General features: G+C 40.8%; 10 protein-coding genes across 15 annotated transcripts in view; 5 read left to right on the forward strand and 5 right to left on the reverse strand.

The window, feature by feature from the left end:
- capslb (calcyphosine-like b) overlaps positions 1 to 6,249 on the reverse strand; it is a 7,264-nt gene extending 1,015 nt beyond the window's left edge. The window contains exons 1-5 of one of the 2 annotated variants that reach the window (XM_085278807.1): positions 6,065 to 6,249; positions 3,579 to 3,716; positions 1,844 to 2,021; positions 1,340 to 1,549; positions 1,070 to 1,186 (exon numbers count right to left, since the gene is read on the reverse strand). In XM_085278807.1, the coding sequence (XP_085134933.1) occupies positions 1,085 to 1,186; positions 1,340 to 1,549; positions 1,844 to 2,021; positions 3,579 to 3,716; positions 6,065 to 6,246 (810 nt within the window). In that variant the 5' untranslated portion in view covers positions 6,247 to 6,249 and the 3' untranslated portion in view covers positions 1,070 to 1,084. The remainder of the gene's footprint in view (positions 1 to 1,069; positions 1,187 to 1,339; positions 1,550 to 1,843; positions 2,022 to 3,578; positions 3,717 to 6,064) is intronic. The other variant, XM_085278806.1, reaches the window with a different exon arrangement.
- An 8,520-nt stretch (positions 6,250 to 14,769) lies between these two features.
- LOC146570378 (uncharacterized) lies at positions 14,770 to 26,320 on the reverse strand. The gene is made up of 11 exons (XM_085278808.1): positions 26,085 to 26,320; positions 23,563 to 23,761; positions 22,376 to 22,577; positions 22,118 to 22,286; positions 20,910 to 21,003; positions 20,756 to 20,791; positions 19,262 to 19,315; positions 18,962 to 19,089; positions 18,474 to 18,606; positions 17,342 to 17,412; positions 14,770 to 16,727 (listed from the first exon to the last, which is right to left on the reverse strand). Exons 2-11 carry the CDS (start codon positions 23,756 to 23,758, stop codon positions 16,497 to 16,499), a joined length of 1,314 nt encoding a protein of 437 aa, XP_085134934.1. The 5' UTR covers positions 23,759 to 23,761; positions 26,085 to 26,320; the 3' UTR covers positions 14,770 to 16,496.
- A 1,204-nt stretch (positions 26,321 to 27,524) lies between these two features.
- On the reverse strand, positions 27,525 to 44,824 carry LOC146570379 (uncharacterized). 2 transcript variants are annotated; one of them, XM_085278810.1, is made up of 13 exons: positions 44,672 to 44,824; positions 44,455 to 44,567; positions 42,774 to 42,847; positions 38,712 to 38,910; positions 38,008 to 38,209; positions 37,754 to 37,922; positions 35,356 to 35,449; positions 35,227 to 35,262; positions 35,071 to 35,124; positions 34,803 to 34,930; positions 28,517 to 28,652; positions 28,215 to 28,285; positions 27,525 to 27,922 (listed from the first exon to the last, which is right to left on the reverse strand). In XM_085278810.1, the coding sequence occupies exons 4-13, from the start codon at positions 38,905 to 38,907 to the stop codon at positions 27,692 to 27,694; spliced, it is 1,317 nt and encodes a 438-aa protein (XP_085134936.1). In that variant the 5' UTR covers positions 38,908 to 38,910; positions 42,774 to 42,847; positions 44,455 to 44,567; positions 44,672 to 44,824; the 3' UTR covers positions 27,525 to 27,691. The 2 variants fall into 2 exon arrangements, with proteins under 2 accessions (XP_085134936.1, XP_085134937.1); XM_085278811.1 differs by lacking the exon at positions 42,774 to 42,847.
- Positions 44,825 to 52,554: 7,730 nt separating this feature from the next.
- mocs2 (molybdenum cofactor synthesis 2) lies at positions 52,555 to 58,159 on the forward strand. The gene is made up of 3 exons (XM_085278813.1): positions 52,555 to 52,672; positions 57,818 to 57,942; positions 58,021 to 58,159. The coding sequence occupies exons 1-3, from the start codon at positions 52,556 to 52,558 to the stop codon at positions 58,145 to 58,147; spliced, it is 369 nt and encodes a 122-aa protein (XP_085134939.1). The 5' UTR covers position 52,555; the 3' UTR covers positions 58,148 to 58,159.
- A 171-nt stretch (positions 58,160 to 58,330) lies between these two features.
- Positions 58,331 to 60,379, forward strand: LOC146570381 (molybdopterin synthase catalytic subunit). The gene is made up of 4 exons (XM_085278812.1): positions 58,331 to 58,442; positions 59,394 to 59,550; positions 59,651 to 59,774; positions 59,862 to 60,379. The coding sequence occupies exons 1-4, from the start codon at positions 58,331 to 58,333 to the stop codon at positions 59,967 to 59,969; spliced, it is 501 nt and encodes a 166-aa protein (XP_085134938.1). The 3' UTR covers positions 59,970 to 60,379.
- A 2,242-nt stretch (positions 60,380 to 62,621) lies between these two features.
- On the forward strand, positions 62,622 to 74,311 carry ugcg (UDP-glucose ceramide glucosyltransferase). Its single transcript, XM_085278817.1, has 10 exons — positions 62,622 to 63,026; positions 68,091 to 68,235; positions 68,510 to 68,612; positions 68,724 to 68,825; positions 68,912 to 69,024; positions 69,106 to 69,284; positions 69,361 to 69,447; positions 69,791 to 69,898; positions 71,667 to 71,745; positions 72,204 to 74,311. Exons 1-10 carry the CDS (start codon positions 62,929 to 62,931, stop codon positions 72,372 to 72,374), a joined length of 1,185 nt encoding a protein of 394 aa, XP_085134943.1. The 5' UTR covers positions 62,622 to 62,928; the 3' UTR covers positions 72,375 to 74,311.
- Positions 74,312 to 74,358: 47 nt separating this feature from the next.
- Positions 74,359 to 91,222, reverse strand: LOC146570383 (polypyrimidine tract-binding protein 3-like). 3 transcript variants are annotated; one of them, XM_085278816.1, is made up of 14 exons: positions 91,096 to 91,222; positions 90,323 to 90,386; positions 90,077 to 90,213; positions 86,702 to 86,845; positions 86,411 to 86,572; positions 86,192 to 86,302; positions 85,831 to 85,993; positions 85,211 to 85,270; positions 84,955 to 85,067; positions 79,413 to 79,446; positions 79,232 to 79,324; positions 76,965 to 77,187; positions 76,792 to 76,869; positions 74,359 to 76,383 (listed from the first exon to the last, which is right to left on the reverse strand). In XM_085278816.1, the coding sequence occupies exons 2-14, from the start codon at positions 90,345 to 90,347 to the stop codon at positions 76,251 to 76,253; spliced, it is 1,476 nt and encodes a 491-aa protein (XP_085134942.1). In that variant the 5' UTR covers positions 90,348 to 90,386; positions 91,096 to 91,222; the 3' UTR covers positions 74,359 to 76,250. The 3 variants fall into 3 exon arrangements, with proteins under 3 accessions (XP_085134942.1, XP_085134941.1, XP_085134940.1); XM_085278815.1 differs by having other exon boundaries at positions 85,837 to 85,993; positions 90,077 to 90,243; XM_085278814.1 differs by having other exon boundaries at positions 90,077 to 90,243.
- A 4,605-nt stretch (positions 91,223 to 95,827) lies between these two features.
- Positions 95,828 to 107,089, forward strand: hsdl2 (hydroxysteroid dehydrogenase like 2). The gene is made up of 10 exons (XM_085278818.1): positions 95,828 to 95,981; positions 97,298 to 97,461; positions 97,569 to 97,667; positions 97,775 to 97,889; positions 101,675 to 101,778; positions 101,859 to 101,957; positions 102,034 to 102,300; positions 106,388 to 106,537; positions 106,645 to 106,773; positions 106,860 to 107,089. Exons 1-10 carry the CDS (start codon positions 95,965 to 95,967, stop codon positions 106,973 to 106,975), a joined length of 1,260 nt encoding a protein of 419 aa, XP_085134944.1. The 5' UTR covers positions 95,828 to 95,964; the 3' UTR covers positions 106,976 to 107,089.
- A 12,529-nt stretch (positions 107,090 to 119,618) lies between these two features.
- On the reverse strand, positions 119,619 to 125,012 carry LOC146570385 (deoxyribonuclease-2-beta-like). Its single transcript, XM_085281170.1, has 7 exons — positions 124,889 to 125,012; positions 123,869 to 124,021; positions 123,142 to 123,352; positions 122,667 to 122,748; positions 121,012 to 121,176; positions 120,731 to 120,916; positions 119,619 to 120,554 (listed from the first exon to the last, which is right to left on the reverse strand). Exons 2-7 carry the CDS (start codon positions 123,958 to 123,960, stop codon positions 120,121 to 120,123), a joined length of 1,170 nt encoding a protein of 389 aa, XP_085137296.1. The 5' UTR covers positions 123,961 to 124,021; positions 124,889 to 125,012; the 3' UTR covers positions 119,619 to 120,120.
- Positions 125,013 to 136,852: 11,840 nt separating this feature from the next.
- Positions 136,853 to 141,458, forward strand: part of LOC146570386 (uncharacterized) — a 6,958-nt gene continuing 2,352 nt past the window's right edge. Inside the window, exons 1-6 of one of the 2 annotated variants that reach the window (XM_085281171.1) lie at positions 136,853 to 137,060; positions 137,220 to 137,421; positions 138,217 to 138,385; positions 139,398 to 139,491; positions 139,583 to 139,624; positions 140,194 to 140,250. In XM_085281171.1, the coding sequence (XP_085137297.1) occupies positions 136,853 to 137,060; positions 137,220 to 137,421; positions 138,217 to 138,385; positions 139,398 to 139,491; positions 139,583 to 139,624; positions 140,194 to 140,250 (772 nt within the window). Of the gene's footprint in view, positions 137,061 to 137,219; positions 137,422 to 138,216; positions 138,386 to 139,397; positions 139,492 to 139,582; positions 139,625 to 140,181; positions 140,251 to 141,458 lie in introns of both variants that reach the window. The other variant, XM_085281172.1, reaches the window with a different exon arrangement.

Here is a 141,458-nt window from a genome sequence, read left to right on the forward strand (position 1 = left end):
GGGTGGTGGGTCTCAGAGGACAACTTCTAACCCTGTTAAAGGCAACACGTGGAGTGCAACTGGCATTGTGGCATAGCCGGCTCTGGCCTTGGGACTGTGTGTTTTTATTTGATTCATAAATGGGACACTGGACTGTTTTATCCTTTATCTCTTGATTTTTTGTCAATAAATTGTCTTTTAGAATTTTATTGACTGTCATCTTTTTGCCCACGACTGAGACGGTTGGTCAGACCTAGAATCTTTCTTTGGGTGTGTTACAGTCATGTTACTTGGGGTATACTTACTTAACTTTTAAGAGATGTTTAATTTTTCATCACCTTATTTTCCACATTTTCCAACCTGTGCATGATATTATGGTGTCAGATGCTCATGCTAAAGTTTAAAATATAAAGGTAATGATATGTAAAAATACTCCCTATGAGCCAAAAGATCTTTGTAAATATTACAGCTCATGAGCACTGGGTGCTGAACCAAGGCAGACTTCACAAATCATCCAATCAGAAGAAAGCTGATTTAAAAGTAGGAGGAGATAAAGCAGCTTGTTTCAAACAGAGGTTGAACTGCAGGCTGCATTAAGGCGCAGTATAAGATAAAGAAGGATGATTTTGAAGTGTGAATCATGCACAGCTGCTCTGGGAGAGTGCAAGAATAAAAATGTGGAGCAGGAAATGATGAGAACTGATCACCTCTGCGCGAGTTTCATATCTGCATGGAAACAGCGCGGCTGTGTTTGTTTACACAGCAGTTTGTTTACATCCAGAAAGTGAAAGAGAAAAAGCTGATTGGTTAGGTTGAACCACAGTAAGAAGCCAGAGTGAAGCAGCCTGCAGTGCGTGGACTAACACGCTAAATGAACGATTTCACTGCTGAGTTTGTATGTTGTCTGGTTCTTTGAGTCCATCTCATTGGAACACATTTACAAGTAAAACCATACAACATACCCTGCAGAACATTACCAGATTCCCCAGGGAGGAAATTTAATCACAGCTTTTCTACAATGGAAAACACCTCAAAATGGAAATACTCGCCGCCCTCCTACCACCACCCAAAAACCACGGAGCTCGATTACCAGAACGCCGCTAATTCAGAGTTTCCAGGCATTTCTCATCATCACAATAAAGTAGACGTCTGTATCGATGGAGGCGCTCACACCAGCGTAATAATTCATAAACTCCTCCTGGGTCACCTTCAGAGAGGAGCATACAGTTTCATCAACGCTGAGGAAAGTGCACACCTAAAGTCTGTTTCAGTGCAGGAGCTACTGGTCTGTGGGCCACAGTCACTGACCTCCACCCACACAGACACCGCCTGTCTGGCATTCCTGTCAGAAGCTCGTTACCTTTCCATCTTTGTCATACGGAGAGTCAAAGCTATCCAGGAATGTCCTGAAGACCTGGTCCTCCGTCCACTCTCCGTTCTGGTACTTGGGGTGGTACTTGGCGTTGTAAACACCCCGCAGGTCTTCGATGGTGATCACCCCGTCACCCGTTTTATCCAGCTTCCGAAACGCCTGCATGACCACCTCCTTCCGGGCCTTGGACATTGGCGGCTGCAGTTAACAGAAGGGGAAGTTAAAGGAGTGAAGATTCAGTTCAGTCCAGCTTATGACACATCATTCAGTAGTTTGAAACAGACGATCGCTGACTGCAGATTAAAACATCCATGCCATTTAGGGGCCTTCACAACTATTTTTTATTCAGAGCAGCTGTTCACCTTGAAACACGAGCACTGAAACCACAGTTGTTAAAAACGTATGGAAGGAGGGCTTTGGGGGTATTTTTTAGTTCTGGCTGACTGATAGGAGGCGATCTCATCTCATGCTCTCATCGTTGGTCTGATTTACCCTGAGAGTGACGAGGAACTCGTCGAAGTCGATGGTCCCGCTGCCGTCACGGTCAAATTGCTGAAACAGAGCTGTGGCCTCGTCCTTCTCCATCAAGACCCCGTAGTCGTTTAACCCCTTCATGAACTCCTTGAAGTCCAGCGAGCGGTTGTTGTTGTCGTCCATCACTCTGAAGGTCCTGACAAACAAAATCAGCGAATCAGACAGCAGCATTTCAGTTTTATACCATTGAAAAGTAAAACTTTATTTTAAAAAAACTATAACTGTCTATATGTCAGTTAAAGTAAATAAGTAGTAAACTGTATTTTTAGTCCTGAGTCCCCTGATATTTGAGCTGCTTCAGAACAGACAGTTTCACTTCTGTCTTTACCGCTTTCATGTAGCTTTAGAAAAAAGAAACATTGTTTCCTTTAGTCAGCGCTGGATGAAGGATTCAGATCTGATGTGTGAAGTATGAATAATGTCATTACTGTGACTGCAGCTCACCAACTGATCTTATGAACTCATGTTTTTAAATCATCATCCAGCTGTAGAGCAGCAGAGTATGCAGCAGCTCAAACTGAAAGTACTCCAGTACTGCAGTGCTGGGAGTAAATGTGCGTATTACAGGACCTGAGGTTACTGCACAGTGTACAGCTGAACATCAGCGGAGTGAAAACCACAAGAAGAGCAACAACACGACGAAGACAAACACAACAACATCCTGCAGCCGTGCCGACTCAGCGATGATCTGACAGGAAAACCTCAGCGTAAACATCGATGTGAGTGCTTCATTACTCTCATCTGACCCCGAAACCCACCGCCGCTGCATTAAAGGGACAAATCACAGCCAGCAGAGGACCTACACTCCACGACATTTACTCCACTGCATTAAAGAATAACTGAGAATGTCTGCCTGAGTCATGAACCGATCTGAGAGAAGGGCCCAGAACAGACGACTGCAGATGGAAGTGACAAGCTTTGGTTGACTATAGAGGTCCCTATAGTTTCTGATCATGGAGAAAAGAGACCTGCGAAGGACTCTGAAGCAGTCTGAAATTAAAAACACAGATTTTTTTTACTTCTAAAGAGAATAAAAAAAATCTTTTTTTAAGGATCCAGGGGTTTTATATTAGGGGGGCTAACACAGCAGAAGAATTAGCAGCTTCGCAGCAGGTTCTCGTCTTTGTAGAAGCTGACGTTTGTTGTTCAGTTTGATAAAATGGAAAAAGGAACGAGTGACTGGAGTCTATTTTTCAGTGTGATGATGAAGCTCGGGCATCTTTACGTGTTTGCGAACTTTTAATAATTTTGATTCTGTTTCTTAACTCAGATTTTTTATGTTGGTACTACCAACCTCTGTATATTTTATATATTTATTTTATTTTTACTCTATTTAATTTGTAAAATATGTGCACACACACACACATATATACACACACGTAGACATACATATTTAGTATACACATTCAGTAATATGTATACACTCTTATATTGTACATATATTTATTCATATAATTCTCAGATTTAGCCATTCTTATATTTGCTTGTTCTTATGTTATTGTACTTTGCACACCTCTGTTGCTTGTGAAGCTCGCACACAAGAATTTCGCTCACATGTACTGTACCAGTGTACCTGCACATGTGATGTGACAATAAAAGTGATTTGATTTGACATCTTTATAAACACAGAATTTCCTTCTTTTTTTCTTCTGGATTGGAATGTTGAATGTGTGAACAGGTGTGTGAAGCTCACCTGCCCAAACCTTTGATCCCAGACGAGCCTCGAGTCAGACACTGCAGCCGGAGTCTCTCTATGGGGTCTGAACACTCGGACAGCTGGCGCTTGGCATTCATCGCCATCTCTCTGTCGTGTCTCGATGTGCCCGCCATCCTTGACATAACACAGACCAATCAGGTTTCACTCTGACAGCTGATCTATACCTTAACTCAGCCTACAGTGTGCTGTGTGTGTCTGTCTGACCTCAGCCAGATAAAATATGAAATGTTATGTTAAAAAAAAATTTTTTAATGTCACTTCCTGGAGGTGTGACAGATACCTCTTAAATCATATTTAGACAAAGCGTCATCCGTTGAACCGCCATGATCAGCCAACCAGGACGCTCCAGAAAACCACATCCATGGATGTTTTTCTATCCCTGTGATTATCTTCACTGTTGTGTGCAGGACCAGACTTTAGGTTGAGGCCACAACCACACCTGACCCCCTATTAGCGCTGTCTACAGGCTCAGGTGTGTTTGGACATGAGGGCTGTGGTCAGATAGTCTGTTTTGATAACTGTTTCTTCATTTCTTTCTTATTTCTTTGAAGATCATGTCACGGAACATTGAACATTGGGATCGATATTGTGGGACTCTTTCTTATTAATTCTTATTGATTATTATCCATCCTGTGTTTTGGTTTTAGTTGGTCGTTTAGAGTTTTTAGTTTATTACGTTTAAGTTTTTCTGTATTTTACTTTTTTCCTGTGTTTCTCTCTGAGCTGTTGGATCAGTCTGAACTGAGAACCTGCGAGCAGCACAACGGGTTAAGAACTCTTCAGTCTGGATTTTTGTTGAGTCTGCATTATAAGCATTATTTCTTTTGTTTTATTTACTGTGATTTATCTTTACTGTAGAAGAGTGACATGGTTACATTAATTATGATATTTAAAAAATAAATATCAATATTATCAATAATGCACAAATATTAAATATTTAAATAATGCAAACAATTTTGTAATCTTCCTTTTTACACGTTCACCGACTCTGTGAACTTATTTATTTTGCTATTTTACCAAAACATCAAAGAAATTAAAACAAACTGTGGAAGCCCTCTGTATTATTTTATTGTTTTGGCTTTTAAATGAAGTTTCATTCAGCCCTACTTTCATTTATTAACTGATTAGATTTCATGTAAATACATTTAAATCTATTTCATTTTTCTGTTCTAATTTATCTGCTTTATTCAGCATTTGTTTTGTTTTATTCATTTTTGTTGCCTTTGATCCTTTTGTTCTTATATGTTAATGTTAGATTCAAGTTACTTGTACTGTTTTATTATTTCTTTTGTTTTTTCATATTACATTGTCTTGCTGTCAGTCATCTGAAGACTAAATTTTCTCACCTGTATGAGAGATGTTAAAAAAGAGAGGCTCACTGAGTTTGTGTCTAAACTGATCCAGATATTTATAACAGCTTGAAGTCTTAAAAAAAAAAACCTGATCCACAGCCCGCACATCTTCTTACTCTAATGTTGCTGTCAGTTTCTTGATATTTATTTATAATTTGTCAACCCTGAATGTTTCACTTGGTGACTTGTATAAATTGCGCTTTTCCTCATATCTTAACATATTGTATTGATAAATAGTCTAGTTTGTTTTTGTCAATGCTACTGTACTGGAGCAACTGTAACCCACATAATTTCCCTAGGTATTAATAAAATATTCTGATTCTAAAAGACAAACAGCTCCACCTGCTGGAGGCTGGAAGCACCTGCAGGCTGAACATTAAAAATTAAAGAAGGAAAAGTTTTCATTTCATTCCAAGAAAGAAGTTAAAAAGGAGAGAGCAGGCCCAATATCAGCAGCAGTTTGTAATGAAGCAAAATATTTATTTACGAAATTATGGTTAAAATAAAAACTGAAGTACAAGTATTTCAGATTTGAAGTACATTATATCACAGTACCACATGGAATATTTCTATTTTATTCTACAAATAAAGTTTGTACAGTGAAATATTTCAGATTTCCTTCATCTTTCTGACAACTGCAGCTACCTTCAGCAAAATGACCACATGCGTTAAACAAACGCAGACAGCAGGATCGTTTTCCTGCTGGTCACACTAAATCATTTGAATGTTAAATGAAGCTTCAGCCTCCGTCACCTTACTGCTTTGCCTCCACTAGATGACCTCATTATATTATATATATCTATCTCTCTGTGTGTGGAGTGACATAACATAAATGTAACATAAATGTAACATAAATGTGTGTATTTATTGTGTCGTCTATGTGTAAACTGTGTGGGCCTGTGAAAACAGTAGCTTCTCTTCATACACAGACATACAAATCAACAACAGCCGATGCTCCAGCTGTTAGTTTGAGGCTCTTACTGTTGTGTCTGCTCCCTGCTTTTATTTTTAAATCTCCACACTTCCTGTTGATTCTTGTTCATCCTCAAAGGTTCTGATTTCCAAAAGCGAGAAAATGGAAGCGTAATGGAGGATCTGAAGGTGTGTTACCTGTCCTGCTGTGTGTCCGCTGTCTGTAGCTTAGTGAGGCTGAAGAGGTAAACACGAAGCCCAAGAGGAGGAGGATCAGTGTAAGCACAGAGAGGAGTCCGACTGAGGAGTTTTAACACTTTAACCTTTAGATTCTTGCTTTCTCCCGGTCTGCCCCTCCCCAAACGATACTCCGTTACCATGGAGACTTGCTGATCCATTCTGCGTTGTGATTGGCTCTCCCATGCTCAGTGGGAGGAGTTCCGGTGTTTCTCTGTGAGTAACCGGAGGTATATGTTTAGTTCAACAGAGACTAAATTTATGGCGTTAATATCCGGTAAACTGAAGAGCCCGTGATAGTATTTTTTTTAATTAGGTCTTTTCCTTCTTCCACAAACATATTAATAAAAAAGATGTAGAAATATATATTAGAATATGTATTTTAAAATATACAGTACTGTGCAAAGATTTTAGGCAGGTGTGAAAAAAATGCTGTAAACAAAGAATGCTTTCAGAAATATAAATGATTGTCTATTGGCCCCAAATTAATTCTGCAGCAGAGCAATGACCCCAAACATACAACCAAATGCATTAAGAACTATCTTCATCACAAAGAACAAGAAATGCTGCCCCCCACAGAGTCCTGATCTCAACATCATCAAGTGTGTCTGGGATTACATGCAGACACAGAAGGATGGGAGGAAGCCTACATCCGCAGAAGATCTGTGGTTAGTTATATGTTTGTGTGATCCACACAAATATGTGGTCACAATTTTGAGTTAAGTGGCGTGATTTATGGAGATTATTATACATGTTTTATGTTGCTGGTTTATTGGTGTAATTTAAATCTGCAACGTCATGTAAGTTCTCTGTTGCCAGGAGAGTGTATAACACTTTGGACAGTAGGGGGCAGCAGCGTGCTTTGTGAACTGAGTCGGGTGCATAGCTGCCGTAAGCTTGCATTCTGGCAAGACTGACCAGGCAAACGGCAGCGTGTCTCCTGTGTTCACATTCTCTCCTGTGTTACAGGTAAGTATTGTGGTTAAAAACATAAACAAATACACAGCTGGACACTGTTTAGTGATTGTAAATTTGATTTTTTTTTTTACTGAATAGTTTTAATGAGTCACTCACCAAAGTGAATCAGGTTTTTTGAGCCATTTGAGCCACTGAGTCAGTTGACCAGAGAGTGCAAAAAATGTATATTTTCACTCAAACTTAAATTGTTTCTCTTTTCATATATATCCTACTGCTAAGATGAGTGGTTCTAAAAGAAAACAACTATTTTATAGAACAAAAAAGAGCAAAAAAAAATTTCTAAAGGGAACATTTATTTTGTTTATTTTATTTTATTAGTATTTTCCTTAAACGTGTCAAATATATATTTTCTCATCTAAATGTCCATTGAATTATTTTCCTTATCTGTTTCATGGGAAAAGAGGTGTATTTGTCATTTGTTTCATTCATTTCAACCTTTTGTTGTTTTATCCCAGTAGTGTTGATTAATATCGAAGTGTTTTGAGTTACAAAAAGAGTGGAGCAGATATGCTTGTGTTGTATGAATAAATTCTGGCAAGACTGACTGGGCGAATGGCAGTCTCCTGTGTTCACTTTCTCTCCTGTTTTACAGGATTGTAATCTGGCTGCGTACCCACCATAGCGGGGCCTGTAACATTTGGAACAGTTATTTAAGTGGAATTATTTAAGTGACAGGAAACAATTTGTGAAGCTAGGTGTCCAGTCCTCATCATGCTTGGACATTGCTTGTGGTGTTCCACAAAGCTCTGTACTGGGTCCAAAAATATTTATTATTTATATAAATGATATTTGCAAGGGATCTGATATATTAAAATTAGTATTATTTGCAGACAACACAAATATTTTTTGTTCTGGTGGGAATCTAAAGGAGTTGCTCGATACAATTACTTCAGGAATGTTCAAAATTTAAAAATGGTTTAAGAGGAACAAACAATTGCTAAATATAAGGGGTCGGGTGCATTGTGTGCCGGGCGGCGGCCAGGAGCGGAGGCCCTGGCGGACTGATCCCCAGCTGCCAAGACTGGCAATTGGGACATGGAATGTCACCTCTCTGGTGGGGAAGGAGCCTGAGTTAGTGCGTATGGTTGAGAGGTACCGGCTAGATATAGTCGGGCTCACCTCTACGCATGGCTTGGGGTCTGGAACCAGTCTCCTGGAGAGGGGCTGGACTTGGTCTCAGTCTGGAGTTGCCCCTGGTGAGAGGCGGTGGGCTGGGGTGGATATTCTAATATCCCCTTGGCTTGCTGCCGGTATGTTGGGGTTTTTCCCGGTGGATGAGAGGGTTTGTTCCCTGCGCCTTAGGGTCCGGGACTGTCATCTGCGCTTATGCGCCGAGTGGCAGTTCAGAGTACCCAGCCTTCTTAGAGTCCCTGGGTGGGGTGCTGGAAGGTGCTCCACCTGGAGACTCGGTTGTCCTGCTGGGAGGCTTCAGTGCTCAAGTGGGTAATGACAGCGAGACCTGGAGGGGCATGATTGGGAGGAACGGCCTCCCTGATCTGAACCCGAGTGGTGTTTTGTTATTGGACTTCTGTGCAAATCACAGTTTGGCCATAACGAACACCTTGTTCGAACATAAGAGTGTCCATAAGTGCACGTGGCACCAGGACGCTATAGGCCGCAGGTCGATGATCGATTTTGTAATCATATCACCAGACCTGCGACCATATGTTCTGGACACTCGGGTAAAGAGAGGGGCTGAGCTGTCAACTGATAACCACCTGGTGGTGAGTTGGATCAGGTGGCGGGGGAGGACGCTGGACAGACCTGGTGCACCTAAACGCATAGTGAGGGTGTGCTGGGAATGTCTAGCAGAGGCCCCAGTCCGCGAAATCTTCAACGCACACCTCTGGCAGAGCTTCAACAGCATTCCGAGGGAGACTGGGGACATTGAGTCCGAATGGACCATGTTCAGCGTCTCCATTGCCGAAGCTGCTGCATTGAGCTGTGGCCGCAAGGTGGTTGGTGCCTGCCGTCGTGGTAATCCTCGAACCAAATGGTGGACACCAGAGGTGAGGGGAGCCATCAGGCTGAAGAAGGAGTCCTATCAATGTTTGAACCTTTTATTCAATGTTTGAACCTTTTATTGTTTTATGTAAAGCACTTTGGTATGCCCAAGGCTTTTAAATGTGCTCTATAAATAAAGATTGTTGTTGTTGTTGTTGTATCGGGCTTGGTTAGCCTGTGGGACTCTGGAGGCAGCCAACAGGTATCGACAGGCCAAGCGGAATGCGGCTCGGGCAGTGGCTGAAGCAAAAACTCGTCTGGGAGGAGTTCGGAGAGGCCATGGAAAAAGACTTTCGGACTGCCTCGAAGAGATTCTGGCAAACCATCAGGCGTCTCAGGAGGGGGAATCAGTGCTCTACCTGCACTGTGTATAGTGCTGGCGGAGCGCTGCTGACTTCGACTGAGAAAATTGTCAGGCGGTGGAAGGAATACTTTGAGGACCTCCTTAATCCCACTGACACGTCTTCCGAGGAGGAAGCAGAGTCTGGGGATGAGGGGAATGACCCGCAAATTTCTGGAGGCGAGGACACTGAGGCAGTTAAACAACTCCTTGGTGGCAGAGCCCCTGAAGGCTCTGGATGTTGTAGGGCTGTCCTGGTTGACACGCCTCTACATTGTTGCGTGGAGATCAGGGGCAGTATCCCTGGACTGGCAGACCGGGCTGGTGGTCCCCATCTTTAAGAAGGGGGACCGGAGGATGTGTCCCAACTACAGGGGGATCACACTCCTCAGCCTCCCTGGGAAAGTCTATGCCAGGGTGCTGGAAAGGAGAGTTCGTCTGCTAGTCGAACCTCGGATACAGGAGGAACAATGCGGTTTTCGTCCTGGTCGCGGAACACTGGACCAGCTCTTTATCCTCTCAAGGATACTTGAGCATGCATGGGAGTTTGCCCAACCAGTCTACATGTGTTTTGTGGACTTGGAGAAGGCATTCGACCGTGTCCCTTGGGGTGTCCTGTGGGAGGTGCTGCGGGAGTATGGGGTGTCTGGCCCATTGCTATGGGCCATTCAATCCCTATACAACCGTTGCAAGAGCTTGGGTCGCATTGCCGGCAATAAGTCGGACTGGTTCCCGGTGGGTAATGGGCTCTGCTAGGGCTGCCCTTTGTCACTGATTCTGTTCATAAGTTTTATCGACAGGATTTCTAGGCGCAGCCAAGTGGCGGAGGTCTTTCACTTTGGTGGCCTCAGAATCTTATCTCTGCTTTTCGCGGATGATGTGGTTCTGTTGGCTTCATTGGGTGAGGGCCTCCAGCTCGCACTGGAACGGTTCGCAGCCGAGTGTGAAGCAGTGGGAATGAGGATTAGCACCTCCAAATGTGAAGCCATGGTTCTCAGCCGGAAATGGGTGGAGTGCCCACTCCGGGTCGGGGATGAGTTCCTGCCCCAAGTGGAGGAGTTCAAGTATCTCGGGGTCTTGTTCGCGAGTGATGGGAGAAGGGAGCCGGAGATCGACAGACAGATTGGTGCAGTGGCTGCAGTGGTGCGGACGCTGCACCGGTCCGTCGTGGTGAAGAGGGAGCTGAGTGTAAAAGTGAAGCTCTCAATTTACCAGTCGATCTACGTCCCTACCCTCACCTATGGCCACGAGCTGTGGGTAGTGACCGAAAGAACGAGATCGCGGATACAAAGGGCAGAAATGAGCTTCCTCCGGAGGGTGGCTGGCCTCTCCCTTAGAGATAGTTCGGCCATCCAGGAGGGGCTCAGAGTAGAGCCGCTGCTCCTCCACATCGAAAGGAGTCAGCTGAGGTGGATCGGGCATCTGACAAGGATGCCTCCTGGGCGCCTCCTGGGGGTGTCCCACCGGGAGGAAGCCCCGGGGCAGACCCAGGACACGCTGGGGAGATTATATCTCTCAGCTGGCCTGGGAACGCCTTGGTGTTCCCCCGGATAAGCTGGAGGAGGTGGCTGGGGAGAGGGAGGTCTGGGCTTCTCTGCTTAGGCTGCTGCCCCCACGACCCGGCCCTGGATAAAGCGGATGAAGATGGATGGATGGATAAAATAGTCTTATTTGGAAATTTCCTTCGAAATGCACAAGTGCAGATTCATTTAGATTGTGTGGAAATTGAAAGAGTGCATAAGTTTCTTGGTGTGATTATAGATGATAAATTAAGCTGGAAGTCACATATAAATCATATACATAACAAAATTTCAAGAAAGAGCCATAAGGATAATCCATAAAAGTGGTTACAGAGATCATACAAATCCACTATTCTTAAAATCAAAAATTCTAAAATTCACAGATCTGGTTCATTTTCTAACTGCACAAATTATATATAAAGCAATAAACAACCTACTTCCTGACAATATTCTCAAATTGTTTTCTAAAAGGGAACGGGGATACAATTTGAGGGGGGAATTAAATTTAAAACATCCTTGTATCCGTACAACATTAAAAAGTTTTTGCATCTCTGTGTGTTGAGTAACGCTGTGGAACAGACTATGTAAAGATATGAAGCAATGTCCGATCATGGTGCAATTTAAACAGTGGTTTAAGGATATGGTTTTTGCAGGGTGCAGGGAAGAGGTTGAGAGTTGATAGGGTGTTCTTGTCCAATATTTTCATATGTGTGCGGGTGCACGGGTATGTTGGTATGGGTATATATATATCTGTAGGTTTTGTATCCCTTGAGGTGTTACTGGGGTTATTGAAAATGTGTATATGTGTGTATGTGTATACAGTGGGGCAAAAAAGTATTTAGTCAGCCACCGATTGTGCAAGTTCCCCCACTTAAAATGATGACAGAGGTCAGTAATTTGCACCAGAGGTACACTTCAACTGTGAGAGACAGAATGTGAAAAAAAAATCCATGAATTCACATGGTAGGATTTGTAAAGAATTTATTCGTAAATTAGGGTGGTGGACACACAATTAGGTGTGTTATTAGGTTAGGTACACACACACTTGTACCCCTCTCCTTGTTCGGCCTGTGAGTTTAGGTGGACGGCCTCGTCTTGGTAGGTTTACAGTTGTGCCATACTCCTTTCATTTCTGAATGATCGCTTGAACAGTGCTCCGTGGGATGTTCAAGCCTTGGGAAATCTTTTTGTAGCCTAAGCCTGCTTTAAATTTCTCAATAACTTTATCCCTGACTTAGACAACCTCTGAGGTCATCATGGAGCAGCTGTATTTATACTGACATTAGATCACACACAGGTGCACTCTATTTAGTCATTAGCACTCATCAGGCAATGTCTATGGAGAACTGACTGCACTCAGACCAAAGGGGGCTGAATAATTACACACACCCCACTTTTCAGTTATTTATTTGTTTGGAATGTTTGGAAAAATGTTTGGAATCATGTATGATTTTCGTTCCACTTCTCACGTGTACACCACTTTGTGTTGGTCTTTCACGTGGAATTCCAATAAAATTGATTCATGGTTGTGGCTGTAATGTGACAAAATGTGGGAAAGTTCAAATACTTTTTCAAGCCACTGTAAATGCATAAACATGCAAGATCGCCTGCCTGAAGTGCGGGAGTGAGCAAATTTATTAGACCACCCGTCGTAAATGCATGAAAATACAAATATTTTAGAAACATGCCAAAAGCTTTTTAACACAATAATTGTTGTTTTTTTATTAGGCAATTGACAAACTGAATTAATGTTTCTTTACCCAAAATTAAGCCGGCACACTGAGAAATCAGAAATCAATCAAGTAAGCAAGTAAATAACTCTAAATTGGCATCTTAATAAAGATAATAATAATAACTGAGTTCAGTTTTATTTTATTATATTTATATATCACCAAATCACAACAGCAATTGCCTCAAGGCACAATAATATGCTTGACTATTTTTCCGACTATTTTGTAAAAATGTAAATAAAAAAAATTGTGGATAAAACATCAATAATATTTTTGCAGTAAAAATATTATTTTATTTAAATAGCCTGCATATACTGCTCAGTTAACCATTACAGAAAACCCAAAAAGGATTCCTTTAATTATCAACACTGTCAATATTTGGGATAAAACTTTCATTGAGGAGCGGACAAATACATTTGCTAAGAACTGTTTACCAATCGAAACAAGACACCCTTCAGCCCAATTAGCTTAAAATCTAAAGTGATACATGTTGTTTTTTACTATGTCAAAAAACAATTAAGCTAGTTTTCGTGATTTCATGATTTTAGAACACTTAACCCCTTTGAAGCAAATATGTGATTTCTTTGTCATATTGGCCATGAGAGATGTCCAAGCGCTATTGTCCATAAACGGGGGGAATGGTGTGTATGATTGTGGAAATCAGTGTATTCGGAAAATGGGGACAGAGCGTCGTCTTTGATCGCTTCCTACCCAACCAGTGAAAGCTTCAATGCAGAATGATTCCTGCTCCTAGCCGTTCATTGGCTCGCCATCCTTTTCCATACCCCAAAAGGTTCACCTGACCTGCATTAAATAAACAAGGCCAATAAGAAATCACAAGAATAATACAAAAATGTCAGCCAGTTAAGCTAAAATACATTAAGTTATTCCTGTTTACACAACTTATAAATAGATAAACAAACAGTATATTTAACCAATAAGGATTTAACTAAAACATTTCAACTGCTATCCGGTTGTTCAGTGATGACGCGACGAATCCTACTTCCGGGTCTAAAGTAGTCTGCGTTTAATATGGCTTTTGTGTTGTTAACATGTTTAATGTTATGTATTTTCTTCTATTTGATCTTAAAAAGCTCCTAAAACAGTCAGTGATCACTGTTAACCTCCCTCGGCTTTTATTACCGCTAATCATTTATTTAAGCTCAGTTTTTAAAACCTTAGGATGTAACTACAGCCCAGCCCATGCAGCAGTATATGAATGACTAACTTCGTATTGTGGATGGATTATCTCAGTTGTTCTCCTGGCTGAAGTTTGGTCCTTTTACAGCATCCTGCCATGCGATTACATTTGTTCCTGACCACCGAGAACACTCACGTTAACTTTTATCGAGTGGGGAAAAAAGTTAGCTTGTTTATATTATGCTAACATAGCTGTGTCGCTAGCGGTCACGTAGCACATCATTATATACCAGCTAGCCAAACTTCAGTAACCCTACAAACGTCACTGCTGTTTAGTTTTCTGTCTTCATTTATGCTGGAAGTGATAGCAGAGCTGTACGTTTTAATTTGTTTCCAAAACCCCGCAGTGAGGACATGCTATATTGTATTTAGATAGAAGCTAGCGAGCTAACTCCCTGCTAACTTCTAACTCCATTAAATGTCATAAATTCCGTTTTCATGGATGCCTGAATGTTAAACTCAATTGTTACACCTGGTAGAGCAGATCGCTGATCATTTTATTAAAGATGAAAGACTTTAGACAGTTTTTCAACTCTCAGTAATGCCATAGTGATCGTTTGATATATGGACCTGCAGCGGAGTTTAGACCCAGACACGGCTAGTGACGTCAGACTGAACAACCGGATACACATAATATATAGCTTCACAACATTTGTTATTCAACAACTATCGGTCAAATCAAAAATCAAAATCAAATTGTTTGGACCGGCAGCAGCCAATTAACCTATTGGCTGAGCAAAGTTATGTGGTTGGAGTCATGCATTTGTGATGCGTTCATTAGCAGGAAATAAGTGCAGGAAATTACTAAATTCTAGTAAAACAGATTTTACTCTGGGTTGCACTTGTACTTGTGACATGTGCAGTGACAATAAAGTTGAATTCTATTCTATTCTATTCTATTCTATTCTATATTCTTCAAGAACAGCTTGTTGCCCTATTGGGGCCCCTTGTTAACTCTCTCTCTGATTCTATAAATAACCTGGGCATCTATTTGGATAGCTCCTTTAAGCCCAAAAAAGTGTCATCTGTAGTTAAATCTAGCTTATTTCAACTATGCCAGATTTCTAAAGCTAAGCGTTATATACAATACAGGAGACTTTGAAAAACTGATCCATGCTTTTGTGACCTCCAGGTGTGACTATTGCAATTCTCTTTACTGTAGTCTCCAATCCGTCTCTCTTCAAAGGCTACAACTGTCAGAATCCTGCGGCTCACCTTCTTGCCAGAGCTGGAAAAATTGATTCTATCACTCCAGCTCTTGTTGATTAAATTGGTTACCTATCAAATATTGCGGTCAGTTTAAAATTTGGCTACTCCCTTTCAAAATTCAGAATAATATTGCACCCAGTCAGTTATCTCACTGATCTTCTCAATATGTACACTCCTCGCTGAGCGTTAAGATCATCAGGTCAATCACTCCTGGCCCAACCTAAGTTTAAGTATGTGACATTATTGAGGCTTCTTATCAGATGTGTTTTATGCTGAAACCAGCAAAAATTAAATGATTCATCATTCTGATAAAATGTTTCGTGCATGTTCATCGAGCCAAACATATATTTACTATATTACTTCATCATTGGATCTGGACATGAACCTGCAACATGAAGTGGATACTGATACCAAACTTTGCAGAAACCTTGGTTTTTAGTTTAAATGACCAAATAACATCCAATCAAAAATAACAACCTTCTTTCAAGGCTAGAAGTAACATCCCCCAAACTCTCCCCAGACATGCCACCCGCCACACCTCATCTGGTGCAGATAATTAGCAATTATGCCTCAACAACACCCAGACGCTCAGACTCAGTACAAGGCAAGTAGGGGTTACAGAGGGTGTAACACCTCATCACTGTATTATATCATTTACATTGTTGACCCTGTTTTTACCTCTGAGCATGACATTAAGCTCTCATTAGCACAATCCCATTTTAGATCAGCGTTTAGCATATACACTTTAGGATTACAGAATTTAAGATGAGATTTTCCTAAAAATGATATAGGTAGACAGCTCATTCTAATTGTTATATGTTCCATACAGTGTGTATGATTTTCTGACTTGCCCCCAAAATTACAACTATTCTCTAAGTATTAACTTTATTTCCAGCCTTAATCATGCATCATCATTCATGTTTTTAAACATTCTTTTTTCATTCTAATAGAAAAACTGTTCCACTTGTTCCCTCACATAATTTCAAACCTTTAATAACCAGGAATTTAAAAAGTATTTATAAAGAACTTGTTAAAAAAAAACCTCAAAATGAACACGAAGAGGTTGGAGACCAGATGATTAAAGTGGGGTCTGCAAACACAAAGAATCCAAGAAAACCATCAAATTACAGGAACCATGACATAAACTATAACAATAATGTAAATAACTTAATAAAAGTATGTTACTTTAATAAAATGTGAATTCTGTTGGTTATTTTTGTCTTTTTGTCTCTTTGAAAGATGACAGAGTTATACAAGAAACAAAATCAGAGTGAGACATTGAAATAAAGTTCACCAATTGTTGAATCAACCATGGACATCAAAACTATGCTGTATTCACCTGACTGGACACTGAACCATCACAAGCATCGGCTGCTGTAAAAGCACATTAACAAAGATCACAGCAGCTGACATTAAGGGTTTGTTGTGGGCTGCATCAGGCTGAGTCCCTGCACAGCGAGGCACAGAACCTCCAGCAGAACCTCTGGGGGCAGCTCGGGCCGGTCCCAGCCGTCACTCAACTCTTTCAGCTTCTGATCGTTCAAACAGATGAACTCGGCCGCCCAGCGGAGCTCCCCTCCCTCCTGCAGGGGGACGGGCAGGGACTCTGGCAGTTTGGCCCGACCGTCCTTCAGACCATCCACCTGGAGAAGCAGAGAGGGAGCTGTTCTCAGATCAGATTCAAACATGAGGAAGACTCCGCCCACAGGCTGCTGATAGTGGGCGGAGCTGCTGTTGATGTGCTTTTACACGTGTGGGATTTTCTGTTTAGTTTTAGTTTTATTCTTCATCATAAAAACATGATAGACGATGTTTTAAGGCAACGGTCCACAACCCCCGGGCCTCGGACCGGTACCGGTCTGTGAGTCATTTGGTACCGGGCCGCGAGAGTTGAGGCTCAGGTGTGAAATGTATAGTTTCAGGGTTTTTATCGGTTTTCAGCGTTATTTTGTTATCGTTTTTATCGTTTACTCGGTTTTCCTGGGTCTTTTCACGTGTGTTATGAATAAAAAAAAAATTCGGTACCGGTACTAGTTTTATTTTATCGTATTTATCCGCGACACCTTAAAGGGCGGTCCATGAAAATATTGTCGGGCATAAACCGGTCCGTGGCGCAAAAAAGGTTGGGGACCGCTGCTTTAAGGTGTCAGATTACACATGTTCAGTGTGCTGAGTCTGTAGGATACGGTGTGATGAGACTGGCAGCTGTTGAGAGGAGCATGTAGATGAATGCAGATGAATGAGTGAATGGACCCACCAGCTGATTGAGCACTCTCAGAGTGTCTGGACTGCAGCAGGTCAGAAGTGGGGGCACTTCATCTGGCAGAGCTGCACAAACATGAAGAAGAAAGACAAAGTTTGATGACGATGTGACGAGCTGAAACACTTTTCTTCAGATGTGTCAATAAAACTGTGAGCTGAGCTCTCACACACTCCCAAATAACACCTGAGCAGCTTTATCTCAGCTCCACCACCTCCTGCTCACATACCACACCTCATGTGGAGGATCTACATGTTACTGGATGGGATAAATGTCTCAGAGCGGGTCATCTGACTGGGTTCAGTGACCAGGTACCTAAAGCTGCTCACCCTCTCCACTTCAAGTCTCCTAACTTGAAGTTTATCCGGGGCTTCAAGCTAGGGGACTTGAAGTGGAGAGGGTGAGCAGCTTTAGGTACCTGGGCGTCTACATCAGTGAGGACCTCACCTGGACACTGAACACCACACAGCTGGTCAATGGCTGTATTTCCTAAGGAGGCTGAGGAAATTTGGTATGTCAGCCAAGATCCTCAGCAGGTTCTACAGCTGCGTTATGGAGAGCACACTGACCAGCTGCATCTCTGCATGGTACGGCAGCACTACTGCTATGGACTGCAAACACCTGCTGACAGTGATAACAACTGCCGAGAATATCATTAGGACTCCACTGCCCTCTCTGCAGAGTATCTACCATCGCAGAGTCTAAAGGAGAGCTGCCTCCATCCTCAAAGACCCCACGCACACCCAACACGGTCTGTTCACACTTTTGCCCTCGAGACGAAGGTTTAGAAGTGTGAAATCCAGAACATCCCAATTCAACAACTCCTTCTTCCCCACTGCTATCAGATTCTTGAGCAGCTGACCTATTTCAACAGTAATACTATTTTTTGCACATCAGGTCATCTTGCATATTAAGCTCATAGCTCTTTTGCACACACATTTATTTCACTCTTAAATTTTGTCTTCATTTATTTATTTATACTATTTGTATTTTATCTGTTCTATTTCTATTTGTATATACTAACTGGGCATCTGTGTGTGGACAGCAAAGAAAGAATTTCATTGCACAGAGAAATGCTTTTCTTTGTATAGATGACAATAAACACTTTGAATCTTTGAATCTGACTTACTGTGCAGAGCGCTGACCAACATATGAACAGCATTCTGCTCACTTGTGGAGATGTTTGAGACATTGAGAAGGTCCATGAAGGAAGAGACAGCCTCAGACTCACACTCAAACACTCCATTACTGCAATGATCCAGCTGAGAGGAGCAGAGGATTGTGATTATTATTAATATTATTGTTAATAGTCTTGTTCTGGAGCATACATTTGTAGAAAGCAAGAGCTGGGGGTGGGCTACAGAGCAGCTTCCAGATGGGAGGAAAGTGACACACAGCTTGGCAGCGTGGTGTACCTGAACTAAAGCTGTGCTTGATTTAAGATCACAAATACAATCAGCAGGTCTGTTCTTTGTTCAGATAAACAAATAAAAAATAAGACAGGCCTGCTGTCCATCTGCCTGTAAGAGAGAGAAGTTTCCACCATTGCATTAACTGATAAAGACGTCAGTGAGAGATGAAACCTGATGAGGAGCTTTTTGTAAATATTCTCCTTACTGTTTTATCCAGCAGAGAGAGATTGTCTCCATCCTCTACGAGCTTGCTGAGTGTTTGCAGCAGATCACAACGGGTCGACTCAGGAAGATCTGCCAGCGGCTGCAGTAGAGCTTCCTTCATCTCTAGTTCTGCAGCAAACAAAGAAACAGCAGCAATGAGCTGACCACACTGTCAGTACATGAAAACAGAGTTTGTGCTGGAACCAGCAGTTTGTTAAACAGCAGGTCTTAAATCTCTAAAGATAACAAGCGGATTATTTCAGAACTGTGAAGAGCTCAGCAGATTTAAACACACACTTACCTTCTTTTACTTTTTTCACAGTTGGATTGCTTACGTCATCACAAAGGAGCCAATCTGGAAACAGATCTCAAAGTGATTATCACCAGAAACTCTGAAAGTCTTTACTCTTACAAAACTGAACCACAGACAAACACACATTTTACAATAAAAGTCTGGACAGACCGACTCTTTGTTTATTCTTAGTTTTTTTTTCCTACTGATATTCAACTGATAACTACACTTTATTGCCAAAAGTCACTCGTCTGACATGACACGCATGTGACATCCCATTGTTAATCCACTGGGTTTATTATGATGTCGACTCACCCTTTACAGATAAAAAAGCTCTCAACTCTTCTCAGCCTTTCAACAGGTTTAAAAGTGTTTATGGGAATTTTTGCCCATTCTTCCAGAAGCACATTTGTGAAGTCAGACAGGGGTTGTCAATAAGAACGTCTGACACACAGACTCTGCTCTAATTCTTCCAAAATGTTTTCTATCGTGTTGACATCAGAACTCTGTGCAGGCCAGTCAAGTTCTTCCATACCGGACTAACTGATCCATGTCTTTATGGACCTACTGTGCGCATTTATGTTGGAACGGGAGGGGGCTGTCCCCAAATTGTTTCTACAAAGTTGGTAGTAGGAAGTTTTCCAAGATGTCTTGTTATGTTGACGCACTAACACTTCCTTTCCCTGGAACTAAGGTGCCAGGCCCTGCTGCTGAAAAACAGCCGAATACCATAATACTCGCTCCATCAAACTTTATACTAAGCACAATGCATCCAGAGAAGTTCTTGACAGTATTTTTAATTTCTTCTTCTTCAATAACACCATTCAAGCAATTTTTCCACACTAGCTACCTCCTGCTGGAACGCCAAAAAAGACTTCTAGGTACCGTTCAAAAAGACACTGAAAGACAGTTGGTTTTCAACATTAAAATGTTTGCTGGTTATTTCCTGCAAATTGTATCTGCAGAAAGTAAAACTCTGAAGGTAGAGACTCCGTGTAGAGAGCACTCTCTCCTGGGATAATGAAATGTGAGCACCTTTGTGTCTGTCTGTGAAGTTTTTTGGCTATTCATAATTATTTTTGGTGTGGAACCTAAAAAAAAAAAAACAACCCAAAAAAAACAAAGCTCATAGTCCAATGAGGATGACACTAAGCATAGGTCTAATCATGGTTGGTTGAAATGTTGAAATGTTCACCTGAACAGGAAAAGGAGGGATTTATGACAAAGAGAGAAACAGCATAAGGACTTTTTTACTGATGTAAGCATTTCAATCTGGAAAGTGTCTGATTTTAACTCTGATGCTGAATAAATAAACTCTGAATAAACTCAGCAGTCTAAAGTGAAAGCTCGATGCTCCGTCGTCTTTGGTTTACAGTTTGATACAGATGTTTTTCTCTTAGTAACATTGAGTAACTGTGAGTGCAACTGTGAATACAAATATGACATCAAAAAAATGTTTTCAAATTTGCAAAAGAAGAGAAGTTCAGACACCCAGTGACCTACCGAGTAAACTACGAGTCCACGGCTCACATGAGATCTCTAAATGAGAGAAAAAGAGAAAGACTACTCAGTAACACCGAGACACACACACACACACACACACACACACACACACACACACACACACACACACACACACACAGTGTTGTGCTCTTACTCAGTTTCTCATTCTCTATCTTTATCTCCACCAGGCTATAAGCAAAGATGGATTTTGCTGGCACAGTGAAGCTTGTCTCCGCCTTACTGCTCCCCTGAAGAAATACAATATTATTATTATTATTTAGACCAATAATACATCTTTACAATCACAACGAGAGGGAGACAAGGTCAGAGAATCTTTACTATGACTTTGAGAGTTCTGGAGCTGCTGACAGCAACAGATCCACAGCAGGCAACCCCACACGAACCACAGATATACTCAGAGAACTGGAGTTATAGTAAGTAACAACTATTTTGACTATTTGCAAATGATTTCTCCTTCTGCTCAGTGTTTATTGGCGGTTGACAAACAACGTATTGGTGCATTACCCCACCAAGTTTATCGAGTGTGCACCAAAATGTCACTTAAAGATTAGATCCGATCATACAAATGCGTTTATCAAAGACAACTAAACATTGCCTGATAACTGTTACTTCTAGAAATACTTCTCAATAAATCAATTAACTCTAGTTTCAGTTTAATTCTGTTTAGGTTTTGAATCAGTGGTCTCATTTCAAAATCGTTGCTATATGTTCAGTGTTCCCACATGGTCACTTTAACAGTAGAAAGTTGTATTTATCGCTCTTTGTCACTCATGTCTATGTCACTCTTTTACTACTACCTGCACTGTTCTCACATGCCACCAAACCTGCAGGTTAAAGCTTGTTTAATGTCCAGTCACAGTGAGCTGTGTCTTCTTACAATCAGCTCCACCAGATATTATCTGGACAAGTTCAGACCTGCAGTGCCACCCAGGATAAATAACACCTCCAGCCACGGTTTAAGTTCAGTGCCAGGCTTTAAGCCTTGTTTAGTCTGCATTTCTTCACTGAGCCTGAAGGAACATTGGGGTGACAGGATAAGTGTCCAACTCTCTTTACACATGAGACATGGATAAAGGCTTCAAACACTATGTCTGTAAATAAACCAAAAACATTGGCATATTATGTACTGATTATAACAGTCAGAGAAGTCTGCTGTTCATGGTTGTTGAATTTCAAATAAACTACCTTAGTGCCCCACCTAGCAGGTTTGTCTCCTAACAGTGGCCCTGAAATGACTCCTACAAGGTCTTGGTTTGCCCTAAAACAGTCTATGGGTTCCTGTATGTGAAGATCAGAAACAGATACTCTTGTCCCTGCAGACCGCTGAATTCACTCACTCACCTTTGCAAAGACACTCAGCATCTTTACATAAGAAGTGAAAATGGAGCCATCAGTCGTAGACTTTCTAATAATTTTGACAGGACTGGAGTTGTAAACTATTTGAGAGACAAACATCAGTTTATCCTTCTCTTTCAGTCCCAGCAGGTTCAAGGTATCCTTGTGTATTTTCCTGGATTTAAAAGGATCCAACACAGAGGAAAAATTGGCTTTTATTTTGAAAATACACAAATAAATAAATAAGCAAAAAGACAGACGTACCTGCCCTTGAATCTGCTCACCACAGTTTTAACATTGGCCTTCTTTGTCATCATGCTGACGGGCTGAACCAGTCCATCCACAGAACTAGTGCTGGCATTAATATAAGCTTCACCCACATTACTGCATTCTCCACCTATACCTCCACTCCCACTCTTCTCTGTAGTGATCCTAAAGTCCTCTACCAAGACTTCCTCGGTGTAATCTGGCAGGAGAATGGAGCATCATTTTTCATACTCGGTTTCATTTTTTTCTGTTTCATATGAGGTCAGCATGCTGTCATGCAGGTCAGCTCAGTGAGGGTGAACTGTTTAGGAGACACAGGTTCATGAGTGGCAGGGTTAGTGGGCTTAGAAACCTTTTATTCAAGGCTTTACAGCGCTGGGTCTTTTTTTACTGTGCATAATCAAGATCTGGAAATGTGTGTTTTCACTTTACATTCTGAGGGGCTGTGGCTTCGGCTTCTTTTGGCCAATTTGCATGATTGACATCTCTTTTGAATTGTTTCAGCCAAATGAATCACAGCAATGTGGCATTGTTCATGTCAGTTCCACTAATTAGAAATTACAAGGTGAAAAATACACATGACCCTAAATTACAACACTTGCCCTGTAACAATCAAATGTCTGTAACTGGGCAGAGAATGGTGATTTTTAACGGAAACGTCTCTGAGGCATTGTGGAAGATGGAGTAAGGAAGGAAACATTCTGTAGTGCCAAATGGATGTTTACACATTGGAAATAACGAGCATGGTAAGCCCGATTTTCATGTTATTGATTGTCGATTATCAAAAATATTATGATCTTCTTTTGTGGCTGGTTTGGTGAATTTTTGTCACATTGTGATGAAACTTGCAAACCATCCTATCTTTGTGAATATGAACTACAAGTATACTTTGATAGGTAAAGTTAAGTGGTAAACAATCCTACTTAAATTTATGCTGGAATTATTGTGTGAATTAATGTGCATAAATTATGTATGATGGGATGGTATGCCGGAACACCGGGACTTTTATTACCATGTCCATGTTACAGACAATTAAACGGGAACTTTGCCCTCTTGCTCCCAGTACCAGGGGCAATGGAGGGTAAATTTTAAACTGTCTCCTAAACAGCTCACCAGGTGAACCTGTTGACCTTCCTTCATAGAACCATGGTTACTCAGTAACGCCTTGTTTCTTGATAACGTACCTGGAGAGAAGTTTTCTTCCTCGGTGAGCTCGGGCAGGCTATAGTGTATCACTTTGTACTTCTGTACCGGCCAAAAAATTCCCTCAGTGACTTTGACCAGAGTCAGTAGATCCATTTTACAGTTTAAGTTATCATTAGAGATGAGGTCTGTTCCTCCCAGCGTCTGGACAAATGCTTTGGCTTCAGCAGCAAACATCTTCTGTGGAAACAAGAATAACATTTCTGTACGTCAGCACAGAAGATTTCCATTTTTTTTTCTACATTTATGGCACAGGAAGATCTTGAGGAAAGTAGTTTCTAGTTATTTGGCAGGTTTAGATGCATCAGTCAAAGCAGATGACTCAGTTAAAATATAATCAACAAATAAGAATTAACAGGGAAACTGAGATTAAAACACTCAGCGGGTGTCTGTATGGTTGGTGCAGATTTTCATACCAGGTGCCCTCCCTGATGCATTGCTACGAATTATATGTCATAACAAATGCACAAGCAAAAAGATAATCCAAGCAAATAATTTCATTTCGCTGGCGCAAATACATTTCTCTACAGTTTCACGCTCTCTGCATTTGGAGAGAAATCCTGCTCGCACGACTACATTTACTTTTAACAGTTTGGAGGCAGAACCTAAGGCAGGACGGGGTCACTTTGATGGACACCAGATTACTCAGCTCCCTGTGGGTTCAGGCTCCACTGTAATATTTCATCCAGATAATGTTTGGGTCCTCTGAACAGACAGACTGTGGAGTGGACTGGAGAGCAGGATGTGACAGGCTGTCATTTGGTAAGTAGCTCATTGGTCTGAACTAGTGTCTGATAAACAGCTGTTGCATCATGCTTTGGAAATCTAAAGGCTCCTATTACTACATTACACACAGTGATTGTAGCTGCTGTGTGATAGGTGTGCTAAGTTGTAATGCTTTGTGGTTATATCTGTAGTTACCTAAATCCTTTACTTATATCAGAATCAGAATCAGAATCAGAATACTTTATTGATCCCTGGGGGAAATTATTTTTTGTTACAGTGCTCCATTTTAAACCAACATTAAGACAAGACAGACAATACGCTAACTAAGAATAGTATAATATATACATATATATACATACATACATACATAAGTCACTTATAAATAAATATTTGGAAAAGAAACATGTGTAGTTGTAGCAGCAAACAGTGTGTTAAGTGGATGCGTTGTACAGGGAGATGGCCACAGGCAGGAATGATTTCCTGTGTCGTTCAGTGGTGCTTTTCGGTAATCTCAAATATAAAAGTAATAATACTATATTTATGTACATTCTGTAAAAGTACATTTTACTTAAGTAAGTACAAATATTATTCATGAAAATAATTCAATTATATATCATCGTTGAGTAGTTAAAGTGTACAACACAGCTGGAGCTAATTCACTGAAGCTAAACCACACAACAATTTATTAGCTGATTTATATTTTATATTAATCTCATTCTGATTAGACTTCATAATGGAATATGTGCATGAATAAATACAATAAAATAAATAAAAACTCAGTATGAAAGCCTCTGTGCTACACACCAGTCTTGAGGATTTTGTGACTTTTTGAAAGTAAGTTTGCCAGGTTAATACCTCCTCAAAAGTCCTCCTCAAAGTCAAGTGAGAGTTTGTTGCAGCGCTGCCTGAACACAACCGACACTCAAAAGTCTCTGAATCTTTCTGAGGTTATAACAAAAAGATGATGTCATAACAATCCGTAGTTTTGTCATTCAGAGCGAATTTGCTCACACAGAGCTGATCGCCTGCACGTCTTTACTTCTGAACCACTCAGCTTCTTCAAGATGCTCCTTTTACCCCGATCATCTCACAAGTTAAAGTCATCAGTATGCAGATTTTCCACCGCCTTGTTTTAGCCCACAGTGGTATCACTGTCAGAGGCAATGAGTCTGGGAATAAATGTATTTGTGTTTGTTTTTTTAATATGGCTTTACATGTATTGACTCCTGCAGTAAAAAATCAGTAATGATCTCACTGATGGCATTGCTGGAAGCTAAATGACATCTGCTTGCTTTTCCTTAGTGTTCCTGCATGTGCATGTTAATACAGGGGTGCACTTACAAACTGCTCTAAACAGGATCTTCATCACTTCTCATCTGAGCAGAAATAAGATATTTTTCACATTTGATGCTCTCTTTGTGGGATTATCCAGTAACATGTTATAAAGGTTATGGCATTTACTTTGTTAGTAATACAAATGAATATGATGACAAGAATTGAGATACTGAGATTTTATAAATAATAAAATCTGCTCCAACTTCATCACCTGCAGAATCAATGTTATGCAGAGCTGATGCATGTAAAACCAAATATGATGTTCAATACACTCAAATATGCTTTACCTACTGTTTGATTACTATTTAAATGCGTGCATACATGCAGATGGATCTGATATAATTTTGAACTGTTCATCAGGCTGTAAGCATGTAAAACTTTTTCATGCCTGTGTCCTGACAGCAAAGTTAACGTGAAACATGAATCTTAAAGAGTTTCTTACCTCCGGCAGATTTTCACACCCAACGGCCAAACCAGTTCAGACAATGAATCACTGCACAGTCACACATGTCAGGGTCAGGTCAATGCAGAGTGCAACAGCTGGAGGTCCCACAAAGCAGCAGGAAGCTTCTTCTAAAAAGAAAATTTAGTTTAAAGTCTGCGTTTAACAGATTTAAAACCAGAGAGGAAAACAACACAAAGCCTGTGTTTGAGTCTCTCAGCTGAAAATATGCTGCAGTGTCTGTGAAGAGCAGCAGGGCGTGTGCTGAAGACGGTAAACACGCTGCAACAGAAAAACCTGTTGGCTCATATTACAGCGAAAAAACTTCACAGAAAACCTGTAGGAACCTGTGAGACTGCTTTTTTTAAACTCTCTCTTTATAAACAATAGATTCTTCAGTAAAACTGTCACTGACTGCTGATTACTCTGGTAATCTCTGTCCAAACATTGAAGGACATGACTGTGCATGCAGCAGCTTGTAAGTTCTGCTGAACTGTGACACAGCAACACAATGTTTTTGTTTTGTTTCTTCAGAAAAGTGAAACAAAGAATGTATTTAAGTTGGGCAAATCTACATGCTGTGCTCTCACTTCCTTATATACTGAAGTTTTACTTCAAAATCACTTGAGGAAAATCCTGAGGTGTACGGTGAAAATGAGACTCCCACTCATCAATTTTAACAGCAGCGTTTTAACTTTCGTTAACATCTGAACCTGTTGTGTCGACCTTACAGCAGCGCTGAGTCTCCTGTTACATGTTACATGTCTTCAACCCTGATTATAAGAAATATTAGCATAGTATATTTTTTTCAGATGTGTAGATTAAATCCTGTTTCAAATTGATTTCAACTTTCTTCAGAATTGCAGATGCAGCATTTTTCCTCATGATGGCGCCGGTAAGTCTCCTCTCACATCTCTGGAAACTCCAACAAGCCACAAGAAGTAAATGTTTTAAAATGTGAGTAATAATGAGAAACCCTAAAGCAGAACTGAAACTCCGTCTGATAAATTAAATCTTTCATTAAAGGTTGCTTGGACTGAAATGTTTTTTTGATGGTTGAAAAATAAATGACTGTAACGTTTTCCAGATGGAGATCTGCAGGATGAAACCATAAACACAGAAAGTCCTCTTAAAAAGGGCATAAGGTTCAGTCCAGACTCTGACCCTACAGTTTCTATCGCCTGTTTGTGAGGACTGTCTCTGGAGCAGAGGGCACAATGTTTAGCCTCCTTCTCTGCATGCTGTCACTTCTTTTTCTTGTCTCTCAAGTACCAAATCTGATATATGATATTTCAAGAGATTAGTTCTATATCAATATTGTAAAAATAACTAACAGTAAACAAGCATGGAAACAGGGTCAGGGGCACAGAGGAGGGAACAGGACAGAACATAAAGGAGTGCAGCAAAAACTAATAAAATATTAAAACCATGAGCCGAACATAAAAGTATGAAGTTTTATTTATTTAAAAGTATATATATATTTTATTAGATTATTCTTTTTATTTTTGATCTTTGACAGATGAAAGTTCAGGAAACAATGGCAGAAACGTTCAAAGATGCAGAACGCTGCTGTGAAAACAGGTTAACAAAGATCACAGCAGCTGACATTAAGGGTTTGTTGTGGGCTGCATCAGGCTGAGTCCCTGCACAGCGAGGCACAGAACCTCCAGCAGAACCTCTGGGGGCAGCTCGGGCCGGTCCCAGCCGTCACTCAACTCTTTCAGCTTCTGATCGTTCAAACAGATGAACTCGGCCGCCCAGCGGAGCTCCCCTCCCTCCTGCAGGGGGACGGGCAGGGACTCTGGCAGTGTGGCCCGACCGTCCTTCAGACCATCCACCTGGAGAAGCAGAGAGGGAGCTGTTGTCTGATCAGATTCAAACATGAGGAAGACTCCGCCCACAGGCTGCTGATAGTGGGCGGAGCTGCTGCTGATGTGCTTTTACACGTGTGGGATTTTCTGTTTAGTTTTAGTTTATTCTTCTTCATTACAAAAACATGACAGACGATGCTTTAAGGTGTCAGATTACACATGTTCAGTGTGCTCAGTCTGTAGGATAAGGTGTGATCAGGCTGGCAGCTGTTGAGAGGAGCATGTAGATGAATGCAGATGAATGAGTGAATGGACCCACCAACTGGTTGAGCACTCTCAGAGTGTCTGGACTGCAGCAGGTCAGAAGTGGCGGCACTTCATCTGGCAGAGCTGCACAAACATGAAGAAGAAAGACAAAGTTTGATGACGATGTGATGAACTGAAACGCTTTGCTTCAGATGTGTCAATAAAACTGTGAGCTGAGCTCTCACACACTCCCAAATCACACCTGAACACCTTTATCTCAGCCCCACCACCTCCAGCTCACATACCACACCTGATGTGGAGGATCTACATGTTACTGGATGGGATAAATGTCTCAGAGCAGGTCAGCTGACTTACTGTCCAACGCGCTGACCAACAGGTGAACAGCATCCTTCACAGCAGTGGAGATGTTTGAAATATCGAGAAGGTCCATGAAGGAGGAGACAGCCTGAGACAAAGTGCCTTCAAATGCTCCATTACTGCAGTGATCCAACTGAGAGAAGCAGAGGATTATTAGTAGTAGTATCAGAGCAGGGTGGTGTTTAGTCATGGAGAACATAAAACTACAGTTATGTCCATAAATGTTTGGACAGAGACAACTTTCTTCTAATTTTGGTTCTGTACATTACCACAATGAATTTTAAATGAAAGAACTTAGATGCAGTTGAAGTTCAGACTTTCAGCTTTAAGTCAGTGGGTTGAACAAAAAGATGCATAAAATTGTGAGGAACTAAACCATTTTTAACTCAATCCCTCCATTTCAGAGACTAAGTATTTAGACAAATTAAATAACTGAAAATAAAATGTTCATTTCTAATACTCTAATGCTGACAAACCTTTGCTGGCAATGACAGCCTGAGGTCTTGAACTCATGGACGTGTTTCCTGCTTTTTGATGCTCTGCCAGGCCTCTACTGCAGCGGCATCGAATTTCTGTTTGTCTGTGGGCCTTTCTGTCTGAAGTTTAGTCTTCAACAAGTGAAATGCTCAGCTGGATCAAGATATGGTGGCTGACCAGGCCATTCAAGAATATTCCACTTGTTTGCTTGAATAAACTCCTGGGTTGCTTTGGGTGTAGGTTTTGGTTCATTGTCAATCTGTATTATTAAAAACCGCCCATTTAATTTGACTGTATTTAGCTGGATTTGAGCAGACAGTATGTCTCTGACATCAGAATTAATTCAGCTTCTTCTGTCCTGTGTCACATCATCATTAAACACTAGTGTCCCAGTGCCTACGGCAGCTATGCATACCCAAACCATCACACTGCCTCCATCGTGTTTTACAGATGTTGTGGTATGCTTTGGATCATGAGCTGTTCCACGCCTTCTGCATGCGTTTTTCTTGTTCAAAGAATACTTTTCCAGGACTGTGTTTGTTTGGTTTTTTTGAGCCTTTCTATTCCTGAGTCTTATGAGTGGCTTGGACCTTGCAGTGAACCATTTGCATTTACTTTCATTCAGTCTTCTCTTTATGGTAGACGGTGTAGTTCAGTTGGTTGGATGTTGTGAGGTTATGACCTCACAGCCCACTGCCCAGTTTCAGTCATTGTGCAAATTTACTGTTTATAAGATTGGGGAAACCTGCAGCCAGCTGAGAGTGAAGAAGTCACTTGGATGAGTGACAAAATGTTTCTTCCACTGAAAACACTTTGTCCAGGTGAACAGAATCCCCTTTTTGGGATTTCCTTACCTGGATGATTGAGCATGCATCAAGACATGAAATGAAGGGGTTTCTCTTCCCCATGGAAATGATTCTGTGATCATCCACCACTGTTGTCTTCTGTGGACCTCCAGGTCCAGGTGCTGAGTTCACGAGTGCTTTCTATCTTTCTCAGGATGTACCAAACTGTAGTTTTTGCCACTCCTGATATTGTAGCAATTGTTTTTTTCTTCTGTTTTTCCAGCTTAAGGATTGCTTGTTGCACCTGCATACAGAGCCGCACCTTGTTTGTTCGCAGCAAAATCGTCAAAATGCAAGCACCACACCTCAAATGATCTCGAGGCTTTTTATCTGCTTAACTGACAATGACATAACAAAGGAATTGCCCACATCTGCACATCAAGTAGCCTTTGAGTCAACTGTCCAATTACTTTTGTAATGTGTATACCCTCAAATGAAAGCTGAGAGTCTACATTTATGTCTGTTATATAACTATAATTGTAACATGTTTCAGTTAATGGGTAAAAGAAAAACTTGTGCCAGTGTCCAAATATATGGCCCTAACTGTACCTGCTGTCTGTAAAGCCCCAAGCCTGTTGTCAGTATTGGTTGTTGGGCCTGTGCATACATGATTGATAACCAGCAGCATCCATGGTTCCGATAGCTGAGAAATATCAGTAAAGAGCTTTTAGAAATATAATTAAGCAGCAATAACTTTAAGCGATCCTTTTAATCAGTTTCTCACGTTGAAGTGTATGGAACGCCAGGACTGCCATAATGAATTAATTAAATACACCATTAAATAATTAATTAAATGTGTCAATAATTAATTAAAATTGGAATTAATTAAATAAATAGTTATGACACATGTAATTAATTAATTATTGACACATTTAATTAATTATTTATGTATTTCACATTTTAATTAATTATTGACACATTTAATTAATTATTTAATGATATATTTATTTATTTCATTTTGGCAGTCCTGACGCCTGGCTCTCATCTTGAAATAATTTTATCTGTCAGCCTCACCCATCAAACTCAGGGGGCGGGGTTAACGCTGATCGAGTCAAAACCATTGCTTTGGCCTGGTGGCCATTGTTTCTAGCACACAACAACCGGCATGTGGAAACTAACAGAACTGAACTTTGAAAAACCCTGTTTGTGTGTTACCAAATACCGTTTTAATATTTTTTTTTAGCCGAGAATGTAGTGGTTTAATCTTCATGTGTCTGGTCGGTTTGTCAAGATACAGCCTCTTTGCAAAAGTGCTTCGATGATTTCGGAGATGTCTGCCCAGTCTCACGGCAAAGCGTGGGATAGACCCGCTCGCCTCGCAAGCAATCCCACCGACAAAGCGCAGGCCCCGGTACACAGCTGTAGTAACCCCCGCTGACTTCTTTTACTGAGGTTATATTTATCGGTGTTTTATTTCCTGATGTTCTTATGTGTCCTACGTGTTTCAGTCGCCAATTCTGAATTATAACTAACATTAAAAACATGTTTAAGGAGGAGAGAGCAAATAAATCTGTTTAACATCTGATCTTTGGGTTTTTGTTCAGTAATCAGCGTGACCTGTGTATAAACGCATAAAAGAGATAACGTTGGTGTTTCCGTCATGTAGTAACTGCTGGCTTTAACTGTACAAAGGTTGTTCGACACTATGAAACACATACAGACTTCATGATGTTCGGCTAATATTCTTATTGTGAATATTAATCATGAGGGTAAACGGCCCTGTACACCACGGAGCGAGGTCAGCATATCCACGATATCCTCAGCTCCATGAGTTAACACAGAGTTTCCCAGCTGACTATCTAACTGCCAACTATTCCAGAGACGTGAAAATATACAGCATAAAGAAAAGTGTAAGAGACTCAGCAGCAGATTAGAATAACAGTTATACATTTAATAAATCACCAAATGAATCCAAGAAACGAGCAAACCTGTTCCGACAATTTGAGTTTGTATTCCCTCAGCTGCAGACTCGCTGCTGTTTAAATGTTTGAAAAGGAAGATTAGATATAAACAAACGTCAAACATAGACTCAGTCTGCCTTCACATTTGATATGAGGCCAGCACGTATAGTGGCTGTGTCCTGTTTTAAGATCATACATGTAAAATTGTTGTCTGACCTCCGTCGATCCAGCCGCTCAGAGTCCGTGGTTACCATGGTTACTGCATAAGCAGCTATAATGTTAACAGCTGGCACTGAGAAAACCTACCGGCAGCATGGGTGTTTATGTTTTTCATTGCAAAAGAACTGTCTGAATGGTTAACTGAAGTTAACTTGGATAAATTATAGTTAAGGAGTATCACAGATAACGCCTACGTGAGCTGTGCGACTGTTCACCACTACACTGAAATCAGCAGGCTATTACTGAAATACACGTGCTATATCATAAACTATGATATAAATAGGGAGGTCCTACTAACATGTTTAGTTTTAAAGGACACCTTCCTGCCTTTAGTCTCCTTCATGAGCAGTATTACTTTTCTTCTAACATCCAGAAGTCTGCACGATGTGTTTCATAGTTTGTAACAAGCCTTTGACAGGTAAACATAACATGACCGAAAAAGCAAAAAAATGGTTCATTTATGTTTGATGTGTGTTTATTCCTCCCTAAATATCGTCGGTGAAGTTCGCCATGCACGTCAGATTTTCCTGCGCATTTTTTATACCTCTGCCAACAGAGAGAAAAAAAAAATCACATTCTAACAGACAGCTGGTGCTTAGAATACAGTTGAATAACTATTAAAAAACAGATGATATAATATTTCTGTCCAGGTTGCAGACTTCATGATGAACATGCTGTTGCAAACTCTGCTCCTCTCGGTGGAAATGCGCCTTCTCTTTCCTCTTTGTATAAAAACATTTTAAAAGTCAGTTTAATCTCAAAATTCACAGTTAAATCCAAAACACACCAGATAAAGAAAAGCGAATAGTTCAGTCTAACACATGTGCCAGTGAACCATTAAACGTCTGTGAAACTATGCAGTTATGAAACGTAACTTTAACCTCAGCCAAACCGATTTGCTCAGTTGTGAATAAAACAGCGAAGTAAACGTGACCCGACAGACAGAACCTGAGTGAATGAAGTCCAGCGTTTAACCACTGAGAGCTAAAACTCAGCTGAGGTTTCAAAGCTGTGTGCTGGTGATTGGACATCAGCCGCTGATGAAGCTGGTTCGCCTATAAAGTGCTCTGTAAGGAAACAAGCTCCAGCAGCTCTGCGCTCGGGGAAAACACTATATTTACTTATCTTGTGCAGAAAATTGCGCTGACATTGCTTTATATCGAGCACCGGCTGCCCAGTTAAACTGTGACTATCATCAGGTAACTAGGCGTGTTTCTTGAATTAGCAGCAGGTGTTAAACAGCTGACAGATGAGGAGGAGGATGCATGCAGGTAAACTGAGGGTCTGTTGAGCTGATCGCTGGTTTCGTGAGAAAAATGTCAGCTCGTTCTTTATGTTACAGAAGCACAGAGACACAAAACCAGGCGGAAAGAGACGATTGTTCGGTGAAAATGAGAATCTGCGAATGCAACATGTGGAACACGGAGAGTGGACTATGTAAACAAACCGGTTAACGTAACCCCCTCGGTGCACTCTGCATGCTAATTGTTAGCAGAGCTAGTGAAATCTCTGAAAACATCTGAGCACTTTTGCAAACATGTTCTATGTTGACAACTTGACCAGACATACGTTGCGACATTCGCAGCTAAAACACTGTTAAAAGTGTAGCTGGTGACAGAAAAACGGGGTATTTTAAAACTACACCACCACCATTGCTGCCTGTGATTTGATCTGCATTCTGGGATACCTGGCTGCCCCAAGTCTACACAAGCAATCGATTATCTAGGATCGACCTGTTTTGACTTACTTTCCACGGCAACCAATCAAATGTTAGAGAAGCTGCATGGGCAGCGTTAACCCCGCCCCCTGAGTTTGATGGGTGAGGCTGACAGATAAAATTATTTCATGATGAGAGCCAGGCGCCAGGACTGCCAAAATGAAATAAATAAATATATCATTAAATAATTAATTAAATGTGTCAATAATTAATTAATTACATGTATCATAACTATTTATTTAATTAATTAATTCCAATTTTAATTAATTATTGACACATTTAATTAATTATTTAATGGTGTATTTAATTAATTCATTATGGCAGTCCTGGCGTTCCATAGAAGTGGAGCAATTTTGCTTCACTCTTCTTAGTGCACTGAGGTTTGTGAGGATTTATTTATGCACAGGATTCTTAAGATCCTGCCACTCTTACAGTTTTCAGAGATGTGCTGATGTGCTCTGATCATTGACCTAGTTTTGATCTAAGCTTTAGCTGTGGGACAGATGGCCTCACATTTGAATCTTGAATACTCTGGTTATGGAGCAGTTTACAGTTTACTCTGTTCAGCTGCTTAGACATCTCAGCTGTGTTCTTGGAGTCTTGGAGTTTGTTCAGAAACAACTTTGCAAACCTAAGCTGAGCTTTTCCGTTCTTTTTAGAAAGAAGAGGCTTTCTTCAGGCAACCCTTCTGAACAAACCCCACATGTTCATTCTTTTTCTAATTTTGCTGTCATGAACTTAATCATTTAACCTAAGGCCTGTGGAGTCTGAGATGTAGCTCTTGGGTTTGTTGCAGTTTATCTGAGGTTACATGGTCTGACCTGGGATGTCCACTGGTGGGGTAACTGTAGCACTGTGTTAACACACCTGAATGCACCAGATCAGCAAACTGCCAAAACATTTGCTTTTATACAGGCACTCTCCTTTGCTGATAATCCGCTAGACTGATGCTTGTTTATTCTTGTGGAACCTCCATTCTCACGTGACTGCCTGTTTAACCATCTCTTCACTTTTTGTTCCTTGCAGTAACTGATGAAGCATCAGTTGAAGAATTAAGATCAGTGGGAGATGAAACCTCATGATGAGCACAAAGAAGCTTCAGATGTTGTAAACATTCTTCTTACTGTTTGCTCCAGCAGAGAGAGAGTATCCCCATCCTCAGCAAGCTCGCTGAGCTTCTTCAGTAGATCATGACGGGTCGACTCAGGAAGATCTGCCAGCGGCTGCAGAAAAGCATCCTTCATCTTTAGTTCTGCGGCAAACACAGAAATAGCAGAACTGATACGATCACACTCAATAAATTAAAGCAGAGTTTGTGCTGTAGGTCCCAAACTCCAAAAGCTTCACTCTGATTAATTCAGAACAGGGAAAAGCTCAAACTGTCAGACACACCTTCTTTAATCTGTTGTAGCATCGCACTCTCTATGTCATCGCCAAAGAGTCCATCTGAAAACAGACCTCAAGATTATTAAAAGTGAGAAAGACTTCATGTTGATGTGAACATTAAGACAAACATGGCATCAACTTCAACCACACACAGCAACATACCGAGGGCACCTCGAGTCCAGGGTTCACACGAGATCTCTAAATGAGAGCAAAGGACAGAAATTATACTCAGTAACACACACACACACACAAACACACACACATGCAATCAACACAGTGTTGTGCTCTTACTTAGCTTCTCATCCTCTATCTTTATCTCCACCAGGCCGTAAGCAAAGGTGGATTTTTCTGGAACAGTGAAGCTTGTCTTCTCTTTTCTCTGGCCCTAAAAACATTTACTTTTTGTTAAATTACACATAACTGCACAATCAATACACAAGCATAGAAGAAACACTATCATTGTTCTCCATTTGCCACACAATTTAGATGATCTTCAGTCCATTTCCAAGAGTTTTGGAGACCTTTGGTCTGAAGTTGCTGAGGTGAAGGGATCAGGTTTACAACAGACTGCTTGAATTCTTCCAAACATTTTAAAGAGCTGCTGCAGCGTGAACACCCAAATTCTAAAGCTGCTGCCCTCTTGTTGTTGGAACTGACAGCAGCCTTTGACGTGGTCGACCATGATATCCTGCAATCACAGCTGGAATCATATGATGGCCTAATAGCGTTTGCTCTTCAGTAGTTTTGGTCCTTATCTGGAAGGACTTTTTATGTCAACATGGGCCATCACAGCTCCAAAATAGCCCCCCTTAATTATGGTGCACCTCAAAGCTCTAGTTTGGGTCCTGCCTTGTTTGCACTGCATATGTTGCCACTGGGATCTGTTTTCTCACAGTACAACCTTTCTTCACTTTCTTCTTTTTTCACTATTTTGGAGATGACTTTGAGATCTATCTGCCTTTAAAAGCAGGGACAGGCCCACTTCAGTTATTATTATGTTGCCTTGATAGTGTTAAACAGTGGATGTCTTTAATTTTTTATTTATTTTTTTATTAAATGAAAACAAAACAGAAGCTGTCATTTTTGGTAGCTTCATTAAGCCCATTGACAGCAGTCCAGGCCCCTTATCCTCCTATTGTAAGACAGTGGTTAAAAACCTCGGTGTGTACCTTGATGGTTGCTTTAAACTGTGTAGGCAGGTGAGTTCAGTAGTCCAATCCAGCTTTTTTCATTTAAGACAGCTAGCCAAGGTTAAGCCGTACCTTCCAGCTAATGTCTTTGAACGTGTTATTCATCTCTTCATTACTTACAGACTGGACTACTGCAATTCTTTGTACTTTGGTTTGGACCAGGCCTCTCTTTATCGTCTCCAGTTGGTCTGAAATGCAGCTGCTCGTCTGCTAACTGGCACTAAACAGAAGAAGCATATTATCCTGGGTGTGGCCTCTCTACATTGGCTCCCTGTTCCTTACAGGATCCAATTTAAATTTTTACTTTTTGTTTTTAAATCATTTAACGGCCAAGCGCCTTCTTACCTATTTGACCACCTTTATATTTATGCTCCAGAAAGAACCATGAGGTCCAAACTAACCTTAACTATTCAACAGACTAAACTTAACTATCGTGGACACAGAGGCTTCTGTGCGGCAGGTCCCAAACTCTGGAATTGCCTTCCTCTTAATATTAGATCTGCACAAACATTCAAACATTTTAAATCGTTACTAAAGACACACACTTAAGTCTGGCTATTAACACACTCTGACCTAAACATTTTTGGTTTTAACAGCCTTAGTTGTTGCTGTTGTTTTAGTTTTTTTAATTGCTTTTCTATAGTTTACTGCATCACTGCATTTTATTTATTTTAGTGGCATTTTACATTGTTAAGCACTTTGTGCAGCATGGACTGTTTGGAAATGTGCTATATAAATAAACTTGACCTTGACCTTAAATGTTACACACAGCTCCATCAGATGATGTCTACAATGGTTCTTGCTGCAGAGCATCTGTTTATGTGCCACTCTCCGGTAAATAATGACATCACTCTAATAAAATGACCTGGCTACACCACGGGTCAGGCCTGGTGCCAGGGTTTACAGTGCTGGGTATTCTGCCTGCTTGTTAGCATTGCAGTGTAGGAACCAGGAAACCGTGGAAACCGTGCTCTGTGGCAAATGCTGTTTTCTAAATAGTAATTTGGGAATTATGCTCTTCATAGTTGTTGAATTTTTACACAATACTTATTTTTATGACTTTAACCAGTCTGCTACTCAGGAGTTTATTTTTGGGGGGTTATACAGGAACTTGTTTCTTCCTCAAATGTGGCCTTGAAATAGGCCTGCCAGGGACGTTTATGACCACAAATAGCCTTTGAGTTCCTGAAGTGGAACAAAGTGAGTGGAGTCCTGCGGAAGTGGATTGGATTCCCAGAGTCCTGATGTCCGCAGAATCAGTTTTGATTAAACAATGAGGCAGAAGTTACCAACAGTCTACTGAATACGTAAAGAATTCCTGATTCAAATTCATTAACTCGATCACTTTAATCACTACAGACAAATCATGCTGCACCTGCACTCTGGACAGTTTGTTCTTCACAAACAAGTAATCAATTCATTACCAATACAGCTCAAACATGAGTTACTGAAAACAAAGCTGAGCCCAGAATGTCTTCATCCTTTGGAGATTCACTCACCTTTGCAAACAGACTCAGTATCTTTATGCAGGAGGCTAACAAGGACCCATCCCTCGTGCACTTTCTAATAAGTGTGACAGGAGAAGAGTTGTAAATTGTCTGGTGAACAAAAGCCAGTTTATCCTTCGTTTTCAGTGCCAGCAGGTTCACTTTGTCTGTTTTTATGGTCCTGGAAACAGGAAGCAGCAGCAGAGAGTAAAAAGGTTAGCGCATGTTTGGAAAACAACGATCGCTGAGCAGAGACAGAGCCCTACCCGTCACTGAGCGCGCTCCTCAGGGCTTTAAGGTCGACTTTCTTCGACATCATGTTGACGGGCTGAACTAGTCCATCCATACTGTCAGTGCCTGCATTCACTTCAGCTTCATACACACCAATGTCTTTTCCACCTAACCCTCCTCTCCCGCTCGTCTTTGTTGAAGTCATGAAATTACTCACAAAGGGCTCATCTGTGCACTCTGGAGGGAGAAAGGAGCATCACTTACACATGATACAGTCGTTCTATATATTATGAGGTCAATGTACCACAACACACAGGTCAGCTTAATGAGGGGGAGTTATTTAGGAGACAGAGGCACACCCACCGCCACCTCTGGTATAACTGGAGCATAAAGACACACACTCCCAGCTGATTCTCCCTTCTGTGGATTAAGGAATGTATTAGTTCACTGTGACACTGGTGAGCCTGTTTGCCTTGCAGGTCACAACCCATCATCCTCTGTCTTACTTTATCACCCTTCCTTTCTTTCTGGCAAAAGTATGGACGATGAGGGGCAGAGATGTAGGCCCTAGCGCCAATAGCTGGCCCATCTGAATAAGATAGATTCTGTGAATTAAGGTCAGCATGTGAACTACAGTATTATATCATCATCACCAGGCCAATGGGACTCAGTCAGAAAAAAGGTGTATTTATATTGTGTGACACAAAATATGTGTGTGTTTATGCATCTGAATACACACCTGGGCTGAAGTCTTCCACCTCCATGAGCTCGGGCAGACTGAGTTGCATTATCTTGTACTTTTGCACTGGCCAGAATTTTCCTTTGCTGACTTTGACCAGAGTCAGCAGATCTACTTTCTTGATTAGGCTCTCATTATAGATGAGCTCTTTATCTCCCACCTTGTCAATCAGTTTTTTGGCCTCAGCTGCAAACATCTTCTGTGGAGACAATAAAACAAACACAGCTGTTTTCAATTCACTGCATGGATTTCTTAATGGTTAATTTGCAGATTTATCCAAATGCTGCAAAAATGATCAACTTTTCCTGCGTCCAGGAAAAGATAGGACACTGTCTAAGATGCAAATCTGAAAGAATGCAGCCATTTGCAAATCCTTATAACCCAATATTTAATATAAAAGAGTAAAAATAAAGCTATGTTTCTCTGATCGTTACCAAAACATTGCAGTATGGAGCCACTCAAAATGCTAAAAGTTCAACATATTAAACACTGAAACTGAGAAATGTTGTGTCTGTGAAAGGTATCTGATTACAGCACGTCACTCAAAACCATCTGAAAAACAGACACGATTTATAACCATTTAAATATTTCTATTTGTGTCTCTCAAACTTTTAGTGTTCCCGTTCTCTATGACAGTTGTTCTAAAATGTTCCAATTCTTTCGACCATTTCATACAAATAGGAGTTAACCTCCAGTGAACTGTTTTCATCAGCATCAGTATTTTCCTAATCGCCTATTTTATTTATCCACAGTTCACTAAAAACATCAGAATGTTGTGATAGGAAGTTGAAATTATAATCAAATCTAAGTAAATTTATTAACAGGTTCAGTAAGCAAACTCATTAGTCCTGTTTTATACTCTTTACATTGACTCCCAGAAGAGATACCAAGCACTCCACGGCCAGGCTTCAGCCTTATTGAACACTCTGCTGCTCACAGACTCATCGTACCAGATGGAAGCTGGAGGAGAACGCAGCCTTTCAGTCTGTAGCTCCAAGACTGAAACATTTTTGTTTAGTCAGGTTTTTCTGATGTTCACTCTATTCTGCGGCTCAACTTGTTTTTCTATAATATATTATTTTACTCTATTTTGTTGTACAGTGCTTTTTCTGTGTGTTCTAAACAGGGGCGGAGCGTGGGGGTGGCTTACTGGGCTTAAGCCCGGGTCTTTTTGTCAGAAGCCCGGGGTCTTTTGGAGTGTAATTTTTCATAGTTAGATGCCTGGCTGACAACTGTATAAAACAAAAAGTACACACAATATTCGAAGCACATAGTGCACACTGTGGGAATTTACGACTGTGCGTGAATCCCCCCTGATATTGGTATGATCCGAGCTCAGGTTTCACAAAGCGAGTTTAGATTAATACTGAGTGAGTTACTATGACGACACACTCCGTGAAGCTAACCTGCCCCCTAGCAGGTTTACTTCAACTAACCCTAACTTTCTCCGCCTCTTTGTCGGAAACCTGACTGTAGGAAGTGTCGGACATGGCGTGTCCCGTCCTTGAAGAGCCAGTAGATGTTGAAGCCCAAATTCTCCGCAGAGCTCTCCGCCGGGAGAGAGTGATTAGAGCGCGTTTGGACATTTTATCATTTCCTGATGATTTCCTGTGTGAACGTTACCGTTTTTCAGCACAATCTATAATTTATTTGAATAACATTCTCAGGCCTAATATTGCTCATGTGACACATCGTCGACATTCTCTCAGTCCTGTACATATTATTTGTATTGCACTTCGGTTTTTTGCAAACGGGAGCTTTCTGTATAATATTGGTGACGCTGAGCACGTTTCCAAGGCTACCGTCTGTCGGGCAGTCAGGAATGTTACAGTTGCACTGAAACGTCTCCTGTACTCGTTTGTGGTGTTCCCCGGTCATAGACCCACAAGATTTATCAAAGAGGGATTCCACAAAATTGCAGGTATCAGGATGAACAAAACTTAATTCATGATGTGGTGATACTTGAACTACTACTTAAATTTTACATTTGTTCTCACGGTTCCCAGGCGTGATTGGCTGTATAGATGGCACTCACATTCCAATCATTGCTCCTTCAGTAAATGAAGGAGACTATGTGAACAGGAAGTCTTTCCACAGCATTAATGTACAGGTACATAGTTCCCTGTAGCATTTCAAACTAACAAATTATTTCATTATAGTAATGGATGCTAATTTGTGTTCTCTGCACTGTGAAGATCATATGTGATGCTGCCAACATTATCACAAATGTGGAAGCCAAGTGGCCAGCCTCTGTGAGTGGTGGTGGTGGAGGACCCCCACCTGTTTTTCGGGCCTCCGCTTTTTTTCTGTTGGCTATAACGGGTCACATTTGAGCATACAGAGTAAGCAAATATGTACTTGTAATGTGCTCAGATAATTTCAATAAGTGCTTACAGAGGGGAAATTAATGTAGCCTCTAACTGCAATTGATTTACATCGGACAAACAGACCAAGCACTATGGCTCATAATACAATTACACCTTACCTGTTTGGACTATATTTTTATATTTCATTTTTACTTGCTGCCAGGAACGTTTGGGGCCTGTTGGGTTGCACCTGCGCTCACATCACATCACAAAATAAAATGTATGAAATAAAAAATAAAATAAAATATAATAAAATATAATATAATAACGTGTTAAATGGGTGGAAATCCCTAGATCAATGTTTAAATTAACACTCACGCATTGACTCTGTCGGCTATGTTTTGCCATGCATGCTCCCTGTCTTTTGCAGCTGAGGCTGTGTTACTTTTTTCCTGTGGAATTTGCATGTTATCGGCATATGCTGCCATCAGAATTTCGGCCTCAAGCGCTGTAAAATACATTGACCGCGCCTTCTTTCCCTCCGTCTCCATGGTGACTCGCTTAATCTGTGCTCCACTAATCAGGGCTTTATGTATCCTCGTGCGCGCGCGTAACTTGGGGTTAAAGCAACTCCGCGTTGATTGAACTAATTGTTATCAGCCTTTCTGAAACCGAATATTCCGAGTTGGACAGTTCGGGGTTACTCAACCCTGAGTATCGTTTTTCACTCTGAGTTTTCTAAACCGGCTTCCTGAAATAGGGCCCAGATTTTGAACTGTTGTAGTCCTGTTTTAATTCCGGATCAGTTCTGGGTCTGGTTGAATTGGGGTTTAGTCCTCGTGTCTTGATACAGCCCCGACTTTGTTCTGCCTTGCTGCTTAATTAAAAAACTAGTTTAAGGTGTCCTGCATGTGTGATATATATTTTTCCCTATATGAAGTCATTCTTTTTTTAACAAAACTCAAAACAGAGCCTATTAATCTTTCAGTCATTTCTGACCCCCCCCCCCCAAAAAAAATAAAAAATAAAAATCCCACATGCATACTACCCTTTAGGGCTAAGCCCCGGGTGTTTCTAATGTCTGGCTCCGCCCCTGGTTCTAAAAAGACTACTTTCTTAAAAATAGAAATAAGATAAGATAAGATAACCTTTATTAGTCTGTATGGTGTATGGTGTATGGTGCTGCATCGATTCCTACAAACACTGAACCCTCTCATTCTCTTCAGCGATGACCTCATGGTGGTGTGATCTGAAGGTTTTCTGTAGTTATTACTAAATTATTTCAATTCTAAATAATTTCTCATCTTATTCAGATATGTACAGTCTGCTCTGAGCAGAGACTTTGTCACTTAATCTGCACATACAAGTGTTTCCTGTGCAGATGTCACACAAATATCTTCATTATCTCATGTTTAATCTTTGGTGAGATATCCGCATTTTTACAGACACAGAGTTTATAATCAGCTGAACTAGTTTTTAACAAAATACAAGTGTCTCAAATGATGTGTTCACTGATCACACAGCAATCAGGAAACCCATTAGCGCTACAGACATAAACAAGCTTAAGCTCAACAGGGATGCACACACTGATCCTTCAGTAATAAAGCGCTGTTTCACCTGCACTGCAGGATTACGACTGTAGCTTACAGTGGTGGGCGCAGACACCACTAAAACACCTTGTTGTTTTGGTGTCACTCTGCTGCCTAAAATAACACGAGGTAAGCTGAAACACAGAGCTAGGAAACACTAGTCTTACCGTGCTCGTCCTCAATGCCAATTAAACTGTTGTTTCGCTTTCTCTGCAGCTTCAGGAGTATCAGGGTCCTCGACCTACAGGAAATGAGTAGTGTGGTGTTTTTAACCTCAATGCCTGCAGAGTTCAACAGCTGAAAGTTACACTTTTCAAAAACAGCTACCCTCAAAGGCTATAAATTTATTATAAATGACACCTTATTGCACTGATCATATAAAAAGCCATGCTAAGAAATCATATAAAAGCCTTGCTATAATCTGCCTGCAGTGGTTCTTTTATCTGTGGCTCTTATCAGGATAAGAGAAAACAGAAGTTGTCAACTGAATTCGCCTGCCTGTTGTTTATTAACTGCTGATAATCAGCTGCATATCAAAGAAGTGCACGAGTCTTTTAGGAGGAGGATGCATGGCCTTCACTCAGTGGGTTCTTAAAAAAAGGCTGGGTGTGGAAAATTAGTCACAAAGTTCACAGTTTGGGTGTTCGCGTGAAAAAGGGAACCTGAGTGGTTATATGAAAAAAAAAGTTTCTAAATAAACTTTAAAAACAGGAAGTAAAAAAAACCACCAACATAATAGGAAATGCTTGAACACCATTAAACAGTCAGTAACATCCTCTGACTGCACGCTTAACTGCTTATTTCAGAAACGTGGTTTGGGATGTGGCGTCTGATTTCATCATGGATTCTTTGATTAATGAGCTTCCGACTCTTGTTAATGGAGCCGCTCACTAGTATGATGAAGAAAATACTACATTTCAAAGGCCAATTATTAGTATTGTCACTGAATTATTGCATGGTAAATATTTCTGATGATGGACTCATATTGTTTGTCAGCAAACAAATAAGCAACTTAAAACTTTCCTTTGAGGCAAAAAAATAAAGCAAACAAGAAGCTGAGAGCGCAAAGCTCCAGCGGGCAGCATTCACCCTTTAAGGAAACAGTATTCATCTGTTCTCTCTTGTCTTTTTAAACAGACTCTATCAGCGCCTGAATGTAACAAACACAGTTACTGTCTGACTATCGACACCAGGTTACATCAGGATGAACCACATAACATTAACAACATTACACACAAATATCGTGTGGGTGTAGGTGATGGATGATAGGTACTGATTAATAATATTACACTACAGTATATTTCTACCTAAGCAGGAAGCTCATTCTGTTTCTGCTTTCTTTAAACATATATCACATTTAACACATTTTCGAGAAACTTGAAAGAAAGGCGCATGTGCAATGTAAAAGTGAGGTCAGAGGTCAAATGACGTGACATGATGTTTTAAATGTCTATATAATGACAACACACAGCACACTTGTAAGAATCATAGCCTCTAAGTTCAACAGCTTTTTGTCCACTTTTGTGGGGGAAAAAAGCAAATTTTAATCAGAATTCATTAAAATCTCATCGTGTTACAGACAGAATGACGGCACACCCACAAACACTACCAAAAAAAACGTTTAGTCTCTATCAAACATTCATCAAATTAAATGATATGATTTTAATTGGTGTCAGAATTGTGTAGAGTCACTGTGTTATTTTCATTTTTTTAACACCTGCACACATCTAAGTATGAAAAGTAGACTACAGGTAACAGAAGATGTCAGCAGGTCTGAATACAATGCTGCGCCAGGCTGACTGAAAGGAAACATGATGGTGAAAATGAATCAATAAAAGGAAAACATACCAGAAGGCAGGCGATGTCCGAGCTTCAGCTAAACTCGAAGCAAACACAGAAAGAATCGGGCAGAAGCAGACACGTCAGGAGCTGCCATCACACTGGACAGTGTTATCATCCATCTGAGACAGAAAGAAGCACTTATGCAAATCAAGAGGAGGGAGGGAACTCTGAGCCACAGACGTTTGAGTGTTAGTAACATAGTGTTAAAGTTTGACCCGCTTACCTCAGCTCAGCTCTCCTCTCCCATCTTTACATCCCATCACAAGCTGACATCCGCTGTGGATGAAGGTGCAGCGTCATTAGCAGATCAGGGATTTTAACCCAGAGTGAGACTTTATTGTGTTGGGAGACTTTAACAGAGTCAGAATGAAGAAACTTTTTCCAAAATACTATCAGCTATCAGCAGATTTTCCTTTTTCCTACAGGAGGCGGTCAGACAGGACGTTACAAAGTCCTCCCTGTAAGCTGCCAGCTCATGGACTGAGCCGTAAACAGGAAAAAGTGACTCATGTTATTATCAACGATCACATCCGTCCAGCCCTGCGGCTGCTCTGCTTGTTACCAGAGCTGGACTGGGACAAAAAATTGGCCCGGGCATTGACTAGAGACCGGCCCCCCAGGTGTTATAGGAAAAGCCATAAAGCCTTTGAATGAAAACAGACGCTGTTGTGACAGTGATGTACAGTCTTGTTGGTATATGTATGATTTCTATACATTTTACATCAGATAAAAACTTTGGTTGTAATCTTCAGATAATTATTTAATAACAGACATTTTAAATGAGAATAAGAACATATTTCTTTGTGCCCCCCTTTTCCCTGTTAATGCCCTACCTGGCCCCCTGGCAACACTGTGCTAGACCCGCCCCTGCACAGTTACCAGCTGTCAGCTACTTAGAAAAGGATCCTGGTGTTATTTGTCTCTCAGAAACAGTTCATAACTTCCCTTGAACTCATTCATGTCACCTAAAAGGTAAACCTGTTTCTCCATCACAGCTCTGATGATTCAGTAAGGACATCTCCTGGTTTCATCTTCATGTTTCCCTCTCACCACATATTCAAACCGACATCATGACCAGCAGCTTTTACAGCTGTGGCTCCAGCAAACATCAGCTGATACTAGAAAGTAATATTAAATAAATTCTAACAACAGCTGATCAAGCTTAAAAGTGCTGCTGTTGTTTAATGCGCAAATGAGCTGCTGTGGCGATCCCTGAAAGGAGCAGAAAGAAGAAGATTAACTAAATATCAGTGAGCAGTGATTTCTGCTTCTTACTCCCCTTTGTTTCCTCCTCCCTGCCCTGCTGTGCAATTACCTGCTCCACCCTGACACGCTTTACCTGTGTCTGTCTGTGTGCTCTGTGACCTGACCTTACAGAGATGATGTTCTGCTGTCTGTGAAGGTTAGCAGCATTACCGAGCTTCAACCATGGTGACAGCAAACAAAAAGACACCTGACACAGGGACCCTGCTACAGGGACAGTGTCACGGGAACGCCTGCCAGAACAAAGATTTCTGTGCCCACCGCAGCAGGAGGTGGACAGTAACTGTTTTATGATGAAGTTTTCCTAAATAAAGGCTTAACGCTGACTTTGATAGAGATGATGTGGTGTATTTAACCTGTTATTTAGCTGACACATGCACTTTGAGGAGCTGACAGCTCTTTGAAGTGCGTGTTTCTGCTTTTTAGAGTTTTGTGTTGGGGTAATAAAAACCAGTAAAAACTTTTTCATATATGTGGGCATGTAAGATTAACATCGCCCTCCATCTTGGGTTAGGGACACAGTTTGGCTTACACAGAATTGTTGCCTGTTTGTGAAGCCGAAGGGAAAATCTCTGAATAGAAAAACTGTGTTAAAGGCCAAAGTGAGTGAAGGAAGCTTCATCTGAAAAATAACACCTTCTCGTTTCTTAACCACGCGTCAGTTTTCCTTTGATGTGTGGTTAAAATGAAGCAACACTGAAGAAAATGGAGGCTTATAAACGTCGACATAGTTGTTCTTTTTTCACATCTGCAACCTCTTAAAGACCTCTTAGCTCTGTGTTTGTTCTTGACAAGAAAGAAAACTGGACTGTGGTTTATTGTAAAAACGTCTTTCATGCTGAAGTCAGTTCCTGTAAAGTGAAAGTTTCTTTAAGCTCTGCTCATCTGGCTCAGGTTTTGATTATTGTTTATATGTTTGTGTTTTTGTCTTGCTGTTATTTACTGTTTTACTTCATGAAGTAATGAATTAGTTTCATAGTCGTGCTGCTGCCTTGTTGTTAGATCTTTATCATTTGTGGTTTATAGTTTTCTACTCTCTGTCTGTAATGGGTTTTACGATGAAGAGCCAAGCTAAATAATAAATAGAATGAAACAATAAAATTCTCTTTATACTCTGCGTGTTACTGAGCTTTGACTTCTTCAGACTTTTGTCTTCTTCAATTCAGGTTCTGTCAGAAACCTCAGCTCTGCTTCTGAAGGTCAAGTCTGAGCGTCTGTGAAGGTTCTCAGTCATCCAGGTCATCGCAGTCTAAGGAGCTTGGAAAGAAAAGCGTCTGGACTTCTTTAAGTTGCTTGAAGACGTTTCACCTCTCATCTGAGAAGCTTCTTCAGTTCTAAGGTCAAATGGTGGAGAGTCCCAGATATAAACCTAGTGGGAGTTTCCCCCCAAAGAGGGACCTGATGATCCTCTACCTAATCACATGAGCCGAGGTGTGAAACGGGTGTGGGTCCCAATCAGCCAGAGTTTCGGGTGAGCTCATTGTGAAACCTGGCCCCACCCTTTCATGTGATTTCCTGAGGTCAGATGGCCCAGGATGTGAGTGGACGTTAAGGCGTCTGGGGAGGGATCTCAAAACTGGATTATAGATGGCAGACAGTTGGTGTCGTAAACCACCACCTCTGTCAAGTCTGAGCATATTTAGTCTACAACAACATGCATATCATACATGATTACATATTTACAGCCAGTTAATGATCCAACAGGCACGTAGAGGTCTGTCAGTGTCCTCATCTATCTGTGCACTCTGAAATTAACCTGTGATCAGGCTGTGGTTTTGCTACTTTTCTCCTGGTGTTCATTTCCACAGAGTTTAGCTGCTGCATTGACCTGTCAGCGCCCTCTGCTGGACAGAAACAAGCATAGAGGATAGATGTAGACTTAATGCCACACAGGCGAAACTCACTCGTGTTACAGAAGCACAGAGGTCAGCAAGAAAAGGTGAGTTAGAGTTATATCACGCAACAAAAGGAAAAAGTGTGTGTGTGGGGGGAACTATTTACTATATACAAGTGAAATTTCTAATCTACATAAATGGTTATCAATACCTCTGCCTCCTTTTTACTTCAGACAATCTGATTTGACTTTTCAGAGTAGATTCAAATCTGCAGGGAGGCGCTGTGAAGATTAGACACACAAAAATAAATAAATAAATATTATAAGGCAGTGAGTGTTAATTTCTCCAGTTAGCAGTAGGCAGGGCTTTTCTTGTGAATAGTGGGGGAGAGTAAACATATTTTGCACATGACTTATTTACTGGTAAATGGCCCTCCACGTCTTAGAAGTTGCCTGAAGCGAGGTAGCTGAAGAGTCTCAGCATCTTAACACTGAAGGTGGATTAATGTGGTGCTCAGGTGAAAGGTGGAGCTTCCTTTGGAGGTTTTTCCAGGCACGCCAAACTGGGATACCATACCATACCATACCAACTTTATTTCTAAAGCACTTTAACATAAAACCAGAGTTTCACAAAGTGCTGTACATGTTAATAGCATACGTAAAGAAAATTAAAATGAGATACAATAAAATAAATAGATACAATAAATTGAAACATGTTAAAACAAATTGAGTCAACCCCTCTAATCAATGCCAAAGGCTTCAGCGAATAAATATGTTTTAAGAAGACTTTTAAATTCAGAGGGAGAAGAGGCCTGCCTAACATGCAAGGGCAGATCATTCCACAACTTTGGAGCAGCTACAGCAAAAGCACGATCACCTTTAAGTTTATACTTAGTTTTCGGTACCTTAAGGAGTTGCTGATTGGCGGACCTAAGGGAACGGGCAGGTGTATATGGTTGTAGTAGCTCCGAGAGGTAGGGGGGGGCCAGGCCATTAAGAGATTTAAAAGCAAATAAGAGAATTTTAAAAACAATCCTAAAATGTACAGGTAGCCAGTGGAGTGAAATTAAAATAGGGGTAATGTGCTCAAACTTTTTTGTTCCAGTTAAAAGACGTGCTGCAGCATTTTGCACAACCTGCAGGCGCCTAATGGACGCATCACTAACCCCAAAATAAAGTGCGTTACAATAATCCAGCCTAGAAGTAACAAAGGCATGGATTACTGTCTGAAAATGCTTTTTCGATAAGATAGGCTTTATTTTGGCTAATTCCCTCAAATGAAAAAAGCTAGATCTTACAACAGCTCTGACCTGGCTTTCAAGTTTAAGATTTGCCTCTATTTTAACTCCCAGATTAGTGATGACTGGTTTAACATACTGTGCCAGTGAACCAAGATCTATAATAGTGGCCTCAGAAGCGCCACCAAAAACCATCACTTCTGTTTTCTGTTCATTAAAATGTAAAAAGTTCAAAGCCATCCAAGTCCTTATTTCATCAAGGCATCTGAGCAGCGGGTCTACTGAGAAGCCATTTATCTTTTTAAGTGGGAAATAAATCTGGGAGTCATCGGCGTAGCAGTGGAAAGAAATCCCATGTTTCCTGAAAATAGACCCAAGGGGTAGGAGATATAGAGAGAAAAGAAGCGGGCCTAAAACTGAACCCTGTGGAACCCCACATTGAAGAGAAGCAGTAGAGGATACAAACTCCCCTAGTTTCACAGAGAAAGTTCGCTCTGCCAAATAGGATCTGAGCCACTGCAGTGCGGTACTCCGCATACCCACCAACTGCTCTAAACGGGAAATTAAAATATTATGATCCACTGTATCAAAAGCAGCAGTTAAATCTAACAGCACAATAATAACACAGTCACCTGAGTCATTTGCCAAAAACACATCATTAAAAACTCTTAAAAGGGCAGATTCAGTACTATGTAAAGCTTTAAAACCAGATTGGAAAACTTCTAAAATACCGTGTTCTTCTAGGAAGGACATTAATTGCTTGTAAACTACCTTTTCAAGAATCTTTGAGATAAAAGGCAGTTTGGAAATAGGTCTGTAATTCGCAATAATATCAGGATCAAGAGCAGGTTTTTTGAGTAGAGGCTGAATCACTGCATGTTTGAGATTGACAGGTACAACACCAGAGGACAGACTACTATTTACAATGGATTGTACAGCTGATGCTATAGTGAGAAAAACCTCTTTGAAAAATCGAGGAGGGAGAGCATCATAAGGGGAACCTGAGGGCTTCATGTGAGCAACCAACTCCTGCAGGCAGAGCATGGAAACTGGCTCGAACCTGTCAAAGACAGCAGAACTAGGGGCAGGGGTAGAAGGGTCGGGAACGGACTGGGGAGTCTGTGCTTTGACAGATAGCACTTTATCAATAAAAAAGTGTAGGAAGTTTTCACAAATTTCCTGAGAAGACTCGACAGAAGACTGTGGAGCATGAAGGACCATGTCAATAGTCTTAAATAAGACATGAGGCTTACGACAATTTGCCTGAATAATAGTAGCGAAATGTTTCCTCTTAGCATCTTTTACAGTTTTCTGGTAAGAATTCCAGTAATCTTGTAACATTTGGTATGACACCTGAAGTTGATCCTTCTTCCATTTACGTTCAGCTCTCCTGCACTTTCTTCTGGCAGCCCGGGTGTCTTCATTCAGCCAGGGTTCAGATTTGGCTTTAACTTGCTTAAGCTTAAAGGGGGCCACTGAATCTAAAGCAGTTTGGCAGACAGAATAAAACCACGTACTCAGTTCTTCTGTATCATTGCATATGAAATCAGGAAGGCCGCCGTTCTGATTAAAAACAATAGAGAACTGTCCAGCAGAGGAAGGGTTAAAAATACGACAGCTCCTAGCAGCAACAGGAGGAAGATTAACTTTAGTACAAGGAAGGAAAACCTCAAACAGGACAGGCCTATGGTCTGACCATACAACATCACAAACCTCTAAGTTAGAGACAGGTAAATTGTGAGTTAAAACAAGATCCAACGTGTGCCCATATTTTTGTGTAGGCACAGACACAGGTTGCACAAGATCAAAAGAGTCAATAAGATTTAAAAAGTCCTTTGCCATTGGCTTGTCAGGGCAGCACACATGAATATTGAAGTCCCCAATAATAAGGACATGATCATATTTTGGCATAATTTCAGCCAACAGATCAGAAAAGTCATTTAAGAAGTTCTTATTGTATTTTGGGGGTCTGTAAACCACAGCACAGAGCACTGTGTGAGACCGACCTAGCTCAAACATGCTCAGTTCAAAGCTACTAGGTGAGGTTAATAATGGCAGTGGTTTACATTTATACTGCTTCTTAAAAACAACCGCTAGTCCTCCTCCTCTGCCTGATATTCGAGGAGAGTTTAAGAAGCAGCAGTCATCAGGTAAGAGATCTGTGAAAGCGCTGGACTCACCGGCCCTCAACCATGTCTCAGTTATACAGAGGAAATCCAGTCCTTGGGTCGTAAATAAATCCCTTAAAATAAAAGGATGAGTGCCTGGATGCTGTATCTGGTCCGAGGACTCCTCGGGATCTCAGGAGCTCTAATACAGAGAATCATGATGAGTCTTAGGCTACACTGCAGGTCTTAATGCTCAATTCCGATTTTTTGATCAAATCCGATTTTTTTTGTCTGCTTGTTCACACTACAAATAAAATGTGACAGCAAACGTGCTCTAGTGTGACAGGGCTCTAGAGTCCAACCAAATGTTCGAGTAAAAAAAAAGAAAAACAAAAGACTCTGAAAGTCTCCGTGTGGTCAACAGCAGACACACATTGTGCCCCTATCGTGGTCTAAACCAATCAAAGATAGTCAGGGGTGGGACCTCTCTGATTGGCCGTGGTCCAGTTGAAAGTGCAGGCAGATAGAGAGGTGAGTAACTTAAATAAAGCCATATCGATTCATTAAAACCTGAATTGACTTTTAAATATAATGTATTTGGCCAGAAACACCAGAATCTCAGGTTAAAGCTCACAAAACAATTTCAACAAACAGTAAATGAGAGCAGGTAAATGGATTCTGCACAAGGACGTAAACACAGAGCGCGGACCCGACGCATCAGAATTACCTTTCTCTTTCTCGGCTTTCTCACCCGATGGCCGTACACGGACACGCCGTCGGGGCTGAAAGCCGACAGCTCACTGATTGTGGTGCGTCGGGTCCACGCTATACTCTTTTTGGGCTAGCTTCTGAGCAGCAGGTTTTGTCTCTCTCCAACCAAAATTCACTGAACCAGCAGCAAACTACGCTTCACATTTGATAAACGTCCTCATGAATTCCTTCTTACTTTTGCATTTTTGTCTGTGAAGGTTCTGAGTCATCCAGGTCATCGTAGTCTAAGGATCTTGAAAAGAAAAGCGTCCAGACGCATTTTTGCTTCCACCACATTATACGCTGCGATAAATGCACTCCCCAAGTGTCCCCTCTCCCCATTGCCTTTTTAGCGGCAGGCAGCAGCAAACAGGTCGTCAGAGGAGGCCGACGTGATGAATAAGTTTAACATTACCCACAATATTATCAAAGAGTGCCAATGCACAAGCACAAGATTGTTAATTAATCATTTATAAATCAATATTGTCTTTATGGACAGCAATTTTCCCCGCAAAAAAGTGCACATGTAAAACTGCGGTGTTAAGCGATGTGGTTAAAAAATTTGGGTGCGCCAGTGCACCAGTGCAACAGTAGCAAAAGGTTAGTCTTGAGCCCTGTGTGAACCCTCAAAGCGGCCGCATGCGCAAAAAGAAGACGTCACACACAAGGCGCTGTTTAGGCCCAGAGACAAAACAATATTGTTTGACTGATGGCCCTTAATATAAAGACTTGTTCCAGACTTTACGTTTCCCAATTTTACTTTAAGTTGTAAAGTTATTTTGTTATTTACATATGGCCTAATAATTATCCTTATTGCTGTTTTAGAGACAGCACCTCCATCAGGACAGGCTCTATGTTCGCATCTACACCTGCAGGTGGCAGCATTGCAGCTCTGTACTGTTTGCAGACCGCTCATGAAGCTGAAGAGGAAGTTGCAGAAAGCAAACGCGTTCCTGTCTCCTGCTGCTCACCGACAGCTGGAAACCTTCCTCACATGCTTGACCTCTGCACGTTTCTTCATGACTGCGCAGGTGAGTCTTTTCTCACCTGTGCGAGTTTTCTGACGTTACACCACGCTGACTGTATCACATTTACCTGTCAGAGAAACAGAAGTTCAGACTAGCTGCAGGAAACAAACATTCAAACAAAACTCAGACATGTGATCGGAAACCGAAGCCGAACCGAAGCCGAACTCCGGCTCATGTCACGATGACGTCATCAGCGGTGTTTAGACTGAAACGCGTATGTTTGGGGTGAAAAATGTTCAGATTTGATGTTTTTCAAACGGACTTTTGGAGGCGAACTAAGGGCGCCATGGCTGATCAGCAGGAAAAGGTTAATCAAACAACGAAAGGTCAAACTTGATCCTCCAAAAGGCTCCTCCCCCTTTCAGCCAGCACACCTGCGGTGGTGTCTGTCCTCCGTGTGTCTGCAGGTCTGCGCTGATGGTGAAATCTGGAGATGAAGGGAGAGGATTAAAAGGATAAAGACACAAAATTAGTTTGAGTATTTTATCAGGTTATGTTGAGGGGAAAAACATATCCGGTAAAAAGTTGTAACATTTGTATTTTTTATGAGTTTTTAGATGGTTTTAAGGAAAACTGTCATTAATATTTAAACCATTTCTAATATTTAAAAACATCTAAGGCATTAAAGTGATTTATTCTCCCATTGTCGGTAGAATAAGAACCATAAGTGTTGGGTATCTGCTGAGCTGAATGAAGAATCTGACCTAAATACCGGTTTGCTAACTTCCAGGAACATGCGTCTCCTGAATACCTCCATGCTCTGTCCTCCCTCCTGCTGCTGAACATACGAGAGTGTAGGAGTCAATATCTGAGGCATGCTCAGATCCGAGCCGCACTGAATGAATAAACACGTCTGTAACAGTTTCGGTAAACAACAAAGGCCTAATGTGATTTTTAACTTTAATTTTCAGGTTCATTTGTGATTAAATGTAATTTTAAAAGACATTCTGCAGGATCAGCACCAGAGCCCCTTTAAAGGGTGGGTTGGATAAGGGGACTTTACTATTATTATTATTGTATTATTTTAAAAAGGGGTCAGCAATCACAGTTTAAAGATTACAGTCCTTTATGATTACTAAACCTGAACTCTGGGTCAAATTTACAGGCTTATTTAAGGATAAACAAGCTACTTTAAACCAGTATGTAAGCAAAAATGTATACACAGTACACCTCAGAGAAATGTAGCCACAGGTGTCTGTGAAGGTTCTCAGTCATCCAGGTCATCGTAGTCAAAGGAGCTTGCAAAGAAAAGCATCTGGACTTCTTTAAGTTGCTTGAAGACGTTTCACCTCTCATCCGAGAAGCTTCTTCAGTTCTAGGGTCAAATGGTGGAGAGTCCCAGATATAAACCTAGTGGGAGTATCCCCCCACAGAGGGACAAAAGGACCCCCTGATGATCCTCTAATCGCCTGAGCCAAGGTGTGAAACTGGGTGTGGGTCCCAATCAGCCAGAGTTTCGGGCGAGCTCAAGATGGCCCAGGATGTGAGTGGGCGTTCAGGCGTCTGGGGAGGTAACTCAAAACTGGATTATAGATGGCAGAGAGTTGGTGTCGTAAACCCCCGCCTCTGTTCAAAGATGGTCGCTCACAGTGGACATAGATGGCTTCTTTCACTCCTCTTTCAAGCCATCTGTCCTCTCTGTCCAAAATGTGAACATTGGCATCCTCGAAAGAGTGTCCTTTATCCTTAAGATGCAGATGGACTGCTGAGTCTTGTCCTGTGGAGGTGGCTCTTCTGTGTTGTGCCATGCGCTTGTGAAGTGGCTGTTTGGTCTCTCCAATGTAGAGGTCTGGGCATTCCTCGCTGCACTGTACAGCATACACCACATTGTTAAATCTGTGTTTTGGCATTTTGTCTTTCGGGTGAACCAGTTTCCGACTGAGCGTGTTGCTGGGTCTGAAATACACTGGGACGTCATGCTTGGAGAAAACTCTCCTGAGTTTCTCTGATACATCGGCTACATAGGGGATGACAATGTTGTTGCATCTGTCCTTATCCTCCCTCGCTGGTGTCTGGTCTTCTTTTCTGTGCCTCTTTGCTGACTTTAAGAACGCCCATTTAGGATAGCCGCACGTTTTGAGTGCTTCCTTTACATGTGTGTGTTCCTTCTTTTTCCCTTCAGGCTTAGAGGGAACATGTTGTGCCCGGTGGTGTAGGGTCCTAATTACTCCAAGTTTGTGTTCCAGAGGGTGATGGGAGTCAAAGAGGAGGTACTGGTCCGTGTGTGTGGGCTTCTAGTAAACTTCGATGTTGAGGTTGCCATTCTCTTCAATGTGCACAGCGCAGTCCAGGAAAGGCAAACAGTTGTCCTTTGTGTCTTCCCTGGTGAACTTGATGTTCTTATCCACAGAGTTAATGTGCGCAGTGAAGGATTCCACTTCTTGTGTCTTGATTTTGACCCAGGTTTCGTCTACATATCTGTACCAGTGGCTGGGTACTCTTCCTTTGAAAGAGCCAAGAGCCTTCCTTTCCACTTCCTCCATGTAAAGGTTGGCTACAATAGGTGACACGGGGGAGCCCATGGCACAGCCATGTTTTTGTCTGTAGAAGCCTTCGTTGTATTTGAAGTATGTTGTGATGAGGCAGAGGTCTAACAGTGTGCAGATCTGATCGGGTGTCCTGTCCTCCAAGGAGCTGTCTTCTTGTAGTCGTTTTCTGACAGTCTCCACGGCCTCCGTGGTGGGTATGCAAGTGAAGAGAGAGACTACATCAAAGGACACCATGGTTTCATCTGGATCCAGGGTAAGTTTCTGGACCTTGTCAGTGAAGTCGGTGGAGTTCTTGATGTGGTGTGGGGTGTTCCCCACGAGAGGAGCAAGGATGGTAGCAAGGTGTTTTGCAATGTTATAAGTGGCTGAGTTTATGCTACTGACTATGGGTCTGAGTGGGATCGCTTCCTTGTGGATTTTAGGAAGTCTGTAAATGCAGGGTATGGCATCCCCTGGATAAAGGCGGTGATATTTAAGGCGGTCAATAATTTTGTCCTTTTCAAAGTCTTGAAGGAAAGCTATAACTTTCTTTTTGTAGCTGCTTGTGGGGTCTCGCTTTAGGGCTTCGTAGGTATTGTTGTCACTGAGGAGAGTAGTGATCTTTGTATGGTAATCTGTAGTGTTTAGGACCATGGTGCATCTTCCCTTATCAGCTGGTAAAACAGTGATGTTGTGGTCTTTGCTCAGGGAAGCGACGGCCTTCTTTTCCTGTATTGTGAGGTTGGACGGAGGGACTTTGGCACTGGAGAGCGTGGCTGAGACTTTCATCCTGATTTGCTCTGCTTCTGTCTGTGATAATTTATTAATCCGTATGGCAGATTCTGTGGCTGTGATGAGGTCCACTATGGGCAACTGTTGTGGAGAAATGGCAAAATTGAGTCCTTTGGCTAATACTCTCTTTTCAGGTTCAGTGAGAATCCTGTCTGAAAAGTTCTTAACCTATTTCTCCTGACTGGCATCAGGTGTGTTTTCTTCTCTGGGTTGTGTAGGTTCAGGATGAGGAGTGTGTGTTTTTGAAAGCAAGGTGTGAAATGTCCTGCGTTGTCTTTCTTTTCCTTTAGAGTGTTGGGCCCGCTGAGCCTTGTCCACAAACTTGTAAACCTCTTCTAAGATTGGAGAGGGTAGAAGGGTTTCCAGTTCCTGCAGAGTCTGGCTGATCTTGATCTGGAGGGCATCTATGGTGAAATGGACCTGTCTTATCCTTTCACTTAAAAAGTGATTTTTTGCTCTCTGTAGAATCAAGTCTGCTCTGTATCCCCTGACCGTGGATCCAAGGCGCAGGCTCTTAGAAACAACTCTGCTTTGTCTGCATCTTAGGTTGAAATGGAGATGGTTCCTATGATCCGCTAGTTTCCTTGATTCCCTTTCATACTCCCGCACCAGTTGAAGGGTGTTCCTCCAAAAATGTACGGCAATATGTCTGTGAAGGTTCTCAGTCATCCAGGTCATCGTAGTCAAAGGAGCTTGCAAAGAAAAGCGTCTGGACTTCTTTAAGTTGTAGCCACAGGTGTAAAGCTGACGTTTAGGGTAGAAAATTCCCAACACGTGTCCATTTGTTTTGCAGTGTTTGAGTTTGTCATGCTTTAAGATGAGCTTCACAGGCTGGAGAACGACCTCTTCAGTTTCAGAGAGACACGACGGGTATTTCCCAGAGTCTGGGCTGCACAGGCCCAGCCACTCTGGCCTCCTCACTCATGCTGGTTACTACAAATTCAACTGAGCTTACACTGCATTAACTCTGTGGGCGTTTAAGTTTTTTCATGACCAAACTGTATGAATTCATGTCATTTACAGTTGAAGGGTATCATTAGAAATCAGCTGAAGGCCACAGTGACTTTTTTAGATGGGCCTTGACCCCCGTTTATGTTTTTATGATGCTTCTTTAGCGAAAGTCTCAGAATTTGTAATAAATCTGGAGAATTGATGAGTTAAGAGGGTATTTAAGGGAACCAAATCACAAAAGTCTCAAAAAATATTTATTTAGTATTTGGGGGATAAAGTATGTAATAAATTCAGAATGACAGTTTTTGGTTAAAAAACAAAAAATAAATAAATATTTACTAAAATGTTAAAAAAACACAAAAAAACTGCCAAAAGTCAGAATTGTGTGGTTCAAAGCTGACTTTGATATCAATATCTTCCATCATCATTATTCATTATCAGCTGTCATGATGAAGAGTAGGAGGAGGAAGTCTTCATCATGTCTCCAAACACAAACAGGAAGCAGTTTGAGTTTTCCCGTGTTAGCAGAAATGTACACGCTGATGATCGGAAAAATATTAGAAATGCTTTGATCCTGAAGCTTTTTGATGTTTAGTCTCCAATAAATAGATTAATGAACAGATTTCCCAAACGTTTGTTAAGTGTTCCTGTTCATGGTTTCCTGGGACGTGTAGCCTCAGTGTTACATCACAGTATCTTTAAGAAAGTCTTCATTTTGAGCTGGCAAATTCCTTTTACAGCTTCATGTGATGGAAAAACATCTTTTAATGAAGCTCCTGTTTTATTTATGAAGCACATTTTTGACACAAAAGCTTCAGATAAATAAATATAACACGAACTCCACACAGGAAACAGGAAGTTTGAAACCCTGAGAATGACTCAGAACTCACTGTTTAACGGTAAATAATCTGATGGATTCATAGTTTTTCTCCTTCAGGTGTGCGTGTTGTACTTCGCGAAAAGCGTTGAGCTGGCAGGTGTGAAGGAAGAGAAGACTGTTGCTGTGCCAACACCAATCAGCAGCCACGACCTTTGGAAGCTGTTGCTACAGCGGCACCCAAGGTAAAAAAAGAAAAAAAAAGCGCACATGAACATACGTGTGAAGACGAATCAAGGTCTAACAAGTGTTTGTGTGTCCAGACTGTGCGAGCTGCAGGACGGCGTCGTGTTGGCAGTGCGTCAGGAGTACGTTCCCATCGGCGACCAGGTGCTGACTCTGGGAGACGGAGACGAAGTCGCCGTAGTGCCGCCGCTTAGCGGGGGCTAAGAGACTTGAGACTGTAAGTAATTACTGATCAGAGATCAAGAAAAAGGTCCATGTCAGGTATTTGCTCTTGCTTCACTGCACAATTTAAAAATCAAAGCATATTTTCCTGTTGTGACTTTAAATCCAATAAATTAATGATAAAGAGTCAACAAGTTTGATCTAAACCACCATTTCTTTTCAAAGATGTCGAAGGAGCTGAGCGATGTCTTCAAGCTGAGCCGTGATTGGCTGTCTGTGCAGGAAGTGGTCGACTCTGTCAGCAGCCCTTCGTGTGGAGCCATTTCAGTATTTATAGGTTTGTTCCCATTTACTTTATTTACTTACCTGGATGACTGAGCATGCATCAAGAAGCAATATGGCACGTTTCTTTTATTTTTAAATATTTTAGAGGAAAATAAGTCAGAAGCATTTGATAAAGTGGAAAGTGATATATTTAATATAGGATGGGGATGTAAAGTGTCAAATGCTGGAGAGGAAAAGAAAATCTAGCATATTGATAAAATATTTAAAATTTTACTTCTTATAACTACTCAAATTTGTGTAAAGGCATTTTAGAAAAACGAAAGCTGAATTTTTATTTTATGTTCCAATACAGCATTTCAACATTTCATGTAAAATTGTGTGAAATGTCAGTATTTAAGAAAGAAGGTAAAGTAAAAACATTTGAGGACAAAGCTGCAGTTCCATTATTTTAGGAAGCTCTTCTAGTTACTTTGTTTTCAAAACAAAGTATGTTTTCTTTTATTTTCTTTTAAACTACAACACTTCAGGGTAATGCTTTACAATAATTGGAGTAACTGTTGCAACAGCCAGATAAAAATACTTTACTTAATAATAACATCTTGTTGCTATGTCATTTTAAATCTGTTGTTTGATTTGGACACGCTGGTGAGTACGTCGACCCCGGAGGGTTAAAATACTCAGCTTTTATTTCTGAAGCATGACAGTCAGATTTCCTGCTCAGTCTTAATATTTTCTACAAGTATTTCTCAAAGATATTATTAGTGTTTTGTATTTAAAGTTTAAAAAAAATAATATAGAGGTTTGTTAAAGCAGATCAATAACCAGTAACAGTCACAGCAATGAGTCGTCCTTTTGAGATCAAGCTCCTCCTCACTGTGTGTCAGACTACAAAGAGCTGTTTAGTGGTTCAGGACCAGGTGTGGATGAGGGGAAGACATGAGTCCTCACATTGCTGGCTATACAAATTTGTGCATGCGCCTGTGCGTGCTATGTGTGTACACAGGTACCACCCGCGAGGACGAGGCAGACGGCAGGAAGGTGGTTGGACTGGAGTACGAGGCATATGAGCCCATGGCCCAATCAGAGTTCAACAAGCTGTGTGCTGACATCAGAGCGCGCTGGCAAAGCGTGACACACATCTGCGTCCACCACAGGCTCGGGTGAGGACGCTAAATGTGGCAGGTTGGCGGGGCCACGCTGGTGTTACATTTGTAGTTTTTAACTTAAATAAAAAATATGACACATAGCTTCCACCATCAGGTGGGTGAAGGTGGGCGAAACCAGTGTTGTCATGGCGATCTCATCTCCTCACCGCCATGACGGCCAGCAGGCGATCCAGCACTGCATCAGCCGGCTGAAGGCTAATGTCCCCATTTGGAAGAAGGTGATACCTCGGAGCCAGTCTGATCAGCGCGATCGACACATCATGTCAATGATTATTGATTATTGATTGTGTGCTTGTGATCAACAGGAAGTTTATGACACGCAGGAGGTGAACTGGAAGGAGAACGCTGAGTGTTCGTGGTCCAATCAGAAGAAACCGCCAGAAAACACATTGTCTGAGGGAAAACCTAAATAAAAAAATGTGATAAAACACAGATACTTGTGGTGGGCGGAGCCATAATTATATGTTTAGACCATTTGAGTTTAACTCTAATTCTCTTCATTTAAAACACAATATTTCAAAAAACTAATGATCATGTAAAGCTTAAAATGTTTTAAATTTGTATTTTTGTATTGACTGAGTCTGACGGTCACATAGATTTTTTCCCCCTAAGATACTAAATGTATGAATGCTGTAAAATCTTCCAAAATGAACTAAAAACCATCATCAGAACATGAAGAAAAAACTGCTGTAAAACTTAGTGTCCAAAATATCTGTGTTATCTTGAAGGTAAAAGCATGTCTGTGCTGTCATTTGGTGTGATACCAATTTATACCACAAGGTGGAGCAGTGATTAAGGTTAAATCTGTGTAACCTTGAGTGAACCACGTGAGTTATTAGATTATATTCGTATCTACAGTGGAAGGCTGGGAAAAGTAAATCTTGGGGAGACGGAGGATCTGAAGATGTAATAAAGGTTAAAAAAAAAAAAAAACAGTACGCACACCTGCTGATAAAATGCTGCCCTCTGGTGGTAAAATTTTCAATCTGAACTTTGCAGTTAAGATTAAACTGAAAAGCATCATCTTCCTCTGGATGAAGGCAAGCACACAGGTTGAAAGATTTCTCTGTAGTCCACAGGAGGAGGGTCAGTCTGGTGTATTGGTGTTCCAGCAGGAAGCAGGGCGTCTGGTTCACGCACAAAATATGAACCAAGAATTCCTGCGAGTGGTGAACGTGAACTAGAGAGAGGACAAAAGGCTGAAAATCTGATAAGATGTGAACTGCTGTGCCTTGAGGTGAAGATTTGTTCCTGTCAGTTTGCTGATTAATCTGAAGATGTTTCCTGTCCTCGTTATCGGGCGTCAAACAGACGCGCGCAGGCTTCGTAAAAACATTTTACAAATACTCACGTGTGACGTGAATGATTGAATTTATCGTAGATTAATTGGTTTCTCAAACAAAAAGCATAAAAAATGACCTGATATCAGTCGTCACCTCTGAAACCAAGAGACCATAAAGACAGTAGAAGGTCTGAATGTTTGACTCAGCAAGGGAAATATTAATTGTGGCAAGTTTAAAAGAACCATTCTTGTGCCTGCAGGCACTCCTGCAGTGAGATAAGATCATGATGACTAACAGGCGGAGTGTATCTGCATGTGAATCATGTTTGCGATCGTGTCAAACAATAAAATCTCCTGTAAAACCAACGACGTCATCCAAGAAGCTTAAGAAATCTAGAGCACGTGGTCACCAGAGATAAAAACAAAAGGACATGAAGTAAAGCGTGTAACAGTGAAGCAGATAATAAATCTGCACAACAGCTGGTGCTCACACTAGCATACAGCACACCAGCTGCATTTTACCACAGTGGAGCAGTTTTTATGATATTTATAAATACAGGAAAAACAAATTGAAACCTCTGTCAGAATCATGGTAAGAGGTCGAGTTCCAGGGAAGAAAAAAGCTCTTAAGATGTTATTTTTGGACAGAATATTACATTTGTGTATTCAGTTATGTCCAATTCAGTTTCTTTTAATACCGCCATGATAAGTGCCCAGAGGTGTTTCAAGAGGGTTAATCTGTCTTCTACTGGGGGTAACTATGTCACTGTGTTACGTTCCAGATCATGTTAAACTGATGCTTGTGTTTCCTTTACGTGAGTAGAGACGTTTGCTCCACAACAAAATGCAGGGAATATAAATTAGGGATTACAATTTCAGCAGAAAGCAGGAGATAACATTTCTGTGTCTTTAAATTTTTATGTTTCCTCAAACGAAACCTGATCTCTACCCTTCAGTGATTCACTCTTTCCTTCACTGGCTGTGTGTGAAAACTAGTAGACATTCGAGTTACCTGCTCAGGTGATCAAACTCAACAGGCTCTGAACCTGTTGAGTCACCTGATGAAGGTGAAACTAGACTACTTCTTCTTTTTTTTCTTTTTTTTAAGAAAAGGTTTCCATAGGTCATCGCCTCTCATTTCACCCATTGCTAAATGGGTGAGGAAAATGAAGCAAGCATTGGGTTGCTGTAACTAACCTGATCAATTAATACATGCCTGCTTCTCACAGGAGCCTTTACGTTGGCCGTTAAATGATCGTGCACCTTTTATCTAACCTCTTTTTTTCTTAACATGTTCAGAGGATAACATGCCCCATATGAATGATGTATAAAACGATTCAGCAATAAATTAGATGTTTCTGAAGCAAACAGTGGACAATGTTTGGATTTAGTTATTTCTGTTAAGTTATAGAGATAGAAATTAAACAGAACAACAATATGAAACCATTATAATAAATAATTATGATTGCTAAAACACCATAAACAAATAAACTTTAGTTACCCCTAAAATGGGAAATTCCCGAATTCCGCAACTCAAAACAGGAAACACAACCAGGAACAAAAAAAATAAACTAGATTAACTTTTCAGTAGATGTTACTACAAATAAAAGCGCTCAAGGAAGTAGAAAAGCTAGGTTAAATGTAACAGCTCAGCAACTACAAGTCTAAATAAAAATACCAACAACAACGAGTAAAAACTAATGCGTTTGATGTTTTTAAATGAACAGCTTTACTTTGAAATTGTCCCGGAAGTCTGGTAACAGTTTTTATCCCCCAACCCTCCGCTATTCCGGTCAGCTGACCAAGAGTCGGTCTGCTGACTGTCAAACCCTCCAAGTCTGCACTGATACTGGGAGACTACCGTCACCGGGCCGAACCCTGCTCTGGCCATGTTATCGGAGCTCCTTTCTCGGGCAGCCACCTGACACCCTCCGCTGTGATCCGGAAGTGCAACGGTTAGCCTAAACACGCCAAAGTCGCGGAAACAGCCGGATTCTCCCTGTCTTCCGTGACCGCTCATCTGGTCGTCTCCATCCCGAGCCCGTGTGACTCCAGCCGGCCCACCTCCCAGGCAGCTTCCGCTGACAGCCATGGCCCTGCTGGACCTCGCCATGCAGGGCCTCGCCGTGTTCGGCTTCATCCTGTTCTTCGTGCTGTGGCTCATGCACTTCATGTCCATCATCTATGTGTGAGTGCATCGCGGAGCGAGGCTAAACATTGCTAACAGCTAGCCTCGGCACAGCTCCTTCCTTTATTTCTGTCTGTCCCCGTGTGATTATGTGTGAACGGGGTTAAACTCGGAAATAAGCCGACCCCCTGCTCCTGGGGACGGGTTTGTGGATGTATGACAGGAGGTGAACCTGCAGCCTGGACGGTTAGCTCTTGGGCGTTTTCCTGGTTACCGCTAGCCGGGTAATGTTAGCTCGGACGGGATATTCCGGTTACTGCGGTCCTTTCAGGTGGTAGTTAACTAAATCACGTCATTAATTATAGTTTTATAAACCGTGAATCGATAACAAGGAACCTGAAGTAACCGTATTTCATCGTACAGAACATTTTAAATGGCGGTAGATGTTTAGGTGACGTTTCTGTAGCTTATTACGCACCTAATTTCCTGCTTCCTCTTAACGCAGAATCTCACTTAATTAAAATAGGATTTTAGAATTTTCATTCAGCAGCCGCTTTTCTTACATTATGGAGTGTATGTTTAGTGTTGTCTTTAAGTGTTGTGAGCCGTTGTTTAATTCGGCTGTAACCCATTTTATCTTTTACTTTTTAATTCCATGAATTTCTATGTTTTTGGTCATGTTTATACTTCTGTACACAGAGCATGACTAAATCAGTTAACTTTTAGTAGGACAGAAGATAAGCATCGTACATAGAAGCCATACCTTTGTGCAGCACCATAAGGGAAGCTGAAAATGAGCATGGGCTTTGGTGCTGTGGAATTTGTGGAACTTATCTTTGCAGCTTAAAATTTTTTTTAATGATTTGGACTCAACAGAGTGAATTCATGCTGCAGGTCTTATAGCAGCACCTGACCTGGCAAAAACAAAACAACATATCCTGTAAATGGACTTTAAAGTTTAGGCTCCTATTCATTGGTCTGAACATGGTTCGTTCATCTCCACCGCTATAGTAAAAGTTCCAGGCAGTCTAGGATTTAAACCCTTTAATTTGCCGGGTTTTCGTAAAGATTAGAAAACTTAAAGAAGTTTCTTTTAAACCCCTCCAGATCTTTGAAAGAGCAAAAAGCAGCTCAGCTGACTTACTGAAGGTTTTGTGAGATTTGCTTCCCCTGAAATTCTTAAGAAGTCATGTGACAGCTTCCTTTTTTTCAGTAGGGAAAGAAAATTGGAGCATACTTCAAACAAACATGGGAGATGTGTTTTAGTTGGCTGTTAAAGGTGAAAGATAACGCGAGTTGATCTGCACAAGGATGTGGAACTGTTGGAGGTAAACATGCTTCCAAAGTTTCTTGGAAATCCGGGAATCTGTCACAGTATGTTCATACATACAGTGTGTTCAACACGTTCACACTTCCCTGGAAGATGTAGGGAGGACTGCAGCATTCATGCCTGCTTTCAATGGGATTAATATTTGGAATGAAAATGACACATCACACATGCGCTCTTCTAAAGATGTGTATTGCCAGAAAATAAAGTTATATGTTCACTTTGACAACATGTGAATCTATACAGATAACATGAGGATGAAATAATTGGGAAGGCTAATTAAAAGCTGAGCTAGTTTGTTTATTATCTTAACATAAAATTATCTGTAAGGACAGCAAAGCCATGTGCTTTCACCTTGATCGCCTTTCCCTCACTCTTATCCTTGGATCAAACAGACAGTCACTGCCTTTGGTCTTATTCATGACCATTAACAGGACGTATGCTCAATGTCAGCATGACGAGTGAGGCAGCCTATGTGAAACGGACTCTCATGAAGAGCCTTTTGTCTCACAGGCAGTGTTTTCACAGGAAAACACCAGCTAAACTCCTTCATCACATAGTTTAAACCTAAAGTGATGCCTTGAGCTGACAGAAAGCATCACTGACAGAAGCTGAGAGAAAATGAATCATATTTTAATCTAAATGAACTGTATCACTTAGGAGTAAAAAGGAGCTTTTAAGCATGACAGAAAGAGTGGTTCGATAAAATGTTGATATTGACTGTCAGATAAACATATCAACAGCAAGAAAGTGCTTCTATGCACAGCTATGTGCGAGTGACGCCTGTACCACAGACCTCTGGGTGTGAAGCGTTTGTAAGGGTGGTGCCCTGTAACTCCGTCCTGATGGTAGAGGATATATTCACCATGAGGAGGGTGTGAGACATTGTTGAGGATGTCACACCTTTTTCCAGCACTTGGAACTCCCAGAGTTGCATCATACCATGTTGTTCCTAACCTGCAGTGTTTACAGACATATTAAGGTCTGCACAAAACACACTCTGTACTTCTGTCCACCTCCAACCATCTCCACATCAAGTACAAACCTTGTAATCCTTCTCTAAATGACTCAAAGCCATCCCGCTCGCTCTAAAAGCAAAAATTATCTCTTCTGTTTTCAAATGGAGAAAACACAGAGTAACAAAGTCTGTTTCATCTTCTCTCATCAAACCACCAATCATTGCACCTTCAGTAAATTAAAGACTTCAGATGAGTTAATGTACTGCATTCACAGAGTAATGAATGGAGATGTACTGCAGTACACCCCGGAGGGCCGTCGTGGCAACAGATGATACTGCAGCTTTCACTCTAACGTGCAGTGATCAGTCAGCTAAAAAGGATTGAGCACATCTGATGATTGTGCTGTGCAGCCTTTGATATGTGCTCTTACTAAATGCAGATGAAACATGGCACACACAGGTTTGGTCGAGATGACTGTGTATTTTGTGCGGTACATGTAAAAGAGCATTTCCTGTATGGCCTGTGCTTTTGATATTTTTGGTACAGGAACTGTTAATGAGGACTTTCAGGCTCTGGGAACTCGATGGGTCTTATGAATGTTCTTATGAACCTCAAATATGAGGTCTTATGAATCAGATTTGGAACAGGCGACTGAAGAAGACCCTCTTTCACTCCTGCTGCTTTTCGAATATTAATAATTTTAAAAGTCTGAGAAACTTCCTCTGCTTTTACATTTACTTCCTGGCCAGGATTGTTCCACAATATCAACTATGGTCTGTGTTGAAATCTGTTTGTTTATTGTCTAATTTCCTCTTTCTGAGGAGAAAGAAGCGAGTCGCCTTTGTTCCCCTGCAGACAGCTTGTTTGTGCTTCCTCGTTTCTGCTTTTACTTCTCCAGCTACCCATAGTTTATCTTTTAAAAATCTCTATGTTGTGTCAAAACTTTCCCTTATCAAAAGAGAACTGTAGAGCCTATGAAGATGCCGTAGCTTTCTGTGAGACAGTGCACTGTCATTATTCTTATCTCACTGATTGTAGCTCAGGTTTGCTGGTTTTAAGCGGCTGTGTGTAGAGAAGTGTTCTGAACCCTGTAGTGCCTTGTTTATATTTGCTAAAATATAAATCCAGGTCCCTCTCCTCTCTGGTAGGATGCTCTGAAGTTCCTCAGTAGAGTTTACAGGGTATTAGAAACAACATTTGGTAACCTACTTACCTAACCGTATCTTATCTCTGCTGCAGCCCAAGTATTTGCTCTCTGATTAATATAAATAAGCTATAAAAAACTTTACAATCTCCATAGATGGGTCTAAAGGACAAGGACAGAACATCACTATGATAGTGTGTAGCTGTTGCACCATCTGTCATTAATATAAATACAGACACCTCCACCTGCTTTTTTTCACCACTCCATTCTTACAGGATCGCTGAACGCTGTGATGTGAAGGGAGGAACTCTTTGTGTCCTTTACAAAGTTCATTTCAATTTGTTTTTCTAATTTTGTAAATGTGTTTTTGGTTCAGTTAGTTCCCAGTTTTTATTTCTTTGGAAGTCTGGTTCTTGTTTTTATTTTAGTAACTAAAATCTCTTAACAGGCTTAGTTTGAGCTCACTAGGAAAACCTCAGTCTGGATATCGTGTTTGTGCTTCCAGTTAAAAGGCCATCATTGTCCTCCCTGGATCAGAACACTTTGCATTAATTTTAATAGTTAAAGTAAGCTGCTGGAGCAGGTCTGACACAGGAAAATATACTAGCTCCCTTCCAGTTAGCGCTGTTCGATATAACGATATATATCAGATGACGATATAAAAACGTCTGTCGTTTCATTTTACGCTATCATTTGTTTCGTGGTGTCGCAAAATAAACTGTTTACGGCAATATTTCTTCATCGTTTTGGTGGTCACTGTAGGGGCTATATTAATTTCTTAAAGTTCTCTCTTTCTCTTATATTTAATATAACCACACTAGAGACGGACAAGCGCCTGTTTTTATGCGTTGTGGTTAGCAACAACGACGGTAACAGCATCGCGTGTCCGCTTCTTTATGTTCCACATAAACCTTTCACATAAAGCTCAAGATCCTGTTGAGACTTTTCAAAATAAACTGAATCACGTGAAAGAGCAGATTATTTACAGATGAGAAGTAAAAAAGAGCCGGCAGGTGCTAAAAACTAAACCGTAGACTCAAACGTTAAAACAGGCTTTTCTCCACAGCACGCCGTGTAATAAATACTCACAAAGAAAACGGCGGCCGTTACAACTTATGTCTAAAAATGTATAGTTTCATGCGTCGGTTAAAACACTCGACTCCAGCTACATGACTTGCAGCAGGAAACACTTCATGCAAGTCGAGCTGCCTGAGATTCACAGAATTTACAGAAAATGTTACATTTTTGTGATTTAAATCGTTATCAGGATGATAGAATTCTTATATCGGGATATGAGATTTTGGTCATATCGCACAGCCCTACTTCCAGTACAACAATAAAGTTAAATAGAACCTGGAGCTATAAATCTTTACCTTTCCTTTGGCCAAACTGATTTCCTAATAATAAAATAAAACACTGAAATAAATCAAAGGTCACCCGTTAGATAAAACGCAATCTGTATGAATGATTGATTTTATTTTTTTAGCCCAGTGATACATCACAGTCAGATTATGCTAACAGGAACTTTTTCACCCAGGTGCTGCAGATTTTCCATTCTTGATAAACCCAGAGACTCAAAATAGATTTTAAAATATGTTGGTTATGATGTTCTCTTTAAATAATGTTTTTATTTGTTTGTTTTTTCAAATGTTTCTTTGATTTTTACCTGCTGACCTTTGACCTCTTTCTTTCAGACGTCTTCACCTCCACAAGAAAAGACCAGAGGTCAAACAGCCGTTCATGCAGCTAGCTGGAGTTTCTCTGCTGAAGCCACTAAAAGGAGTTGACCCGAACCTGATCTCCAACCTGGAGACATTCTTTACACTGGATTACCCAAAGGTGAAGCCAAATACTCCCAACCCAGATAATTACCCCTTAGTACTCCCCCCAGCTAACCTATCATGACTGCCTGACTACCAAGACTCCTACTGTCCCACCCTACAGTCCCAGTTACCATCCCACTGTCCTGGGCTACCATCCCTGTCCTTCCACAGACTGACCTTCCATTGCCTCAGTCTACCCTGTAACATTTACTAACCTTTGAGCTCCAATAATAAACATCTGTCTGCTGTTGTACCGCTTCTCAGACTAATTGAAACATCTGGTTTTACAGTTTGAAATCCTGCTGTGCATTCAGGATCAAGACGATCCAGCTGTTGACGTCTGCAAAAAGTTGTTGGGAAAATACCCGAATGTAGACGCTCGATTATTCATTGGTGAGAAAAAATTACTTTAAATTATGCTTTTTTTTTTTCTTTTTTTTTTTTTCTTACATGTTTTTCATCTGTTAGCAGCTAACATTAGCATGTGATGTCTCTGGTTCTCAGGAGGGAAGAAAGTTGGAATTAACCCCAAGATCAATAACTTGATGCCGGGCTACGAAGGAGCTAAATATGGCCTGGTGTGGATCTGCGACAGTGGCATCAGAGGTCAGTTCTTCACCACTGATGTGATGGCTATCATTGTTTTCATTGTTGATTCTAAAGCTAACTCCCTTTGTGTTTGTGTGTTGCAGTGAAACCGGACACCCTGACAGATATGACTAATCAGATGACAGAGAAGGTGGGACTGGTACATGGGTTACCGTACGTTGCCGACCGCCAAGGCTTCGCTGCCACACTGGAACAGGTAAAGTCACACTAATGTAATGGGAATTATTTTCTTTACTTGTCTTGATGCTAACAAATGCTAACACTAACCTGTTTCCAGGTGTACTTTGGGACATCCCACCCCCGCTCATACATCTCGGCTAATGTGACTGGGATAAAGTGCGTGACGGGTATGTCATGTCTGATGAGGAAGGATGTTCTGGATCAGGCCGGCGGATTGGTCGCCTTCGCCCAGTACATTGCTGAGGATTACTTCATGGCTAAAGCTATTGCTGACAGGTTGGCACGTTAACATTAGCACCCTGTCGATGTTGCTGTCAGAGCTTCACTTCACACTTATCCTATCTCTCTGCAGAGGCTGGAAATTCTCCATGGCGACACAGGTGGCGCTGCAGAATTCTGGATCTTACTCCATTGGCCAGTTCCAGTCCCGCATGATCAGGTGACCTCAGTACTCATTACTGATTGATTAGTGATGGTTTTTAAATGTTTTTCCCTCCATTTTGCCTGTTTTGTTTTTTTTGGTTTTTTTTTTGGTCCATGACCTGCAGCAAGACATAATTTTATTTACATTTATTGTGTTCTTTAATTTCTTACCTGTTTTGTTTTTCACAATAAGCCATTAGCATTTAGTTTTTATTATTAGTTATAAGCAGCGTTATTAGAGGCGTGGGCTTTTGACTAAAGAGTGGTTGTAGCTGTTGGACCATAGCTCATAATTCTGAATCTCCTCTTTGACCTGAATCCTCAAAGCAGCTGATATTAATCAAGTTTTATGTCTGCAGGTGGACGAAGTTGAGGATCAACATGCTTCCCGGCACCGTGCTTGAGCCTGTTTCCGAATGCTTCCTCGCCAGTCTCATCATCGGCTGGGCCGCTCATTATGTGTTCAGGTACACAGTTGACCACACAGGGATGAGGTCATTGGTTGACTGGGCGTTTATTGTTCTTTAGCCTCAATCACCAAAAAATAGGTTAAACATTTATCACCTGGACATCATCCAGAGAAACTACAGTGGGGCAAAAAAGTATTTAGTCAGCCACCGATTGTGCAAGTTCCCCCACTTAAAATGATGACAGAGGTCAGTAATTTGCACCAGAGGTACACTTCAACTGTGAGAGACAGAATGTGAAAAAAAAATCCATGAATCCACATGGTAGGATTTGTAAAGAATTTATTCGTAAATCAGGGTGGAAAATAAGTATTTGGTCAATAACAAAAATACAACTCAATACTTTGTAACATAACCTTTGTTGGCAATAACAGAGGTCAAATGTTTACTATAGGTCTTTACCAGGTTTGCACACACAGTAGCTGGTATTTTGGCCCATTCCTCCATGCAGATCTTCTCGAGAGCAGTGATGTTTTGGGGCTGTCGCCGAGCAACACGGACTTTCAACTCCCGCCACAGATTTTCTATGGGGTTGAGGTCTGGAGACTGGCTAGGCCACTCCAGGACTTTCAAATGCTTCTTACGGAGCCACTCCTTTGTTGCCCGGGCGGTGTGTTTTGGATCATTGTCATGTTGGAAGACCCAGCCTCGTTTCATCTTCAAAGTTCTCACTGATGGAAGGAGGTTTTGGCTCAAAATCTCACGATACATGGCCCCATTCATTCTGTCCTTAACACGGATCAGTCGTCCTGTCCCCTTGGCAGAAAAACAGCCCCATAGCATGATGTTTCCACCCCCATGCTTCACAGTAGGTATGGTGTTCTTGGGATGCAACTCAGTATTCTTCTTCCTCCAAACACGACGAGTTGAGTTTATACCAATAAGTTCTACTTTGGTTTCATCTGACCACATGACATTCTCCCAATCCTCTGCTGTATCATCCATGTGCTCTCTGGCAAACTTCAGATGGGCCTGGACATGCACTGGCTTCAGCAGCGGAACACGTCTGGCACTGCGGGATTTGATTCCCTGCCGTTGTAGTGTGTTACTGATGGTGACCTTTGTTACTTTGGTCCCAGCTCTCTGCAGGTCATTCACCAGGTCCCCCCGTGTGGTTCTGGGATCTTTGCTCACCGTTCTCATGATCATTTTGACCCCACGGGATGAGCTCTTGCGTGGAGCCCCAGATTGAGGGAGATTATCAGTGGTCTTGTATGTCTTCCATTTTCTAATGATTGCTCCCACAGTTGATTTTTTCACACCAAGCTGCTTGCCTATTGTAGATTCACTCTTCCCAGTCTGGTGCAGGTCTACAATACTTTTCCTGGTGTCCTTCGAAAGCTCTTTGGTCTTGGCCATGGTGGAGTTTGGAGTCTGACTGTTTGAGGCTGTGGACAGGTGTCTTTTATACAGATGATGAGTTCAAACAGGTGCCATTCATACAGGTAACGAGTGGGAGACAGAAAAGCTTCTTACAGAAGACGTTACAGGTCTGTGAGAGCCAGAGATTTTCCTTGTTTGAGGTGACCAAATACTTATTTTCCACCCTAATTTACGAATAAATTCTTTACAAATCCTACCATGTGGATTCATGGATTTTTTTTTTTCACATTCTGCCTCTCACAGTTGAAGTGTACCTCTGGTGCAAATTACTGACCTCTGTCATCATTTTAAGTGGGGGAACTTGCACAATCAGTGGCTGACTAAATACTTTTTTGCCCCACTGTATATTGATCTGTGTATGTGTGTGTGTGTGTGTGTGCTTTAGATGGGACATGATGGTGTTCTTCATGTGTCACTGTCTCGCCTGGTTTATATCTGACTACATTCAGCTGACCGGGGTCCAGGTAATATCACATACTTCTAATTTAAAAGGAATATTTTTTTTCAACAACAATTACTTTTTCATTTTTAAGAATTCAGAAACACAAATATGAAGCTGCCAATTACTGATGTTTTCCGATTGATTTAATAATAATATGAAAAATATGAATGTTGTCTTAATTTTCTTCCTTTAAATAGAAAAGATGACAGTTTAGTAAGTAAGGTTAATTAAATTAAAAAAAAAAACTTAAGCCAATTAAAAAATAAAAATATTAAAAACTGGAACAAAAAGATTAAAATATTTGAAGGTTCAGTTCAATAAATAATCGTAAAAATGTTTAGATTTAAAAGTTGTTGTTTTTTTTAATGAAAAACAATACAAACAAATGTAAGAAAGTTAATAAATTTAAATGAAATTGAAAAATAAGGAGATTTTTTTTTTAAAAGTGTGACTGATTACTGGTTGATGACATCACCACAGGGCGGCCCTCTGTGCTTCTCGAAGCTCGACTTTGCAGTCGCCTGGTTCATCAGGGAGTCGATGGCGGTGCAGATCTTCCTGTCGGCTCTGTGGGACCCAACCATCAGCTGGAGGACTGGACGCTACCGGCTACGTTGCGGAGGCACCGCTGAGGAGATCCTCGATGTCTAGTTACCTCGGTGACGGGCCTCATCTGCCCCTCCACCCTCACCACCTCATTACAGCGAGGAGAGGAAGAGACTGATGTTTGTTTTTGTTTTTGTTTTTCTCTTTTTTTATGAGGAAAAACTGAAGAGTGTGCATGTGTGCGTGTGCACATGAGCGTGCGTGTGTGTGTCTGTGTGTGTGCGTGTTTTAACTATTTATCTTTCTTTTGGTGCTAAAAGCTGAAAGACGCCAGAACAAGCCAATGAGAGAGCAGGAAGCAAGGAAATATGTGAGCGACACATGCACTGAATCATCTGGTCTCTGATCAGAGCAAGAAAACAGGACGACCGTGAGCCAATCAGGACAGAGGACTACACAATACTCCCACCTGATTGGCTGATATTATTTTGCATGGAAGGTATTGACGGGCATAAAATAGGCATGAACGAGAGCAGACGTTTTACTCTGAAAGTCCTCTGTGCTGTCAGATATTTAAAAAACTACTTAATTTGAGACTGCAGCACAAACTTGAATGTGACATTCGTCACATTCACATATCAGAAGAACAAGAGTCAGCTTTCACTGTTTTTCTATTGCAAAGCCTTCTCTTCTTCGGTGGTTTTTGAAAAGCTGGAGCTGGAGGACTGTGCTGTTTTCAGAGTAAAATATCTGAAACCTTCTGATTATCACGACTTTTATCCGTTTCCATTGTTTTACAAAAGTAAACAAACAAAAAAAACCTTTTGGATAAAAGAGGAAAATCTGTCCTGGGTGGTTCTGACTGGATGAGCTGAAGTCGTCCAGTTCTGGTTCTGGAGTCATAAAGAGACTTCAGCTGAAACTAATCTTCAGCTCCGGAATCATCTTTACGTGAAAGGTGAATTATATTCAGCTTCTGAGCCTTGTGAGTCACTACAGGAAAGCAGCTGCTTGGTTTTTGCTTCTGTCCATAAAATCTGTGCAGCTTTAGGATAAACATAAAAAAAAATGCAAACATGAGCAGCTGAAGGACTTGAGGCCGCTGACTGTCGTTTAGGAAAAAAAATGAAGTGAACAATGAACAAGTGAAGTTTTCTCTTAATTCATCATTAAGTTATTTGAAGAAAAAAAATCCTTGTAATGAAATGAAATCGTCAGAATGTCATTATTTTGTCATTGTGAAGGTGCAAAGGTACGGAAACGTGACAAATTATTGTCACAAAATCAACAAGTTCAATCATCAGTTCAGCTGCAAAACCCATAAACGGTAAAATACTCTTTAGTCCGATGTGAGATGCACATCATTATTAAAAATAAAAATAAATTAAATATTTCTTTGCCATTTCATTTTAAATTGTTAAAACAACACAAGTATAAAATTGATCTAAATTTTAAACTGAAAAGATTAGAAAACTTCTAAAGGGATTGTTGTCTTCTTGAGTAAAATCCAGAAACAAAAAAAATTACAGTGGGAAAAGAGTTGTCTTAATTAAAAAACTAAATTACCAAATGAGACAATAACTTTTCTGGGAGCTCAAATGTCTTTTTCTCCCCTGATTTAATCTCTGACCCTGGAAAACACTTGGGAATCTAGCACTGAATGAATTCCAGTATTTTTTGTAAGGAACGGTCGTAGCATTTCAAGAATTGCTCTTAATGTAAAAAAAAAAAAAAAAAAAAAAAAAGACCAAAAATCCACATTTCTGAAGTTTTCAGTCTGAACACTGTGTATGTGTGTGAGGATGTGAGAGAAAGTGTTTCTTTAAGCTCAATGTTAGCGTTTAGCTGTTACCGTAGCCACTTGCGGTTTGGTTGATGACATCACTCTGTCGGATGAACCCTCGTGGCCAGTCAGATGAATCATGTTTGTTTATTGTTGTTGTTGTTTATTTTTTCTAAAGACTTATCTAATGTGGAACAGACCAATCACAGTTCACAACTGTGTCACGATAGGAACAATAAAGTTTTATCTCAACCTAAAATCTGTAAGTGTTTTGTGACAGGCTCAGTTGATTGAGTGGGGGGAGTCTTTGGCAGTCAGATGATTTTATTTAATTATTCAGTGATTCATGCTACAACTTCCTGTCAAAGTTTCAGAATAAATAAAAATTAACAAACTTTGTTTTGGAGCAGAGTGCGGCTTAGCTTAGCGCTGCCCCCTCCCATCATGCACTGGTCCATGTTAAAAATATTTCATATAATAACAATAAAGTCCCACCAGCTCCCACAATGCACCACAACTACTTTACATCAGCTGATACATTCAGGTATAAAAACAGTTTGTTTTAACAAAAAGTTTAAATAAAAATCAAAATAAAATCCCAACATTTTAAACAACCATTTCTAACCTTATTCTGAAAGGGAAAATATATTTTGAAGATTTCATGTTTTCACATACACGCTTTTTAATCCCAACTGTTTATTAATTAATTAACCAAGGCTAGAATAAATATGTAGACAACTGTAAACAAAAATGCTTTCAAAACATTAGCAGGGAATGTTATTTTGAAAGGCAATAGTAGGTGGGTTTATCGCAAAATTCTTTTTTTTAAAAACGGTGTGGTTTACATTTAAATTTAAATGAAGAAAAACAGTTTTCTAGGCCATTCAAACAGGAAGTGATTTCATAATGGGGGCAAATGGATTTGTCCAATTAAAAGGCACAGGAACTTTGGCTTGTTTTGACCCCACCCACCCACAACGCTTGTAACAATTTCACATAAAGTGCTTAAAATCTTTAAATAAGTGGAAAAAAACTCCAATATTAAAAGAAGTAAATTAAAAATGTAAAATGGGGAAAGTTGAACAGAAAATGAACTAAATGGCAGCGGTAGGCAGGTCTGAGGTCAGAAGGCAAACTGGGAATCGGCAGCTTCCTGTATTTTGTGGCTTTTTTCCCATTTAAAAAAAAAAAAAAAAAAAATCGAATCCAAACAGAAAATGAAAAAAAATATTAAAATAAGGGAGTGAAATTAATAAAATTAATTCAGTAAAAGATGGGACATTTGAAGCTCAACCACTCACAACTCAGCTTAATATACACATACACACACACACACATAAATACCCACGCACAAACACACAGAAAGCCTTACATGTTGTACAGTATAAATACATTCATGATTAAAAAACCCACCCAAAATGTTGACCACCAACAAAAATATTTTAAATGAAGTAGAAAAATTCTACTTAAAAAAAAAAAAAAAAATCTAAAGACACACAAAACAATCCATCACCAAAACCTCCAAACACCACGTAAAAAACCAGAACCCAGCATAATAATTCAGAAAATAAGGCACAGAAGAAGATTTGAGATCGCAGCTTAACCCTAAAATAATAATTAAAAATAATAATCATTAACATAATTCCAGCCAATCAGACGGCAGTGTGCAGAGAGGCTGAAAATTCAAAAATAACAAGGCGGAAGTTTGTGAAGAACGAGAAAAATAAAAACCTGAAGTAAAAAGAAAAACGTTGGAATCTGAATTTTAAACATAAAAAAGGGTCAAATCATTTCATTTCATTTAAAAATAATATCTATAATAATTTACTTAATGCTCATTGGTAATTTTAAATAAAGATAAATTTAAAGTAAACCTTTGATAAAAGGCAGGTTTTTTTCCTTCTTTTTTTTTTTTTTTTTTTACTTCCTGATTTCGTTTCCTGCATCACATTAACAAACACAAACTGACGTCACCTCCATGATGGACTTCATTACCCACAATGCACTGCTACTCAGTCTGCTCCGGAATGTGCTCTGTAACCTCTGTAGCCATGGCCATGACCCTCGGTTGTGACATCATTTGCCACCATGATACGAGGCTTGCTGTAGGCACAGAAAGATATCCCCGTGGTCTGTCTGTCTGCGCCGCGGGCCAATCAGAAGCCCTGCGCTCTGAGCGGCCGCTCAGAGGTCAAAGGTCAGATGGTGGACTTGGAAAAGGACACCCGGAGGTGCTGGTTGTGGTCCAGCTGGTGGTCGTGAAGGGCGATCAGAGCCTCAATGGCTTCCTCCACCGAAGCCAGCTGCATCAGCGCCATCTTCCTATCCTTCCTGTGACATCAGAGGAAGTGACATCATCACCCACAACCCATCAGAAAGGAGGGAGAGGAAAGGAGTACATAAACACTTACAAAAAAAAAGTTTAAAGAATTTTTAATATTTTTTTTTAACATTAGAAACTGAAGAGAAAACTGAACTTTTTAAACAGTTTATTTCATTATTTTTTTCTTTTTTCATTATTTCGTAAAGTAAACATTTCATACAGTAAACAATTATAGATTTAAATAATATTTTATAAAAATTTAAATTTAAAATTATTCAGTAACATCTGTATTTAAAAAATATGTTTTTTGTTTTCATTTAAATAGTATTTTTCTTTTTAAATAAATCATAATAATCTGCCTTTTTCTGATTGGTTAACAAGCACAAATCAGTGAACGGAGTTGCTTTGTTACTTACTGGAAAAACTTGAAAGCTTTTACTGCAAATCCATTCAAAGAAAATAAATCCTTCAACGCCTCCTCGCTCACTGAAGAGCTAGGAAACAAGGAAACAATGAAGGACAACGATATTTAAATGCATATCAGTCTCCAAGAGTCAAACACATCAAACAGGAAGCGAGGCGGTCTTACGGGATGTTGGAGAGGTGCAACGTTGCTGACGGAGGGAAGATGTTGTTGAAGTTTTTGGAGCCCGGCTTTTTGAAGCGGTGGAGGGCAGAGCCTGAGAAGTCCCGAGTCAGTGCTTGTTCTTCTTGCCCAGCCCCTCCGCGAGGCAGCTGCACCACCGGGTGTTTGGACAACGTCACCCGGATCACGTTACCATGGAGACGCTGCCCGTTCAGGTGACTCATCGCTGTCATTGAAGAACAAAGAGATAAACAAGAATTTGTCTTCTGCTCATCCATTACAGTATTAAAATCATTAAAAATACAATTCCGAACTTTTCATTCATTATAATTCAATTGACCACTGTACTCCCGTGCATTTAGTCATTATTCATGACAATATTTATTATTATCAGGGCTCTAGAGTGCGACCAATTTGGTCGCAAATGCGACCAAATTTCTCCATGGTGCGACTAATAAAAAATACTTGGTTGCACCGGTGCGACCAAGTAAAAAAAATACTTGGTCACACCGGTGCAACCAAGTATTTTCTCGGAAAAAAAACGTTTCAGCAACCCTGAAAGTCTCCGTGTGTTCAACAACAGACACACATTATGCCCATGTCGTGTTCTAAACCAATCAGAGATACTCAGAGGCGGGGACCTCTGTGATTGGCCGTGGTCCAGATATTCCTGCAGACCTACTTGTGTTTACGTTTGAAAGTGCGGGCAGATAGAGAAGGGTGAGTAGCCCAGGTCAGAAGTGTATGAAGTTGGTATTGAGAAAATATGAAAAGAACAATTGATAACTTTTTCGTTAAGTTAAGGCCTGATCAGTCCAAAATTCTGAGCCAGCGCTCTGACACGGAGCCATCAACCTCTCCGTTTTTGTCAAACACTGGTCCGGAGACGGCATCAGAAAATGAGCCACATACGATCGACTCCCAGCCGGAGTCCACTGAAAGTAAAAGTGAGAAAATGTATAGATTTCGAATCGAGTGGCTTGACCAGTTTCCCTGGCTAAGATACAGCCAAGCTGACAATATGATGCACTGCATTTATTGTCGCGAGTGTGGAAAGACCATGGCCGGCAACACAGCATTTGTCACTGGTGCTAATACGTTTCGAATTGAAACGCTGAAAAAGCATACAGCATCGAGAAGACACATTATATGCCGCGATAAATGCTCTGCCAAAATGTCCCCGCTCCCCACTGCCTTTCAGCGGCAGGCAGGAGTAAACAGGTCATCGGAGGAGGCCGAGATGATCATTAAGTTTAACATCGCCTACAATATTGCAAAAGAAGAAGTTCCGTTTACTAAGTTCAAGTCAGAAATAACTCTTCACAGGAAAAATGGCTTGGACATAAACCCCACATACAGCAATGATGTTGCGTGCGCCCAGTTTATAGGCGTAATCGCTGACACACTGAAAAAAAAGACGTCAGTGGAAATTGCGAACAGTACATACATGGCCTTCCTGATCGATGGAGACACAGACATCGCCACAAAAGAATGTGTCATTGTGTACGCTCGTATCTTGCAAAAAGGAAGACCAGCGAATATACTGATTGGACACATTGAGGTCCAGCATGCCCATGCCCAAGGTAAGCCATGTCATGTCACGTAGCCTATGTATATGATTAATAATATTACGTCGTGTTACTGAATTAACCATATCTAGCATGTTCTTATCATTGAAAATTAAACATAGCAATAATACATGAATATAGAAACTCAAACTGAAAAAGACTGCATTGTAAACTCTTGATCTGATAAGTAAATGGTTTTTTTTTTTTTATTTGTTTAGGAATTTATGCTGCCTCAAAGAAAGCATTTGCTGCTCTTGGGGACCAGTGCAGTAACTGGTTGGATAAAATCATTGCTATGGGGGCTGATGGAGCTGCTGTTAATTTGGGCAGCAAAGGGGGTGTCAAGTTAATCATTTTGAAAGGTTGTTAGTTAATCATTTACAAAAAAAAAACAAAAACGTGAACATGTAAAACTGCGGTGTTAAGTAATGCAGTTAAAAAATTTGGGTACGCCTAAATTTTGTGCTGGTGCGCCTAAATTTTATTTTTAGGCGCACCAGTGCAACCATGGCAAAAAGTTAGTCTAGAGCCCTGATTATGCTGAATTAATCATCATCACAGATTAATTCACTGAACTGGAATTAAAAACTAAAGTAGCTCTGACCTTCTGTATCATCGCTCACAGCGTCATTAAAAATGAAGAAAAAAAATGTTAAAATGAATTAATTTTGTTTTTTTTAAATGAACTGAATTGTTTCAGACCGAGTTGAGCCTGCGTGGCGTCGCTCATCTGAACAAGAGCGTTTTCCTTCTTGTTGAAGAGGATTTTCACTCTCTGAACGTCTCCGTAAACACCTGAAAAAACATGAAACAAAACTGTCAATGAATCAGCACAGAAACACCTTTCAAACACGTTAAAGAAATAAAATCTGAGTTTTCCTACCGAACAGGATGAAGAGGCAGTGAGGCGTGACGTTCTGCAGAAGGTGAATAAAATTAGTTCAGTGGAAAATATATGTTTAAAGATTATAACTTGAAGTTTTTGACTAAGTATCGTTCCTTTCCAATTCCACCGAAAGCAAAAGAAAATCAATTTAAAAATTTAAATGCCATATATCTGTCCAATGACTTCTTCACAAGAAATTCAATATACAGGGTGGGCCATTTATATGGATACACCGTAATAACATGGGAATGGTTGGTGATATTAAAGTCCTGTTTGTGGCACATTAGTATATGTGAGGGGGCAAACTCCTCAAGATGGGTGGTGACCATGGTGGCCATTTAGAAGTCGGCCATCTTGGATACAACTTTTGTTTTTTCAATAGGAAGAGGGTCATGTGACACATCAAACTTATTGGTAATGTCACAAGAAAAACAATGGTGTGCTTGGGTTCAACGTAACTTTATTCTTTCATGTGTCCGGCAGCCTCGCCTCTGTCAGTGCGCCCCAGGGTGGCTGTGGCTACAATGTAGCTGCCATCACCAGTGTGTGAATGGGTGGATGACTGGATGTGTAAAGCGCTTTGGTGTCCTTAGGGACTAGTAAAGCGCTATATAAATACAGGCCATTTACCATTTACCATTTCATGAGTTATTTACAAGTTTCTCTTCGATCACAGCCATTGACTTGTCGAAGAGGTTAACACGTGAGGAGCGGATCGAAATTGTTGATATCTGGTGAACGCAGTAACCGGGTCATTGCAGCAGATTTGAATGCAATACACCCTACGAGACCACCCATCTCCCATGCTACAGTTAGCAAACTGCTTGCTAAGTTTCATGAAACTGGTTCAGTGTTGGATTTGCCAAAATGTGGACGCAAGAAAACTGTCACTAATGAAGAAACATCAGTGGCTGTCCTAGCTTCATTCAGCAAGAGCCCACAGTGTAGCACTTGCCGCATGTCACTGGAGAGTGGCATTAGTCGAACATCCCTTCGGCGGATATTAGCTACTCACAAATGGCACCCTTACAAACTCCAGCTACTGCAGCATCTCAACGAGGATGACCCAGATCGGCGCACAGAATTTGCAGAATGGGCAAAACAAAAATTGGAACAGGACCCTCAGTTCACGCAGAAGATTTTGTTCAGTGATGAGGCAAACTTTTATGTGAATGGTGAAGTTAACAAACAAAACCACCGCTATTGGTCTGACACTAACCCACATTGGATGGGTCCCTCCAAGACTGTTGGAACAACAAAAGTGATGGTTTGGTGTGGTATATGGGGTACAACGATAGTGGGTCCATTCTTCATCAATGGAAACCTCAAGGCCACTGGATATTTGAAATTGCTACATGATGATGTGTTTCCCTCTTTATGCATTGAAGCTGGCACGTTCCCTGAGTTCTTCCAGCAAGATGGTGCACCACCACATTATGGGTGCCAGGTCCGAGCATTCCTAGATGAACAGTTTTCTGGAAAGTGGATTGGTCGTCGTGGGCCATTTGAATGGTCCCCAAGGTCTCCCGATCTGACCCCCTTAGACTTTTATCTTTGAGGTCATCTGAAGGCAACTGTCTATGGTGTGAAGATACGAGATGTGCAGCACCTGAAACTACCGATACTGGATGCCTGTGCTGGCATTTCTCCTGCGGTGTTGCTATCAGTGTGTGAAGAGTAGGAGAAGAGGGTTGCATTGACAATCCAACACAATGGGCAGCACATTGAACACATTTTATAAGTGGTCAGAAACTTGTAAATAACACATGAAAGAATAAAGTTACGTTGAAACCAAGCACACCATTGTTTTTCTTGTGACATTACCAATAGGTTTGATGAGTCACATGGCCCTCTTCCTATCCGATTGTTCAGTCTGACGTCACTAGCCGTGTCTGGGTCTAAACTCCGCTGCAGGTCCATATATCAAACGATCACTATGGCATTACTGAGAGTTGAAAAACTGTCTAAAGTCTTTCATCTTTAATAAAATGATCAGCGTTCTGCTCTACCAGGTGTAACAATTGAGTTTAACATCCAGGCATCCATGAAAACGGAATTTATGACATTTAACGGAGTTAGAAGTTAGCAGGGAGTTAGCTCGCTAGCTTCTATCTAAATACAATATAGCATGTCCTGACTGCGGGGTTTTGGAAACAAATTAAAACGTACAGCTCTGCTATCACTTCTAGCATAAATGAAGACAGAAAACTAAACAGCAGTGACGTTTGTAGGGTTACTGAAGTTTGGCTAGCTGGTATATAATGATGTGCTACGTGACCGCTAGCGACACAGCTATGTTAGCTTAATATAAACAAGCTAACCTTTTTTCCACTCGATAAAAGTTACCGTGAGTGTTCTCGGTGGTCAAGAACAAATGTAATCGCATGGCAGGATGCTGTAAAAGGACCAAACTTCAGCCAGGAGAACAACTGAGATAATCCATCCACAATACGAGGTTAGTCATTCATATACTGCTGCATGGGCTGGGCTGTAGTTACATGCTAAGGTTTTAAAAACTGAGCTTAAATAAATGATTAGCGGTAATAAAAGCCGAGGGAGGTCAACAGGGATCACTGACTGTTTTAGGAGCTTTTTAAGATCAAATAGAAGAAAATACATAACATTAAACATGTTAACAACACAAAAGCCATATTAAACGCAGACTACTTTAGACCCGGAAGTAGGATTCGTCGCGTCATCACTGAACAACCGGATAGAAAAAACAAAAGTTGTATCCAAGATGGCCGACTTCTAAATGGCCACCATGGTCACCACCCATCTTGAGGAGTTTGCCCCCTCACATATACTAATGTGCCACAAACAGGACTTTAATATCACCAACCATGTTATTACAGTGTATCCACATAAATGGCCCACCCTGTAGATACGAATGCATGCACTTTCTGCTAGGGCTGCTCAATTAATCGAATCTTAATCACGATTACGATCTGGGCTTTCAACGATCATTAAAAATGACTGAGCCGATTATTAGCCCCTCCCTCATTTATCCGCGACACCTTAAAGGCCGGTCCGTGAAAATATTGTCGGGCATAAACCGGTCCGTGGCGCAAAAAAGGTTGGAGACCGCTGATTAAGAGGACCCGAGGGAAGCTCGGAAAGCTAAGCAGAAGTTATTTGGAGAGTGACTGCCGTTGGTTGAAAAGAGAGTTAAAAAAAAAAAAACTTCAGTGGTGTTGCACACTATTTTATATTATTTTTTTAAAGTCATTGTTAACCCTTTAAAGCCGGTCAGAGCAGTAAGCTCCGTTTTGCGTAACTATTTTTAAATCCCTGTAGAACCTGAACCGTGTAAGCTAGCGCAATAATTTGTTTTGCATATGAAACCGGAGGAGTTGTACTTACATCTTATGCCATCAGCTTGTCCTCGGTCACGGTTTCGTTCCACATATAGCTTTGCAAAAATTGCATAAAAAGCGCTTGCAGGAACAAAAACATAATATTCCAGAAACACGCTTTGCCGTTCCTATCAGCTGTTCGTAACACTTCCCACAGTGAAATGATGCACATGCTGTTTTCTTTGCAAATTTGCATCATAGGATTGTTTTTTGTTTTTCCTGCAGTATATAAAAATTGCCGTATCTCCAAAATAAAACTATGAAGACACTCAAAATAAATTTCCTGTGGTGGGAAACTATTTTTTGCAACTTTATTGTATTTAAAGTTTTGAGGGATAAACCTCTTAAATTTCTCCAAGTAGAAATATATGTAAACAAAACAAAAGCGATTTTCAATTTTTTTTGTAGTTTATTGCACTTTTTTGCAATTTATGTAATTACTATGGACTTAATGCATACATATTATTAAAATATGGGCTATAACAGTTGTATTGATGTATAGCAACTTGAAATGCTCCCACAAATGGCATGTAAAAAAATAATATAAGCTCTGGTGGACTTGGTTCTATAGTAGGTCTTAAAGGGTTAAATAAATATCGTCAAATAATCGTGATCTCAATTTCAGTGAAAATAATCGTGATTATCATTTTTGCCATAATCGAGCAGCCCTACTTTCTGCAATACTGATATTAAGACTACAGAGCATCTTTTTTATTCATGTGAAAGTTCCAGATCTTTTGGGGATGATTTTCAGTACTGGCTAACCTCCATAAATATTGACTGCCCTTCTCTAACCTTTCAAGTATTAGATTCTAGTTGCAAAATTTTTCATTCACAAAGGTCGCTTATTGAAAATTACTCCGATTTTTGCTGGATTTAAAAATGAAGTGCTGCTGTGGAAGGCTTCATTAGACAAGTGTAACTTAAATAAAGCTCACACCTTACTTGATTGTATGTGCGTACTTTTGTTTTTTACTTTTATATGATAGATCACCTTACTGTACTTGTATGCTGCTTTATGGTATTTCTGACCTATACTGTTCTTTTGTTCTTTATTCGATGGCTGCTTTGTTCTTAACCACTTGTACTTGTATGTAACTTTTTGTTGTCATGTAAAATGAGTGCTGTAATTGTTATTTTGTTCAAAAACAAAAAACAAGTTAGCTCAGTGAGCTGTGCTCTGATTGGATAGTGGTCGTGTCCAAATTCATGGGCTGCATCCTCATGAGGCCGCATTTGTAGACCGATTACGTCACAGCGACGCGCCGAAGGCTGTCCAAATTCGTAGACTCATCCGAATGTAGCCGACAAATGCGTCCTCCTTTTCCCCGAATTTTAAGGATGGGTCGGGTGTGTCCTTCGTGGCCCACCATATCCCAGAATTCATAGCGCGGCCCAGCCAAACTCCAGTTTCCAACAATGGCGGCCGCTACTAAGTTTTAAAATTACTCATACTAATCTTTCTGGGTCACAAAATAAACTTTTAACATATTTTCAGGCGAGGAAGTAGTTGTGTAAACATCAAATATCTGCTCGGTTTATCAAGATATCGCATATTTGCAAAAGTGCTTCGAGGTTTTCGGAGGCGTCTGCTACCCACCAGCTCGATAGCTAGCCGGGAGCTCGAGGGTCACTGAAGCCGCCGAGAAGGGCACAACTCCCGGCACATCATTTTCAGATCACCGCGGACTTTCGCTGCTCGGGTTAAACGTAATATATAAGTCACTTAGGCAACCTAAAAATGTTATTGTTGGGCTTTTTTCAGTGTTTTGTTTGTTCGTGAGTAAATCGGTTTGGCTGAGATTAAAGTTATTAGATAAGATAAAATAAAACTTTATTAATCCCCCGGGTGGGTTCCTCCTTGGTTTTTACACAGCTGACTAAACGTCAAACAGAAACCTGATTAAACATAAGTATGAGACAGTCGAGAATTTACGCCAGTGTCTGGTTATATTTTAGACAGCAAGGAGCAGACGGCCGAGTTTATTAAACTCCACCGAGACAGCGGTGACGCTAATCAGAAGGCTAGACCGTCCAATTTCATGGCCGTTTACTTCCGGCCTACCCGACCTTCTGAGGACCCGGCCCACGTAGACCGCGAAGGCCGGTGTCCTCAGGAGGATGCAGCCCATGAATTTGGACACGACCAGTGACTGTGTGAGCTAGCATGTGTGACCTCTGACCTCTGGGTTCAGGTTCGACACCAGCAGCACCGAATGGACAGCAGGAGGCGCCATCTGCAGCGAGACGCGAGGATGAGACACTAGCGAGCCGGGGACGGGCGCCATGGACAGACCTGAGGACGGAAAACACCAAAACTTTATTTCAGTGGTTTCCATATTCACGCTCAGCGCATCCAGCAGCCGGATTATTAAACATGGACTCATCTTAAAACATGTAAATGTCAATGGTCAAAGGTGATGTTCATGTGCAACTCACCTGTGTGTTGGTGGAAAGTGGGTGGGAATGCCGCTGCTCCATACGGAGGCAAAGCTACACCTGAAACACACATACAGGTTAGCTCACTAGCCCCGCCCCCATACAATGACTCTGAGGTCTGCATAGAGTTATAGAAATGACAGCTGCTGGTCAGTCGAGGTGTGTGCGCTTATTGAGTTGTAATGAATTTGTACAACTGAAACACCAGCGTACTTGATGATGTCACAGGTCCAGAGTTCTTTCGGCCGTCCCCTCTTAATTTAACTGTGACTAATATGTTATGAAGCTTAACTTTAATCTCAGCCAACTCGATTTACTCAGGAACAAATAAAACACTGAAAAAAGCCAAACATTAACATTTCAAAGTTATCTAAGAGACCTATATATCATGTTTAACCTGAGTAGTAAAAGACCGCGGGGGGGGTTGAAAATGATGTGCCGGGAATCCGCTGTTCTCGCCGGCTCTAGTGATCCTCGACCTCCCAGTCTGCTATGGAGCTGGTGGGTAACAGACGTCTCCGAAGACGTCGGAGGCATCAGGGAATATTTACGGCTTGACTTATCACGAGTACACGAGAACACAAGTACGCAAAAGTATGCATATTGAGACAGGCCCTTACTCTTACCGAAGGTGGCGGCGGGCTCTAGCTCTCCGCTTGGCAGGTCGGCTCTGGTGAAATCCCGACTCTTGTCGTTGTTGTACTTCACGTTGAGCACGCTCAGTTTGGAGAAGTCGATCCTCAGCGTGCAGCAGCCGTTATAGATGTTCTGACCGTCTAGAGTCTGACAGACAGAAGGACACATACTGTGATCTGACTGGACCCGCACCAGTTCAGACCTAGAACTGGAGCTGGATTTCTAAATGTGTGTGTGTGTGTGTGTGTGTGTGTGTGTGTGTGTGTGTGTGTGTGTGTGTGTGTGTGTGTGTGTGTGTGTGTGTGTGAGAGAGAGTGAGAATGTGTGTGTAGGTGTATGACTCACAGCCTTGGCGTGCTGAGCATGCACGGTGTCGCTGAACTGCAGGAGAGCCTGAAACTGGTTGTTTCTGGTGAACGTGATGATCTTCAGCACGGAGCCAAACTTACTAAAGATCTGTGGAAAAATTTTATTAATACCACCAAGAACTGTTAGAAAGGACATGATAATAAAAACTTCAATAATAATAACAATAATAACACTGATGATATCTGCAGTCCTGACCTGCTGGAGGACCTCCAGAGTCACAGGGTAAAATAAATTCTCCACAATGATTCTCAGGACGGGACTCTGACCTGGAGCTATGCCCCGGCCCTCCCCACCTGAAGCCATGTTCCCAGAGTGCACTGCTCCTGCATTCATGGCCTGCAGCGTTGCCTGAGCCCTCTGTCAGCAAACAAACATATTATTGATTGTTTAAAGGACCATCTCGCTGCTTTTTGTAAACAGATGACAGATCAAACTTCAAACAAATAAACAGACACCATGGGTGGGGCCTGAGCTGCTGCTCCTCACCTGATTGGTCATATTGTCAGTCTTGAGCTCGCGATGGGTGGAGTACTGAATGTAGACTGGCTGACTCCTGATGGAGGGAGTGGCTGAGGTGTAGTAGTTCACCATGGTAACAGCGGCTTCTTCTGACGCCATTTCTAAAAACGCCTGAAAAGAAAAAAAACGATTACTTAAAAATTTCATGTGTTCCTCTCTGTGTGAGTCTGTCACGGTGGGACATCTTTTCTAAGCTAACATTAGCTAGAGCTGCTCTCTGTAGAAAATTTGTCCATTCACACAGAAGGGAAAAAAAGATTTGCTTGGATCATGTGACAGGTGTAAACAAAATAAAGCAGTGAGGGAGCAGTACAAAAGCCTTTCATTACTTTAATCCACGCTGAGATCAGACCACAAAGGAGACTGAAGAGAACACAAAGCCTCAGCCATCATGTGTTTGACTTTCACTACCTCACAAATTACACAACACAGTGAACCACACTGCTGTGCAGAAGTCTTGAACCGCCCCTTATTTCTGACCAGTTTTGGAAGACTGTTTTTTGTTTGTAAACCCGCTCTCTGTGAGCCATTCAAGAATGAAAATGCTCCAAACACAAAGAGTAACAAGTGTCTATGCACAACAGAAAACTTAGTGAGGAACCAGCTTTAAATAATTTTAGACTCTTTGTTACTCGCCTGTTACAGCCTGTCATAAAAACACACCACTCAGTGGAAGAGTGGCTTAGACCCTGCCTAACATTCACATACACTTGTTGCACTCTGATGGATGTATCGTGGGTAATTTAGGGTTCAGTATCTGTCCCCCCGATACTTCCACATGCCTCAGAGCAGCTGCAGGTGGAACCATTTATCTCTGCACACGTTTCACTGAACCAATTTCCCATCGTTCCATCAAAATACAAAGAAATGAGGGCTGACTTGAAACTTTTGCACAACACCATATTACAACACAAGCTGAAATAAGAGTTCAGCTCTGGTGCCATGACTCACACCTGAAACATGTCATTACTTGTTTCCATGAACATGTCACTGTTAGTGACAGACCCATGAGACGATTATTAAAATAACTTGTAGTGTCCAATGCATCAATGAAGGATTATTTCTCTCTGGATGAGAGGTCAGCTGTAAGAACCTGAGAGGGCACTAAAGCAATGAGAAGCCATTAAAAAAAGACAATCTGAGTCACATGCGGCGTGATGACATAGACAAGATAAAATACAAATAAACAGTGTGCTGGTTGGCTCAGCTGGAGCTCTGCATATACAGGGTACAATCATATTAACTGTTTTTACTAAGAAACAAAACTGACATGCCCATTTTCCCACTAAATTTGAATTCAACGAAGAGGTGTTGTGGGCGGGAATTCATTTTGCTCCGTCTCTCCGCTCCTTCACTCTGATGTCCAGAGGCCTGCGCTACAAAGCAGGATTTGGTCTTATCCATGTGACTTCAGGTTTAACTCTTTTTTCTGTTTTTCAAAGGTGGTTCACTTTTTACTGGGATATATCGCTATGGTTACTTATGCTGCAAACAGGCTATGTTCCAGATTACACATCAACAGGTGTGAAACTCCCACCTACTGACTAATCAATTCTCTGGAAAACAGCATCGCCACTCCTGGCAGAGCCCTCAGACTGCTGCGCAGAGTCTCTCTCGCGGAGAGGGTTGGACCAAGTGACCCTGAATCCTCCCTTAGTTATGATGCAGTAGGTGTAGGCTGCTGGGGGATTCCCATTATGCACTGAGTGTTTCTTCTTCACTCACTATGTGTTAATAAACCTCTCTGAAATTAATCATTAGTTATTATTAATCTCTGGCTCCCCTCCACAGCATGTCTTTGTCCTGTCAAACCGGTCGCTGCACATGGCCACCCCTGCCTGAACCTGTTTCTACTGGAGGTTTCTACCTGTTAAAAGGGAGCTTTTCCTTCCCACTGTCGCTTAGGTGCTTGTTCATAGGGGTTGCTTAATTGTTGGGGTTTTCTCCGCAGTATTGTAGAGTTTTTATTTTACAATATGCGAGGTGTGAGGTGACTGTTTGGTGCTGTACAAATAAAACTGAACTAAACTGAATGTCTCTGTGCTTCCCCAGTGAGCATCAGTATAAACATAGATTGTTAGATGCAGCTTTACTTCTTTTCTTTTTTTTTTACCTGTTTAATGCAAACAAGTTACAACAACGTTATTATAGTATTAAATGGACTAAATCTGAAGTTGATTCAGTTGAATGAAATAGTCTAAAATCTGTGATGATTTTATCAGTGAGAGCTGCTCCACAGTTTGCAAAACGTCTTATTTTCCTAGACATCAAAAGTGCCTGGCACGTGTTCATCTGTCTGCTCTTCTATTCCTCCTAAGCAGTTACATTTTGTCGAATTTATGAGAAACAGTGCCATTTCCAAAAGCCTTCCATCTTCTAAACAGATACCTTCCAAACTCGTCCCGCCTTTGTACGCAACTTATTTGTTCTGATTGGATGTCATCTTGTTTTTATTATTTGACAAAAGTCTCGATACATTTTATCATCATTTTCATGTTTCTGCACAAGCTTTTATTTAGATATTGCCTTGTTTTCGTCAGAAAAAAACATTGCAGTCGCACATTCACACAGTCACATTTTAACTGGCGTTCTTTCCAGGCTTTAAATAGGCTAAGCTGTTGTCCAGTCTAACTGACCGAAGCATTTAAAGCACTCACGCCTTCATAAAGCGCTGGTCCTCCACCACTACTTTCGTTAAGCAGGCATCTGTATACTGTGTTCAATCTTGTTAGATTTTTCTCATATTACAGCTTTATCTCCCTTTGCAGCTTTGTGTGACTGCTTATCCTGATTGCAGATGTTAGGGTAAGTGAATCCAGACGAAGGAAAGATAGGTGGGTACAACTCGCGTTGGGGGTGAGGGAAGGGAGACAGGATAGTGAGGGTCTATTGTAGGGTCTTTACCTTACGACATGTTGTGATTTGGTGCTGTATAAATAAAACTGAACTGAAGTGAATAACAAAGTGCCTTCTTGTGGCTAACTAAAGAGCTATATAATGACACACAGTGATTACTCACTCAGTACAACCTCACAAACCCCCACACAGCTACCAAATGTGTTAGTAATAAATTTGGATGCAAGATGACGTCGCAAGCAGTCGCAGCCGAACGCCGCTCTCAACAATTTAGTGGATTTCTTTTTATTTTGTGTATTTTTATTTCACTTTTCCTCCAATTAACAAGAGCACATGTGCTGTACAGTAAAACTGAATTGCTCAGGGTTCTAAACCACATAAACCTGCACACTTTCACCAGCAATGACTTAATAATAATAAAGAACAGGTTAAGAGGAATTCAGACAGTTGTGTACTGCGCACCTTGCTGGCATCGTTAGCGCTCACCTGATTCTTTGTCTTCAGTGTGATCAGCTGACTAACTCGACCAAAGGGAAGCGCCAGAGAAAGCACTTCCTGTTCAGAGACGTCAGGGGGAAGCTGACGCAGGTGAAGGACCCGAGATGGGACGCACTGAGCACGCTCTGAAACACACAGTCTATCAGTGCCATCCACTGCAGATAGACAGAAACAGACAGGTAAATTATGATGGAAAGGGTTCAGGTGGGAGGAGCTTCACTTTCATAGACTCACCTGTGGACAGGTGAGAGGAGCTCATGTTCTCAGAGCTGCTGACAGACGAGCTGAACTCTGACTCCTGGAAACAAACACAATAATCAGTTATTGAAATGTCAAAGTTATATCACATTTCATCAATTTATTAATGAATTTATCAAATCAGCAGCACATGAACCTCCATATTTAAAATCCTGTCTTCTTTTGCAATTTTTTTTTGAGACGTGATTGATCTTTAAAGCCTGTTTCCTGAGACAGACTGCAGGAGATGATTGATGACTTCTTCATTTTCAGCTCTGAGCTTCTGTTTAACTTTACCGCTAACATTTTAACCATTAACCTTCTCCCGGGATCAGTTAAAGAAGCTTCGGGCTCTGCTGGTGACATTTTAGAACCCCAAAGTCGAACTAATTAACAGAAAATGAAAGTAATTCCTCTCTGTACACAGACAGAGAGGCTCTTTGCGTGAACACGCACATATCGCGAGATTTCAGGTAATAAAACACCGCGGCTGTCGCTACTGTTGCCCCGTGACACTTTCACGCCGAGCCGAACAGAACAGAGCAGAGTTGCACAGCACAGCGCACGAGCAACTAAACAGCGCGCGAGGAGCAGGAAAACGGGGCTCTGGGAGAGCATTTCAGTAAACACCAACAACAAACAGGCAGGGAGGGGCGCATCTGAGGCTCGCGCAGGTGCGGTTCAGTCACCAAGGAAACGAAGGGAGGAAGGAAGGTAAAAGTGCGGTGGGAACGGTTCCGAGAAGGTTCGGGACGGTTTCCTGTTCTCACCCGTCCATGGTCCGTGCTGAGGAAGAGGAGGAAGCGCAGCAGAGAAGGAGTTGTTTTGGTCCGCGAGCCTTCGCAGCCAGGCAGCCACCAAGGAGAACAACGAGCTCACTTCCCGTTTGGTGACGTCACGACAGAACATGGCGTCTGGAGGACACACCTCAGATAAAAAGAAATACAATAATTATAAAAAATAATTATAGTAACAATTAAAAGACTTAAGAATAAGTCAAATATATTCATTGTATTTAAAACAATATCAAATACATGTACAATTAAAAATACTATTACAAACAGATAAATGTAAAAACATTTTACAAAATGACATTTAAAAGAAAATGCATGTTTTGTATGTAAAATTAACATAAATTAAAATGAAAAATTATTCCTGAAATATGGAATAAAATAAAAAGTACTTAGTTTTTTTTTTTTTTCAAAGCAAGATAAATAAAATCAATTTAAAATTGCTTATCAATTATAACTCCATTAAACACATTAAATAAATTTAATTTCTGCCTTAAATTCAAAATATGGTATAAATTTAAATAAATACTAATAAAAATTGCTTCAAGTAAAATAAAAATGTAATTTATAATAAAATACATGTTGAAATGTATTAGGCCTTCATTCATGTAAAATAATATGTGTTTGAAAAAATCTGAAATTCTACATTTGAAAACAATCGCAAAAATTATTGCAATGCAATTCTACCAGTTTTGGCAGCTTTTATGAAAATAGAACAAAAAAAGCTCTACTCCTTTTATTTAAAAAACAAAAACAAAAAAAAAAGAAGCACTTTTTTCACACTTTTTGTTGAACTCCTGAGTGTTCTTGTTTGGGTGCCTAATATTTAAAGGGGAGAGCAGTGTTGTACTATTTTAGACTGTCATATTTGGTTTCCCTGCCATGGCTGTTCCACATTGGACTACCACCTCTAGTATTAGTATATTTTGGAGAAATTAATCGGACTGTTGTCTGAAGTGTAATCCTTTTTCTTTTTTCTTAACTTTATCTGACTGAAGACAGACCAGCTGTAGCCACTATGACATCACCCATCTACTGTACAGACACAGATACCTGCTAAATGCTGAATTGTAGAATTTCACTCATCAGAACTCCACCTCAGACTTTTAATGTCTGTTAGTACATTTGACTCCACAGCAGATTTTATAACACTATTTAATAAAAAGCTCCAACCGCTCAAACACGGTCCACAGGTCCAGTAAAAGGGACTTAAATTAGCTGAGGTGAAGCCTAGCAGGTAGCTAGAAACTACAGCACCTGTCTGAGGACCACCCCTAATAATGCAAACTCTAAGCCTCAATACAGTTTAATCAGGTGAGTTATAAAGGTGAAGATGCAAGGAGCAGAATCTGATGGTGAAGGTAGTGTTTAATTACCCAGGGTCAGCCGTCCAAAGCAACAGACAGTGCACAAGGAAGGTGGAGTGGACAGAGATGAGTGGGTGATGTGTGAAAGGGAGAGTTGATAAGCTCGTAGTGAGACCTGCTGTGATGGATGGTTCAGGGATGGTGGCACTGATTAAAAGAGGCAGGAGGGTGAGCTGTTAGATGTTAAAGATGAGATGTTAAAATCTCTTCTTTTGGTGCTGAGCAGGATGGGCGGGGTTAGAAAAGGGCACATGAGCTCAGGCTCAGCGGTTTGGAGACAAAGTCTGAGGTGTTTTTGACATTAGACCTCAGACATTTGATGGATGTACTGAAGGAAAACATGCAGAGAATTGGTGTTTGAGGCCCCTAAAGGAGCGGCTAAAGAGGAAACAGGTGAGTTATACATGTAGTTCTGAAGAGGACCCTGGACAGACACCAAACCTCCTTGTATCAGTTTGTAAACATCAGTGACAACAGTGCAAACTGTTCCCTGTGTCCTTTTTGGTCTAATTGTTTTTGTTTTGTGTGCCCAGCCTTGTCAGTCTGTTGGAAGCACATATCTGGGAGGGGATGAACAAATTTCCTTTATTTGTCTCTTGATGAAAAAAAATTAGTTCATGGTGCCACAGGTGGACAGTTTGTTCCTGATTTTCATTACATTTCCTGCTCAGACTAGAAGTTTTTGTTATCAAATATCATAACCCAAGATGCTTAACTCTGTCCAAGCATGATTACAAAAGTATCCTCACTGTCCAATATGTTTCTCCTGCAACATTTTAGCTTCATGGTCACAGTCTGCTCAGCACTGCCACCTTCACCTTCACTGCAACCTTTAAAATATAAGACCTTATATAAGGTCTTATATTCTGAAACACAGGAACTCTGCCAGTTTTTAGCACAATTCTGTTTTTGATTTCTTGTTTGTTGATTCAACATCTGCTAACTCTTCAGTTATTGGTGCAAACCAAGATTTCAACTCACTTTTATACACACACACACACAAAATATAAATATATGTGTGTGTGTGTGTGTGTGTGTGTGTGTGTGTGTGTGTGTGTGTGTGTGTGTGTGTGTGTGTGTGTGCGCATATATATATTAATAAATGACAAATTAAAAAGGCATGAACATTTTTTTGGATCGAAAAAATACATTTTTATTAATAGAGATTTCACTACTGAGGTTAAACATGATATATAAGTCACTTAGATCACTTCTAAATGTTAATGTTTGGTTTATTTCAGTGTTTTATTTGTTCCTGAGTAAACCGGTTTGGCTGTGATTAAAGTTAAGCTTCATAACATATTACTCCCAGTTAAATTAAGAGGGGACAGCAGTAAAAACTCCGGACCTGTGACATCATCAAGTACGCTGGTGTTCCAATTGTACAAATCTCGAGTCTGTACTCCCGTGCGTTCTCGGCGAGTAGTACTTGAGAATTGAGAAAGGGCCTCTGTCTTGCTAGCTTGCGCTGCGCTCAGGGGATCTGCACTCGACAGTGCAGCCTAGGCGGAGTAGTCGAATGCAGATCCACTGAGCGCTCAACACAGACAGCATCGTCAGAAGGAAAGTTGATAAAATAAATTAAAAATTTTGTATTGTTCGATACATATGCATACCGAACCGAAAGCACTGTATCGAACGGTTCAATATCGATACGAGTATTGTTGCACCCCTAATATATATGTATAATAAATTGGTTACAAGATAGCTTTTAACTTCTTACACAGTGTGTCTTTGTCCTGTCTTCCTGCTCTAATGGCTACCTATCCCTGTTGTAGGTTTCTTCCTGTTGAAGGGAAGTTTTTCCTTCCCTTTGTCGCTAAAGTTCTTGCTCACAGGGAGCCATGTGATTGTTGGTGTTTTTAGTTTTCTTTGCATTACACAGGTCTGAAAAAAATAAAATAAAAATTCAGCTGCATTGGCGGTCCTAGCCTGTTTGGCGCCCTGGGCGAACACTCCCTCGGGTTGTGTGAGACTTTAAATCATCAAACTGTAAATTATTATAAATTTTAAATTGTTATTGATCCCTTTACCCCTGGTCCTAAAGTGTATATTTATTTTCTCACTCTTCTTATATTGTTTGTTTACTTGCACTACTGTAACTGGAGCCTCGTCATCTTGTCTCTCTACTGGACTGTATGTAGCTGAGATGACAATAAAGTTTACTTTGACTTCAGCAGCAAGCAGGCGCACCGAGGGCTCTCGCGCTCACTTTTCACATACAGAATTTGGAAAAAACATCGGTGCAAATTATAAGTCTGTATCATGATCTCTGGTGTTTTCGTGTTCGTTGGTTTGTTTTTTATTTTGTTTTATTTTCCGAGTTGGTTATTAGACGCTGCTCCAGCCAGCCAGAGAATCCCCCGCCGCCCCGCCCTCTCCTCCCTGTGCCGCAAGCAGTATAGGCGCACCTCGCAAACGGAGGGTGCCCTTACTCCCAGCAAATGGGCGATAGAAAACCCATCGGTGCCTGCGCCATTCCCACTATGCGCTGGCTGATGTCGGGGCAGCATGAGTAGCCTACGAGCAAGTTTTTTGTTTTTGTTTTTTGCCGATGCCCGTGATGCCGCCCCCACCACGATGCCGCCCGTGTCGCCCGTATCAGAAACCGCTACTGTTCAGCTGCATGGAATACTTTTGGTAAATTTCATGTTTTTTAGGGTGTTGACTCAAAAAATGATCTTCAGTTGCCTCCATGACATACAGTTTTCTTTTGTTTTCTTTTTGTTTTTTTGCAAAACATGAGGAGTTGACATTATAAAAAGCACAACAGCAATGACAAAAATCAATATTTGATTTTCAATACTATGCATAATTTTTCTGAGATTCCTTACCTTTCCCTATGAACAAAACAAACCTGTTGGGGATCATCTGAGCTCCTCACATCGCCAAACCTACGATACCCTCCCACTCCTACTGACCCCCCTCAATTTATTTCATTTTCTAGAAATATTACATTAATGTAAGAAATAATTATTGGTTATGGTTTTTTGACTCAAGTATACGATACCAAATTTCAGTTTTAAAAGGGACATTGCACGCTTAATTAAACTAAAAACGTGAGTTCTGCTAGCAAACCTGACGAGATGGAATTAAAAAATATATATTTTTGAATGTTTCAGTGAGAGGAAAATCTAAGAAACAGTCAAAAAAAAAAGGTTTTTGGTTGCATACATGTGTTAGTGTCGGGTTTACCTTAGACTGCCACCGTTGGGATTTTGTACTATATATGAAAACAATTGAACTGAACAAAATGCAGTATTTTACACAAGTGAATGAATTTTGAGCAAACTCTAAGCAATTAAAAAAATTATAGTCCGATTGATGCATCTCGTCGGTATGCGGACCGGAAGTTATGTCTGACTTCCGGCTGGGGCGTGGGGCGCTTGAATTGGGTGAAAGGTGAAGAAGACGACCCGCAGCTAATTTGTGCACAAACTGTGATCGCTTCCTCTACATTTCAACTCACCTGAGCCCCACCATGCTCCAGAACACAGGGTGAGTGCCTTCTCCTGCACGCAGAAGTCCATTCAAAAGTTCGCTGTGTAAAGTCCGCGGTTCGCCCGAAGTGTCGTCACGGAATGCTACGCAGCCCTGGAACAAGCGGAGGTTTTAAATTAATAAAATGGTTCGATTTGAGGGTTTTAACGCAGCCGAATTAATGATGAAGAGTTCCGTTGTGTAAATCTGCTATAATTTGTTCTTCTTCTCTTGTCGTCTGTCTTTTTGAGCAAGGCATTATGAAGTCCAAGATTATTGTATTGGATCTGGTGGCAACTGCTTATTCACAATGAGATTCTGCCCTTGCATGCAAACAGGCTGTTTCTGTTCAGAAACTTGTGTGGTCTGCATTTATTAACCACCTGATTTAGAGTTCAGAGCAGAGAAAAGCTGTAGAACTGTAGTGTATGTAAACAGTTTTAAACTGGTACCTCACGGGAGAGGAACTGAGCTGGTGGCATTGCTTTAAATTACAGGATCTTATCTGCAGCGTCTGGTCACTGGTGATCAGTCTGAATTCAGCTTAAACATTTAATTAGCTGCATCGGCATCCACTCGACAATCCCAAGGAATCAACCCACTAACGAGTGGCCATTTTAATATAAATAAACGTTTTCGACCATAGTGGAGCCGAACTAACTGTTATAACTGTGTCTTTCATAAATAATTAGCAATTTGGCTGTACTCTGTCTGCCCTTTGACCTTTGAGTTGTAGCGTTCAAAGCGTCAGATGTAGGAGTTTGTAGCAGCAGCAGCAGCTACCGTGTAACTACCTCTGTCTGTTAGCTCCCGGGCTAATTAAACGCTCCCTCCTTTATTTGTTTTTTAGCAGGAAAAGTTTGCCTGAAGCTCGTTTTTGGACTGAGACTTATTCAGATGATTTTTTTGTTCGAACAGCCGCTGAACGCTAGTGTAGTTAAGCTAACCTTACAGGAAGTGAATTTTCAAAATAAAACAATGTTGCTGTGTAGGTTTTACTATTAAAAACCAACAGAAACTTGCATATTTGGAATTGACAAACAATTCAGAGTCCTGTGTGTGTCAAATATATACATTTTATTAATTTAATCTCAAATATGGCCCGTACAAACCACCACCTGCCAACTCAATGAAATTTCTTTAGATTTTTTTTAAAGAAATTAACGCATTCCTTTGTTTCCTATTTTAAGAATATTAAACATTTAATTAACTTAAAACAAGAAATAAAAAATGTAGGGCGGATTATTTAGGTTCTTTTAATTTTCTTCTGTCTTATTTTCATTGAGGGGAGAAGGGAGGTGTTGGCATATAGGTTAACTTTCTTCCTGCTGCAGGAAGCTAGCTGGCTGCACGCTCTTCATCACTGGAGCGAGTCGAGGAATCGGGAAGGCCATAGCTCTGAAAGCTGCCAGAGATGGTGCCAACATCGTGATTGCTGCCAAAACTGCTGAGCCCCACCCCAAACTCCCCGGGACCATCTACACCGCAGCACAGGAGGGTGAGCGCTGACAGGTCAATAAGGTAACGAGCAACCTTTGTCTCTGAACTTACATTTTGTGTGTGTGTGTGTGTGTGTGTGTGTGTGTGCGCGCGCGCATGTTGCAGTGGAGGCAGCGGGCGGAAAGGCATTGCCATGCGTGGTGGACATTCGTGATGAGCAGCAGATCGGAGATGCTGTTCAGAAAGCCGTTGACGCATTTGGAGGTAAAGACACTTTTTCAAAATCACCTTTAATCAGAACAGGAAGTAAATTCTATCCTGGCAACACACCACCTTATCAGTGACATCATCAGTTCTTGTCTGATTGGCAGGCATCGACATCTTGGTGAACAATGCAAGTGCCATCAGTCTGACAGGAACTCTGGAGACGCATATGAAAAAGGTCGACCTGATGCTGGGAATCAACCTGAGAGGAACTTACCTGACGTATGAGCACATACCTGCGTTTGTTTTTTTTAAACAGGAAGTGAGCTAAGACGCTTAAAGCTACAGCAACTCATCCATCACACGCAGACACGATTGGTAGTTCCAGGTCTGTGACAGGTGAGAACAGGTAGAGCAGGTAACCAGCTTGTCTCCTGTAAACTGTGAGTTCACATACAGGAAGTATGTTTACAGTGAGGAGTTACAGGTGACTGTTTGAGTGCCAGAAAGGCTGATCAGGGTTAATCATTCAGCTCTGAGTTGATAAAAGAAAGCTGCCATCACTGATTCACCATGACAACGGGCAAATAAAGAGCAGAGTCTGCATTTGTAATCCAGTGGATCAAAAAAAGATGTTTCCATGTGACCTGATGATGATGTGAGCACAACAGCATAGTTACATTTCTTGTAGCTTTAAACCAAAACGGTGTGACTCCCAAACACACACTACACCTCATGAGAACACGTACCACCAAAGTAAACATAAAGGTCGTCAAACGGTTTCACCAACAAAGTTTTGAAACTGACGGAGTGACACAACTCTCCGGTGGTGTTTTTGTCCTGCAACCTGTTGTTTGCCAAGTATATTTGTAAACCCCTGCCCCGTGAGCTGAGCTGAAGTGCACTAAATATCAAAGAAACAAGTTTCAGTGCTTTTAGCGGGAATAAAGTAGCCACATGTTTTTATCAGCTCATAGCAGAGGAAGAAGACCACACTTTAGGAGACGAGCTGACACCGTCTCATCAGGCTGTTCAGAAACCTGAGTGAGTGGAGCGCATCGTGGAAATGCTGCTGGTGTCCTTTAATTTCCACCAGCAGGTTGTTAAACGTTGCACTGCTGTAATAACTGATTTGCATGATTTATAGAAATTGTTCAGATCATGAAAGATTAACTTATCAAAGTGAGTTCAGTGTTCACTTGAGTTCAGTTTACATTAGTAATGTGTGTTTCACCCTTTAGGATAATTGACGAATGGAAGGAATTTTTCTTCACTTATAGAAATCGTAGACATGGAGCAGGGAAAGGTTTCACTGGATCACTGAAATAAGACATCTGTTGCTATTTCTTTAAATTTTCTGGGGGGTGATCTGGCTCACCGTGGACACACCGACTCTGAAACTGAACGCGATGGTCCTGAAGGAGTCCCCGGTGACAAGGAACCTGGACAAAATTGTTCAAAATCAGTATTATGTGTACTGCAGTTACAAAATACATTATTCAAATTCCAAAATACTTTTGTGATGTCAGATATAAATCACAAAACATGAATCTTACATAAAACCTTTTGTAATTATAAGGATAATTACAAAATGTATATTAGATAATATCTAAAACAGTTGTGTTTTGTTTTAACTTTAACATATCATAATTTGATTGGTAGCAACTTTTACAACTACAGTGAGCCAATCACTCATAATTCCTAAACATGTCAATCAGGTAGGAATGAAGTGAGACATTAATAGAAATAAAGAGTTGTGTGTTGACATGTAGCCCTTTCCTTGCTTAAATCATTAATATTTTTGAAAAATTAATCTGTGATAAGACAGCTTATCAAGATAGAACCATGTAACTAGAGATGAACCAAACTGTTCAGTTTTATCTAACTCTGTTTTAATAAAGGCTGTGACCCCTGCTATAGAGTCTGACAGCTGCAGGGATTATATACAAATATTCAACTATCCCAGAATTAAACCAGGTCTAAATAAAAAGGAGTGAGTATCACTACAAAGGTTAACTCAGTGGTGCTAATGCTACAGTTTGATATCAGCAAACACCGAGCGCATACATTGATGTGACACCACAGCCATGCTATCATGCAAACACTGATAACAGCATAAATCGAATTAAATCGGGGCTTGATGAGAGCTTCTGAGTATCACTAGAAATATTATAAAGAGTCGTCTCTGTACCACAGTTTGCTTTCAGTAAACACCGACAGCATTCACTGTTAGCATAGCACATCCATGTTAGCAGTGTATAACTGGATGGATTAGCATATTAGCACAGATATCAATAAAGGACTACCGTATTAAATAGTTTTACTAACCGCAGGCAGACGGACAGGCGCTCTGCAGGTGGGATTGAGCGCCTGTAGTTGGTGTCTAGGCGGGCGATGCTGGGACCGACGAGGGAAAGCAGGTCCTCAAACTGGCCGAGTGAATGACGGTGATAGCGCTGGAATCGGCCGTCATCCAGGCGCAGCTCCTGGAGCAAGTGGTGAAACTCACCAAACTGCTCATGCCTCTGGAGGACCTGATGGACCCAGGTACGGCGAGGACGTCTTTTACGCTGCTACTCTGCTCTCCACAGTACATAGAGAAGGGAGACTCTCTCTTCAAGCGCTAGCTCGATAGCTGCCATCTTGCAAAAATACCGGTCTGGCACAACTCCCTCCCACATTCCTCCCACATTTCCGGTTCACGCGCGTCAAAATATCATATTTTGACGCGCGATGGATTTTTCTTGGACACGCGTCAAATTAGGGGCGTTTGGGGCGTTTTATTCGCGTCCATTGCGTTCGGTGTGAACACACTGTTAGTATTGGAGTTGAGGAGATGGACGGTTTGCATTTTGTGAGTCAAGTTAAGGAGGAGTTAAGGAGCCACGTGTCCTCAGAGTTTCATGAGACTGGAAAAACCAGAACTCGATACGTGCTGAAAACCTTCCAGTGCTGCCAGTACTCCTTATCAGGCTGAGCAGGTTACACCTTTGCCCCGTGACGAATTCAGAGGCCTTGGTTTGAGTTGGGCTCAAGCTATTTGCTGTGTTTGTGTGTTTACGCCTGCGTGCTCTCTTGTCTAGCCTGTCAAAATACAGGCTGAAGAGCCCAAATAAAAAAAGAGTGGCTGCGTATAGGACTCAGATAAAAACAGATACTTTGGTGACTTCGAGAGTCAAACTAAATAATTTTAGACTCTGTTGAACATTTAAAATTTTGCCCTGCAGCATTTAATGACTGCATCATATTTGAACTTGGAACGGTGTCTAAACAGCTCATAGTGCAAAAACTATTTAAACTGCATTTAGTCCAGTTTTAGATTAAGTCATTTCAGATCAGGGTGAGCTGATGGATGATGGTCAGTGATCAGTGACAACTCGATTTTTAGCCATTTATTCTGTACACATCATTATTTCAGGCCAAACTTTCTCATATCCATCAGTGAAAAGTTGGCTGTGAGGCCACGATGGACAGTTGGTATGAGTACAGGTGTAAAAGGAAACTCAGGGCAGATGTTATGAGTTAATCTTGCTGCTCAGCTGATATTCGCCCACATCTGTTCACAGTAAAGAGAACTCATGCATCGCTGTGAACATGTAAACGTGTCTTCATCCTGGGAGTTGGGAATAAACTCGTGGTGTGGGCTGATGAGCGCTTTGTGTGTTTTGGGTTTCAGAGGGTGAACGTGTCGCCCTGTCAGCTGCGTGTCACTTCCTCCTGCCTCCCCTCAGTATCACTCATGAAAGTGACTTTAACATTTAAACTTAAAGTCATTTGTGTAAGGTTGACAGTCCTGTGAGGGGGAAAAAAGAAAGAAAGATGCTCCTCCTTTTAAACTGATACTGTGTGAGATCTGTGTTGTGGGGCAAAGCATGACAACACCAGCAGAGGGCAGTATGAACTGGAGCAGAGTGTAGCGTATTCATGTAATCAGATACAGCTTTGTCTTTCAATGATTAGAAAACAAGACACTTAGGAAAACACTTGTGTTACTGGAACAGGTTTTCAAATACATGTGGACAGTAACATGTATGTGGTCACACGTGTTTGATGGGTCTGTGTTTCAGGTCTAAGCTGGTCATCCCTCACCTGCTGAAGAGTCGGAATCCTCACATCCTGAACCTGTCGCCGCCTCTCAACCTGAACCCCGTCTGGTTCAAGAACCACACCGGTAACTATAGCAACTATCTGGCCCTGTGTCCCATCATGCATCTGTACAACCTTTACATGTCTGATTTGTTTTTTTTAAAGCCTACACAATGGCGAAGTATGGCATGTCCATGTGCGTACTGGGAATGGCTGAAGAGTTCAGAGGTCAAATTGCCGTCAACGCCCTCTGGCCGAGGACGGGTGAGCAGCTGTTAGCATGCTAACAATGCTAACACTTATTCTGTAATATTAACCCTGCTCTGTGTTGTTGCCATAGCGATTCAGACAGCAGCCATGGACATGCTGGGGGGAGAGGGTGTCAGTAAACAGTGTCGGAAAGCTGACATCATAGCGGACGCTGCCTACGCCATCCTGTCCCGTCCGAAAGATTACACGGGTCACTTCCTGGTGGATGAGGAGTTCCTCAGAGAGCAGGGCGTCAAAGACTTCGACCAGTACGCTGTCCAGCCGGGTCACCCTCTGCTGCCAGACTTCTTCCTGGATGAGACTCCAGAGTCACTGGTGGAGAAGATGGAGCAGCACGGTACAAACAAACACACTGCTGCCTGCCAGGCACTGGCTGTGTCCCAATTAAGAGACCGCACGCTTGAAGTACGCGCACTACGCGTACTACGTACGGTGCGTACTATAAGTACGAGAAGTGCGGAAGTGAGAGGCTTGTGAAATGGGACGGTCTAGCCTTCGTTGCGCTGTTCAGGTTGCCTAGCTACCATGATACTAACCGCGAGAAACGTTTCATACAGCTTTGTTTGACAGAAATGAAGGAGAAAAATGTTTTCTTGGTCATTCATTTTTGTCATGACATCACTTTGATTAGTTGAGTATCTGAGGCTGAGACCACGGGACTGTAAAACATGATTGTTGGGCTTCATTTCTGTACTGAAGTCATTTCAAGATTAGTGAGTAAATAACAATTAGCTAATGTTGTTCATGAGACTAAAGTCATCTCACTTTGGTAATGTAAATATTAGAGATGTACCGATCCGATATTACGTATCGGTATCGGTCCGATACTGACCTAAATTACTGGATCGGATATCGGAGAGAAATAAAAAAATGTAATCCGATCCATTAAATATCAAAAAAGCACCTCACAAAACTTGCAACACGGCGTAACTCGGCTCATAACCGTAGCACGTCGGAGCAGTGTGTCACGTGATAGAGCGGCTGTGGCGTGCGAGATCTGTTGTCTGGTTCAGCATTTGGAGCCTCGCTACCAAACTGGCATTCATCTCCGAGGAAGTTATCCCAGAGAGAAGTAAAGCAAGTGTGTAAGTTCATCTCTGAATATTTGTAAAGCATTCCAGCGTTAAGCTTAACAACCGATATATGGAGCGACTGCCTCTCTCTCTCTCTCCCTCCGTCTCCTGCTGCTACTTCAATCGTGAAACTGATCAATGATCAGCTGATCGGCTTTTCTGTCGCGAGTCCGTCTCTCTTGTTTGTTTATCGCCCACTTCGCGCCAGAAAGAGGAAACCAGCGGCTGAACAACACCAGCACGTTTAACCTTGATAAGCTGTTGTTAGAATTTATTTAATATTTCTTTCTACACCAGGATCCTTTTCTACGTAGCTGACGCTGGTAACTGTGCAGGGGCGGATCTAGCAAAGTTTAGCCAGGGGGGCCGATAGGGCATGAACAGGGAAAAGGGGGCACAAAGACATACTTTTCTTTCTTATTCTCATTTAAAATGTTGAGCTTTTAATAAATAATTATCTGAATCTTACACCCAAAGTTTTAATCTGATGTAAAATGTATAGAAGTCCATTACTGTATATAGTAACGTTAAGTCTAATATACCCTAGTAAGCTATAGTACTTTTTCCATCTGTGCAGTCTGCAATTCTGTTGAAGAAAGATGTTGAATCTATTTAATTATTCTTGAAAAATAATTGATTTCTGTGCATTTTATTTCACACTTCATCAAATTAAAGTTTTTACGTCGATTAAGCATCATGAGGTGGAGGGTGGTTCCCTATTTATTTATTTTTTTTGCTGGGAGTTTGCAACCCTATTAATTAGGTTGCTTACTCTTTAAAATACCAGAATAGGGAGGATGGATGGAGTAGGTTTAAGTTTATTAGATTGATCAGTATTGAACTAGGAAATATTTTGGGTGCAGTGTAGTTTTTGCATACAGGTATAACAGAATAGCTTTAGTGTTGTTGTTTATTTAAACTTGAGTATGAACTTATACAAAATGCAGCAAGATATTAAAAAAACAGTTTTAATTAAAAAACACACTATATCGGATTCATATCGGTATCGGCCGATATCCAAATGTATGATATCGGTTTCGGACATAAAAAAGTGGTATCGTGCCATCTCTAGTAAATATAATATGGCCAATATTATATGTATTGTCAGATTATTATGATATATATAGATGGATAAATAGATATATATTTTACAGGATATATTACAGCAGTGAGCTTGAACTCTGTGTCAAAGATTCAAGTTGCAGTTATTTATATTTCCTGTCACATTAAATCTTCACTCAAAGACAAGTACCTTTGACAGTGCATATATAGATGTATCATATATAAGAGACAAATGTTGTTCCTTCAGTATGTTGGCATTACTAAATTTGGCTCATTGCTTATATATATTTATAAAAAGAAAATGTACAAGCTGTGATAACGGTTTCTGATAAAATGAAGAGTAGACTGATATATGAAATATTCCTTTATTGGGTGAGAAAATCAGACCCTGTCATAACTGCTTTAAGTCATACAGAATAGATATCAGAGCCTTAAACAGGCTGGCTTCTGCTAAATGGGTCAAACTGGGCAGAAAGTATACAAACACATAACATCCTTATAGAATATGATGTAACACTATAGATCAACTTACCTCAGAATATATAAAGCATATAAACAATTACAGCAATATGATGCAACAAACACAGCAGTGCTACTAATCCAAAATACTCAAAGCTTCATAGAACTGAAACAAACATTTATTTTTAGGTCCATTCTGCTGCTGATACATACTTTAGGTTTCTGAATATTAAACTTGTTGCTGCCTTTCATAGTGTGTAACTTGAAGGCCCTGAGTACTTTCTCCCACACTGAAAACACTGGAATGATAAAATTATTTGAACATTACCTAATAAGACTGATTCAGGACAGACAATTAGTTATGTTAAACTTTCCTAGCAGTCCTTCACAAACAGGGAACAGTCTATCTATTCTCTCCATCTGTCAGCTGCTGGCTCTTCCTCCTCCTCTTCCTCACACACTGCTGAGTTTGTCCTGGTGGATCATCAGGGGTGCAAAGCCTCACAGATGATGTGCAGCAGTGGGTCCCTCAGTCTGTCCTCACTCTGGACACTTGCAGTTGTCACACATGGAAATCAAATGTGTGATAAGCTGCAGGATTCAAACACAAGTGTGACTTATAAACACATGTTCATACTTTTATTACACAATCAGAGAGAGAGTGCAGGACAGACAGACAGGTGTCTCAGGTGTATACACTGCTGCAAACAGGAGGATTTAGTGTTTGTGTTATTACGAGTGCTAAACAAGAAGAGTTCCCAGATGGTGCAGTGGACACATGTGTGACTCCTGTGATTAAAGCATCTTTCTTTCAGCTTAACGAGTGAACCGTCAGCTCGTTCAAACACACGTTAAAGTCCGTTTGGCTCGACACCACCGAACAGAGGCAGCAATATAACATAGCTAACATTAACAGTGCAGTGAATCCTGCTTGTGCCGTGATATTCAGGACTGCAAACCGAGCAGCATCACTGACTTTCAGCCTGTTGTGTTTGTGGATATATGACTGACTTTAATTATCCATGAAATCATCACAATCTCTGTAAGATTAAGGTCGACTATTGTATTATTATATTTTAAAGGCTTTAAAAGCAAGTTAACGCTGAAAGTACAAACATCGCTAATGTCACATAACTTTGCCGACATGTGGCCAACAGTAATGTTTTAATGTTCTTCATTATTAAACTTTCGCATATAAATAAGTGACACAATATTCAGTACTTGCTTTTGTCAGTTCACTCTTCGGCCGCTCCCTTCTGCCGTATTTTGCGGCAAAATTATCCACACCCACCGCCGCGCTATGAATTGTGGGCTATATGGGACCACGAAGCGCGCACCGGACCACGCTTGATATTTGGGGAAATCGACAGCGCATTTGGAGTACGCATTTGAAGTAGACTTCGAATTGGGACAGCCGTCGTCGCGTGGCGGTAACGTAATCGCACTCAAAATGCGTACTTCAAGCGTGCGGTCTCTTAATTGGGACACAGCCACTGTAACGAATAGAACACCTGTCCTGTCTAAGAAATAGATCAATAAAGTAAAAAAAAGAATTATGAAGGGACTCCGTTAAATAGGAAAAACAAAGGAATTCAACAAATTCAAATCTAAATAAAATGCAGTGCAATAATTTGTGTTAGGAGAAATACTTTCAGTCACTGTGACATTATCAAGAATAAATGGGAACATTAAGTTTATTACCCTGGAGCTCTTTTAGCCAGTCACCTGGTGAAAAGACTAAAACTAAAAAAAATAAAGACGTTGGCTTTGACTTTGACATCCCAGCAGCCCCGGGGTCTTTACCATTTTTAACACCTTATTTTTTCCTAGGGGCAACCCCAGCCTTTAAACCACCATCCTCATCATCAGCCACGCCCACCTCTGGAGGCCCAGTGGAAACCACGTTTGATGCCATCAAAGGAGTCATTAATGAAGACGTTGTCAAGTCTACTCAGGGCATCTATCAGTTTGACCTGTCAGGTAACAAGGAATTAAAGGGGCAAGTCCAGTGGGCGTGTCTTTAACATTTATGTCCATATAAAGAGATTCAATGGGCGTGTCTTCAACACTTGTTTATGTTCATATAGGAGAGCACACTGGCGTTTGGTTTCTGGACTTGAAGACTGGCTCGGGCAGCGTGGGGCAGGGTGAGCCCCCCACCAAAGCTGACGTTGTCATGAAAATGGACTCCAGTGACTTCAGCAAGATGTTTTCAGGTAACCTGTCACCATGGCAATAAAAAAAAAAAAAAAAAAAAATGACTATAGGAAACATTAGTGAAGCTGCAGTTTTGTTATTTCAGGAAAACTGAAGCCCACGATGGCATTCATGTCAGGGAAGCTGAAGATCAAAGGAGACATGACGCTGGCGATCAAGTTGGAGAAACTCATGAATCGCATGAACAAGGCCAAACTGTGAAAATGAAACCCCACCCACATGTATACAGGCCCCACCCTCTTGCTCTTTGTTCCTGTACATGTTGCCTTAATAATAAAAACACATTAACACCTCAATAAAGCAACCTTAATAACATCCAGGCTGTGTCCAATACCTTCCTTCAGCTGAGTTCAGACAGCCAATCAGAAACCAATGTCCACTATAGGCTCCAGCAGTGACTCAGCCCCACGTTAAAATGCCCAGCTTTACAGCAGAAATAAACGTGTTTACAGCCTGATACAGAGACTGATTTGATCTATTCCCCTCGATAACAGCTGTTATGACAGCAGCAGGCAAGTACAGCCAGATATCAGACAGCAGTACTGCTGCAGCAGTACTGTTGCTGGAGTGCATGCAGGGGATTAACGCAGTACTGACTATTTTTAATAGTTCTGTGTCTTTCACATTTTGAAGTGAAATGTGTTTTCATATCAGTAGTTATAAACACTAACAGATTATCAGATTTTAATTGCAAAAAAATGAAAGAAATACAGATGGGTGTAAGTTGATGATTATTAATGGGCCAACTAGAAGTTTCCTTCAGAATTAATTGATGGATGTGTGTCTTTGGTTTGACCCTGTTTAATCCTGAATAAGGTCTTATGCGAATCTGTAAAAGCATGAGTAGCTTTGATACTATTTACTATTTTATTTAGATTAATTTCCAGTTTTGATTTACTGCTAATAAATCAGTTTGGGATCTGCTTACCTGGTTGAGCAGGTGGCCCATGTTGGGTTTAAGTACAACCCTAATCCTGCATGTCTGTTCTCTAATTTGTTCCCACTTTCCTTTCTACCTTATTCTGTCTTGTCCGAAATTAAATCAGGTTAATTTCTTCATGGTGCTAAAAACAGAAACTAATTTTAATTACACACTAACAAAAAAACTCAAAGATTCCTGAGTGCATCAGCTTTAAAATGTAAAACCGAAGTTAAAATGCACGCATTTTTATTCATACAAATCGGGAACACCAGGGGGCGCTGCTGCTCTGAAGGCGCCCTGATTGTCTCTGACTTTAAACTATGACGCTGCCAGTGTGCATGCAGGAAGGCTTCAGTGAAACTTTAATGATTTAAATTTCCTGTGAGCTCTTTACGGTGGCCCCGTAGTGTAAAACACAAAAACTAAAAACTTGACTTTATAGAACATCTGTAAACAAATGTTTGTAGGTAAGACTGATGCAATAGCATGTCCACAAATGTTTGATGGGTCATCTTAATTTTAGAGGCTTTTTTCTGCTTCAATTATTAGTGTTTTACAGATGGCTGCTGGACCTCTCTTCTGATCTCCTCCTTACATACTGACAACAATTTAAACCACAATTTTCAAATTTGCAGTCATAAATCCATCAGACAGCTGCATCTTCTTGTCTGACTACCTCAGCCTTTTTGCCCTTTTTCCAGGCCTTAACAATGTCTTCTTGACAGCCACCATTCTGGCACCATTTCTGATGAGATTTTAGTGAACAGCAAACAATCAGCAGAAGGTCCAGATGCAGTGTCAGGTTTTTGTTTTTCCAATTCCATAACTTTCACATACTGTTTGTCCACTGCAGTTTTTTTAGGCCTCATACTTCTTCTGTCCTCCACTTGTCCAGGCTCCTTAACATTTTTAAGGACAGCACGGCATGCAAAGATAGGCTTAGGCTGAAGGCATTTTGGGAATCACCTTGTTGATGCAAATATATGGCTATCTAACTGTGTTGTCTTTAGCACTTTTATTCAAGTAAGGACATGAAAAACACGTTGCTACAGAGTGATAGCAACATCAGGAACAAGGAGCAGCAGGTGAGAACTAGCTCATTATTACTGTCTGCCTTTTTTTTTTTTTTTTTTTTACGTGCCAGTTGGGAACCAAAAACTACTTCTATTTAGAAAAGGGTGCATTAAATTGTATCACTTAACAAATGTCAGTTATCAATACTGTAGTTCTTGATATCATGAATACTCTTAATATTTATGTTGGTAAGGCCTTCCTGTTATTTAATTTACATTTGTATTCTCTGCCTTCTGGTGGAAATATAACTGCGTATCATCTGCATATGTGGCACTGACCTGGGACTGTTTTATTGTGACAGGTCAGCCCTTTTGTATCTGCTTGTCACTCAGCTATTGCTGGAATGTCTGGTTCAGCATAGATAATGGCACACACCAAGGGCGTAGATTTGGCATGGACGGAAGGGACATGTCCCCACCAATATCCAGCGATTATTGAATTGTCCCCACCAATAATTTGATCTCTTCGAGTAAAGAAAAACAACCCGATAGAAAGGAAAAAAAAAAGCGATCTGTCAGCATCTCATTCACCCAGAGGTGCAGAAAGAGTTAAATTACGTTCTCTACTGGAGTCCTACACTGTAAAATCTAATTAGTTCCCAGAACTCAAAAAAATTGAGTAAAGCTTAGCTAAAAATGACTAAATTAGGACAACTTATTTATTTTGAGTACTCTGTACAAGCTCATTTGTTCCCAGAACTCAAGAAAATTCGATCAAGTCTACGTAAGATGACCAAGTTAGGGCAACTTACTCATTTTGAGTACAGTGTACAGCCTTGTTAGTTCCCAGAACTCAAAGAAATTGAGGAAACTCGTTGCCTCAAAAAGAGTAAGTAAAGCTTACTTAAGATGACTGTTAGGACAACTTACACATTGCAAGTCTGCAGTATTAAGAATAACTTGATATTTCTGACTGTACAATTTTAATTGTTTACCTACTGACAAACATTTCAAGTTCAACTAAATGAAAAAACAATTTGTGGTAACCTGAATATGATTAAAAATAATTAACAACACTTTTTGTAATGATGTTAAAATCAGCCCAACTTTTATTTTCAAACACAACAAAGTATAACAGCCAACATACTGGACACTGTTCTGCTGAACAACAAACAATTATATTGCCATCACTGTTATAATCTCACAATGAAACAAAGTCTCAGATGTAATTATTCTGAAAATAAGTTTAGGTCTACCACAAGTTTGTTTCGTACTTACATTACTTATATAATCAAAATAAAATATTTGTTGTTCTGTCACAAGTGCAGTCTCTGATTTAAACAACACATTTGTTTTTCATTCCAACACATGAGCTGGAATGTTGTAATGTTTTAAGGATGGCTTGTTTCCAGTCCAGGCATTACTGCCTGAATGACTATCATGGATCGAGGTGATCCAAATGTAAGTGCAGAAGAAAGTCTTTAACTTCCCTGAAGTACAGTGGCAGTGGATGTGGGTTGGAGATGCAATGAGCTTGAACCTGCAGGCGACCATCTTCACTGACCACACCATCTGTGACGGAGGACTCATCTCTCCTGGTGTTCTGCAAGCAAACAATCATATTTTTTGGAACATGAACTTAATTGCTTTCTTAAAACATTTTTTTCTGCATTTGGTATAAAACAGACTCCAATTTAGACAATCTCAGGCTCCCTCCCCACCAGAGAGGTGACATTCAATGTCCCAATTGTCAGTCTGGATAGCCCTGACCCCCACCCGACACACAATAATGTCATGAAAGCATCGTTTTAAAAAGGGCTATGCAAACATGGCCAATAACTTTCATTCTAATGATGTGCAAAATGATTTGGGAACAAAACAAATTTTGCTGTTAGAAAACTTGCAGACTTCACTATATACAGTGTAGACCCTCTAAACTAAGTTTGGGGGATGTGATCTTTCAAGAAATGCAGACCAAACTGTTATTGTTTGTTTACTTACACAGCATGTCTTGTAGAATTAACTGGAGTCAACAGCAAAACTTCCCCAAACCAAAGCACAAATAAAACAATAAGTAAAACAGGCTGATCTAAAGTATGATTAAAGTTCAGCCTGATTAATATAAATGTCACTGACAGTTGCTAATATATTGGAAAACCAAAATACTTACCGCTGAGTTGATGTCTTTCTGTCCAACAACAGGAGTGCTGGTCCCGAGCCTCAAAGACAGTAAGAAGCAAGCAGAGGGAGAAAAAACAGAACATTTTTCAGAAACTGATTTGATCCTTAATGGCTGTGCAATTATTGTAACATAGAGATTGCTTATGTTGTTAAATAAAGGCTAGATTTGACATTAATAGATGCCACAGATGTTCAAAAGCTGCCACAAAGCATGAAAAAAATGGACGTCTCCGAAAACGTTAGAGCATTTTTGCAAATATGTGATGTCTTGATAAATCGAGCAGATACTTAAACTTTACACAGCTACATTCTTGCCTGAAAATATCTTAAAAGTTTTATTTTGTGACCCAGAAAAAGTAATAAGTTTTTTAGCCGCGCTCCTCCGCCATTGCCACGCTTACAAGTACGCACATACGGTGGCCCCTAGAGACAAAGCACGTACAAACTCCAAAACACTTGCAAACTCCAAAATACATGCAAACTCCAAAACACTTGCAAATTCCAAAACACAACGGAAGTGCTCCAGGACGCTAGGGGCAGTGTTGAGCTTTTGTTACCTAGTAACTACAAGGCCGCATTTTAAGGCCGATTACGCCACAGCGACATGACGAAGGCTGTCCCAATTCAAAGGCTGCTCGAAATACCGCCCTCAAATGCGTCCTTAATTTCCCTGAATTTTAAGGATGGGTCGGTGTAGCCTTCATGGCCCAACATATGGCAGATTTCATAGCCCGGCTGTGGTGTGGATAATTTTGCCGAAAAAAATGGTGGAAGCGGAGCCGCCGAAGAGTAAACTTTCAGAAGTAAGTACTGAATATTATGTCACGTATTTATTCGCGAATGTTTTTATAATGAAGAACATTAAAACATTACTGTTGGCCACAAATTCAATTTAGATTTGAATTTGTTGAATTCCTTTGTTTTTCCTATTTAACGGAGTCCCTTCATAATTCTTTTTTTTACTTTATTGATCTATTTCTTAGACAGGACAGGTGTTCTATTCGTTACAGTGGCTGTGTCCCAATTAAGAGACCGCACGCTTGAAGTACGCATTTTGAGTGCGATTACGTTACCGCCACGCGACGACGGCTGTCCCAATTCGAAGTCTACTTCAAATGCGTACTCCAAATGCGCCGTCGATTTCCCCAAATATCAAGCGTGGTCCGGTGCACGCTTCGTGGTCCCATATATTGCACAATTCATAGCGCGGCGGTGGGTGTGGATAATTTTCCCGCAAAATACGGCAGAAGGGAGCGGCCGAAGAGTGAACTGTCAAAAGCAAGTACTGAATATTGTGTCACTTATTTATGTGCGAAAGTTTAATAATGAAGAACATTAAAACATTACTGTTGGCCACATGTCGGCAAAGTTGTGTGACATTAGTGATGTTTGTACTTTCAGCGTTTACTTGGTCTTAAAGCCTCTACTTCAAAATATATATATAGTCGACCTTAATCTTACAGAGAATCTGGTGATTTTGTGGATAATTAAAGTCAGTCATATATCCACAAACACAACAGGCTGAAAGTCAGTGATGCTGCTCGGTTTGCAGTCCTGAATATCACGGCACAAGCAGGATTCACTGCACTGTTAATGTTAGCTATGTTATATTGCTGCCTCTGTTCGGTGGTGTCGAGCCAAACGGATTTTAACGTGTGTTTGAACGAGCTGACGGTTCACTCGTTAAGCTGAAAGAAAGATGCTTTAATCACAGGAGTCACACATGTGTCCACTGCACCATCTGGGAACTCTTCTTGTTTCGTAATAACACAAACACTGAATTCTCTTGTGCTGTTTTGTAGCAGTGTGTACACCTGAGACACCTGTCTGTCTGTCCTGCACTCTCTCTCTGTTTCTTTCTCTCTGATTGTGTAATAAAAGTATGAACGTGTATTTATACGTTACACTTGTGTTTGAATCCTGCAGCTTATCACACATTTGATTTCCATGTGTGACAACTAGGGATGGGTACCGGTGTCCGGTGCCATGATGGCACCGGTTCTGACATAAACGGTAGTAACCAGACCGAAAAGCAGCGCACATTTCGGTGCTTTATTTCGGTGCTATTTTTTCCTGAGCTGTGATACACTTCTAGCCAATCATTTTACGTTTCCGAGGATAGTAGGCGGGCCCAGGTACGTACGTTCTTTTAGAGCACAGCTACAGATTAAAAATGTCCAAGGCGAAGCGGTCAAAAGTCTGCATATTTTGCTGTGAAGTACAGCCAAACTCAGCAGCCTGCAACAAGTGCTTTAAGCTGATACTGTGATACTGTCAAAGGAGGTAACACCTCAAATCCGATGAAACACCTGGCGACGCATAGCGTTTTTTTTAAAAGCCCAGAAATGCGCCGTATTTGATAGCTTGCTGCGAGACCTCACACCGAGCACATCTACTGCGGGTGGGTTGCCTGTTATGCAACATCCCCCAAAAACACGAAGAGGAGAGTCCTGGCCCGTAGCCCTGCCAGTGTAGCAGAAATGATGAGGATGATGATGGCAGCAGCAGCCGTTCTTCTCTGCGTGAGTAGCTTAATGTTGTTCATGTGTAATTTACGTTGAGTAGGCTAACCACGTTATTACATTAATGCATGTAAGGTGAACTAGCAAACATCATCATAGCTACATGCGGCTGTCTTCTTGTTTGATGGCAGATACTCCCTTTACCCTGGCCAAAAAGGCTAAAATGACCAAAGAAAAAGTGGAAAACAGTTAAACATGAGAGGTTTTTGGACAAAGTTTGTTTTTTCCATTGTTTAAGCACTGCTTCCAGCCAAGAGTGATACCATATATGCCCTATAGCTGCAGAAAAGGCTAACATGGTTATCTTTTTACAAAAAACAGCTGAACATGAGAGGTTTTTGGACCAATTTTGTGTTCTCCATTCTTTAAGCACCGGTTTGAGCACCGTTTAAGCACCGGCACCGTTTCAAAAGTACCGATTTGGCACCGGTATCGGATAAAACCTAAACGATACCCATCCCTAGTGACAACTGCAAGTGTCAAGAGTGAGGACAGACTGAGGGACCCACTGCTGCACATCATCTGTGAGGCTTTGCACCCCTGATGATCCACCAGGACAAACTCAGCAGTGTGTGAGGAAGAGGAGGAGGAAGAGCCAGCAGCAGCTGACAGATGGAGAGAATAGACAGACTGTTCCCTGTTTGTGAAGGACTGCTAGGAAAGTTTAACATAACTAATTGTCTGTCCTGAATCAGTCTTATTAGGTAATGTTCAAATAATTTTATCATTCCAGTGTTTTCAGTGTGGGAGAAAGTACTCAGGGCCTTCAAGTTACACACTATGAAAGGCAGCAACAAGTTTAATATTCAGAAACCTAAAGTATGTATCAGCAGCAGAATGGAGCTAAAAATAAATGTTTGTTTCAGTTCTATGAAGCTTTGAGTATTTTGAATTAGTAGCACTGCTGTGTTTGTTGCATCATATTGCTGTAATTGTTTATATGCTTTATATATTCTGAGGTAAGTTGATCTATAGTGTTACATCATATTCTATAAGGATGTTATGTGTTTGTATACTTTCTGCCCAGTTTGACCCATTTAGCAGAAGTCCGCCTGTTTAAGGCTCTGATATCTATTCTGTATGACTTAAAGCAGTTATGACATGGTCTGATTTTCTCACCCAATAAAGGAATATTTAATATATCAGTCTACTCTTCATTTTATCAGAAACAGTTATCACAGCTTGTACATTTTCTTTTTATAAATATATATAAGCAATGAGCCAAATTTAGTAATGCCAACATACTGAAGGAACAACATTTGTCTCTTATATATGATACACCTATATATGCACTGTCAAAGATATTTGTCTTTGAGTGAAGATTTAAGGTGATAAGACATATACAGTGGGGCAAAAAAGTATTTAGTCAGCCACCGATTGTGCAAGTTCCCCCACTTAAAATGATGACAGAAGTCAGTAATTTGCACCAGAGGTACACTTCAACTGTAAGAGACAGAATGTGAAAAAAAAAATCCATGAATCCACATGGTAGGATTTGTAAAGAATTTATCCGTAAATCAGGGTGGAAAATAAGTATTTGGTCACCTCAAACATGGAAAATCTCTGGCTCTCACAGACCTGTAACGTCTTCTGTAAGACGCTTTTCTGTCCCCCACTCGTTACCTGTATGAATGGCACCTGTTTGAACTCATCATCTGTATAAAAGACACCTGTCCACAGCCTCAAACAGTCAGACTCCAAACTCCGCCATGGCCAAGACCAAAGAGCTCTCGAAGGACACCAGGAAAAGTATTGTAGACCTGCACCAGACTGGGAAGAGTGAATCTACAATAGGCAAGCAGCTTGGTGTGAAGAAATCAACTGTGGGAGCTAGAGCAGGGCGATATGGCCAAAAATATTTATCACGATATATATTTGAAAATTTGCGATAACGATATAACCGACGATATAATTGATGCGAGACAAAATACAACTCCACAACATTACTAGCGCAAAAAGACAACCTTCCATTTATTTTCACTTAAACAAGAAGCTGGTTTTTATGTACATTAAAGCTTTATAAAAATGTAACAGTGCAAATGCAAATTCCTTGCTGAAAGTTTAACCAAAAGGCATTTCCAGTAGAAATGGGCTGACATATCCTGAGCATAACCATGTATAATATCCACTGAAGTTAAAAAGAGGTGCTTTGCAACATTAAACTGCAGTGTGCATTACGCATTTTTCGGACCATAAGGTGCACGGGATTATAAGGCACATTAAGCGAAACAAAGCAGTCAGATAAATCAAACTTTATTAAACTCATTCTTCTTGCTTCCTCCACTTCTGTACCATTGATTCATTAATGTTGAATTCTCTGGCAGCTGCTCTATTCCCATGTTGCTGCAGTATATTAATGACTAACCTCGTATTGTGGATGGATTATCTCAGTTGTTCTCCTGACTGAAGTTTGGTCCGTTTACAGCATCCTGCCATGCGATTGCATTTGTCTCTAACCATGAAGAACCTTCACGTTAACTTTTATAAGTGGAAAAGTGTTAGTGTTCGTCCTCCAGCTTCACTGTTTATGTTATGCTAACATAGCTGTGTCGCTAGCGATCACGTAGCACGTCATTATATACCAGCTAGCCCAACTTCAGTAACCCTGCAAACGTCGCTGCTGTTTAGTTTCCTGTCTTCATTTATGTTGGAAGTGATAGCAGAGCTGTACGTTTGATTTTTTTCAGAAATCTCTCAGTCAGAACATGCAATATCATGCTTAGGTAACTAGCGAAACTAGCGAGCTAACTTCCGCTAGCTTCCTGCTAACTTCTAACTCCGTTAAATGTAATAACTTTTGTTTTCATGGATGCCTGGAAGTTAAACTTTATAGTTACACCTGGTAAAGCAGCAATGCTGATCGTTTTATTAAAGATGAAAGAATTTAGACAGTTTTTAACTCTAAGTGATGCTGCAGTGTTGTTTGACCTGAAGCATACGGAGTTTAGGACCCAGATTACTCCCAGATTTAAGAGCATCTTAGTCCGACAAATATGACAATAACAACGGCTGCTTGCATGTTCTGCAAAAAAATGTGCTTTGTTGTGTATCTGATGGATAAACACCAAACCAGTTCCACATCACGGAAGTTGCACCATTTTTACAAACCAATTCTGGTTCATCTGTTTCACTCAACAATCGGCCATGTGCGTATGAAAACAAAGGCACTGCGCATGCGCGTTTTACTCCCATTCTATCGCGATATGTCATTTTCCTATCGTTGCCTAACATTATACCGGTATTACCGTGAACGGTATAATATGGCCCAGCCCTAGTGGGAGCAATCATCAGAAAATGGAAGACATACAAGACCACTGATAATCTCCCACGATCTGGGGCTCCACGCAAGATCTCATCCCGTGGGGTCAAAATGATCATGAGAACGGTGAGCAAAGATCCCAGAACCACACGGGGGGACCTGGTGAATGACCTGCAGAGAGCTGGGACCAAAGTAACAAAGGTCACCATCAGTAACACACTAAAACAGCAGGGAATCAAATCCCGCAGTGCCAGACGTGTTCCGCTGCTGAAGCCAGTGCATGTCCAGGCCCGTCTGAAGTTTGCCAGAGAGCACATGGATGATACAGCAGAGGATTGGGAGAATGTCATGTGGTCAGATGAAACCAAAGTAGAACTTTTTGGTATAAACTCAACTCGTCGTGTTTGGAGGAAGAAGAATACTGAGTTGCATCCCAAGAACACCATACCTACTGTGAAGCATGGGGGTGGAAACATCATGCTATGGGGCTGTTTTTCTGCCAAGGGGACAGGACGACTGATCCGTGTTAAGGACAGAATGAATGGGGCCATGTATCGTGAGATTTTGAGCCAAAACCTCCTTCCATCAGTGAGAACTTTGAAGATGAAACGAGGCTGGGTCTTCCAACATGACAATGATCCAAAACACACCGCCCGGGCAACAAAGGAGTGGCTCCGTAAGAAGCATTTGAAAGTCCTGGAGTGGCCTAGCCAGTCTCCAGACCTCAACCCCATAGAAAATCTGTGGCGGGAGTTGAAAGTCCGTGTTGCTCGGCGACAGCCCCAAAACATCACTGCTCTCGAGAAGATCTGCATGGAGGAATGGGCCAAAATACCAGCTACTGTGTGTGCAAACCTGGTAAAGACCTATAGTAAACGTTTGACCTCTGTTATTGCCAACAAAGGTTATGTTACAAAGTATTGAGTTGTATTTTTGTTATTGACCAAATACTTATTTTCCACCCTGATTTACGAATAAATTCTTTACAAATCCTACCATGTGGATTCATGGATTTTTTTTTTCACATTCTGTCTCTCACAGTTGAAGTGTACCTCTGGTGCAAATTACTGACCTCTGTCATCATTTTAAGAAGGGAACTTGCACAATCGGTGGCTGACTAAATACTTTTTTGCCCCACTGTATGCTGCTTTTTTGCAAATTTGCATTATAATATTTATTTTCGTTTTTCCTGCAGTATATAAAAATTGGTGTATTTCAAAAATAAAACTTTGAAGACAATTAAAATAAATTTCCTGTGGTGGGAAACTATTTTGTGCAACTTTTTTGTATTTGCAGTTTTGAGGGATAAGCTTCTTAAATTTCTCTAACTAGAAATATATGTTAAAAAAACAAAAACGATTTTAAATTTTTTTGTACTTTATTGCACTTTTTTGCAATGTATGTAATTACTATGCACTTAATGCAGACATATTATTAAAATTTGGGCTATAATGGTTGTATTGATGTATATCAACTTGAAATGCTCCCAATAATGGCACTACAGCATGTAAAAATACAATATAAGCTCTGGCGGACTTGGTTCTATGGTAGGTCTTAAAGGGTTAAAAGCATGTAGAATAGCATATGTAGGCAAGTACATTTATCCTTTTGTTATCAAGAAGCAAAGACAAAAAGGAAAAAACCCCTGAATCATTCGTCCCCACCAATGCCAGAACGAAATCTACGCCCTTGCTCTCTTTCTTTCTCCCTCCTCCTCCCCCCCCCCCCCCCCCCCCCCCCAGTCATGTCTGTCCCGTATTTAGCGAGTGAAAATGAAATAAAATAAACAACAAAAAAATGTGAATCAAATTGACCATTACGGCAAGGCTGGGATGGTCCATTTGGTAAAGTAAATCCGTTGGGCATCTTTCTTCGCCTTTAGACAACAAAACGGGACAGATAAAAAAAAATTAAAAAAAATAAAAAAATAAATCCTGGATTCTCCAAAGTGTTCACCTGCTTACCAAATTGGCCATAAAAAAGATAAGTATAAATTAGTTTCTCTTTGAAATTTTACTATGTTAAAATATTTAGAATTATTTTGACACTGAACACTGAACAAAATTAGATTTATTTATTTTTTTGAAAAACACATTCCTCATATCTGGGCTGGAGCCTATCCATGCTGTCATAGGGGAAGAGGGGCGGTACACCATGGACCCTCGACAGTTGTAGGGCTAACACAGACAACCAATCACACTGAGATCATATTTGCTTCCTCATGTATGTGTAAAAAATGATAGATGCAGCTATTTGTACACCAGGGGGTGCTGGAGAATAGGGTGATAAATACAGATTAACCCTTTAAGACCTACCATAGAACCAAGTCCGCCAGAGCTTATATTATATTTTTACATGCTGTGGAGCCATTTTTGGGAGCATTTCAAGTTGCTATACATCAATACAACCAATATAGCCCAGATTTTACTAATATGTATGCATTAAGTGCATAGTACTTACATAAATTGCAAAAAAGTGCAATAAACTACAAACAAATTGAAAATTGTTTTTGCTTTTTTAACATATATTTCTAGTTAGAGAAATTTAAGAGGCTTATCCCTCAAAACTGTAAATACAAAAAAGTTGCACAAAATAGTTTCCCACCACAGGAAATTTATTTTGAGTGTCTTCATAGTTTTATTTTTGAAATACACCAATTTTTATATACTGCAGGAAAAACAAAAATAAATATTATACTGCAAATTTGCAAAAAAGCAGCATATGCATCAAAATAAACTATTTCCAGCAGTGCAACATGAGTCCTAAGCATCCCAGAAACGACACAGAAAGTCATAAAGTCAAAGATAACTTTTAAAAACACCAGTATAGGCTCACGAGGCCCTGATGGTAAAAAACTACATTTCCGCAAAATGACGTCACTTCCGGTTTTGGGCAGGTAATGGCGGACATGCAAAAGTTCGCGCTGACGTCTATTCCAATGTAGGAAGTGTTACGAACAGCTGATCGGATCGGCAAAGCGTGTTTCTGGAATTTTATGTTTTTGTTGGTGCAAGCGCTTTTTATGCAGTTTTTGCAAAGCTATATGTGGAAGGAAACTGTGACAGAGGATAAGCTGATGGCGTAAGATGTAAGTACAACTCCTCCGGTTTCATATGCAAAAAAAATTATTGCGCTAGCTTACGTGGTTGCACAGCTACCGGGATTTAAAAATAGTTACGCAAAACAGAGCGTGCCCGCTCCCACCGGTTTTAAAGGGTTAATAACAGAGATAAAGAGAAACCAAATCATGGTGTCAGATTAATTTATTTTATCCAACACAAAAAAATCTTGTTCTCATAATCAAACAGAATAAAATCGGTGAATCATGCTGTAATACTTATCTTTTCAGAAACAGGCAAACTGTGATGACTAAACCAATACGTCTCTAACTCTTTTTCTTTAGCATTTTATTAAAAAGTAGGAAACTCTACAGTGATGTTAAGCTGTATTCAGCCCATGCGAGTATCAGTGCTGAAATCAGGGCTTGGCCCACAGTCAGGGTCGATGTCCATGATGTGGAATCCATGACGTATAGTAGGTGGACAATCCTCAGTGAGCCCAGCAAAATTCAGGAACATGTCTCTTATTCGTTGATTGTTAATGCACAGCGCCCCACCTCGCCTCTCATACTGGGTTTTAGCCCTGTTTACATCAGCAATACAGGTCCAGTGTTTGTTTTGGTTTTTGGTCACACACCACTTTGAATGGTCATTTGAAGGAGTCCAACTACCCACACCTGTATTTGTATTGATATTTTGAATATTGTACACTCTGTGGTTGGGGTCTGAACAATAGGACGGGGCCCGTCCAGCCTGGCAGCCCCAGGTCTGCACAGCAACATCACTGTCAATTACTTGGGCAATGGTGAAGTAGAGGTCTCCAACTACAAGAAACAACAAGAATCCTTTAATCCTGTCCAGTTCTTACAAACTGATTCTGATTAGTACTATTGAACAAATAAATAAAAGCAAATTGAAAAAACCCCACACAAGCCCCACACTTGTTTAATTTAAAAGGTTAGCCTTTAAGTTGGCACTCATATACATACAGACATCTCACCTGTTAAGTGTTCTGACTGTTGTTTAGCAATGCTGTAAAAGTTCTGATGTTCTTTTGACGTCAGCATTTGTAAGGTTCTTGGTGGGTTGACTTGAACCCATTTTGTTGCTTTAATGAGCTCTTGATGGAAATCATTTGGAATATCATAGTCAAAAGGAAAAGCTCCGATGTACTGCAGGTGATTACCTGGAAATAGATCAAGGAGATCTTTACTGTGAGCTTTAGATCAACCTCTGGGGGTTAAATTGTGAAATGTATAGAATTTAAATTGTGCTTATTACCGATGTTTTTGAACTGGTCGTAGGGGAAAGTTACACAGATGAACGTCTGAGCATTTTTAAATCCGCTTTCAGGCCAGAACTTGTTTTGGTCTCTTCTGAAGGGGAATTGAGGCATGCTGTGTAAGAGCCAGACCCCATAATTGTTTTTTTCAACCATCAGAACCCCTGTGAACCGGAACAGTTACACAGCTGGTCATTAAACAGTAGAATGGATACCCATTCATCAAATACTTTACTCCTTGCTAGCCCACTCATGGATGACTCAACCAGTCAACAGACTTTGTTTCTAGTATTGTCCCTAAATGCATGCGCAGATGGCATGGAGTGGAGTGTGATGAGGACCCAAATGCAGGGCCCAAAATGTAGTCTTAACAAAAGGCAAGCTGTTTATTAGCAGAGCACAAACAAGGAAAGTGAAAATGAAGATAACGATAAATAAACTGAGTAAAAACCAAACAATGGGGAAAATAAAACCCCAAAAAACCTGGAACATGGATGTCATGGCTAGGTGGCCAGTGTGTTGTAGTGTGAACCCAAAAGCAAGTGAATAAGAGGCAGGATCGAAATGAACAGAAAGCGAGCCTTTATTGTGTCTGATAACACATAAATCAAACAATAACAAAAACTGGACAAGAACTAGCAAAAGCCTGAACTGGGAAAAACTACAGGAGGAGAAATCTGGGACATGAAGACGCAGGGGAGGTTAACAGACAACTCGACAACGAACACAGGGAAGCTCACACAATACATACACATGAGGGTGATGAGGGAAGTTTAAACACATGGGAATGCAATTGGGATGAATAGACATAATGACACAGGGGAAGCAATACGAAACACGAAATGAGAGACTGTCAAAATAAAACAGGAAACACTAAGACGCAAACTATAACACACAACAAGACACATAGCCAGGAGGAAGGAGCGCACATGAGAACAGGATTGACTTGAACCATAGTAACACAAAAATATATAAACTCAAAAGTTAAGTTCAAGACCCAGAACCCTGACAACAGAGAAAACTAACAGGAGTAGCAAGATGAACACACAAACTGATAAAGGGCTGAGGAATAATAGGGACAATATAAACACTGAGGGGTGACAAGGGAAGTGGAAGCACATGAGAACACAGCAGGAATAAATTAGACATAAAGAGACAGGGGAAGCAAAACTAAACACACTGAATATAGGATGCAAAACTGTCAAAATAAAACATGAAACACACTGAGGCATAGACTAAGAAACATGGGCTTGACACAGAAACGTGTGTAAACCAACAGATACAAAAGATGAAACACAAAGAGAGGAACAGGTAAAGGTAAGAAACACAGAGACACAACCTAAGACAGGGAGAGTGAGAAATACACACAGAGAGGGTGAAGGAGCTAAACACAGAAAAACATGACACAAGAGGAACCTCACAGACAAGCAACCAGTAACCTGAAATATAAATAAACTCAGAAACACAGAAAGAACTGAACTCAAGACTAAACTGTAAAACTTCAATATCTTCGCAATATCACCAAAAGAATCACAATAACAGGATAAACTAAAAATGCTCAACAGACCCAGAACCATAGCAAGTATTTCCCTTATATGATGGACTCGCGACAGTGTGTTCTTAGTGAAAAGATACAATCTCTAGCTTTACTTACCTTTACTGTGGCCAAAAATGTCAGTGTTGGCACTACATCCTGGAGGCTGATCGCTGTAACTGAGGAATCCAAAGTTTCGTGGCTGCAAATGATGCAAAAAAAGCTACATTAACACTTTGTAAGTAAACATACAGAGCAGGCCTACATGACAACACAGTCTCACAGCAGAAACACTCATGACATTCAACCTTTTAATTCCAGCTTCTAGACAGAGATTTTGTCTGTTTTTCAGGTAATCTGCCTGGTTAGGTTTTAGCAACAAGGCTGTTTGGTAGTTTTAGGTTTGGGTTAAAATGCAACAGTTGCCACTTTTTAAAGCTCCATTTTCTTGGTTGCCATTGTGACACATCCTCTCTGAAAAGTCTTAGCAACACATGTTGCAGAGACAAAATTATACTTATTTTTGAAACAGATTAGTGTTCACTGGTAACTTGGTTTTTGTCTTTTATGTGTTTAACCAACCAAAGACTCTCACCATGTCTTTAACTGACTTCAAGATTGGCCTCAGCGTGTTGCCCAAGGCAGCAGAAGAATCGATGAGGTTCTTATAGTTAGTTGTACCGGGTACCATATCCACTCTTTGCGTTGAATCGATGTAAATGTATTTTATCTCCCTTTTATATATTTTAGTTTGAGGATTTTGAGGATCTGGGATCTTCTCTCCTGGTGCCTTATATAAGATGTACCTGATCACAAAGAGAAATAAAATGTAAAAAGAGACAAAAGGATAAATGTTAGCCTGACTGACTCCCACTAAAAACATTTGGTTAAAACCCTTTCTTTGATGCCCAGGGGACACCCTTAGCATAATTTTCCAACAGAGTTGTCACTGAGAGGCAGGTAAAGTGACAGACGGCACAGTCATATAACCTTTAACCAGAGTAAAAGAGTTGGTTCTTTGTTGTTTTTTTGCACTTGTTTGCATTTTGATTTTAAATTTTCAACTCTACCTCTGCTGTTAGTGTTTAGTTTTAAAATGTTAAAAAACCCACTCACATTAAGCACTCGTGTCTGTTTCACTCCTCCTATTGCTCTCTAGTGTACTGTTCTACACATTAAAAATGAGGATGAAAGAATGCCTGCTGTTGTACAGTGTTAATAAAAACAGGCTTTACTGAGACTCAGTATGTGACAAGTTAAGAGTGAGACAAGATTAGTTCATTGCTGTCTTAGAAAGGATTTTAATAAAAGTGTTTCCTCACCAGTCTACCTCATGATCATTGTTATCCCTGCAGGTCACTATGGCCTCAGATCCCAAGAAGAACAGAGTGAGAGTCAGCACGAGCCTCCACATCGTAAAACAGCCACAGCACAACCTGGTTTATGTTGGCACCTTCCAGGAACAGTTTATTTGCCTAAATTATTAAATTTCAGGAGGTTAAAAAAGATATTTTATAGTATTGCTGACATCCTTTTTATGAATATGGATTAATTCAGGACTCATATACATACACACACACACATATATATATATATACACACACACAAACTCACAAAAAAAATTTGTGAGTTTGTGAGGGAATCATGTCCTCTAATCTAAATGTCCAGCAAGTACAAAGAAGTCAAAAGGTTAAATATTCAGCTAATCTGGCACTGAATGATTCAGTATTTCACATTTAAAGGTGTGGATTTAATTTCAATTAGCAGCACTTTCATTCTGAATGAAAAATGGGCACTGGTATACTGGTATATCCTGCAAACCTTGTTGGCCTATTCTCACACACACACATACTCTGGATGTATCAATGGTGCAATGGTGGTGTTTTGTATCTTGCACGAGGCTATTTAGGCATGCAGACCAGAGCCCACTCCTCCTAAGCCCTGTGTCATATTTGGTAAATGGACTGATTCTTATATAGCGCTTTTCTACTCTCCCCGAGTACTCAAAGCACTGTATACAACATGCCTCATTCACCCATTCACACCCACTCATACAAGCACTTCTAAACTCAAGTGCAACTAATAAACATAAACATAAATGTTGGGGTTAACATCTTGCCCAAGGATATTTGGCATGCAGACTGGGGGAGCCAGGAATCAAACCATCAACCTTCCAAGCAGTAGCTGATCTGCTCTACCACCTGAGACACAGCCACCCCATATTTTAATAAGCTTTGCTGTGCAGACTGCACATACTGGGGTACATGCACAGTGTTTCTTTTGGGCTAAAGCCCAGCCTTTTCCCTCCCTGTCAGCACATCAGGAGCAGTGAAGCTTCTTACCTTCCACCACTTCAGTCGTCTCAGTATTTCTGACAGAGCGTGGTCTTCACCTCAGATCTATCCACCTCTTTGTTTATTTGTCTGTTCCCCCTCACTTAAATCCTCTCCAGCAGGCTGCTGATCAGAGGTTTGACGGAGGCTCCATTTATGGTCATTTAACCTTGTGAAGAAACTAAATGCTGTTTGATTTTCAGCAGTCAGCATGAATCTGTACTTTGTGCCTCACAAATAGAATAAACTGAACTAAAGTGCAGTATTTATTTGCTTTGGAGCTTGTTTTTATCTCTATACATGTACAGCATAGAGACTGTTTGAGAATTAAAGCTCAGACCAAAGGAGGTCCCAATTTAAACTCACACTCCCACCACCTCTACAGGGAGTGCAGAATTAGAATAGAATAGAATAGAATAGAATAGAATTCAACTTTATTGTCATTGCACATGCACAGGTACAGGGCAACGAAATGCAGTTTGCATCCATCCAGAAGTGCTTTAGTGATATAGATATATTACAATATATATTAGCAATAATATAGATATGTGAGTATATTACAGAAATGGGTCTATTATGGTATGTTATAATGTACACGGTATGAAGTATGTTGTGAATATTCTATAACTATAAGTATGTACAGGCTGTAGTGAGTACAAGCTATGTACAGGATATGAACAGGATATAAATATGAAAAACTATACAGAATATGAAATAAATAACTTTACAGAATCTGGGATATACAGCTATACAGAAATGGGAACTATGCAAGTTGTAAACAGTTGTAGGATTAAAAATTATCGAATGTACAGAATGATTATTTACACAGAGCTATACAGTAGTGCAGTTAAGATAAGTGAGGGTGTAGATAGTTTCTACAGAGGCTATATAAAGTGCTAGTGGTTGTGAGTGGTGGTTCAGTCCATGTTATTATTGTGTTTGAGGGTACAGTTGTCCATTGTGGGTGTGTGTATGTTCAGTCCATGAGTTTAACATGGGTCAGATGTCAGGAGGCAGAGTTCAGGAGTCTGACAGCTGTGGGGAAGAAGCTGTTCCGGTACCTGGTGGTCTTAGTCCGGAGGCTCCTCTGGCGCCTCCCAGAGGGCAGGAGGGTGAAGAGTCCATGTGATGGGTGACTGGGGTCTTTGATGATTTTCCCAGCCCTTTTCAGACACCGCTTCCTGTAGATGTCTTTTATGGCAGGAAGTGGTGCTCCGGCGATGCGCTGGGCAGTTTTCACGACCCTCTGCAACGCCTTCCGGTCCGAGGCAGAGCAGTTCCCGTACCAGACTGTTATACAGTTGGTCAGGATGCTCTCGATGGTGCAGCGATAGAAGTTCACCAGGATGTCTGAGGACAGGTGGTTCTTCCTCAGAGTCCTCAAGAAGAAGAGGCGCTGGTGAGCCTTCTTGACCAGCTTGGAGCAGTTGGTCGTCCAGGTGAGATCCTCGGAGATGTGGACTCCCAGGAACTTGAAGCTGCTCACACGCTCCACAGCCTTCCCCTTAATGTGGATGGGTGGATGTGGGTCAGCATTCCTCCTGTAGTCCACGATGAGCTCCTTGGTCTTCTCGGTGTTAAGCAGCAGGTTGTTTCTGTCGCACCACTCAGCCAGACGATCCACCTTCTCCCTGTAGGCGGCCTCATCGTTGTCACTGATGAGGCCAATCACCGTGGTGTCATCTGCAAACTTAATGATGGTGTTGGAACCATCAGCAGGTCTGCAGTCGTGGGTGAAGAGGGAGTAGAGGAAAGGGCTCATCACACAGCCTTGTGGTACACCGGTGTTCATTGTGATGGTAGATGAGCAGCGGTTATCCAGCCGGACATGTTGGGGGCGGTTGGTCAGGAAGTCCAGTAACCATTTGCAGATGAGGGAACTGATACCCAGGTCTGTCAGTTTCCTGATGAGTTGTGAGGGGTGGATTGTATTGAACGCTGAACTGAAGTCTATAAACAGCATTCTGGCGTAGGTGTTGTTGTTGTCCAGGTGTGAGAGGACAGAGTGCATTGCGATGGAGACTGCATCCTCTGTGCTCCTGTTCCGGCGGTATGCGAATTGGTGGGGGTCCAGGGTGGGGGGGAGACAGGATTTGAAGTGTGCTAGGACCAGTCGCTCTAAGCACTTAGTGATGATGGGGGTGAGTGCTACTGGGCGGTAATCATTGAGGCAAGATGGGTTGGAGTTTTTGGGTATCGGGACGATGGAGGTGGATTTGAAGCAGGCCGGTACCACAGCGTGGGCCAAGGACAGATTGAATATGTCTGTGAGCACTCCTGCAAGCTCCCCAGAACACGCTCTGAGAACACGCCCGGGGATGCCATCAGGGCCTGCAGCCTTGTGGACATTGATCCTGCTCAGCACCGCTCCTACATCGGTGGGGGAGAGAGTCATAGGTTGGTGGTCTGGCGTCATGTCTGCTTTGGTTGTGGTTGTGGGGTTCCCTCGCTCAAAACGAGCATAAAAGTTGTTGAGCTCGTTGAGGAAGGAGACATCAGAGGATGCGGGGGAGGGTTTGGTGGTCCTGTAGTCTGTGATGGTCTGGAGTCCTTGCCACATGCGTCGGGGGTTGGAGTTGGAGAAGTGTTCTTCTACCTTCTTTTTGTAATGGTGTTTGGCTTTTTTGATGCCCTTCTTTAGATTAGCCCTGGCTGTACTGTAGGCGTGTGCATCTCCTGACCTAAAGGCAGTGTTGCGGGCCTTCAGGAGGAGACGAACATCCCGGTTCATCCAAGGCTTCTGGTTGGGGTACATGGTGATCCGTTTCTGGGTGGTGACACTGTCTGTGGTTTTGGAGATGTAATCCAGTACAGATGAGGCGTACTGGTCCAGGTCTGTGTGGGTGAACATATTCCAGTCTGTGTTTTTAAATCTGTCCTGGAGCACTGCGTCTGTCCCCTCTGGCCACACTTTAATTGTCCTCACAGCAGGTTTCACACGTTGGATGAGTGGTGAATACCGTGGTGTGAGGAACAGGGAGAGATGGTCCGATTGTCCAATGTGGGGGAGGGGTGTGGCTTTGTAGGCTCCAGCCAGGTTGGAATACACATGGTCTAAAGTCTTGTTATTAGGCAAATGAGTATTTTGTCCACATCATCCTCTTCATGCGTGTTGTCTTAATCCAAGCTGTATAGGCTCGAAAGCCTACTACCAATTAAGCATATTAGGTGATGTGCATCTCTGTAATGAGAAGGGGTGTGGTCTAATGACATCAACACCCTATATCAGGTGTGCATAATTATTAGGCAACGTCCTTTCCTTTGGCAAAATGGGTCAAAAGAAGGACTTGACAGGCTCAGAAAAGTCAAAAATAGTGAGATATCTTGCAGAGGGATGCAGCAGTCTCAAAATTGCAAAGCTTCTGAAGCGTGATCATCGAACAATCAAGCGTTTCATTCAAAATAGTCAACAGGGTCGCAAGAAGCGTGTGGAAAAACCAAGGCGCAAAATAACTGCCCATGAACTGAGAAAAGTCAAGCGTGCAGCTGCCAAGATGCCACTTGCCACCAGTTTGGCCATATTTCAGAGCTGCAACATCACTGGAGTGCCCAAAAGCACAAGGTGTGCAATACTCAGAGACATGGCCAAGGTAAGAAAGGCTGAAAGACGACCACCACTGAACAAGACAAACAAGCTGAAACGTCAAGACTGGGCCAAGAAATATCTCAAGACTGGTTTTTCTAAGGTTTTATGGACTGATGAAATGAGAGTGAGTCTTGATGGGCCAGATGGATGGGCCCGTGGCTGGATTGGTAAAGGGCAGAGAGCTCCAGTCCGACTCAGACGCCAGCAAGGTGGAGGTGGAGTACTGGTTTGGGCTGGTATCATCAAAGATGAGCTTGTGGGGCCTTTTCGGGTTGAGGATGGAGTCAAGCTCAACTCCCAGTCCTACTGCCAGTTTCTGGAAGACACCTTCTTCAAGCAGTGGTACAGGAAGAAGTCTGCATCCTTCAAGAAAAACATGATTTTCATGCAGGACAATGCTCCATCACACGCGTCCAAGTACTCCACAGCGTGGCTGGCAAGAAAGGGTATAAAAGAAGAAAAACTAATGACATGGCCACCTTGTTCACCTGGTCTGAACCCCATTGAGAACCTGTGGTCCATCATCAAATGTGAGATTTACAAGGAGGGAAAACAGTACACCTCTCTGAACAGTGTCTGGGAGGCTGTGGTTGCTGCTGCACGCAATGTTGATGGTGAACAGATCAAAACACTGACAGAATCCATGGATGGCAGGCTTTTGAGTGTCCTTGCAAAGAAAGGTGGCTATATTGGTCGCTGATTTGTTTTTGTTTTGTTTTTGAATGTCAGAAATGTATATTTGTGAATGTGGAGATGTTATATTGGTTTTCACTGGTAAAAATAAATAATTGAAATGGGTATATATTTGGTTTTTGTTAAGTTGCCTAATAATTATGCACAGTAATAGTCACCTGCACACACAGATATCCCCCTAAAATAGCTAAAACTAAAAACAAACTAAAAACTACTTCCAAAAACATTCAGCTTTGATATTAATGAGTTTTTTGGGTTCATTGAGAACATGGTTGTTGTTCAATAATAAAATTATTCCTCAAAAATACAACTTGCCTAATAATTCTGCACTCCCTGTAGCTGCACTTTTAATGCATTCATGCAGCTTATGTGCTGACTTCCATCACGGTCTGTGACGCCTGCAGCCACTGTCTTTACATTAGCTGATCAAATTATTTGAACTATTCTATTCAGCCCAAAGGACGTACGAGGCTCGTGTGAACTAATTACCCTTTTATAACAGGGTTGGTGATCCGTATTTAATTACATGGTTTTCTTTTTATAATCCAGCTACCCATCAGGTGAACCCTTGTTTAATGAGAGAGGGTTTGTTTTTAAATCAGGTTTCTGGAGTTTTCAGGAACTACATGGGTGCCTGAAAAATGTAAAACATTTTGTAAAACAAGTATTTCTTGGCATTACACACAGTGCTTTTGTTTTCTTAATGTTTACTCAAAGTTTACTCAAAGATTTTCACATTTTCACTTTGCCTTTGAAAACAGGTCTGATGACTTACTCAAGTTATTCCTCCATTCAATGCAGATGAGCCTCACTGTTTTAATAAATATAGACAGATTTATATTTTGACATGGTTTCTAAAAATATTATAAAAGGTTATTATAATTTTTTAAATTAACATTCTAATTCTGTTCTTTACGAACACCAGTTTTTGGTTTCTCTAAACATCAGTCCATGTTCTGCGTCACCTGACTAACACAGTTGTCTCTGCACTTAAAAATATATCGTTAGTATGTTCACAGATCTCTCTAAAGCTGTTGATGATCATCATATTTTATTGGAGAAGTCACTCAAATATATTATTGCATTATTATGTAGAAATGGTTAAAGTTCAAGTTCAACAGAGGTCAGTTTTTATGTGTTTTGAGCTGTTTCGGCAAAGTCAGATTATTCTGTGGAGTTGCACAAGATTCCATTCCTGGATCCTTGTTATTCCTCATCTATATTAATGATTTTTCTAAAGTTTCTAGGATTATTCAGTAATAATACAATTAAATAAATGCTTAAATATACTATTTTGAATATAATCAGTTTAATCATTTTCTGTGGTAAAACTAAACTCAAAGGATTTATTTCTTCCTCGATTTGTGAATCTTGACATCTTTATTTTCCTAAAATCCTCACTTAGGGCTGTCAGTTTTCTATGAGATATAAATTATGCTATAATAATTAAACCTACCATGGGTTGAGAGGTGGGGTACACCCAGGACAGATTAGCAGCCTGTTGCAGGGCTAACACAGAGAGACAGTGTCACGATCCTGGATCTTTTGACCCAGCGTGTTGGGTTTTAGTTTATTTTGATGTTTATGTTTAAGTTCACTTATTTATTAGTTTCCCCTTGTGTTTTCAACCCCTGTGTTAAGTCTCCCTTGTCCTTTATGTGTTTCATGTCTTCATGTCTTTTGTTGTCAAGTTCATGTTGTCATGTCTGCGTTTTATTATGTTTCCTGTTTTATTTTGAAAGAGGTCCTGTGTTCCTATGTTCATTGTGTTTAGTTTTACACTTCCCCTGTGACATCGTTATGTTCATTTGTTTCAGCTGTTCCCCCACATGTTGCCACTTCTCCATATCACCTCATGTGTGTATTTCAGTCCTCAGTCTTCCTGTGTTCAGTGTTTTGTCCTCCCTCATAGCTGTGTGTAATTTCCCTGTGTCTCCCTGTGCATTAGTTTTTCCAAGTTTAGTTTGTGTTGTTTTGTATCACTTTTTCTTCAGTTCAGCAAATAAAGCTGAATTTTTGAGTCAAGTTCCTGTTCTGCAGAGTTTGCTTTTGGGTCCTTCTCCTGCCTGCACACATCCGTTTTGTGACAGACAGTTAACCATACACACGCATATTCACACCTTTGGGCAATTTAGAGTAACCAGTTGGCCTAATCCCACTAACTGAATGTCTGTGAACTGTGGGAGGAAGCCGGAGTAGCTGGAAAGAACCCACACAGACACAGAGAGAACATGCAAACTCCACACAGAAAGGACCTTCTTGCTGTGAGGCAACCGTGCTAATAAATTTCATATTTCAGTAAATTTCATGTGTGGACTCATTCATTATCTGCATTTAGCCAGTTTTTAATATGAATTAAACGGAGGCTACAAAATAAGTGCACTGACTCTTCTCCTGTATGTTATTTGTATCCTTTTTCATTTTGGGGATTATTTGTAAAAGTGTAAAAGCAATACGTTGAAATTGAGAATTATTTGTGGCTGTCTATCTACAAACAAATCTGTCTTCCACTTTACTTGATAAAATCTTTTCATGTTGATTCCACAGAACGATTTATTTATGTAATCTCATCAGCCGGTAATTCTTCATTTTTTACCTTCATCATCGCTTCTGATTGTGCGTAAGTGCTTAATGTACACAAAATTTGACCAAATGTTTTCATAACCAATTATAAGTATTATTAGATAACCTTTGATTGGCTACTTGCCCAGCAACAAAGACTATGGTTACTATAACAGACTATGTTCTTCGTGGTAAGTCTGACAGTTTCAGCTTTAAAAACAGACAAACACTGAGTGCTTGTGTGAGCACTCAGTGTTTCCTCCACCCACATCTGTTCGATGATCACCCGACACAAATCCAACAGTGTGCCTACCGCAGTCAGTCAGCCAATCGCATGAGGAATATTGTCTTTTAAAGACACATAAAACCTGCCCAGCAACTCCTCAGCTTTGTTTCACCGTGCTGCCGTGATGCTTCCATGGAAGTGTCAATGAAGAGGCGAACTGGCTTCAGTCCAGACAGACTCAGTTCGCATGCTGGGAAAAATGTTGTTCATATGCATTTAGACTAAGTGAGCAAAACAGACTCAGATATTGATTTAGAGAACTCGCTGATTGTGTCAAGGTAATGATGTCATTGCTTGGCCTGCTAATAAACTTCTTACAGATTTTATTTTTAAAGTACTCAAATGGAAAATAACCACTGAGCTTTACCAGCTCAGATTTTAACTCCCTGTAAATGTGTGTGAGGACCCTAGCTGCTAGCCACATATTTTCAGTGTGTGATGGTCTGAACCAATGTTCCCTCTAATTTTTCATGTGACTGAGCAAACACACAAACTCCCTGAGCGATCCCTTGGACCACTGTGAGCAACAGCAGATGTGTGCACTGTGGTCACACCAGCATCGAATCCATGTTACATGGTTTATTAAAATAATCAAATTACAGCATTTACAGTTATGGTAGACTACTTTTAATTAAGTGCTTTAGCCCACTTACAATGAAAATTTTAAAAAGTCATGTTCATGGTCTGTGTAGTATGTTAACACTATTGGAAGTAAAAATATTGTAACTTGTATTATGAGTCTGTGGTCTGGGAGAGAGTCCTGTAACTCTCTGTGTGCAGAATACAGTATATAATGACCAGTGTTGGGCAATTAATTATATAGTTACTTCTATAAAAAAGTAACTGAGTTTTGCAAACAACTAAGTTTTTTCAGCTATTTATCTAAAAACGCAGCCAAAGCGGTTTTTTAAATAAACATTTCAAACTATTTACAGAACAATCAGCTGTTCTGCATCAAATTTGATGCCACAGAAATTATTTGTGCCACTCCAAAAAATCATTTCTGTCCACTATGAGATAAAGAAGAACATCAAAAGCCTGACAGCAGGAGATGTATCACTCCTGTAACACCTGTAACATTCAGCAGTCGCCTCATTGTTCTGACACACACAACAAAACTATTGACTACACTACACACTAACTACACAAGACAACACACTAACTTTAGACTCCAAACACGCTAAACGTCGCAAATCTCTCACATCTCAAAACACCGCCTTCACTCCTAAAACTTCCCCCTTTCCTAAACAACTAGATGCCATGTTGCCATATCATTTTTTTAATTGGTCGACATGGTACATTTTTCGACCAATGGGATTTTTTGTGTTTCTTTTTATCGCTGTGTGACTGTTTTCATGTGAAAGCTATTAAAACCCGATTCTTTGATCCCCATGATAGAACAGAGAAAACCCGACTCAGAGTGGTCAAAACATTTATAATTCTTTATTCAATCATCTTCCGGAAGAGAGAAAGCCCTGCACAGCCCAACGCCAGTGGCAGGATCTCTAATATTAGAAGCTAAGAATGTCTCACATATAGGTGTTATTTTGGTACTTTACACATCACACAATTTCGATACAAACAACTCCTTATATGGTACAAGTTCCTCTTTTCTGTCTGGCTTCCTGCATTTATTAATATGCTTGTATAGCTCTACACTAACTTCCTGTTTTTCAGTCTGGCTGAGCACTTAGTTTATGAGTCAAAAGTGGCCTTGCTTTACAAACCTTCATTATTAAAGTACATAAAACAATATAATCAGAAAATAAGCACTAAGAATATATTAATTACACGACAAAGCCTGTGTGCGCTAGTACCGCTTGCCACTCGTTCCCAGTATCCTTTGCGGTTTTACCCCTGAATGACATCACATTTTCAATCTCTATAAAGTCCACACTTTTTCCGTCAATTGTTCCGTCTGTCCTGCTCACATCTCCAATAGTTGGTACATGTTGTCATTAACGTGGCTTCACTCCTCATCAGCCGCTTTGCTAGCTAAAACACCGGTGTCGGCACATAAGGATGCTGTCATAGCCTGTCAACAACGTTGATTAGCTGCGTATATACGAATGTGAATCGTATCTTTGGCTGGAGCAGCCAGTCACCGGTCACTCACTGACTCACACTGCAGATAAGAATGAATTGTTAACGTATTTATTTTAATTTCAATTCAGGTTAGTTTTTTTTTGTGTGTGTGCAACGCAGATTTTCTGTGCGCACAGACCGTGCCAACAGTGCGCGATTGCGCATGCGTGCAGCTTAGAGGGAACATTGGTCTGAACTGCTTGTGGAATATAGGAACATCATCTCGCTGAAACCAAGACTGTCCCTGAAAACGACACCTGAGGGTCAGTACATGTCGTTCCTAAATCTGTATTATTGTGGCATTTGCACATGTGCAGGTTGCCCTGCCATGTGCACTAATGCCCCCCAAATACCTTTAGGGATGCTGACTTTGCACTGATTGGATGGTCTTGCTCCTCTTCAGCCTGTAGGATCCAGCATCCATGATTTCCAGCAGAGTCTGGGACTCTAATTGGTCAGAAGAGAGGAGAGGTTACCCCTAAGCCTACATCCATCATAGATGAGCTCAGGCTCGGAGAAGACAGACGTGTTTGCTCTATTTGTTCTTTATGTTCTTTATGTGGTGGAGTTTGAACCTCACGTGTGGATGCACGGATGAGCTGTAGTCCCTGCTGATGGTCTTCAGAGTTTTATGATCTCACGCAGATATTTCACCACAGAATCATCTCTGAGGACCTGAACATCACCAACATCCAAGCTGTGGAGCCCGGTCCCTGTGTGCAGGCATTTCTCTCGATCCTTTGAACCTTTTCGAGAGATTTTGACCCATAAACAAACAAATCCAAATAATTCAAATTCTTCTCAAATTCTTCTCAAATTGTTGAATTATTTGTCCACGTTTTTCGTAACAGAACCATAAACATGTTCTCTTTAGTTCTGAAACAACTTTTTGTATCTTAAGTCTCTAATTAACCTCACTAGTTGGAAGAAGTCCCAAACACCTGCCCCTCCAAGTATTACACGACTTTCACAGTCTTGTTGTAACATGTTGCTAATTTAAAATGAAAACTTAAAAAAAAAAAAGTTTCTGCATGTCATATATTTTCTTTTAAATGCATTTTTAAGGTGATCATTCATTTGTGTAACTTACATTTTGTACATCATCCAGAGTATTTTAGAAATAAATGTTTGCAACATGCAGAAAAGAAAAGAAAATCTCAAAAATGAGATGAACAGAATAACTTGCTCACGGTTTGGAAATGTTTTAAAGACCTTACTGCATTACTCAAAGTGTGACTTAGTGCCAGTCAAGCAGGAACAAGGATTTTCCAGTGAAGTCTATTTTGGCGTTGGGTGTTCTTTGATCTGATACCATCAGTTGTGGTTTGGCTGCTGCATATTACAGATTGCAGAGCAAAAGGAAAACATTTCAACTCAACAAACCACTGCGACTAGTTAAAGCACTTTAACTACAGTTTTTCGAGTGACTAAGGTAAGACCCGACGGTTTAACCTTAACATTTCAGATTAATTCATTCATTCATAATTAACCCATAAAAGCAAAGATTGAACAGAGCTCAAATTTAAATAGTTACAAAAGTTTTTAAATATTTTAATTTAATGTTGTTTGCTCAATGATATGACTTCAAATGCATATGCAGGGCTGGGTAATAAATGGGATCATAATAAAAATGTTTATATAAACTGACAATCAAACTGAAATGTGCTTAAAATACTGATGAAGCTTGTCACAAAGGGTTGTTTGTGGTTGTTACCTGATTTAACATCTGATATTTTTAAAACTAATGAAACAGCATTTCGTGTATATTTGATGCTTCTTGGTTACAGTGTATGGTTCATGTGGCTACTTTTTTCCCTCTCAGACTTTAAATGATCTCTAAGTGATCTTTCTCATCAGCATGTTGTCATCCTTTAAACATGCGAACAGCATTTTCTGTGCATGATTTGGAAACATTAAAGATGATATTGAACTGATTTATTGCAGAAAGGATTAAATAAATCATTTTATTTTTTTTGTTGCCCAGCCCTACAACTATGTACTTACTATATGCTAAATCAGTATAGATGCATGCATCTATAACACATAATATCTTGTTTGTTGGTAGTAATCTGCATTACTGATGCAGTGAACAGAAACAAAGGTCATGCAACTTTTGGAAAAACTGATGAATCCATTCCTGTTCCAAAATATTTTTGGTTAAAAATGTAAATTTTAGATTAATTATAAAAAGTTATTGATATAAAAATCAAGAACAGACAGGTTACAGTTGGTATGACCAGTCTGCAGTTCACCTACAGAGAGTTTCTCCGCCAATGATGACGGATCACTTAAAGTGAGCTTTTACACATCGCCGAGCAGTCAGGATGTTTGTAGAGGCAAAACATAAAAGCTAGAAGACGACGAAGTCTTCTTCAAAAAGCTCAAACATGCGATTCATGCCCGCCGCCACAGTGAAAAGTCAACAAATAGAGGGATCAACTCCAAAATCCATCACAGATCTCATAAAGAGGGGTAAACTCATTCCCAGAGTGTTTTTAAATGTGCACTAACTGATGCAATACTAATAATTAATATTCATTAATATTTTAATATATTAGGGGCTTGTATCAAAGTGCAGGTGAGGAGGCATGATGAGAAGACATCATGGTTTCAGTTAAAAAAAAATCACAACATCAGCTCTACACACTGAAAAATGAAGTGGTCCAGTACAGGAGTGAGACCAGCTGGAAGTAAAGTGACACGAAAGTAGTAGAAATACTGCCAGTTGTTTTTAGCTGCTCTGTGACTTCTGTGTCCACAGATGTATCAAACTGAAACCAGCGCGGTTCTTAAGAATGTGGGAGCCGATGCAGAACTCATCTCTAATAACAACTTAAATAACAAGATGGATCTGCTGACTCTGGTCAAAGTCAGTGAGGGAAGATTCTGGCCCGTACCAAAGTACAAGCCCATGGAGTTCAGCCTGTCTGAGCTGGCCGAGCTTGAGGAGGAAGAAGACACATGTAAAGGTGTGTAACCACACACACACACACAAACACACACACAAATACACACACACACACTTGGTCCCCACAAGTATAATAGCATTCCAATTTTCTGTCACCACAAAGACATCTAAACATGTCCACTCAGACACACCCAACATACTTATGTGATGCTCCTTCCAGATTATAAGGAGGAGGTCTTGGTGAAGGATTTCACGACTACTATGGAGACAAAGGGGAGTGGAGAAATTGGTGGGGGAGATGATATTGTGGGTAAAGCCAAAGTTGAGGCAACTGGTGATACCGTGGATGGACTGGAACAACCTGTGAGCATTATAAAAAAGAAAGCCGACGTTAAAAAACTGAGGAACAAGTTCAGTGGCAGGTAAGTGTCCGTCTCTCTGCTCGAGTTCAGCAGCAGACTTTCTGTAAACATGGAAATAACTTCCAGGCCTGCATTCTTTCTTTTGTCCAGCGGGGGGCAATTTAAAAGGGTTATCAGATAAGATTAGATTAGATTAGATTAGATTAGATTAGATTAGATTAGCCTTTATTATCTTGGGTGACATTTCTCTTGGACAAACACGAGATATAATAGGTAACATGTAATATCAGGTAACACACATACAATTTCATCATCACCTAAAGAAAATTTGTACCCCATTAACTCAGGGTTTTGGTTTTTTTTTCCTGTGGGCATTGACTCATACTCTTTATAAAGGATATGATTGATATCCTCAGAGATTTTCAGACTCTTCTTTATCACTGACTCTTGAAATACTGGAGGGCAAGCTCGGGGAGCGTGCCAATTATCTTCTCACCCCTTTCAGTCAAATTTTGAAATTGGGAACTGAACTTAGCAGAGATGTTAGAAATCCACATATGATGAACCGGCTGTATGTGACAGTCCAGGTAAACACCTAAATACTTAAACGTGTCACTAGTTCAACCTTCTCTCCAATAATTCATCATGGTTATCATCACGTAGTTATTTGTATGTTGCTCCCACAGCCCTCTGTGACTCCTGTACGTATAAGCTCAGCATGTGTAAGATTACGATTAACTTTCACTTACGTTTATCTTGTAATTAAAAACACCACATACCATCTAACTATATGTGCATCCTCCTTTGCCAACAGTTCCTAACCTGTTTCCCTCTCTTGGTGCTTTCTGTTTCCAGGAAAATAAAGAAGGAAAACATGGAGTTACTGGGACTGAAGGACAATGACAAACTGACTTTTGTTTACCAGAAAGTTTACAACAGCGGGCCTGTCAAGATGATTCGAAAGTCTAACAAGAGTGGGTCCATCTCAGCCTCCTGTCAGAAGATGCTGCATGTTCTTATAAAGGTGAGTGAATCTGACGTTTATCTATGAAAGCTGAACTTTGATGGTATGAGGTGATTAAATATGTACTGTAGAACATTGGAATAGAGCCAAACTAATTTAACCTGAAACCACAACAAGCCATCAGAGAAAGTGAAAAGTTCTGTATGGACTCTACAGAGAATCAGCTCATCTATGAACACTGAGCCAGCCCGGTCAGTTCTTTAATGAGCAACACAATCTAATGTGAACAGAAACATCAACATGTCAAAAACAAGCCGACCTGATGGCAGACTGGATAATCAGTCCATCCTCATTATCACCAGTTACCTCATCACTCATACTGTAAACTGTAAAGCTGCTGTGTTGGTCATTTTAAACCACTTCAAGGTTGCTTTAAATCTCAATTGTAAATTGTACATTTTAGACTATTATTGACCCTTTTTACCTCAAAGTGTATATTTACTCCCCTGTCCTTAGTCTTAAAGTGTATATTTATTTCCTACTCTTCCTGTATTTATTGTTGTTCTTTTGCACTAAATGGAACTGGAGCCTCGTTGTCTCATCTCTGCTATATACTGTACTATATGTAGCAGATATGACAATAAAGTTTACAGCAGACACCAGCAGGCCAAAGCCCCAGCACCTGGTTGATAGAGAAGTGCACCAGGACCCAGGCAGACCAACCAGAGCGCTGGAGTGCATGGCACCGTCAAAGGCTAATAGTGCACTGATAATATAATTATGAGCTCACTGATTCTATGAGCTTTAATGATAGTCCAGAGGCTCTGCTAATGGCAGCGCAACAACAGCAGCAGGTCAAGAGAGTCCATTGTTCTTATTTTTTGTTTCTAAATGCTGTATAAGGCAACAAGTATTCACCACAGAAACAAACAGTTTCTGCACAATCCTGATTTTAATGTATTTAATGTTGTATGATTAAGACGTTGTTCTAGCACTCTTCTGATCTGTCTGAGGAACAAACCGACGTTTCAGTATTTCTCAGTAGATCCAACATCGTGTTATTTGTATTTAGGGCAGCAAGAAGGAGGTGACGAGCTTCACTGTGCCGGAAAACTCCACCTTTGGTTTTGGTCTCATGGAGCTAAAGATGGATGATGAGAAGCTGAGTAAGAGTACATGACTGTGTTTAATGTTTCCGAGTAGATTTAGTGTGTTTTCCTGTTACTGAATGTAACAATGTCTCTTTTCTCATCTTAGAAATCACATGTGAACCCTTTACTCATAAAACAGGTTTATTCGGTAGGTTGATTCTGTTGTTGAAGGTTTTTCTTCTTCATTTATAAATGTCAGATTTAGTCTTGATTCCATGTTTGCCTTGATCTTTACTTTTGGGAGGCGTGAATGATTAAATCAAGTTTGACAGTTTAGAATAGAATAGAATAGAATAATCCTTTAATTGTCCCACAAGAGGAAATTTGGTTGTAACAGCAACCAGAAAGACACATATACAAACAAACAGTACACAGGACACAGAACAGAAACATACACAATTTGTTCTTACATACTTACATCAAGGACAATGGTTTCTATAAACAGAGTACTGTACAGTTATTAAATTAAATTAAATTAACTACAGATGGCAAACCCAGGTTGTAGCGCGAATCGGTTGATTAAATTATTGCAGTTACAGCGCAGATGTAAACATCTATGATGTTGTTGGGAGCAGTTTTGATTGTACAGTCTGACAGCTGCAGGGAGGAAGGACCTGCGGAAATGCTCCTTCATGCATCTAGGATGTAGCAGACATTTATCAGACACTGTGCTGTTTTTCCTTTTGTGGCTTTAATCATTCTGAGGTTTGTTTCCAGGTCTGTTTGCCAACGATGCCATCAACTCCAAAGAGATGCTGCACAAAGTGAAAGAAGGTGTGTGTGTGTGACTTTTAAAATTTTAGAATTGATTTATTTTTTTAAATAACACTGCATCAGCATTAACAATATTTTAAACATGACAACGGCTCATTCTGTCACTCTCCTCCTTATCGTCATGATATCAGAGATGGATAGGGATGGGTATTGATAAGATTTTAACGATTCCGATTCCATTTTCGATTCTGTTTAACGATTCGATTCTTTATCGATTCTTTTTTTTTTTTTTTAAAAAAGGAGAACACTAAGGTCGATTAGCTTAGAACTTTGTTTTATATCTTCTCTTTGCACAAGATAGAAATTTAGGAGTAACATGGCCTTACAAACCCAACAGTGAGATCTTAAGAGATTCACAGCCTACGGCTCTTCAATGGGGTGTCACAGGGTCCCCAGGAAAAAAAATTGTAAATGTAAAATAATAAAATAAATATTCTCCTGTAGCAATAACAAACTATAACATAAATTATTCTGTAGCAATTACACAAGAATATCCAGTAATGTCCCTGCCTACAATTAAACACATTCACTTACCAAAAATCGGGGGCATCTGCTGTGGCAAATGGGTGCAAGCCTTTGACCACAAACTTAGTCACTGCTCGGTGACATTCGTCTATCCTGGCCTGAAAGGAGACGCTACCGGTAGACTGCAGCGAGAACTGCCAGCGAGCGCCAGCCAGACTCTGTCTGTCTCTCTCATCATGGTCACCTACATGTACAGTAATGGCAGGCCTTGTAATAAGGCAGATTGCGCTAACATAATATGCACTGTTAGTTGATTATTTACCTGCCGCATTAACGGGAGAGGACGTGCAACGTTACTGCTGCTGCTGGGTTGAGAGTCACGAGTCCGGAGCGGAATTAAAAACACGTGTCATCGCGTGTTTTGTGAGCAAATGCTTTTGCATATTCGTAGTGTTTCCTCCCTTAAATGAAATATCTACTTTGCAAGTTGCCCTGTTGTCATCGGTTCTCATAAAGTATAATCAAACTTTTGAGCGTTTGAGCCGCTTAGGCGCTGTGTTTCCTGCCAGGTAAATGACGCTCCGCAACGTGGTGACGTCATTCGGGGCGACTGGAATCGATAAGGGAATCGTTTGCAAAAATGGCAAACGATTCCAAGGAATTGAAACAGTGGGAACCGGTTCTCAACAAGAACCGGTTTTCGATACCCATCCCTAGAGATGGACATGTAAAAAAAAAAACAA

This window comes from Mchenga conophoros, linkage group LG7 (genome assembly GCF_057382185.1).
Source record: "Mchenga conophoros isolate Kocher_MC1m ecotype Shallow Benthic linkage group LG7, M_conophoros_male_GT1.1, whole genome shotgun sequence".
Classification (NCBI taxonomy): domain Eukaryota; kingdom Metazoa; phylum Chordata; class Actinopteri; order Cichliformes; family Cichlidae; genus Mchenga; species Mchenga conophoros.

What these genes read in the sequence shown, in the direction of transcription:
- LOC146570378 (XM_085278808.1), bottom strand. Translation starts at nt 23,758, where the DNA reads ATGTTTGCTGCTGAAGCCAAAGCATTTGTCCAGACGCTGGGAGGAACA. An exon ending in GTGGACTCGTAGTTTACTCG is followed by an intron (nt 19,316 to 20,755) that starts GTAGGTCACTGG and finishes ATCTGTTTCCAG; the next exon opens with ATTGGCTCCTTTGTGATGAC. An exon ending in TGAGAGTGCTCAATCAGCTG is followed by an intron (nt 16,728 to 17,341) that starts GTGGGTCCATTC and finishes CTGCTTCTCCAG; the next exon opens with GTGGATGGTCTGAAGGACGG.
- LOC146570379 (XM_085278811.1), bottom strand. Translation starts at nt 38,907, where the DNA reads ATGTTTGCAGCTGAGGCCAAAAAACTGATTGACAAGGTGGGAGATAAA. An exon ending in GATAGAGGATGAGAAGCTAA is followed by an intron (nt 35,263 to 35,355) that starts GTAAGAGCACAA and finishes GCTCTCATTTAG; the next exon opens with AGATCTCGTGTGAACCCTGG. An exon ending in TGAGAGTGCTCAACCAGTTG is followed by an intron (nt 27,923 to 28,214) that starts GTGGGTCCATTC and finishes CTGCTTCTCCAG; the next exon opens with GTGGATGGTCTGAAGGACGG.
- mocs2 (XM_085278813.1), top strand. Translation starts at nt 52,556, where the DNA reads ATGAAGCTGAAGAGGAAGTTGCAGAAAGCAAACGCGTTCCTGTCTCCT. An exon ending in GTTTCTTCATGACTGCGCAG is followed by an intron (nt 52,673 to 57,817) that starts GTGAGTCTTTTC and finishes TTTCTCCTTCAG; the next exon opens with GTGTGCGTGTTGTACTTCGC. An exon ending in TTGCTACAGCGGCACCCAAG is followed by an intron (nt 57,943 to 58,020) that starts GTAAAAAAAGAA and finishes TTGTGTGTCCAG; the next exon opens with ACTGTGCGAGCTGCAGGACG.
- LOC146570381 (XM_085278812.1), top strand. Translation starts at nt 58,331, where the DNA reads ATGTCGAAGGAGCTGAGCGATGTCTTCAAGCTGAGCCGTGATTGGCTG. An exon ending in TGCGTCCACCACAGGCTCGG is followed by an intron (nt 59,551 to 59,650) that starts GTGAGGACGCTA and finishes TTCCACCATCAG; the next exon opens with GTGGGTGAAGGTGGGCGAAA. An exon ending in ATGTCCCCATTTGGAAGAAG is followed by an intron (nt 59,775 to 59,861) that starts GTGATACCTCGG and finishes TGTGATCAACAG; the next exon opens with GAAGTTTATGACACGCAGGA.
- ugcg (XM_085278817.1), top strand. Translation starts at nt 62,929, where the DNA reads ATGGCCCTGCTGGACCTCGCCATGCAGGGCCTCGCCGTGTTCGGCTTC. An exon ending in TTCATGTCCATCATCTATGT is followed by an intron (nt 63,027 to 68,090) that starts GTGAGTGCATCG and finishes TCTTTCTTTCAG; the next exon opens with ACGTCTTCACCTCCACAAGA. An exon ending in TTCCAGTCCCGCATGATCAG is followed by an intron (nt 69,448 to 69,790) that starts GTGACCTCAGTA and finishes TTATGTCTGCAG; the next exon opens with GTGGACGAAGTTGAGGATCA.
- LOC146570383 (XM_085278814.1), bottom strand. Translation starts at nt 90,347, where the DNA reads ATGAGCTCCTCTCACCTGTCCACAG. An exon ending in CTCTGGAGGTCCTCCAGCAG is followed by an intron (nt 86,303 to 86,410) that starts GTCAGGACTGCA and finishes ATTTTTCCACAG; the next exon opens with ATCTTTAGTAAGTTTGGCTC. An exon ending in ATGCTCAGCACGCCAAGGCT is followed by an intron (nt 85,994 to 86,191) that starts GTGAGTCATACA and finishes TCTGTCTGTCAG; the next exon opens with ACTCTAGACGGTCAGAACAT.
- hsdl2 (XM_085278818.1), top strand. An exon ending in CTGAGAGGAACTTACCTGAC is followed by an intron (nt 97,890 to 101,674) that starts GTATGAGCACAT and finishes TCTGTGTTTCAG; the next exon opens with GTCTAAGCTGGTCATCCCTC. An exon ending in CTATCAGTTTGACCTGTCAG is followed by an intron (nt 106,538 to 106,644) that starts GTAACAAGGAAT and finishes ATGTTCATATAG; the next exon opens with GAGAGCACACTGGCGTTTGG.
- LOC146570385 (XM_085281170.1), bottom strand. Translation starts at nt 123,960, where the DNA reads ATGTGGAGGCTCGTGCTGACTCTCACTCTGTTCTTCTTGGGATCTGAG. An exon ending in TGAAGTCAGTTAAAGACATG is followed by an intron (nt 122,749 to 123,141) that starts GTGAGAGTCTTT and finishes CATCATTTGCAG; the next exon opens with CCACGAAACTTTGGATTCCT. An exon ending in ACAGTCAGAACACTTAACAG is followed by an intron (nt 120,555 to 120,730) that starts GTGAGATGTCTG and finishes TGTTTCTTGTAG; the next exon opens with TTGGAGACCTCTACTTCACC.